Source organism: Euleptes europaea, chromosome 5 (assembly GCF_029931775.1).
Source record: "Euleptes europaea isolate rEulEur1 chromosome 5, rEulEur1.hap1, whole genome shotgun sequence".
NCBI lineage: Eukaryota > Metazoa > Chordata > Lepidosauria > Squamata > Sphaerodactylidae > Euleptes > Euleptes europaea.
In genome coordinates this window covers 111,888,608-112,009,579 of record NC_079316.1, presented here as the reverse complement: position 1 = coordinate 112,009,579, position 120,972 = coordinate 111,888,608, and the positions used below count along the sequence as shown (strand labels likewise).

At 48.6% G+C, this 120,972-nt stretch overlaps 2 protein-coding genes across 2 annotated transcripts; both read left to right on the top strand.

Moving 5' to 3' along the window:
* Positions 1-25,884: 25,884 nt before the first annotated feature.
* ANTXRL (ANTXR like) lies at positions 25,885-73,409 on the top strand. The gene is made up of 18 exons (XM_056849797.1): positions 25,885-25,922; positions 33,420-33,491; positions 33,625-33,696; positions 35,355-35,436; positions 35,541-35,574; positions 39,238-39,317; positions 39,456-39,524; positions 42,152-42,232; positions 42,339-42,399; positions 48,156-48,254; positions 50,060-50,129; positions 51,102-51,180; positions 53,703-53,798; positions 55,024-55,062; positions 56,057-56,155; positions 58,232-58,399; positions 60,180-60,260; positions 73,173-73,409. The coding sequence occupies exons 3-18, from the start codon at positions 33,629-33,631 to the stop codon at positions 73,407-73,409; spliced, it is 1,443 nt and encodes a 480-aa protein (XP_056705775.1). The 5' UTR covers positions 25,885-25,922; positions 33,420-33,491; positions 33,625-33,628.
* A 23,470-nt stretch (positions 73,410-96,879) lies between these two features.
* Positions 96,880-97,980, top strand: LOC130478157 (neuropeptide Y receptor type 4-2-like). Its single transcript, XM_056850287.1, has one exon. It carries the CDS (start codon positions 96,880-96,882, stop codon positions 97,978-97,980), a length of 1,101 nt encoding a protein of 366 aa, XP_056706265.1.
* Positions 97,981-120,972: the final 22,992 nt, after the last annotated feature.

Below are 120,972 nucleotides of genomic sequence, written 5' to 3'. Positions count from 1 at the left end.
CCACCTTGGCAACTGAACTGAATTGCACTGAAGTCCCTCCCCTCCCCAAACCCCGCCCTCCTCAGGCTCCGCCCCCAAATCTCCAGAGGCTTCCCAGCCCGGAGCTGGCAACCCTAGCACCAGGCCAGACTGCAGCCTCCACCTGACCCAGGGCACCTGTCAGACCTGCTGCTACTTGCTGGGAGCCCCTGGCAGCAGAAGGGCATGGCTCATACGCAGCTCCGGCACTGACCCATTCTTTGTGTTGGGCAAGGTGTGTGGGCAGGAGCACCAGTCGTTTGCCAAGCAAAGAGAATGCCGACCCCGGGGAAGCGACCCAGAAATTCACAGCAGCTCTTAAGGGGCGGGGCCGTGACTCGGTAGTAGGGCATCTGCTTGGCATGCAGAAGGTCCCAGGTTCAGTCCCAGGTATCTCCAGTTAGGGACGAGGCAAGTAGGTGATGTGAAAGATCCCTGTCTGAGACCCTGGAGGGCCGCTGCCGGTCTGAGTAGACGAGACTGACTTCGATGGACCAAGGGTCTGATTCACTATAAGGCAGCTTCATGTGTTCAACAGCAGTCCCTTCAACCCCATGTAACTTGCTGGGGAGATACCCCACCCCACCCCCACGTGGCAACCGGGAATCACAAGTTGGGTTCCCATCAGGGAGAATGCAGACCAGAAGGCAAAGGTCAGCTTCCGGCTGTTCAGCAGCAAAATAGCGGGGAGAGGCTGGACTAGAACTTCCCCTGAACCCTTGGGTGCTGTCTGACCACTGACCCAACCGGGCACAGGGGAGTGTTACCTAGCAGAGGGCACAAGCATCCTTCAGCAGCTCTGCAGAGTAGGGTCGCCCAGTCCCTCTTCACCACTGGTGGCAGGATTTTGGGGCAGAGCCTGAGGAGGGAGGGGTTTGGAGGGGAAAGGGGGTTCAATGCCATAGAGTCCAATTGCCAAAGCGGCCATTTTCTCCAGCAGAACTGATCTCTGTTGTCTGGAGATGAGTTGTAATCGTGGGAGATCTCCAGATACTACCTGGAGGTTGGGAACCCTACCTGTACATCTACTGGGCCACCCCTTTGGCCCCCTTATTTGAGATGCATACATAAGACAACTGGGCTAACAAGCAGGTGGTGCGAACTGCGCATAGTTTCTTCACACAATGCAGAGTTCAATTGTGGAACTCCCTGCCCCAGGATGTGGTGATGGCTGCCAACTTGGAAGGCTTTGAGAGGGGAGTGGACACGTTCAAGGAGAAGCAGGCCATCCATGGCTTCTAGTCAAACTGTATACTAGTCATGATGCAACCCTACCCTCTCCAGGATCTCATGAGCATGCCTATTATATGAGGTGCTGTGAAACACAGGCAGGATAACGCTGCTGCAGTCGTCTTATTTGTGGGCTTCCTAGAGGCACCTGGTTGGCCACTGTGTGAACAGACTGCTGGACTTGATGGGCCTGGGTCTAATCCAGCAGGGCTTTTCTGGTGTTCTTATGTTCTTATGCCAGACCCCTGACCCATAGCCCAAGCTAACCTGTTCTTGTGACATCTTGGATGCTAAGCAAGGTTGGCCCTGGTTAGTATTTGGATGGGAGACCACCAAGAAATTCCAGAGTCTGTATGCAGAGGCAGGCAATAGAAAGCCACCCCCGAATGTCTTTTGTCTGCAAAGGACCAAAGGCACAGGACAACAGTAATGGGCCATGTTCAGTGGTCACAGCACAGAGCAAGTGACCTCTAAGAATCTGGAGAACATGGAACTCTGGTAGGGTCCCTAGCCCCCCCTCTCCTTGGGGGTTCCTGGGGGGTTGTCACCCCCTGTGGAGACATTGAGTGTGACCACTGAGCCAAACATAGGGGCCATGCACAGCTGTTTCACTCGCTGTCACCCTTCCAACGATTTCAGGTCTTTGTGTTGATTATGCCTGCCATTTCTGGGTGTCAGAGGTCGCCTCGCTCTCCCATTGTGTTTTCCCATGTTTTCAAATTCGATATAAAACAGGACTTTGAAAACGTGGGCAAAATGCAGGGAAACGCAAGGGGAGAGCAAAGACCCGAAGTCGTCAGAGGGGTGACCGTGAGTGAAACAGCCATACATCAAAGACTATACTTCCTGGTAGGGACTGCAATCCTTTCAACACACTTACTGCAAGCAGCTATTGTGGGGAGCAGGTTTGTTGGGGGCACTATGCAGAGTAGGGAGAGGGGGGCGCGAGAACCCATTGACGCAGACTCCATGTGGGGCAGGGTCCCACCTTCCCTTCCTTACCTGTATAGAATGCATGGTTGAAGCAATGTAAAAAGCCAACCCGTAAACAACCAGTTTTGTTGTGGCCAAAACAGAATGAGAAGGAAAAGTGCATGCCCCACTATTTAGGCAAAAAAAAAAAGGGGGGGGGACTTCAGCCACATTTCTAAGAAGTCTGGTGGGAAGTGCTGTTAAATTGCAGCCAACCTAGGGCAACCCCAGAGAGTTTTCAAGGCAAGAGAGGCCTGCCTGTGTGTAGCAACCCCGGACTTCCTTGGGGGTCTCCCATCCAAGTACTGACCAGGGCCAGCCCTGCTTAGCTTCCGAGATCTGGCACGATTAGGCTAGCCTAGGCCATCCAGGTCCACGCAAGAGATGAGCATAGCAACTTGGGACTTCCTCGGTGGTCTCCCATCCAAGCACTAACCAGGGATGGCCTGGTTCAGCTTCCAAGAGCTGATGAGATCAGTCTAGCCTGGGCCATCCAGGTCAGGGTAAAAGACATACAGAGGTGGGTTCCCATTGCCTGCCTCTGCATAGCAGCCCTGGACTTCCTCAATGGTCTCCCATCCAAGTACTGACCAGGGCCGACTCTGCTTAGCTCCCGAGATCTGATCTGTTTGGGCTAACCTGGGCCATCCAGGACAGGGTACCTAAGAATACACCCACACAGCCCCTCAATTGTCCAATCCTTCTCAAAGGATGGACCATTCTGGGGTTGACACCTAACAGGAAAGCGTTTCCACTTACATCAGTGCGTCCCACACATTTTTTTTAGTAAACCTGTGCAAATTAACAACACAACTTCAATTCGTTTCATTTTTATTTCTTGAGACATGTATCCACAGGGTTTGGTTTCCAGAGGTGACTGCAATTCTGGTTTTGATACACTAGAAATAACTGGATCTAATTGCCTCTCGATAGAAAGATAGGACACACGGCTTAGTGGTAGAGCATCTGCTTGGCATGCAGGAGGTCCCAGGTTCAATCCCTGGCATCTCCAGATGAAAGGCCCAGGCGGTAGGTGATCTGAATAGACCTTTATCTGTGTGAGACCCTGGAGAGCCGCTGCCAGTCTGGGTAGACAATACTGACCTTGATGGACCAGTGGTCTGATTCAGTATAAGGCAGCTTCATCTGTCCATGTGCACTCAAAAGCCAGGTACCTATATTCCTCTGCAACTGCACAACCATAGGCCAAATTATGGTAAATTAAAACTGAAGCTCCCGAGCTCCCGAAAGACTAACCACATTTTTTCCAGAATGAGAGTTCATGAGTCAGAACTCACTTCTTCAGATTCTTACTGGAAGGAAATCCATTCGGCAGACTTTATAAGGTAACTTACTGGGGGGCAGGAGGGAGGGGTTCCAGCAGAGAGAAGCCTGGTGTGAATAATGTTTTCAGGCGTGATTTCCTGTGTAAGGGACTAAAACGGATTGGGTTGTTACACATTATGGGTAGTGAGAGAGGTCAGAGGTTCCAGCCACTCCTGGGGTACAAATAAACTAAGTATAATAAAGTAGGATAAGAAGAATTGGTTTTTATGCCCCAGTTTTCTCTATCATAAGGAGTTTCGCCTTTCCTTCCTCTCCCCACTCAGACACCTTGTGAGGTAGGTGGGGCTGAGAGTTAGGAGAGAACTGTGACTAGCCCAAGGTCACCCAGCAGGCTGTATGTAGAGGAGTGAGGAATTGAACCCGGTTCTCCGGATTAGAGTCTGTCGCTCATGTGGAGGAGAGGGGAAACAAATCCGGTTCTCCAGATTAGAGTCCACAGCTCATGTGTAGGAGAGGGGAAACAAACCTGGTTTTCCAGATTAGAGTCCGCAGCTCATGTGGAGGAAAGGGAATCGAACCCGGTTCTCCAGATTAGAGTCTGCCGCTCATGTGGAGGAGTGGGGAATCAAACCCAGCTCTCCAGTTCAGAGTCCACTGCTCTTAACCACTATGCAACACTGCTTTTGATCAATAAGCAGCAGTCTGAAGCATAAGGAAAATTAACGAACATCTGTAATGGGTTGGTGGTGGAAAGTGCCATTAAGTCACACCTTAGGGTAACCCTGTAGGGTTTTCAAGGAAACAGCCATTCAGAAGTGGTTTGCCGTTTCCTTCTTCTGCATGGCAGCCCTGGACTTCCTTGGGGGTCTCCCACCCAAGTACTAACCAGGGCTGACCCAGCTTAGCTTCTGAGATCTGACAAGGCCAACCTGGGCCATCCAGGTCAAGGCAAGAGATGAGCAGAGGTGTGTCTCTGCTGAGTGCTCCTCTTTGGTTAGTGAGAAGCTGTCTGTAAACGAGGCAGAATGGCCTGCCACCAAAGACCTCAGGGACAGAAATACAGGTATATTTATCCTACTTCCTTATGGTACTGGAAAATACCGCCAAGTTGTAGCTGACTTATGGTGGCTCCTCATGGATTTTCAAGGCAAGAGATGTTCAGAGGGGGTTTGCCATTGCATGCCTCTGTGTCGCGACCCTGGACTTCCTTGGTGGTCTCCCATCCAAGTACGAACTAAGCTGACCCTGCTTAGCTTCCTAGATCTGACAAGATAGGGCTCGCCTGGGCCATCTAAGTCAGGCTTCTTTCTTGATAGCTTGTTTATTTCTTCCTGATCAGAGTCTGGAACCTCTGGCCTTTCTCATCATCCATCACAACCTAATCTGTTCCAGTCCTTTCCACAGAGAATCACACAAAGTTGTACCCTGGGATTCTCACCAACCTTTCACTGTCCTCTCCTCACCCCTTGAGAGCCAGCGTGGTGTGGTGGTTAAGAGCGGCAGACTCTAATCTGGAGAAGCAGGTTTGATTCCCCACTCCTCCACATGAGCTGTGGACTCTAATCTGGAGAACCGGGTTGGTTTCCCTGCTCCTACACATGAAGCCAGCTTGGGTGACCTTGGGCTAGTCACCGTTCTCTTAGAGCTCTCTCAGCCTCACCTACCTCACAAGGTGTCTGTTGTGGGAGAGGAAGGGAAGGTGATTGTAAGCTGGTTTGATTCTCCTTAAAAGGTAGAGAAAACCGGCATAGAAAAACCAACTCTTCTTCTTCTTCTACAGTTTTCCTTATAAAAATGCGGACTATGACTTCCTCTTCATAGCATTGGAAGAAATGAACTTTGCCTCGCGAAAGCTCAGGTTGGAAGAGACATTGTCCATCTTTCCGGAGCCCTGGGACTTCTGTTTTATTTGGCTGCGAAAGACTCAACTCGGCTCCCCCTCCGGAACTAATTATGGGAAGTCATGTGTCGAGACAAATGATGCCGTTCCCGGAAGAATTCCTGGCAGACGGGGCAGGTCAGCTTTTCCTCCCGCCTCCTTTTGCTCTGGGACTCGGAGGACGCGCCCTCCTTTTTGTGATGGGAGCGCATGTGGAACACCAGGTCGGACGTCATGCGGAAGGAGAGGTTGCATTTGGCGCACCAGTTCTGGGCCGCCACCCCGAAGGAGGCGAAGGTGGGGGGCAAGAGAGCCAAAGAAGTTGAGCGAGAGGTGGGCCCCGTCAATATCTGCCCTCCGGGCAGGCGGGGCCACAGTCCCGAAGGACAAGGGAACGGGCTGCCCTGCAGCCACGCAGAGCCACTTAAATCGCCGACAAAGACCTTGGAGGTCAAAAGGCCGCCATACCGCATGATGTCGGTGGCACCCACGCACCCCAACAGCTTCCCCGGGCCTTTGGCCAGATGGCCCTCGTCGTGAGGCGTGGTCGTAGCCTTCCTGTCCAGCGAGCGCTTGGCTGGTTTCCGGAAAGCGCTCTTTGGCTCCCCGGCCGCTCTGGCAGGCCAGACCAAGGAGAATGCACTCCCCCCCGGGGAACTCGGCACCAGATGGCTCGGGGTCTGCTCTTTGCCAGCGTGGCCTGCTCCGGGCCTCTGCTGTGCCTCATGGATCTCCTCAGCCTTCGCCTTCTCCTTGGTCTGCCTCACTTCCATAAACGCGCTGTCCTTCTCTACGGGGTCCTTCTGAAGGAACATGGGCTTCCCTGTGATGAACTTCCAGAGAGCTCCGCCTGACATCTGCTGCCCCATACTTTCCTGCCTGTTCCCACCGGGGTGTTCTCGATAGAGACAATTTGTCTTCTCCAGCAAGACCGGCTTCCTGCCTCGGCGGCTCTCCGCTTCGTTATCATTCGTTCTCCTCTCCCCGGCCACATGACCAGTGGCATCTTTCCGAGTGGCCATTTTGGCCTCTAGGTCCCTCGCCAAGTTGTGGAAGTTGGTGGGCTGCTCTGATGGTCTCCTTCTCATGGTCTTTGGGGCCCAGAGACTTCTCCGGAGCTGGGCGCTCTTCTCTGGGCAGCAGAAGAAGCGAGCGTGCGAGAGATACGCGTACTCCCATCGGAAGACTTGTTTGCAGGTCGGACAACCCAGCTCTGAGAAGGAAGAGGACAACTGGTTAAGGGCAGCTGACTAGGGTTGCCAACCTCCAGGTACTAACTGGAGATTCTCCTGCTATTACAACTGATCTCCAGCCAATAGAGATTGGTTCCCCTGGAGAAAATGGCTGCTTTGGCAATTGGACTCCATGGCCCCTCCCCTCCCCAAACCCGCCCTCCTCAGGCTTCACCCAAAAAACCTCCCACCGGTGGTGAAGAGGGACCTGGCAACCCTAAAGCTGAACCAAGTCCGGGGGGGGGGGAGTGTTTTTCACAAGGGACTGGGGGACACGTGCATTCAAATCTCCTGCTCAACAGAGGAATCTCTTGGCTCCATCATCAACTAAAAGGGAGACAGCAACAAAGATGAAGACGAAGAAGACGAAGACGAAGAGGAGGAGGAGTTGGTTTTTACATGCCGACTTTCTCTACCACTTAAGGAAGAATCAAACGGGCTTACAATCACCTTCCCTTCCCCTCCCCACAACACATACCTTGTGAGGTGAGGCTGAGAGAGCTGTGACTAGCCCAAGGTCACCAAGCCGGCTTCATGTGGAGGAGAGAGGACACCAACCTGGTTCACCAGATTAGAGTCTGCCACTCATGTGGAGGAGTGGGGAAGCGAACCCGGTTCTCCAGATTAGAGTCCGCTGCTCCTAACCACTACACCACACTGGCTCTCATGAAAGTGGTCCCCAACATAGGATACCTGGAGAGTTGCCAGACCAAGACTTGCAACAGGTGGGAGGGCTGTTAGCCGGTTTGAGACTCCTTAAAGGTAGAGAAAAGTGGGGTATAAAACACAACTCTCCTTCTTCTTCCCAAGAGAAGCAATGTCTGCCCCAGGCAAAAGGAGACAGGAAGGGCTAAGCACAGGCAGGATCTAACTAGTACATTCTTGCTCAGCATTGGGCAACCTCACCCCACTGTCTCCTGCCCAAGCTGCAAGCCACCCCTGAGGGAGCGCCAAATCAGAGTCCTAGGGTTGCCAACCTCCAGGTGGGGCCTGGAGACCTCCAACAATTACCACTGGTCTCCAAGCTAGAGATCAGTTCCCCTGAAGAAAACATCTGCTCTGGAGGTAGGGTGGCCAGGTCCCTCTTTGCCACTGGTGGGAGGATTTTTTTGTGGAGCCTGAGGAGGGCGGGGTTTGGGGGAGGGGAAGGACTTCAGTGCCATAGAGTCCAATTGCCAAAGCGGACATTTTCTCCAGGGGAACTGATCTCTGTCACCTTGTTGTAATAGCAGGAGATCTCCAGCTAGTACCTGGAGGTTGGCTACCCTATCTGGAGGGTGGACTGCATCACCTTACATCCTGCTGATATCTCTCCCTTCCCCCAAACCCTGCCCTGCACAGGCTCCCCCGCCCCAAAGTTTTCTGGACTCTCCCGACCTAGTGTCGATGACGCCATGGCGCTCATGGCTCTGCCTTTCCACACTCACCGTTCTGGAGCTGCCTGCTGGCCTGAACCTCTTCAAACCCCAGGATCTGGGATAGCTCCTCGTCGTACCAAACCAGGAGCTCCTCATTCCCAAGTATGGTCCTTGTGGGCCGATAGTACAGCTGGCCGTTGCTTAAGTACGCTTCGAGGTTCTGCTGCTTCTTGTTGGCGGCGGCTTGGACCAGCCTCATCCAAGGAAACCCACCAGGGCTCGGCACTGCAGCGACGTCAACCTGTGAGACAGAAAGCAGAGGCAGCGTGGTGTAGTGGTTACAGTTCCAGGCGAGGCTCTGGGAAACACGGGATCCCAGAGGTTTTTTGCCTTCCTTTAGGCAAAGAACAGAGGTCGCCGGTGGGGGGCGGGCGGCGGAGGTAGTTGTGAATGTCCTGTGTTGTGCAGAAGGTTGGACTAGATGACCCTTGAGGTCCCTTCCAGCTCTATGTTTCTATGAAATCCTGCCCTCCCATTATTTCCTCTTCTGATCTACCTGGGCAGATCCATTCAATGTGGAGTACCTCCACACTGGATCCATTCAAGCCTGGTGAATTCAGTGGCCACTTTCCAGATCTCTTTAATAAAACAGGTGGATTTCCGATCAGCACACGCTTAATCAATTCAGAACATGGAAGTCCTCTAGGCCCGACTGTCGGCAACGGTTCGTCATTCAAAACCATTCCCTCCAACTGCTTTGCCCGTTTTGTCATTCGAAACCCTGTCTCCCTTGGTTCATCGTTCGACCAAGGCAGCCCTAGGCTGAGCGGAGCGCCTCTGTTTTCGGAAGTCGCCACTACTGCGGGCAGAGATCTTGAGGAGACCTTGACCATTCGCCTACCTTAATAGGGTTGCCAACCTCCAGGTACTAGCTGGAGATCTCCTGCTGTTACAACTGATCTCCAGCCGACAGAGATCAGTTCACCTGGAGAAAATGGCCGCTTTGGCCATTGGACTCTATGGCATTGAAGTCCATTCCCTCCCCAACCCCGTCCTCCTCAGGCTCCGCTCCAAAAACCTCCCGCCGGTGGCAAAGAGGGACCTGGCAACCCCATACCTTAATGATGTAGTGGATGTTCCTCTTCTCCGAGCACTTGAGGGCAATGAAAGCCACGGTGTCCAGCTTGGTATCTTGGAGCAGGCAGGGCCCCAAAACAGTTTCCTTGGTGATTTCCTGCGTGGTGTGGACCGTGACCAGGGCGTCTGGAAAGGAGCAGCGCAGAAGTTTGCTGTCGGTGGTCCAGAAGCCCTTCGGCAAAATCGGAAGCTCCATCGCAAACCTGCAAGGAGGAAAGGACGAAAATGAGGACAGAGCATCGGCAGAACTGTGCGCCCCTCACAACCGTTAAGGCCCATCCCGTAATGCGGAGACAAAAAGCAGCAAGGGGGGGAATGTTTACTGATTAAATTGCCCCTGCGCGTTTTGCATCCGCTTCTTCAGGAGGACATTTCTTTACTCAAACGTCCCAAGCAAGCCATGAAACAATCATTATCGAAGAGGCATGCGCACAAACACAGCGGCACCTCCTCCGCAGGTCTACTCAGAAGCAAGTCCTACCATATTCAGCACTGCAGACTCCCATGCAAGGGTACACAGGACTGCATCCTGAAAATGCCAGTAATTTGGGGGCGTGGATAATTTCCCCAGCTAACAACAGATCTGACACGATACCGTAATGTTTCAAAATAACATAACCCTAATGAACCCCAAGAGAAGAATTTCAGGATGTCTCTGCAGTTCTGGCATCTGCCATTCGGCTTCTCAGGGTCCTAATTGTCCTCCAGTCGCCTCATTAAAAAACTGAGGAGCTCTGTCTACATTCGGATTACTCCCGTATCTTTTATCAAACCTACCAAGAGTTAAACAGTAGAAATAAAAAATTGTGAAGAGATTTTCATGTTTCACCTTTCTTGCTCCGCTTGTAGTTTCAATTCTGTATATGCTTGTATATAACGGAAGATAAGATTCACTGGGAAAAGGCAGTTATGCTTGGAAAAGTTGAAAGAAAAGAAGACCCAAAATGATATAAATTGACTCAATTATGGCAGCCACGGCCTTCAGTCTTCAAGACTGGAGCAAGGCTGTTAAGAATAGGATGTTTTGGAGGTCATTAACTGAACAGAGTTACCACAGCTAGTGTGGTGTTGTGGTTAAGAGCGTTGGACGAGTATCTGGGAGACCTGGGTTCGAATCCCAACTCATGCCAACGAAGCTCGCCAGGTGACCTTGGGCCAGTCACATTATCTCTGCCTAACCTACCTTACAGGGGTGTTGTGAGGATACAACAGAAGAAGAAAAGAGTGATGTTAGCCACTTCAGGTTCCCATTGGGGAGAAAGGCGGGGTATAAATGAATTAAATAAATAAAGGAGTCGGAAGCGATTTGACCCCACGTAACACACACTATTCAGAGGCCGTGAACCAACTTTACTTTTATAGGGAGTGACCAACTAGAATGGGGCTTAATCCTTTGTTACCCACTGCTATCTCCTGATCGGTTTGTGTCCCACCCCCCTTGTTGGGGACAAAATGCCGGGGAGGGGAAGCTTTGTGGGTAGAGCAACCAACAGAGGGAGGATTGAGTGCCCCCCATTCTTTCGGCCCCCCCCCAATGCCTGTTATTCAGCACACAGATGTTTCAGGGGATTTTTTGTGGGGTATTTTGACAGGCTGTTTGGTCCAATCCTGCATGACAGAGACTTTAGCTGTGCAATCCTGTGTAGAATTACTCCGGAAACCAGTGGGTTTAGACTGGCGTAACTCTACATAGGTTTGCAAGGCAAATATCACCCCTCAATCCAGTAACAGATGGCAAAAGACACACCAAATAAAGTGTTTTTTTTTTAGCCAAGGATACTTCTCCAGATTCATGGCATTTGATTAGCAGGAAATAGCCTCACAATCTCATTTTGACATATCCAAATGTATGTATTAAAATGAAACTCTGTTTTCTGTCAAGTCAGAACTCTACTGAGCTTGTATGGATTAAAATAAACCAAGAAGGCATTTGCCAGTAAAACAAAGCAAGAACAAAGAAATAACTGTACAGATGCAGGGTCCCCCCTCCCAATAAAGATTTTCTACAGATTAAAAATTTACCGAAACAGAACCCTTGATTTTATTCTCCTGACCTGTCACCTGCTTGGTGAAACATCTTTATATATCACTTTCTAAGTATTGTTTTTGACATTTCCCCCCCAAATATCTTTACTAGATATTTGGTCAAGAAGTCAGAAATAAAAGAAAAATGTTTTTTAAAAAAACATAAACATTGCCTGGCTATCTGAAATTTCAATTACCCAACGGCAACCAACAGCTAAACAACACAGACTGGTGCAGAAAACCCTTCCAAAGCCAACAACCTGCATTTCTATCCGGTCTCTCGATAATGCAGAACTGCCCTGTGGTTTATGCAAGATTTAATACCTGACGTTTTCCAAATATACCCAGTTCCTCCGCAGTCTCTAGAAACAGCATCGGCCCATTTAAATGCCAGTGTGAGATCTACAGGTAATAAAAACTGTCAGGATTTTGTTGTTGCTGGAGGAGACACCTCTTGGAAAGAGAGTGGATTTAAATCACACTACAAGCTTACAAAAAAGTCTGGCCACGAGTTCCTCAGCTCGAAAATAAAAATCATGACAGGTAACCGTGTCAGTCTGTCTGGAGCAGTAGAAAAGAGCAAGAGTCCAGTAGCGCCTTAAAGACGGTCAAAATTTCTGGCAGGGTAGGCGCTTTTGCGAGTCTGAAGAAGTGAGCTGTGTGACTCATGAAAGCTCACACCCTGCCATAAATTTTGTTAAGTCTTCAAGGTGCTACTGGACTTCGGTTCTTGCAGGTTATCCGGGTTGTGTTATAAGCCTTCGACAATATTTCGCTACTGGACTCTTGCTCTTTTCAAAAATACACACAGAGAGGCAGATTTTAAACAAATTGGAAAATATCTATCTTCTTCATCATCATTTTAAAAATATGTCATATTTTTTAAAATATATATATGAATGTCTACATATGATTTTAATAATTATAATGTTTATTAATTGCCACTTAGAACTCCGAAAGCAATTTAAAGCGACTGTATGCATTGGGTCAGAATGACCAAAAAAGAAAAATTAAAGTAACCTATTACAGTCTTTCAAATTCACCTGCGACCCAGGTAGGGACACTTCGTTCTTCAAGCAGGGACCGATTTCCGAGCAGTCCGTTGATGCGCAGTGCCGTGGAAATGGACCCAAAGCTGAGCGCCGCCTCTGATTGCGAGCGAGACCCGCCGCCTTCCCTCCCAGCCAGAGAAAGCATCTGACGGGGACCCCCGACGGGCCGGGACCCCCTTCCTGGCAGCGAGCCGCCTTGCAAAAGGGAGACTTGCTCCCGAGTAGACCTGCTTCCGACGCGGCACCCCAGTTTCACCCCCCAGGGCCGGAGGGGGGGCCCGGGGAAAGCGCCCCCCGTCCAAGCCCGACCCCCGACGGCCCGCGGCTCCCGCGCCCGGACCCTCCGCCCCCCACCCGCCCGAAGGAGGCTCCCGGGACGGCGGGGAGAGCCCGCCACGGCCCCGCCGCCTTACCTGCCTGCCTACCTGCCTGCCTGGGCTGCGCCCGACGGGGCGGGAGGCTGGTGCGCCGGCCGCCCACTCCCCAGCCGGGCCGGGCGCCGCTCCCCTCCGCCGCCGCCCCGAGGAAGCCCCCCGCGGGGGCGGAGCGGCCAGCGCGCCTCCCCCGGACCGCCCCCCACCCCAGAGGGTCGAGGGGGAGCCTGCCCGACGGCGCCCCTGGCTTGGCTTTCCTGGCGCAGGACGAAGGGGGGGCGCTCCTCCCCTGCCAGGGGGGCCAGCTGGGGCCAGCCGGCGTGCCCCCTCCCACGCTGCAAAGGGGGGGGGAGGCTTGCCTGCCAGCAGCTGCGCCCGCCCTGCCTCGCGGTCCCGTCGGCTGGAGAAGAGCGAGGGATGCCACTCTCCAGGTGGGACCTGGAGATCCCCCGGAATGGCAGCTCGACCGAGATCGGTTCCCTGGCCTGGAGGAAGCGGATGCTTTGGAAAGTGGACTCTATAGGATGTTGCGCACGGGAGGTTTTGCCTTGGATGTGCTGCTCTCCAGATGCACGTTTTCCCCATCCAAATTCCTAAAACTCACAAAGAAGCTCCCATGTAGGGTTTTGAGAATTTGGATGGGGGAGATGTGCATCGAGAGAGCAGCACATCCAAGGCAAAACCTCCCGTGTAAAAATGGCCTAGGACATTAAACCCCACTGAAGTCCATCTCCTCCCCAAACCCTCCTCAGGCCCCGCCCCTAAACTCTCCAGGTGGGGCCTGGGGGTCCCCCGGAATGACAGCTCATCTCCAGACTGCAGAGATCAGCTCCCCTGGAGAAAGTGGGTGCTTTGGAGGGGGGACTGGATGGCCTGGTATCCCCCTGGGGGTCCTGCTCTCCCCAGGCTCCACCCCCAAACCTCCAGGAGATTCCCAAACTAGATCTGGCTACCCTACCCTACCCACCCCCCACCAGTGGCCAGGGTGTGTGTGTCCTGGCAATCCTAATTGAAGAAAACAAAGTGGCACCAGCCAACTGTGTAATGGGCACAGGAAAATAAACTGCCAAACAAAATAGGATAACATATGTTACTGTGTCTTTAACACTGTAAATCCATCCAAGGAACATGCATCAACTCCTCTAGGAGTTTCAAGTCTCCCGCAAATGTGAAACTGACACAAACATACAAATGGTATGAACAATGCAAACTGCAAACCAGAGATGCAACTTTCCCATCATTATTATAACATCGCATTTCTTGTCTGCAGATTGCACTGTTCACACCGTTTGTATGTTTGCTGGAGATTTGTAATTTATGTAACTCTCCTGGAGCAGGGCTTCTTAAACTTTTTCCACTCACCACCCCTTTTCACCAGAGAAATTTTTACGCGACCCCAGGTATATAGGTATATAAAATAAGTATATAAATAAGCCATTTACTGATAATAATTCATAAAGAAATTTATTTTTAAACAATTCTTTGGTATATAATTTTACTGTTGCCAAATTTTTCGCGACCCCCACCCCCATATGGGGTCACGACCCACAGTTTCTCCTAGAGGAGTTGATGCATGGACCTTTGATGGATTTATAGTGATAAAGACACCGTAACATATTTTCTCCTCCCTTGTGTGGCGGTTTATTTTCCTGTGCCCAGTATGCGGTTGGTGGGCGCCCACTTTGTTTGGGTTTTTTCATTTGTTGCTGGGTAACCCTTTTTCTGTTTAACCCTAATTGAAGAGCCACCTGGCCCGGAGGGCCTTTCCCGGGTACACTTAACTCGACCAAATCCATTTTATTTTCCAGCTTTGGAAAGCAATGCGTACCCCTGAAATAAAAATAAGATTGTCTCCAGAGCTTGGGGTCTGACAGCTATGCCCCCACAGGCCTGCCAGCTCCCAGCTGAGAAATTCCTGGAGATCTGGGGTGGAGCCTACAAAGGCCGGGGTTTGGGGAGAGGAGGGAGTTCGCTCAGCAGGATGTGACGCCACAGAGTCCGCCCTCTAAAGCTGTCGTTTTCTCCAGGGGAACTGATTTCCATAGTCGGGAAATTAATTGCAATTCTCCAGGCCCCGCCTGGAGAGAAAAGAGAACCCCTTTTCAGCAAGGAGGCAACCTGAACCCTAAAACAAGGTTTTGATTTCTGGCTGCCTTTCTTTTAGTTTATGAGACGTTGTTGTGAGTTTCCTGCATTGTGCAGGGGGTTGGACTAGATGACCCTGGTGGTCCCTTGCAACTCTATGATTCTATGAGGCTACCCAGTGGTTATGGAGAGGCTCAATGCCTATCCTTGAGTGTTTCCCTGTGGCAAGCAGTCATTCATATCTTCCCAGTGTTTACACATCTCCTAGTTCAGAAAAAAAACTACATGGTCTTCTTGTGTTGGCCCCCACCTTGAAGGCAACAGCCTCTTCCTGGTTTTTCACTTTACTACAACTTATTCATTGGAGGCCTTTTCAATCCAACCTCTAGATTAAACGTTACCTGTCAAGGCAGCAATCCGACTGTGAGGGGAGGTTTTGAGCGGAGGAAGGGGCTGTTAACCCTTTCCCCATCTGCCCCTAAACTGCTAACATGACTGCCCCTGGTTGCTTTCCATCTATGCAGCATCTCAGATGTGGGGAGGGGCTGTGACTCAGTGGTAGCACATATGCAGAAAGTCCCAGGCTCAATCCCCGGCATCTCCAGTGAAAGGGACTAGGCAAGTAGGTGATGTGAAAGACCTCTGCCTGAGACCCTGGAGAGCCGCTGCCAGTCTGAGTAGACAATACTGACTTTGATGGACCGAAGGTCTAATTCAGGTTAAGGCAGCTTCATGTCCACTACAGATCTGGAACCGGGTACAAGGACAAAGAGACTGAAGAATTTGGAGCAGGAAAACCGACATAACAGGAATGTGGGAAATGGGCAGGTAGGGTTGCCAGCTGGAAATACCTGGAGATTTTGGGGGTGGAGCATGAGAAGGGCAGGGTTTGGGGAGGGGAGGGACCTCAGCAGGGTATAATGCCATAGAGTCCACCTTCCAGAGCGGTCATTTTCTCCAGGGGAACTGATCTCTGTTGCCTGGAGATCAGTTGTAATAGCAGGAGATCTCCAGCCACCACCTGAAGGTTGGAAAAAAGAGGCACTTGGTACTAATGAGGGTACAGCAGTTCAAAAAGGATAAGTACCAATATTCTATAATGCAAAACAAAACTTTAGTGAGAGTGAACAAAGTGCAAGGGTGAACTGAGACACAAGTCAACAACACAATACAATAAACATATACATAGCTCTCAAGAAGTCTTCAATGTAGTCGTCTGGAATTAATAAGCTAGTCCAAAATATTATTCATTCATGAATGTTCTTAAAAAGACGGTGGAAGTGATCAAATCGAAACGCTGCGGCGGTGAAAACGTTAAGTTAATCCGGACTGTGTTTCGATTTGATCACTTCCACCGTCTTTTTAAGAACATTCATGAATGAATAATATTTTGGACTAGCTTATTAATTCCAGACGACTACATTGAAGACTTCTTGAGAGCTATGTATATGTTTATTGTATTGTGTTGTTGACTTGTGTCTCAGTTCACCCTTGCACTTTGTTCACTCTCACTAAAGTTTTGTTTTGCATTATAGAATATTGGTACTTATCCTTTTTGAACTGCTGTACCACCTGAAGGTTGGCAACCCATCACAGTTCAGGGGAACCTGAAAGGGGTGGAAAGGCAGCATGGAAATGTTTTAAATCAATAAATCCACCTTGGAGAAACTCTCTCCCCGAGTCTTGATTTGCCCATTCAATCTCACCTAAGTTACAATCCTAGAGTTGGAAGGGCCACAGAGGCCATCTAGTCCAACCCCCCTGCTTAATGAAGGATCAGCCTAGAGCACCCCTGACAAGTGTTTGTCCAGCCGCTGCTTGAAGACCGCCAGTGAGGGGGAGCTCGCCACCTCCCTACGCAGCCCATGCCACTGCTCAACTACTTGTAGCGGTTGAGCCTGGAGCATTCTCACCTGTCCGTGGCAACCGTTTGTGGCCTCCCTCCTCCTCTTCACTGCAGCCCCTGTCCCACGTGGCTTTTGTCCCTGCAGCTGGAGCATAGTCTTTTGGGTCTTCGCTTTTGCTAATAGAAGTGCTGGGAAAGTCTGGCTGTGCGGCTTCTCCATGAGCATAACTCAGTACGGAACTTTATTGGCAGCCTCCGGAAGGTCAACCAATATAAAGAGGGGAGTGGTACCTAGGACAGAAGAAGGAGGAGGAGGAGGAGTTTGTTTTTATATGCCGACTTTCTCTACCACTTAAGGAAGACTCAAACCAGCTTATAATCACCTTCCCTTCCCCTCCCCACAACAGACACCCTGTGAGGTAGGTGGGACTGAGACAGCTGTGACTAGCCCAAAGTCACCCAGCTGGCTTCAGGTGGAGGAGTGGGGAAACAAATCTAGTTAATCAGATTAGCCTCCGATGCTCATGTGGAGGAGTGGGGAATCAAACCCGGTTCTCCAGATCAGAGTCCACCGCTCCAAACCACTGCTCTTAACCACTACACCTTGCTGGTGGTACAAAAAAGTACCACTATGCAAACATAAAACTGTTTTGTGTGTGTGTTCATTAATGGTATGTTCTTTCATTTATTCATGAACCTTTATACAAAAATCTTGAGCTGGTGTACAAATAATATAAATCAGATAATGTTAGACAAGACAAGGTTTTGCAGTTTCTCCAGAAGGAAAGCGGGAAAGCAGGTGAAGGGGATGGAGAGTGACGGCTTTCTTGAATATGTGTGTTCTTCTGCATTCAGACAGGCCCCACACAGCCTAGCTAGGGTTGCCAGGTCCCTCTTCACCACTAGCGGGAGGTTTTTGGGGTGGAGCCTGAGGAGGGTGGGTTTGGGGGAGGGGAGGGACTTCAATGCCATAGAGTCCAATGGCCAACGCGGCCATTTTCTCCAGGGGAACTGATCTCAGTCAGCTGAAGAACAGTTGTAATAGCAGGTTTCCAGCTAGTACCTGGAAGTTGGCAACCCTAAGCCTAGCAGAGGTTTTGTCCTCTCCCCCCACCCATCCCAAATCTTCTCAATCACCAATACAGCCGCTTTCAGGGTATGGGGATCTCTGATCCCTTTTGACGTTGGACCCCCGTTGTCATGTTCTTAATGAGATCCCCGTAGCAGGTGGGCGAGAATTGCTTGGCCTTTATTTGTTTCTAATTGCTCCTTTAAAAAAAGAAAACCCTCCTTCCCCTCCTCCCCGCCGACTTTCTCCGCCTAGCAAATGATTTCTGGCACGGCTGGTATGTAAAATAGAACCATCAACTGTCTTGTCACAATCCCATAGGCCCTGAACCGGGACTGGCGACATTGCTTTTGAAAGATGTCGTTCCCTATAAATGCCTTTAACGCCTGGTAGGAAATTCTTATGAGCACGTTGACAAAGGGAATCACCGGGGCTCTTTGATTAATGTCCGAGTCAAGTGAATATTGGCTTGGATTGAAGGCAGGGGTACAACGTTTTGAACGGCTCTGAAGAAAGGATGTTTGCGACCATCGAAGAGAAATCAGACACCAAATGAACCGGAGGAAGAGCCAAGCAAGAGTTTTGCTTCGGTGGGATTTCGGATCTCGCAAAGAAGATGCTATCAGGTCAGGCGCGGCGAAAAACTCTTCATCAACATCTCCCCATCCGTTGAGGTGCTTTGGGGCAACGGGATGGACAGCTCAGGAGATTCCCTGTGTTGCTTTAGGGGGAAATAAAAAAGGGGGGGCTATTTGCTTTCGTTGTGCAGTTCTGGACAAGTCTGAAAACTGCTCCTTTAGTTTCTCCCCCTTAGTCCGCATAGATGTATTTACACCTCCCTCTCTTCAAAATATCAAGGCGCTTTACAAGAGTACAAATTATTTAAAACAATTAAACAACAAGATAACAAGGGGAAAAAACAGCCCCAGATAATGTCATAGTCTATTCCATACAAATCTTAAAGCATTTCCAACAGCACAGTTACTTACCGGTATTTTATTTTATTTTATTTACTTTATTCATACCCTGCCTTTCTCCCCACTTGGAACCCAAAACCGGCTAACTTTATTCTCCTCTCCTTCGTTTTATCCTCACAACAAACCTGCGAGGTAGGTTAGGTTGAGAGTATGTGACTGGCCCCAGGTAACCCAGTGAGTTACCACGGCACGAGTGGGGATTTTAATAGGGATTACTGAGATCCTACTCTATTTTTATTTATTTATTTTATGCATTAAGCTTACACCCTGCCCTCCCCAGCAAAACTGGGCTCAGGGCAGCTACCTCACGCTGGCTATAAGTTTTGAAGCAATGAAAATCAGTAAGTAGCAAAACTATCCCACTACTCTACTACACCTGGAATTTTGCAGTACAGAAGAGACTTAGAAGAAGAAGAGAAGAAGAGTTGGTTTTTATATGCCGACTTTCTCTACTTTTTAAGGAGACTCAAACCAGTTTACAATCTCCTTCCCTTCCTCTCTCCACAACAGACACCTTGTGAGGTAGGTGTGGCTGAGAGAGTTCAGAGAGAACTGTGTCTAGCCCAAGGTCACCCAGCTGGCTTCATGCAGAGTGGGGAAACCAACCCAGTTCTCCAGATTAGAGTCCGCCGCTCATGTGGAGGACAGAGGAATCAAACATTTTCCTCCAGATTAGAGTCCCCCGCTCATGTGGAGGAGTGGGGAATCAAACTCGGTTCTCCATTAAAGTCTGCCACTCTTAACCACTTCAGCACCTTGGCTCTCACTTCCACTTATGATACAGTTCTGGCTTTTATTATTTTATTCAGGGCTATAGCAGGTGCTCATTTGGGCTTCTCCTTGGCAATTCACTTCTGCAACCGGGTCTCCTGGCTTCCACAATGCCCTCCCCACTTTTTGACGAGACCCAATGTGGCCCACCTTGCCAAACATGCATGCCACAGCAGACAACCAACTGGGCTACTTGAAGCAGATGGGTGGCTTTCCCTGAAAGATTTGCCATCTGCTGCTTTGATGGCCTCAGCCAGTTTGCCAGCCCAATGCAGAGTTACAGGGAATGAAAAGGAAGCCGAGCCAGAATTTGCTGGTAGACGCAGAAATGCAGGCTAGTAACCAGGGTGGATTTGATTTAAATCAAATTGATTTACATCCACAATTGAAATCATGATTTAAATCACTAGTCAGTAAGACGAGATTTAAATCATGGTTTTCTACACCCTATTACAGCCTGCTGCCATTATAGGTTTTCTCTTCCAGGGACAGAATAATATGATAAACCTCAGGATATGCACACAAAGAAGCTTCAAAGCAGTTTACAATCTCCTTCCCTTCATCTCCCGACAACAGACACCTTGTGAGGCAGGGGAAGCTGAGAGAGCTCTAAGAGAGCTATGACTAGCCCAAGGTCACCCATCAGGCTTCATGTGGAGGAGTGGGGAATCAAACCTGGTTCTCCAGATTAGAGTCCGCCACTCATGTGGAGGAGAGGGGAATCCAACTCGATCTCCAGATTAGAACCCACTGCTCTTAGCCACTATTCCATGATGGCTCTCCCAAGACTTGTGGGAAACTCAAAAAGTTTCACTTTCATTTTTACTGCTTGCCTAGGGTTGCCAGGTTCCTCTTTGGCACCAGCAGGTTTTTGGGGCAGAGCCTGAGGGTGGGGTTTGGGGAGGGGTGGGATTTCGATGCCATAGAGTCCAATTGCCAAAGCAGCCATTTTCTCCAGGGGAACTGATCTCTATCAGCTGGAGATCAGTTGTAATAGCAGATCTCCTGCCACCACCTGGAGGTTGGCAATGCTATGCTTGCCCCTCCCTCCTCACACTTAGACTCCAAGGAATCTTCTGTTCATTGAACTTCTTGAAACTTAGCACTTAAGGGGCAAGGGGCTGATTCTGTGAACATAGATTTGCAAAGGAATAATGGGATTAAGGTCTTTTTCTCAACTCTGTATGTTTATTTTTTTAACACTTTTGCTGTGAAGATGCATGTTATCTCTGCAGACACAAAATCAGTTTTGAGAACCGCAAAACCAAGCATTTGTGAGAATATCTTCTAGATGGAAAAACTGCCCAAAATAGTCTTACAGAAACCTCTCGAAGAGCACGACATTGTGAATGGATTAATGGAATTTATTTACCAAAAAAATAAATAAACATTGCATAAACATAAAACCTCATGGTACATAATTAAAAAGGAATCCTTATTTCATGATAAATAACCTTTGGACTATAATGTATCTTAAATAGAAAACTATCTTTGGATAGATTTTTCATAGAATCATAGAGTTGGAAGGGACCACCAGGGTCATTCTAGTCCAACCCCCTGCACAATGAAGGAAATTCACAGCTACCTTCCCCCCACAGCCCCAGTGACCCCCACTACATGCCCAGAAGATGGCCAAGATACCCTCCCTCTCATCATCTGCCTAAGGTCACAGAATCAGCATTGCTGATAGATGGCCATCTAGCCTCTGCTTAAAAACCTCCAAGGAGAGCTCACCACCTCCCAAGGAAGCCTGTTCCACTGAGGAACTATGACTTTTCCTAAAAATGCATTTCATTTTAAAAATCCTATTTAAATTTTTAAAAATCCGATTTTTTTTATTTTTGTAAAAACAAACAAACCACAATTGATGTTTATTCACCCTTCTAGCAACCGTGATACATGCCTGGTAGAAAATGGCCCTCATGAGCACTAGATTGAAAACACACACCACCCCCCATCCCCTAGATAAGAACATCAGAAGGGCCCTGCTGGATCAGACAAGGGAGGGTCCATCTAGTCCAGCCTCCTGGATCACACAGTGGCCAACTGGTTCCTCTGGAGGTCCAACAGGGCACAGAGGCCGAGGCCTTCCCCTGATGTTGCCTCCTAGCTCTGGGATTCAGAGGTTGACTGCCTCTGAATGTGGAGATTCCCTTTAGGCACCATGGCTAGTAGCAGCTGATAGACCGCTCTTCCACGAACCACTCTAATCCCCTCTTAAAGCCGTCTATGCCTGGAGCCATCACTATATTCTCTGGCAGCGAATTCCACATTTTAATCACTCGTTAAGAGCTGGACTAGATGGCCCTTGAGGTCCCCTCCAGCTCTGCGTTTCTATGAAATCATGCCCTCCCGTTATTTCTTTTTCTGATCTACCCAGCCCCTGTATAGAGGAAGAAAGGGTTAGATATCATCAGCCCACAGTCTCAGCATTGATTTCCGTTCACTAGTGCTGACATCACAACACCGAGGCAACTTGTAAAGAACAAGTATTCTGTGACTTCCGTGGGAGCAGCTGTCTTTTCTTAAAACGTGGCCATGCACGTTTGGATCAGGCCACCCAGAGCGAGGGGCATGCAGACCAGAGCGCAGGCGTGCCTGCCGGGCACACAGGTGGGCGTCTTCACGGGGCCATCTGATCTGGCTGCCTAATTCCCGCTCCTGCACTCTTTTTCTTTTACTCTTTTTAATTATATTTTTTATTATATAATATTAATAAAGAAAAAGGATAAAAGAAAAATAGAGCTGAGATTTCTACAAATGAAATAGAAGGATTCATGCCAAGGGCTCCATTGGAGAAAACATAGTAAATATACAACATGAAACATATTACTTGAAAAGCATTAGAAAGTTCCATAGTAAATACAAGAACAATATGTGATAAGCAATTATGTTTTATCAAACGCCAGACTGTTTCTATTCATCCCTATATATAGATGGCTTCCCAGGTGGTTTGAGTGAATAACTATGATCTATTGGTGAATTCTACTATGAGTACAAAAGTCTACTGTTACTTTGCAGTAATTCAGCTTAAATGAACTATATCATATTTGAGATAACTGGACAATAAACACTAAAGATGTTATCAATAGTTCATGACTTTCATAGCAGAACATTATATTTCTCTCTGGTCTCATTCCTCCCCCCTATGCCACTTCCTGAGAACATATCATAAAATTCTTTGCTTGGCCTTCTGTTCACATAATTTGACAATTTTGCCATTACAGCATATTCTGCTAATTTACTCTTCCAGTCCTCTACATCTGGACACTCTTCTGACTTCCATTTTGCTTTCCAGTGTAACTCCAGCTGCTGCTACCATATATTTAAACAGTTCTAAGGTTTTGGAGATGCCTGTATGATTCCCGGCAGCATATTCTTTGGGTCCACTGGGAATTTGATTTGTAGAATTTCCTGCATTTCCGCTCGTGTCTCTTTCCAATACTTCTGTCCTCGTGGGTTTTTGACTGGGACTTACATCCGTGCGAGCGTCGCGCCAGGATTTATGTATCATTGGGGAAAGAAAGAGAGGCGCCCAGGCCTGGCGGGAGTCCCTCGGGGCCATTCCGACTGCCACAAGGCAGGGGCGAAGTGTCAACGCGTAGAGTCTAACAATCAGCCGAGACTTGAACGTGCCCGGCAGGGAGAAAGACGTCCGGATCTGCCAATTCTTTTCATCCCAACGCATTCTGCGGTTCCCATCTTCCCCGTGGCTCCAGCTATTAATTAGGTCAGCCGGCCCCAGTGTCTTCTCAGGAGCTGCGACCGAGGGCGGGGGGGTGGACCTGGGAGCAGATGACGGGGAGCTGCCTAGAGCTCACAGGAGGGTCATTCATAATTACCACGATAACTTCAGGAGGGCTGGTGACCCTTTCACAAACCGGCACTGGCAGCAAAGCAGCTGTTTGCTGTACGGGTAACATACATACAAGGGGCCACCATAATTCGGTAGTGACTTGACATTTCCTACCACCAATCTCAGAAGCTAAGCAGGGTCGGCCCTGGTTAGTATTTGGGTCGGAGACCACCAAGGAAGTGCAGGGTCACTACGCAGAAGCAGGCAATGGCAAACCACCTCTGAACATCTGTGGCCTTGAAAACCCCGTGAGGGGCTCACCATAAGTTGGCTACGACTTGACAACATTTATTCTTTGTCCTGTTTGTTAGCCTCAGCTAGGTTTACTTTGGCAGATCTCAGAAGCTAAGCAGGGTCAGCCATGGTTAGTCTTTGGATGGGAGAACTGGAGGAAGTCCAGAGTCAGGCGATGACCAACCACCTCTGAACCTCTCTTGCCTCAAAAGCCCCATGGCCATTTATGCAGGGTTGATTTTGATGCTTGCTCAAAGCTGCTTTTTTAAATCCGCCCTTTAAAAAGACTATTCACGGTCCCAATGCAAGGGGAGAAAGTCAAACAAATTCCACTCCTCCCCCCACTTGCCTGCTCCTGCGTTCCTTCGTTTGCGTCGCTAAGCTGGGGCTGTGATTTTTCATGGGTCCTTCAGTAAATGCTTTGATACCGAGGCGGAGCAAATACAAAAGGTCGTGTTAAAGGGGCTCTTAAGAAATGCGAAGCAGGTACGTGCCGACGGTTCCTCGTGAAGAAATCAAAGGCCATTTTTGCATGGGAATTAGCAGCACGTTCCAGGCTGAAGTGCCCCGAATACTTTTTTAAAAAAATATTGCACGCTGAAGCGTCATTCCGGAAGTGACTGCGAAGCTGGCCCAGACCTGCTTCGCATTACCAAAGAGCCCATTTGACGCGACCTTTGGCGTTTGCCGCGAAAAACTCCCTCTCAAAGAGCCATGCAAAACAACGGAGGCGCGTTAGCGATGCACCTGCTGACGGCGATGCACCCAGGAACAAAGGAGCAGGCGAGGTGAGGGGTGCTGGAATTTCCCCTTTCGCGTTGGGGCCGTGGACAGGCATTTTTAAAGTCGCCTTTGACAAAAGAGCTTTGAGCGAGCATCAAAATTGACCCTGCTATGGCATCACTTTGGAGAACGAATAAGATCCCAACACTTCAAGCATGGTTGGATAAATCTCTGGAATATATTACTATGGCTCATTTGACAGACTATCTGAAAGATAACACGCGAGAACAGAATTATGAGAGGTGGAAACCCTTCTACGACTTTATGAAACACACTAGACAAAAGATACCTTCGAACCAATCCATCACCAGATTAAAAATATGGAAGACTTTGCAAACAGGGGTAGCGAATGGGAGCTATTATCATAATGATATGTAAACAGTATCATTCTTTCCTTCCCTATTTTTTTCTCATTCTGCAAGGCGAGAGTGCTAAATATATTAAAACGGCATAATATTTTTGAATTTAATATATTTTCTTATGCATCCCCCCCACCCCTCTTTCCTTCTGTATCCCACTTATAATTTAAAATCAATAATAAAATATTTATTTAAAAAAAATGACCCTGCAAAAATGGCTATATATATATATATATATATATATATATATGTTGCCATTGCCATTTTTGCAGGGTTATTTTTTTTAAATAAATATTTTATTATTGATTTTAAATTATATATATATATATATATATATATATATATATATATATATATAATGAGCAGCTCCGTCCAGGCTGAAGGGTCCCATATACATATAAGGGTCAGATAGATTAGATAGATAGATAGATAGATAGATAGATAGATAGATAGATAGATAGATAGATAGATAGATAGATGCGGGACCCTTCAGCATATATATATATATATATATATATATATATATATATATATATATATATATATATATATATATATATATATATGTGTGTGTGTGTGTGTGTGTGTGTGTGTGTGTGTGTGTGTGTGTGTGTGTGTGTGTATGTGTATACACACACACACACATATGGGTCATTCTTTCCTTCCCTATTTTTTTCTCATTCTGCAAGGCGAGGGCGCTAAATATATATATATATATATATATATATATATATACACACACACACACACACACACACACACACACACACGGGGCCCTTCAGCCTGGACGGAGCTGCTCATTCGCAGGCATAAAGGGCCCGGGAATCAGCTGAGACCCGCGGGCTTTTCCAGTCCCGCCCAGCCACCCCTTCCCTTGGGGGCGCCGTCGCAGCCCGGTCCCCCCCATCCCCGACGGCTGCGCTGGGGGGAAAGGGCTGCGCGCTCGGGCAGAGCCGCCTCGCCCTCTCGCCCGCCCGCCCGCTGAGGGCGAGGCGGCTCTGCCCGAGGGCGCAGCCCTTTCCCCCCAGCGCAGCCGTCGGGCCGGCCTTCCCCTCCCTCCCCTCCCTTCCCCTCCCCGTCGGGCGGGCCGAGCGGCGTCCTTCTCCGCCTCCTCGGGCTGGTCCGGCGGGCGGTGGGGGCGCACAGCTGGCCGGCCGGCCGGCGCCTTCCGTCCCGGGCTGCAGCTGCTGCAGCTGCTGCAGCGGCGTCGAGGGGAGCGGAGCGGAGCAATGGGGCGCGCCGGGGCGGCTGCCGCGGGGCTTCTCGCGTGCGCCGCCGCCGGGCTGCTGGCCGTCGGGGCGGGGGTGGGCGGCGGGGCCCCCCCGGCGCGGCGCCCCTCCTGCTCCGGCGCCTTCGACCTCTACTTCGTGCTGGACAAGTAGGTGGCCCCCCTCCTCCTGGCGCGCGGCGCGGGGGGCTCGCAGGGCCCGCTTGGCGTCGGCCCCTCCGCCGCTTGGGCGAGCGAGCGTTTGGGTCCGGGTTGCCGACCTCCCGGGCACAGCGGGAGATCTCCTGCTGTTGCCGCTGGCCTCCGGGCGATGGAGATCTGCTCCCCTGGAGAAAAGGGCCACTTTCGCGATTGGACTCTATGGCGTTGCGGCCCCTCCCTTCCCCGAACCCCGCCCTCCTCCAGCTCCGCCCCCAAAATCTCTCGCCGGTGGCGAAGAGGGACCTGGCAACCCTAGATGGCGTGCAGCGAGGGTTGCCAACTCTGGATTGGGATAGTCGTGGGGATTTGGGGGGGGGGGTGGAGCCTGGGAAGGGTGGGGCGGCTCAGCGGAGTACAATGCCCCCCCCAATTGCCCTTTCCTTCATGGGAGCTGATCTCTGTAGTCTGGAGATCAGTTGTATAATCGGGACATCTCCAGGCTCCGCCTGGATGTTGGCAACCCTCACGTATCCCCTTTCTGGGAAGCTTCTCAAAGATGTGAACTATGTTGCACATCCGTATGAGTTGTAATGCCGGGAGATCTCCAGGCTCCACCTGGAGGTTGACAACCCTAGGGTAGAGCCCGAGAAGGGTGGGCGTTTGGGGAGGAGAGGGGCCTCCGTGGGTCACGGTGCCACAATTCCCATCTTCCAAAGCAGCCATTTTCTCCAGGGGGGTCGATCTCTGTAGTCTGGAGAGGAGTTGTAATACCAGGAGGTCTCCAGGGCCCACCTGGAGGTTGGCAACCCTGTGCCACATCGCAGACCGGGCTCTGAAGTTGGGCCTGGCCCAGGTTTGGCTGCTGGGGCACACGTGTGAATTGCTCGTGGGGCCAAGCAGCAGTCGGGCCACCACGGGTTGCTTGGCCTCTTTGTTTCTTCTCGGGGTCTGTGAGGAAGGCAAAGCAAAGGTGGCGTTTGTGCGCCGAGGCTCCGGACAGCCGGCTGCAAACCACCAGCCCCAGTGAGGGTTATTCAGGCTTGCCAGAGAGTCGGGACCTTTGGCTGAAAGTCGCTGCGGAGGAGGTAATGACAGAGAGCTGCTGTGGATTTCCTGCCGTTCTGAGCATAGGAGGCTCTGGTCGGCCGACGGGCACAGCTCTCCCTGCTGCGCTCCCGAAATGGTTGGCAGGCAAAGGGGTTTCGGTGGCAAAAAGGCCCCTCCCTTCCCTTTTGGCTGCAGAGGGCGGGCAGCCAGCTGTGCAGCTGTTGAGTTATATCCAGAGAGAGAAGGGTGGGAAAGTGCGGGCAGACAGAGTCACCGCCTGCAGGAGAAGAGAAAGCCAGAAGAGCTGGCTGAAAAATAGGAAGCAGAGAGCAGGAATCAGCAGTTCCCACAATGGAAGGATGTGCTTTTCAACCTGTTCATCAGTGACCTGGAGCTGGGGGTGAACAGCGAAGTGGCCAAGTTTGCAGATGACACCAAATGATTTGGTTAAAACAAAAACGGAAGAGCTCCAAAAAGATCTCTTCAGACTGGAGGAATGGGCATTAAAATGGCAAATGAGATTCAATGAGAGCAAGTGTAAAGTGATGCTTATTGGGGCAAAAAAATCCCCGCTTGACATATACACTGATGAGATCCGTGCTGGCAGCGACAGACCAAGAAAGGGATCTTGGGGTGGTAGTGGATCGCTCGATGAAGATGTCAACACCGTGTTCAGCTGCTGTGAAAAGGGCAGATTCCATGATGGCCATAATTAGAAGAACAATAGAGAATAAAACTGCTGCTATCATACTGCTCTTGTACAAATCTATGGTGAGACCACACTTGGACTACTGTGTACAGTTCTGGTCACCACAACTAAAAATGAATATTGCAGAGCTGGATAAGGTGTAGAAAATGATCGGGACTAGAGCAACTGCCCTATGAGGAGCAGTTAAAACGCTTAGGGCTGTTTGGCATGGAAAGAAGGCAGTTATGGGGAGACCTGATCGAGGTCTATAAAATTATGCATGGTATGGAGAGAGTGGACAGGGAGAAGCTTTTCTCCCTCTCTCACAATACTAGAAAGCGGGGTCATCTGCTGAAGCTGGAGGGTGAGGGATTCAAAACAGATAAAAGGAAGTTATTTCTTCACACAACACAGAGTTCAATGGTGGAACTCCCTGCCCCAGGGTGTGGTGATGGCTGCCAACTTGGAAGGCCTTAAGAGGGGAGTGGACATGTTCATGGAGAAGAGGGCTATCCATGGCTACTAGTCAAAATGGATATTAGTCTTATCTGGCCCTTGAGGCAGCCACCACCACCCCCACGCACACACACACCACTCTCGATCTGGGCTGGTGAGGCATGGCGTGGCCCGACATTTATGTGACATTTATGTCATATCCAGCCCTCGTAACAATTGAGTTCGACACCCCTGCCTTACAGGGTCACAATAAGTTGGCTGAGACTAGGATGGCACTTTACACATGCTCACATACGCAGCGCCTTAGAGACCAACAAGATGTTTTGAGCTTCCAAGAGTTAAAGCTCCGTTCATTAGATACGAGTAGGAAAGATCTGTGAGTCTCAAGTTCATTCACAAGTTCAGAACAGTGCTCCCCCTCCCCCGCTGAATAGGGACCTAGGATTTTTATTTCACTATAGATGCTAGTTTTCTGCTCCCAAACATTTTCCCTCTGCTCTAATCGAGCTGATTCCAACATGTGTGGTACCTTTGCATCCTGAGTTCCTTCTTTACAATACCCCTCCCACCTTCTGACTGGGATATAAAGACTCAGAGATCTCCATTCCTACTCGTGTCTGACGAAGGGAGCTGTGACTGTCAAAAACTTCTACCATGGAAATTTAAAAAGGGTAAAGGTCCCCTGTGCAAACTCCGGGTCATTCCTGACCCATGGGGTGACGTCACATCCCGACGTTTCCAAGGCAGACATTGTTTGTGGGGTGGTTTGCCAGTGCCTTCCCCAGTCATCTTCCCTTTACCCCCAGCAAGCTGGGTCCTCATTTCACCGACCTCGGAAGGCTGAGTCAACCTTGAGCCGGCTACCTGAAACCGACTTCTGTCGGGATCGAACTCAGGTCATGAGCAGAGCTTGGAGTACTGAGCTTACCACTCTGTGCCATGGAAATTTAGTCGGTCTTTAATGTGCTTGCTGGACTCGCATCTTACTCTTCTACTGCCGGCCAACATGGCCAGCCACCTGAAACCATCTGACTATAGTGTACAAAGCTGGTTGATTGGGAGGAGACCCATCTTAACCTAGTGATGTTTGCGTGTGAAATGCCATCAAGGGTCAGCTGACTCATGGTGATCTGTTGGGTTTTCGAGGCAAGAGACGTTCAGAGGTGGTTTTGCCATTGCCTCACTCTGCGTAGCAACCCTGGACTTCCTTGGTGGTCTCCCATCCAAATAATAACCCGGGCCGACCCTCCTTATCTTCTGAGATCTGATGAGATCAGGCTAGTTTGGTAAAGACGAGGTGATGCGATTGAACTAGCATGGGCCATCCAGGTAAGGGCAACCTTGTGATGCAGAATAGCAAATAAGGCTTAAGGGTGGTCTCAGGAAGAAGAAGAAGAGTTGGTTTTTATACCCTGATTTTCTTTGCCTTTAAGGAGTATCAAACCAGCTTACAATCGCCTTCCCTTCCCCTCCCTACAACCGACACCTTGTGAGGTAGGTGGGGCTGAGATAGCCCAAGGTCACACAGCTGGCTTTGTGTGAAGGAGCAAGGAATGAAACCTGGTTCTCCAGATTGGAGTCCATTGCTCTTAACCACCACACCACACTGGCTCTCTTTGCTAGGAATCCAGGGAAGGGAAGGGGGTATTGGTCTCCCCCTACCCCACAAAGCATGGGTGTTCTGCACCATATTGGCTAGGTGCTGACTCTTGGCCCAGAAACCCCTCACCCCCATCACCTCCTGTTTACCCCGTGAGGGAAAAATTCAGATAGCCACAATTTCCCCCTCCACCTGTGAGTGAAACTGCAATTTGAGAGGGATTTTGTTTGGGAAGTCGCTGTGGGGTGAAACAAGTCCTCCCTCCTGCCTCTCCTCTGAAGAGATTGGCAGGCCAACATTTTGGGAAAAAGAAAGTGAGCCCGCTAGCCCAGGGATCTGGCTCTGGGCGATGCTGAAGAACATTGCCTCGGTTGCTTATGAAAACTTGAGGCCTTAGACCTGTGGCACTGGCTTACGGCTTTCGATGATACCTCCTTCTAACTGTATATTCTGGATTTTGTATTTTTGTATGTTTGATTATCTCTGCATTACTGAGCTTTCTGGATTTGTTTTGCTCTGTTGGTCGACGAGCATAAAGAACAGAAGTAAAGGTGGCACGGGTTTAGTGCGCGACTAGGGTCTTGGCTTGAGCACTGGCACACAAAGCTCAAACAAAGGGGTCTCTGTCTATGTCAGGCAGGCCCGTCCATGCCTCCTGAAAGGGGTTCTGTCCGGCTGCTGTCGGGATCCGGCTGCGTGCATGTCATGCTCCAGCTGGTCTCAAAAGGGAAACATTTGAAATCATGGCTGAAAGGTGGCGGCTGACAGGGAGAACGTCTGGCTCACCTGTTTTGCTCTGTGATTTTTGCACAGAGACCCTGGCAAGGACAGCGGGACTCCCCCATGGTTGCCCCTTCCAGCAGTTGCCATGGAGAGGACATGGAGGTTCCTTTGACATGGAGGTTCCTCCACCATTGAATGGCTTCTCTATTTTTTCCTGATGCTTCAATGGGACAGTATCTGGGTTGGTCAAATGAATCCTCACCCATGAAGGAGGGTCCTGCATGCTCAAGTCCTTGGGTTTAGTGGGGGTTATGGGCCCAGAAAGAGGACTTTGTAGGGGACTTCCACACATGCTGAATAATGCACTTTCAAACTACTTTCAATGTACTTTACTGATCGTTTGCCTAATCCCCACCTGAGCTAGCAGCCCTACATGATGCTGGCCTGTGATGCCGCGTGATTCGCCAAGTCATTTGCAATTAGAATCGGAGTGTGTCACTTCTTTTGGATAGCCACATGCCAAATGCCTTCCCAGGAGAAAAGTGACTTGTTTGAAACAGTGTTTGTTTAATAGATGTTTATATCCTGCATTTCTCCCCAGTGGGGAACCTAAAGTGGCCTATATGGTTCTCCTCTCCTCCATGCTATCCTCACAACAACCCTGTGAGGTAGGCTAGGTTGAGAGTTTGTGACTGGCCTAAGGTTGCTGGTGGGCTAGTCTAACTTTGGCAATAGGAATTTGAATGTAGGGCTCTCAGATGACACAATAGGCCAAGTTTCTCCTGGCACATAGCTGGAGCAGTAAAATCTTCATGGACAGATGTAATGTCTGACCTAGTGTTCCTCCACCATTGAATTGCTTCTCTATTGAGAATAATTTCTTCCTGATGCTTAAATGGGACAGTATCCGGATTGGTCCAATGAATCCTCACCCATGAAGGAGGGTCCTACAGGCTCAAGTCCTTGGGTTTAGTGGGGGTTTTAGGCCCAGAAAGAGGACTTACAGGGTGCTTTCACACATGCCAAATAATGCGCTTTCAATGCACTTTACCGATTGTTTGCAAGTGGCTTTTGCCATTTCACAGTCAAATCCAGCTTCAAAGTGCATTGAAAGTGGATTGAAAGTGCATCATTTGGCATGCCTGAAAGTGCCTGATAGACACTTTCATACATGCCGAATAATGCACTTTCAATCCACTTTCAATGCACTTTGAAGCTGGATTTGACTGTGAAATGGCAAAGTCCACTTGCAAATGTCTCTGGGGAGATCTTTCCCACTAGATGCACCCTGGAGGGTGGCTGATTCCCTGTTTTGCTTTTATAATGTCCCCGTGGCTGCATTTTGTGGCAGTGAGTTTCCATCAGCTGATAGTGAAATTTGGCCTCAGCTGCTTCAGTTGTCTCAGCCACTGCTTCTTTACCTCACCAAAAAAAAAAAACCCCGAAAGATTTATCTGTCACACTTTTGACAAAAATAAGAAAGATGGCTTTATTTCTCTTCCCGATGAGAAAATGAGAAGCAAGTTCTCAAAATTATGTCATACAGTGGGACTGTTACTTTTGTACTTGGGAATATGCTCTGTTGATGTCTGTATTACTGACTTCTAAGTAAACACAGGTCTTTTATGCATGGCTTCTTCACTCTCCGTCACCCCTCCAATGACTTCGGGTCTTTGTGTTGATTATTCATGCCGTTTCCAACCTTCAGAGGTCACCTCGCTCTCCCTCTGACTTTCACCGCGCTTTGCCCGCATTTTCACAGACATGTTTTATGTTGAGTTTAAAAACGTGGGGAAAGGCAGGGGGAGGGGGAGGCGACCTCTGACGGTCGGAAATGGCAGGCATCATCAACACGAAGACCCGAAGTCGTCGGAGAGGTGACGGCAAGTGAAACAGCCATGCATAAAAGACCACAGGATGAAACAGCATGGCAGCTATCTTTGGGGAGGGGCCGTGGCTCAGTGGTAGAGCATCTGCTTGGCATGCAAAAGGTCCCAGGTTCAGTCCCCGGCATCTCCAGTTAAAGGGACTAGGCAAGTAGGTGATGTGAAAGACCTCTGCCTGAGACCTTGGAGAGCCGCTGCTGGTCTGAGTAGACAATACTGACTTTGATGGACCAGGGGCCTGATTCAGTATAAGACAGCTTCATGTGTCCGTGTGACACACATTCTTCCACTCGGTAGAGGCTCCCGGCTACACCAAGCTTACTTATCTGTTTAAAATACTTGGGCCCTGGCGTTCCGTCCCAGTTGGTTTCAAAACCAAGAGATTCACTGCTTCTGAATGTGGAGGTTCTCTTTAGTCACCGTGGCTAGCAGCCATTGATAGACTTCTCCTCCATTCGACTCCAGCTCACTCCCTGCGACTCTGTTTTCTCTAGAGCTCATTTCTGTCCAGGCCGTTTCCCCACTTGCCTGCAGCCCTTCTATTCTACGTGTTCCCATCCACTGCTTTCTGCTGCATGCATAGACCTGCATTCACCTTTCCCCGGGAAATCATAGAATCATATAGTTGGAAGGGGCCATACAGGCCATCTAGTCCAACCCCCTGCTTAATGCAGTATCAGCCTAGAGCCTCCCTAGGGAGCTGATTCCACTGTTGAACAACCCTTACTGTAAAACATTTTTTCCTAATATCCAGCCAGTACCTTTCCGACTGCAATTTAAAGCCATTATTGTGAGTCCTACGATCCTCTGCTGCCAACAGGAATAGCTCCCTGCCCTCCTCTAAGTGACAGCCCTTCAGGTACTTGAAGAGAGCAATCCTGTCCCGCCCTTGACCTTCTCTTCTCCAGCCTTTCCTCGTAGGCCTTGGTCTCCAGGCCCCGATCATCCTCGCCGCTCTCCTCTGCACTCGCTCCAATCTGTCCACATCGTTTTTGAAGTGAGGCCTCCAGAAATGCAAGAAAGTGGTCCTTTGCCGGTTACCACCTGCCCTGTCCATGGGATGCCAGGGGACTAAGGCTGACCTCCTTGTTGTCCTTCCCTTTTAGGTCTGGAAGCGTCAAACACCACTGGGTAGAAATCTATTCCTTTGTGGAGAGCCTGGCAGAAAAGTTCCTGAGGTGACGTATGACCCCAGTGAGAGCTGGCTGCTGTGGTCTTTGGCATGCCAGCCTCCCTCCTCCTGTGCAAGCCCCGGAATGGGTCGGAGTGCTGTAAGCCTCACTCCGCTTTGTCCCCTTTTTTGTCTCGCAGCCCAATGTTACGGATGTCTTTCATTGTCTTTTCCTCGCGAGGAGTGACGGTGATGAAGTTGACGGAAGACAGGTAAATGTTCTCTTTTTTTTTTTTAAGCGAAGAAAACAGAAGGTAGAGTTGGAGAGGAGAGATGTCGGGAACTTTGGATTACTTGACTCGGTGGGCAATTTCCCAGAGAAAAGCTGATTGAAAAGAGGGCATGGATAGTTTTTTTAAACTGCTCAATGCAGGATCAGCCTAGAGCACCCCCAACAAGTGTTTGTCCAGCCCCTGCTTGAAAATGCCAGTGAGGAGGAACTCAACACCTCCCGAGGAAGCCCATTCTACTGTCAAACAACTCTTACTGTAAAAAAAAATCCCCCCCCCCCAATGTCTAGCTCAGGGGTGGGGAACCTTTTTTCCGCCAAGGGCCATTTGGATATTTATAACTTCATTTGCAGGTCATACAAAATTATCAACTTAAAAATTAGCTGACCAAGCCCCAAGCAGGCAGCTGCCCCAGATGACCCCCCCCCCCGGCATGGGCAAGCAGGCAGGCATCCAACAGGTGGTGCACTCGCCCACCTGGTGGCACAGGATGGTCTGTTGCACCAGCTGGACGTAGTCGTCCAGCCACACGCCGGAGTCGCTCCCGCTCCGCATGGTTGGGGCGGATTCTACAGCCGGCTCCTGCTACCTCTGCCTGCAGGGGTGAATTGAGGACACACTGGCTAAGAACTCCCCCCCCCCCCGCATGCATTCTGGCCCTGCCCCCTTTAACCCCTCCATTGTCGCCACTTCCGCCCCCAGCCCTCTGGTAGTACAGAGGGAATACGTTTCTCCAAGGCCCGGGTGGGAAATGGTCAACACAGTTTCTTGGGCGGTCCTAGCAGCTCCATAGCTAACCACTCTTCTGCAAGGGGGAAAAGGGTTCCTTTTCTCAGCAAAACAAACTCACATCAGCCTTGAATAGAGGCTATTCCTGTCCCCGGGAGGGGGCGGATCGCTAGTCTTAGATCCTTCTGAGCTAGAGATCTGCCAGGACCCACGAAGAGTCAGACCAAATGATTTCGTGGGCCTTAAATGGCCCCCGGGCCTGACGTTGCCCACCTCTGGTCTAGCTGGTACCTCTCCGCCTGCAATTTAATCCCATTATTGCAACTCCTCTCCTCTGCTGCCAACAGGAACAGCTCCCTAGCCCTCCTCAAAGCGACAGCCCTTCAAATACTTCAAGAGAGCAATCCTGTCCCCCCTCGACCTCCTCTTCTCCAGACTGAACATTCCCAATTCCCTCAGCCTTTCCTCGCAGGGCTCGGTCTCCAGGCCCCGGATCATCCTCGCCGCTCTCCTCTGCACTGCCTCCATTCTGTCCACATCCTTTTTGAAGGGAGGCCTCCAGAACTGCACACAATTTGCCAGGTGCGGCCTGACCAATGCAGTGTTCAGCAGAACTATGACATCTTGTGATTTGGATGTTATGCCTCTGTTGATGGACCCCAAGATCGCATGAGCTTTTTTTGGTCTCTGCATTACACTGGCTGCTCATATTTAACTTACCGTCCACCCGTAGCCCAAGATCTTGTTCGCACACAAGAATGGCGAACCTTCCATGTTTCGTCCCACGGTGGCCTTCTCTTTTCTACCATGGCAGAAGGTTCTCTTGTGATTTTTTTTGGGGGGGGGGAGGCTCGCACTTTTACCCACCCGGCAGTGAAAGCAGCACTCAAAGGCTTGTCTTCTGTTCCCAGGGAAGCCATCCGACGGGGCCTGGCCATTCTTCGGCGAGAGATGCCCGGAGGAGACACGTTCATGCATGAAGGCTTGAAAAGGGTAGGCGCTCCGTTGCCTCCGCTCTTGATTGATGCACAGTTTTCCCCGCTGCCTCTCAGCCTTCACAGCAGCAAAACATTTGTGTGTGTATGTTTTTATTGCAGGCAAATGAACAGATTTACCAAGAAAATCATGGAGGTAAGACCGGGAGCTTTCCCATCACCAGCTCTTTCCATTTCTACTGCAGCTTTCTCAGAGGAGGTGGAGGGGCTGTGGCTCAGTTTATAAAGCATCTGCTTGGCATGCAGAAGGCCCCAGGCTCAATCCCCGGCATCTCCAGTTAAAGGGACTAGGCAAGTAGGTGATGGGAAAGATCTCTGCCTGAGACCCTGGAGAGCCGCTGCTGGTCTGAGTAGACAATACTGACTTTGATGGACCAAGGGTCTGGTTCAGTATAAGGCAGCTTCATGTGTTCATGTGTCTGCAGTGGACATGGTGAATCAAGATGTGGCAGGAGAAGAGAGCATGCAGGGCTTGAAAACTCCTCCCATGTAGTTATTTGTCCCATTTTTTTATTACTCCCCCCATAAAGATAGTGATTTTTTTGAGGTCAAAAGGGAGTAGATCCCCTCAGGCCAGGACACGCCAGCCATTTTTCCTGCGTGAAATGTCATTACTGAGCTGAAACGCTGGGAAAGTATTTGGTTTCCTCTTGTTGCTGTGTTTCTGACTTGCAAACTGTGTTGACACCGTGCATCTAAAGGGTTGCTTAAGCTGATCTCCTTTGTTAACCTTGCAAGCGGTGAGCAAGTTTTTTAAAATTCATATTTCCCTGCTCCCCCAAAAATTGTCAAGGGGGTTAAAATTCTCCTCATGGCCAGACAATAGAGGCAGCCGGTTTGCCAAGAGGCAATGCACATCACGGTCAGAGGCAGCATTGCATATGTTCCCTTTATATGCCTGCAGTCACCTTTCCTGACAGCGTTTGGCTGTGGAATCCCTCTTGATGCCAACCTGAGAATTATTGCTGGGAGAAAACCTCCTTTTTTATTATTTATTTTGTGAAGAAGATCAGCCCTACCCAATTTTTACTTCTGTATTTCATTCCCCCCCCCCAAAAAAAAGATATATTCAAATGTTTTCATGAAACCTCTTACAGACGAGTATAAAGCATGTCAGTCTGTAACTGGTTTCAGATAATAGTTGCAGGTTAGAGCGGTTCCTCAGTGGAACAGGCTAACTCAGGAGGTGGCGGGCTCTCCTTCTTTGGAGGTTTTTAAGCAGAGGCTAGATGGCCATCTGTCAGCAATGCTGAATCTGTGAACTTAGGCAGATCATGAGAGGGAGGGCAGGAAGGGTCGCATCAGTGTTTGGCTCTTGTGGTCCTTTCTTTCCTGCCCAGAGTAATGCCGATTGGCACTTTGGGGTGAGGAAGCAATTGCCCTCCAGGCCAGATTGGCCAGGGATCCTGGAGGGGTTTTGTTGCCATCTTCTGGGCATGGAGCAGAGGTCAATGGGGGTGTGTGTGGAGGGGGGAGATAGTTGTGAATTCCCTGCATTGTGCAGAGGGTTGGACGAGATGACCCTGGTGGTCCCTTCCACTTGGTGGTAGAAAGTGCTGTCAAGTCACAGCCGAATTACGGTGATCCTGTAGGGTTTTCAAGACAAGAGAGGAACAGAGGTGGTTTGCCATTGCCTGCCTCCACGTAGCAACCCTTGGCAGTTATTTTTATGCCCAGTTACTGCATGCTGGATATTAATCTGGGAGCTGCTGTGGATTCCCTGACATTTGCATACCGTGAACTCTGTTAATACAAAAAGAAAAAAGATATTTGATCTCATTTTTCCATAAAAACAATTTGTATGTCTCAGATAAAATGAAAGGAAACATTTGAAGCCAATACCCGTCTTGGCCAGCCTTCTGGAAAGAAGCCATATAAATTCCTCCCCCAAACCACCCATTTCCCCCCCCCCCGTCTTTCCAAGGTCACCTTGAACCATTTCTGCGACATGAGCGAGAAAAGAGTGTCTGGCATAAGAAACCTGTCAGCTCTGATCAGTGCCTTTAATTTCAGGCTACATTGAGAGAGACATTTGAAACGATGATGGATTAGATCAAAAACACATCCCTGTAATGTGACGGTATTCTTAATCGCTGGGCTTGGAGTCCTTTCAAGTCGGCATAACGACGAATCTCATTTCTCGACAGGTGTTTTGTTAGCGTTCTTTATTGGGTTACCTCGTGTTTTACGGCCCAGTCGATAAGCTCTCGGGATCCCCAAGCCCTTGATGGTCATGGAAAATTTGATGGAGTTTTATGGAAAGTCGTCCCCAAATCCCCACCAGACTGTATAACGGAGCACAGGGCCTGATCCAGACAAAGCGCTGCTAGCAATTTATAGCTCAGTCTAAAACTCTAGGTGCCAGAACCTCACTGTAGCTGCCAAGTTGGCACGGGACTGCCGTTGCCAGGGAGTAGGGGAGGGTTACTCAGCTGAGGGGAAATAAATAGGGGAAAAGACCAACTCTAGTGCTCGGACCTAGATGGTCCAGGCTAGCCCAATCTTGTCAGATCTTGAAAGCTGCGCAGGGTTAACGCTGGTTAGTATTTGGATGGGAGGCCACCAAGGAAGTCCAGGGTTGCCACGGAAAGAGAGGCAATGGCAAACCATTCATTCTCCACATGAGTGGAGGACTCTAATCTGGAGAATCGGGTTGGATTCCCCACTCCTCCCCATGAGCGTCAGACTCTAATCTGGAGAACTGGGTTCGATTCCCCGCTCCTCCGCATGAAGCCTGCTGGGTGACCTTGGGCTAGTCACAGTTCTCTCAGAACTCTCTCGGCCCTACCTACCTCACAAAGTGTTTGTTGTGGGGAGAGGAAGGGAAGGAGATTGTAAGCCGGTTTGATTCTCCTTAAAAGGTAGAGAAAGTTGGCATATAGAAACCAACTTTTCTTCTTCTCCTCCCCCTCCTCCTCCTCCTTCTTCTGATTTTTTCCACTGCTTCCCTTCTTTAAGGATGGTGTCTGGGATGGGTATTCCATAAAAGCAGCAGCACCCTCTTCTTGTCTCTGGAAGTAGCAGCTCTGGCCCTTGGTTCGTGGAGCCCGGGCAGCTGTTCTCAGCCGGTCCCCTCATTTTGCATCCTCCTTTGCTTGCTGTGTAATATAGCTTGACCAGGATCCACTGAGTGGGACCGGTTCATGCCGCCGTCTGTTTTCTGCGGCCATCCTAGCCCCCTCTGACCCCGGTAACTGTGTGACACTATCAGACAGGCAATCAGTCTCTCAGTCCAAATTCTTACCACTGTTTAAACAGTTTAAAAGGGACCACGTCAGAGCTTCATACCTGGTCAGCATCCCCTTCCATAACCTCAAAATAGCTTTTACCTCCCTCTGGTTTCAAACTATGCCAGCAGCTTTGTGGGCTGGACGTTACTCCCAAACACCACGGGCCTCTCTTCAATGTATTTGTAGAGCCGCCGTTCCAGAGGACCTAATGCATTACGCTTTAATTAGTCCTCTTCATACAGAGCCCAGCTCTTAATGTCTCGCAGCTTTTCTAAAGGGCCTGGATCTTTTTCCAGATTCAGAAAAACTGCTCCTTCTCTCAGATGCTGATCCAGTTGTCTCCTGTAGAGTGTCACTCTTTGCCTCAGCAGCCAAGAAAATCCAGGCTAAAGCAGTTTTTAATCAGGGTTGTTTAATGCATTTAATTACTAGCTTTTTTTTTTTTTTTTTGGTCAGCCTGTTTTAACGTTATTATTTGTGATAGAGTTTTGTGTGACAGACTGTGATGGCCCTCGGCCACAAACGATGCACTTTTATCGTATCGCATCCTGTAACGGCTAATATTGCAGGGCTCCGAACGGCAAGCGTCATCATCGCCCTGACGGACGGGGAACTGCAAGAGGCTCAGTTTTATTATGCGGAGAAAGAAGTAAGTCTTGGCTGCATCTTACCGGTGGCATTTGGCCAGTCTGCATTCTGCCCTGTGGCCTTTTGCCCCCCACCCCACCCCGTCCCTGCGCGTCTCCTCCTCGAGGCCTCGTTTAATGCGTTGCTGCCTCCGATCTAGGCTGACAGAGCCCGGGCCCTCGGAGCGATTGTGTACTGTGTCGGCGTGAAGGACTTCAACGAGACCCAGGTAGTGGTTGACCTTTGCTCTCTTCGGTGCAACCCAATGGGAGGGCTTCTTGCATGGCACGGGAGGCCGTGGGTAGGATCCCTGAATGGTCTTGTCTGCAAAGGAAATCTGAATTAGTAACATCTGATTGGAAGAAATTAGATTCCTTTGAAATGTGGTGTTGGAGGAGAGTGTTACGGAAACTGTGGACCACCAGAAAGACAAATCAGTGGGTGCTAGATCAAATCAAGACTGAACTGACCCTAGAAGCTAAATTGACTAAATTGAGGCTATCGTAATTTGGTCCCATTATGAGAAGACAGGCGTCACTGGAAAAGACAATCATGCTAGGAAAAGTGGAAGGCAGCAGGAAAAGAGGAAGACCGAACAAGAGATGGATGGACTCTATAAAGGAAGCCATGGCCCTCAATTTGCAAGATCTGAGCAAGGCTATTAAGGATAGGATGTTCTGGAGGACATTGATTCTTAGGGTCACCAAGAGTCGGAAGGGACTTGGCGGGACTTAACACACACAACATCTGAATTCTTGCAACTGCTTCTCTTCTATACACTGTTTCTACACTGTTCACAGGCCAGGAAATTAGCGACATGTGTGTCTGACGCATTGCTGATTAGTAGCTATGAGAGAAATTTGTTTTAATTTTTAAAATTGTAAGCAAAGAAAAAAAAGAAAAAGGACAAAAACACAAGAGAGAAAGAGAAACACAGAGAGATTTGTGATTCATCTAAGTATCTTGGAAACAGCCTCAAGTTTTTCTGTTTTGTCATTCATCCTTGACGTATTGTGCACCACTAGTTGAGGGTATTTCAGATTCTCCACTCATGATGACCCTAACAGTGCATTCCTGAGCGGAATGCCTATGCCGGGCTTAGTGCCGCCACACTGCCTCCTAAGGAGGTTCCAGCCCTGGCGAAACCTCACCCCTGTGCAAAAAAATTAGTGCAACCCTAAAAGGTGGTGTATCTCGGCCTAAAAAAAGGGGGCGTTCCCGGGCTGTTACGGCTTAGGAGGCCGCCTAACGGCAGCCCCGCTCTTAGCCCGGTGCCATAACGCCCCGAGAACACCTCCCGGGACTCCTCCGCGGCCTTTGCCGGTATTCGAACGCCAGCGTAGGGATCCGTTGGTGTACTGGTCTGGCGCTGCTTTGGCAGCGGCCGGCAACCTGTGACCAGGCCTTCACGCCAGCGTTGGGGCCACAAACGCCGGCGCAAGTTGCCCAGATGCCGGCACGGTGGGCCCTTACGCTGGTGCAGGCCTTGGCCGGCCTCTTGAGGGGCTTTTGTCCTGGCTGCCGGCGCGGCTCAGGAATGCACAGTTAGTTATTTGGTAGCATTTGTTTCCAGATGGTACTAGCACTCTCTGATTCAACCTTTAGCTTTCTGCTAGTTTCAGAGGGTAGCCATGTTGGTCTGCTGTAGAACAGCCTACATTGGCAATATATCGATAAGGTAGTTAAAAACATAGAGAATTACATATTATGATTGATGCTAAAACCTTAAAGAAATGCAACTACACAGAAAAACCTAATTAAAGGTGTTGCCCTAAACTATAACCCAACCCATTTGCATCTATAAGGTGCTAAAATGCAGTGGGTTAGGGAGTGCAGACTGGAAAGCAGAATCAGATTCTGCCTTAGGGTTGCCAACCTCCAGGTGGTGGCTGGAGATCTCCCACTATTACAACTGATTTCCAGGCGAAAGAGATCAGTTCCCCTGGAGAAAATGGCCGCTTCGGCAACTGGAGTCTATGGCACTGAAGTCCTTCCCCTCTCCAAACTCGCCCTCCTCAGACTCTATCCCCAAAATCTCCAAGTATTTCCCAACCCAGAGCTGGCAACCCTAGGGTGGGGCCATGTGGGGCTTTTGCCCAGCAAGTCTTCTGACTGACCAGTGGAGATTGATCGGTTTTGCAGATTTATAAAAAACTTTGCTTTGGCAGCAGCTGCTCCAACAGCACAGGGGTCTTCTTTAGCCATTTTTGCATGGTAATTAGCACATTCCAGGCTGAATTGCCCCGCATACATTTTTGAATTTTGCATGCTGAAGCGACATTCCGGAAGTGACTGCGAAGCCGGGGCATACCTTCTTCGCATTAGTAAAGAGCCCATTTAACACAACCTTTGGTGTTTGCCCCAAAGAATCACCCTCAAGGAACAATGCAAAACAACAGAGGTGCGTTAGCTATACATATGCTAATGGCTATGCAAACAGGAACAAAGGAGCAGGCGAGGCGAGTGGGGGGAGTGGAACTTCTCCTTTTGCGTCAGGACCATGAAAAGGCATTTTTAAAGTTGCATTTTAAAAAAGAGCTTTGAGCGAGCACCAAAATTGACCATGCAAAAATGGCCTTTGTGTGACAGAAGGTAAGCTGCAGCAGCCGTTTTGTGGCTGGCTCCACCTCCTGCGGCAGCTATTTTGTGACTGCACCATGCGGCGTCAGAATTGCAAAGGTGCCCAACAGGCTCGCAAAGGTTGGGGCCCCCAAGTAAAGGAATCTGTGAAAGTATTAAAAAATTACAATTCACGTTTCTTGTTTGCTGGAGGTCCTCGCTTACCTCCCCCACTTAGTTTTCTTGGCTAGAACCTTCTTTCCCCCTCCTCCCTTTTACAATGCTCTGTCTTTGCAGCTCTCAACCATTGCCGACAGCATCGATCACGTTTTCCCTGTGATGGGAGGTTTTTATGCTCTCAGAGGAACCATTGATTCTGTAAGTGGGCATTCCAGAGGCCCAGTGAATATCCCCCTTTCTCGTTCAGCTCAATCAACGTGAAACGCCCTCGATTACAAACCGATCCATTCTTTCAAATCTATAGATCCTGAAGAAATCTTGTATTGAGATTCTGGCAGTGGAGCCGTCAAGCATCTGTGCAGGAGGTAAGTTTATAGAAGAACTAGATATTACCATAGTGATGCAAGACACGTCTGATGTTTACGCGAAAATAATATTGGTGCTGTTTGAATTTTCTGCTTCTGATCTTTCATGCAGTATGGTCGCTTAACCTTACTGATTCTTTACAAATGATTTTTTACATATGATTTTTTTTAAATGCTCATCTTTTTAGAAACACGAGTGTGTAAATGAGTGTGTGTATGTATATGCACACACGCATGCATGTTAGGGTTGCCAGCTCCGAGCTGGGAAATACCTGGAGATTTTTGGGGCAGAGCCTGAGGAGGGCAGGGTTTGGGGAGGGGAGGGACTTCAATGTCATAGAGTCCAATTGCCAAAGCGGCCATTTTCTCCAGGGGAACTGATCTCGATCGGCTGGACATCAGTTGTAATAGCAGGAGATCTCCCGCTCCTACCTGGAGGTTGGCAACCCTAGTGCATATACATACGGATTATTCATTTTATAGAAACACATACATGGGTATAGGGAGGGACTGTTGTCAGAAGACTCCGTTGGGTCCAAAGCGGATAGGATGCAAGGGGACCAATGTATGCTGTTTCTCAGAAGATTTCAAATATTTACAAGCAAATCCGTTCAGAGAGCCACTGTCCCCCAGCGCCAGCTGTTGTGCGCCTGCAGACACATGTGGATCTAAGAAAGGGTGTCAATTCATCTTCCTCTTTCCACACTTCTGGTGAAGTATTGCAGGACCTTGTCTGTTATTCCAAGAAGGTGAGATTGTATTCCAGAGAAAGAATAAAAAAGGCCTTTGGTTTTACCTATGGTGTCATCTGTCTTTAGGGATGGCGTCAGTCCTTGGCATGGCTTTATCCAGCCTTTTTTTTCTGATTTGACTGTTTCCATGGGGACCTAGCAAATAAGGAACACACCTAGGCTGGGTTTCCACTCACATAGAAGTTTTCCATTGGCACAGCCAGGAAGAGGTCAATTAGAATAATAGAATTAAAGATTTTGAAGGGTCCTAAAGTCCATCCAGACCAACCTCCTGCCCCACGCAGGATAACTTAAAGCAGGGGTGCCAAACATAAGGCCCATGGGCCAGATCTGGCCCATTGAGAGCTCTTATCCGGCACGTGAGCCAGCTGAGGCAGCTACCCACCCCCCAAGTCCCGATCTGGGCTGGCGAGGCATGTCATATCTGGCCCTCGTAACAAATGAGGTCGACATCCCTGACTTAAAGTATCTCTGACAAATAACCATCCAATCTCCGCTTAAACACCTCCAAGGAGAAGAGAACCCACAACATCTCTGTGCAACCAGTTCCACCACCGAACTGCCCTTATTGTTAAAAAGTTTTTCCTAATAACTCATCGATATCTTCCCACCCACAATTTAAACCCATTATTACTAGGCAATCGTACTTTGGTCACATCATGAGAAGACAAGAGTGACTGGAAAAGACAATCATGCTAGGAAAAGTTGAAGACAGCAGGAAAAGAGGAAGACCCAACATGAGATGGATTGACTCAATCAAGGAAGCCGCGGCCCTCCGTTTGCAAGACCTGAGCAAGGCTGTTAAGGATAGGATGTTTTGGAGGACATTGATTCATAGGCTCGCCGTAAATCGGAAGTGACTTAATGGCACTTAACACACAAACATCCTCCACTACCAACAGAAACAGCACCCTACCCTCCTCTAAATGATAGCCGTTCAAATACTTTAAAAAAAGAGCAATCATATCCCCCCAACTTCCTCCAGACTGAGCATTCCTAATTCGCGCAGCCTGTTTTCATGAGCCTTAGTCTCCAAACCCCAGTCATCCTCTTTGCTTTCCTCTGCACATGCTCTAAAGCTTCGATGTCCTGCCTATAAAAAAGCCTCCAGAGCTGGACACAACACTCCAAATGGGGTCTGACCAGGGCAGTAGACAGTGGTACTATCACGTCTTGTGTCTAGATGCTATGCCTGTCTTGTTGATGACGCTGCTGGTGCGCTCCTTGTTTTGTGGCCCTGCCGACTGGTAGTCCTCTGCTTGTAGCGTAATCTTTGCATGCGGGTGGAGGGGGGGGGGTCTCTCGGTTATCCTCGCCTGAAAGCGACCAAAAGATGCTCTGCCTGCACAGAGCCACTCCGTTTGGAGTCCGGGTTTCCAGCGGCTTCCACCGACGCTCCCCATTGGCTGGCTGGCTGGAAAGGCAGGGCTGGACGCGGCACCCAACCAGCCATGTCAACTCCCAGGTGCGGATGCAAACCGTCAGCTCCTCGTCAGAGTCGCGGAAGCAAAGCCGACAGGCCAGCCAGCGCACACCAGCTTAGGCCCGGGCTGACCTTTTCCCCTCCCGCTGTCTTGTCAAAATCAGAATTTTTGAATCTGACAGTAACTAAGGAAGAAAAGGACGCCATGGCCCCAAATTAAATAGAATTAGCCATTTCAACAGGCCGGCGTTTTCCGGAGCAGAGCTGGACTGCACGAAGACGAGAAGCCCCTCTCCTCAGGGGAGCACGAGCCATGAATCCAAGTGGCTGTCTGGTCAGCCATCGAGAAGAATTGCTGGGCCTTTCACTCATACCCCTTTGATTGAGGGGTGGGGGGGGAGAAAGAGATTCGGTGTTTTAGAAATGGGCAGCCGAAGCAAGAGAATGAAATAGAGCGTGGAGGTCGGAGCGAAGGGAGGAGAAATCCGCGTTACTGGCAAGGCAGTTCTCGCAGTTCTCTGTGTGTTTCCAGGCACGTCCTCTTACGAATCGCAACGAGTCGTGATTTCAACAGTCCTTTTCACTGTTTTGAATGGAGAACACACGAATAACTTTGCGGCAAATGGAATAATTGAAGTCTGCCTTTCATGGAGTGTTTAGCAGTTGACTTAAGAGAGAACCAAAGTCCAAGTCGTGTTTGAACCGCTTTCCTTCTACGAACACGCACCTGGGGTGTGTTGCAATTTACCTTCCCCTTAATGGGTGTGCGGTTGGAGAAGGAAGGCGTTACGTGGGTAATTTCCTCTGTGCTTGTGTCCATCTATCTACACGCACAGACAGCTTTTTTTGTTTTTAAAGAAAAGAAGTGCTGGTATTCATATATAAGGCTGCACCAATTCCATCAATGTGTTATTAAATTTCAGTACTCCTTTTAGCCATCAACAGCTCCTGATTTGGGTCAGTTGTTAATTTCAGATATCTCTGTGTTCAGATATCTCTATGTCTTGTAGGTTAGACAAAAGATTTTCCCTCCCAACTGAGCGATTGAAAGCTGCAAGGAATAGTATTCGGAAAGCAAGCTGTAAATGTTCACCTCTCTTCTTCCAGGTACCATTTGATGGTACTTTTTCCTCGCCAGACTATTTCCGGAGGTTAAAAATTCACAAGTATAGATGAGCCTTTTTATTGGCAAGTTGTAATGCCTTAGACTCAGCTGAGACACAATAAAATTATTGCAGATGAAGGCAAATGCCCATTTTGTCCAGACCAAGTAGTCTCCCTAGCTCACATCGTTTTAACACGATCACAAAACAATATTGCACAAAATAAATATATCACTCCCTGGATAAAACAGCTAATGACACTTTCTGAGAAGCTGATACCACGTTATCTGCTATCAAATAGATAGGAGAATTGTGCAAGAGATGTGGCAACTATTCTCTTTATAGCGTCAAGAAGAAATTAATCTTCATTTTCACTTTTTTAAAAAAGTGTGAAATTGCGGATGAATAGCTAATGGCTGTTAAATCTAGGGAAAGAATACTCATCTAAATGAAGACACTGGGCGAAAACGCACGGTCGCTTTAGCCTCCTTTATTCCCTGTTTCAGCTAGGATTCAGCCAGAATCGAACACGTGTTTCACCGAACATGAGTTCGACCCTGGCTGAATCCTGGCTGAAACAGGAAATAAAGGAGGCTAACGAGGCCGTGCGTTTTCGCCCATTCATTTCAGCGGGATGCACACACAAATGTGCAGCTGAACATAGAAGCTGCGTTAGATGCAGATCCAAATTGAGAAATCTGTAACTAGCTAGCACAAGAGTTTTCATATCCAGCCTCTTTTTGCCTTCCAAAAAGCTTTAGTGAGGATTTATGTAGCCAGTCAAATATAGCTCCTCTCCCTCCCCTCCCCCCCGAAAATATATGCAAAAAAATTAAATTTTGGGAGCCTTATGGATAATTTTCTGCTCCAATGGAACTAAAGTATCCTGGTTAGAAAACAAGGCATTACCGCAGCATCCATATTAACAAGCATCATTTAGAATATGTCTAAATAGCAAATTCATACTGGTCCACATTATTAGATGACTGATTCAAAATACAGATTTGAAGAGCATTCTTTTCTATTTCATGTAGGTCAGGGATCCCCAGCCTTTTTGATCCTGCAGGCACCTTTGGAATTCTGACACAACAGGGTGGGCGCGGCCACAAAATGGCTGCCGCAGGAGGTGGGGCCAGCCACAAAATGGCTGCTGCAGGAGGTGGAGCCAGCCACAAAATGGCTGCCACAGGAGGTGGGGCCAGCCACAAAATGGCTGCCGCAGGAGGTGGGGCCAGCCACAAAATGGCTGCTGCAGGAGGTGGAGCCAGCCACAAAATGGCTGCCACAGGAGGTGGGGCCAGCCACAAAATGGCTGCTGCAGGAGGCGGAGCCAGCCACAAAATGGCTGCTGCAGGAGGTGGAGCCACTCACAAAATGGCTGCTGCAGTTTAACTTCAGCCAGCAGTGAAGATCCTTGTTGCTTTGTTATTAGCTGCCCCACAGCACATTTTTAAAAAATCTGCACAGCCAACCAATCAATGGCCAAAGAGTGTTGCCTAGCAAAGGCCCCACCAATCGAAGATGCTTGTCTACTGGGCACACGAGAGAGGGCCTTTTCGGTGGCAGCCCCACAATTATGAAACAACCTCCCCAGGAAGATGCACCTGGCCCCCTCCCTTTCGATCTTCAGGAGGCAGTTGAAGACAGTTGCATTTGGGACTGCATTTGACTAATTTGGTTTTTATTTATTGGCAGTTCCTAATTGAGATTTTTAACTGTGGGGGTTATGTGTTTTTAATATATTAACATTGGGGTCGCCAACAGATTGCAAAACAAACAGCGTGTTCTATTCCTAGAGAGCCAGCGTGGTGTAGTGGTTAAGAGCCGTGGTTTGGAGTGGTGGGCTGTAATCTGGTGAACTGGGTTTGATTCCCCACTCCTCCACATGAGTGACAGATGCTAATCTGATGAACCGGGTTGGTTTCCCCATCCTACACATGAAGCCAGCTGGGTGACCTTGCGCTAGTCACAGTTCTCTCCAAGGTCTCTCAGCCCCACTTACTGCCTAGTGCGTCTGTTGTGGGGAAGGGAAGGTGATTGTAAGCCAGTTTGATTCTTCATTAAGTGGTAAGAAAGTTGGAACATAAAAACCAACTTCTTCCTTTGCCTTCAACAGCCCCTGGATAGGAAGGAATTAGCGTGAACATGAAATATCATGGCTTCTATTTAGGACTGCATTTGACTAATGTCATTTTTATTTGTTAGCCGTCCTAACTGGAGGTTTTAAACTGTGGTAGGTAGATAAAATAACTGTGGTATTATTTACATTGTAATCTGCCTTAAGTTCTGCAAAGTAGGAAAGTGGCTAAAAATATACTTTAAATGAATACATTTTTTTCAGCTGGAGATGCTGGGGATTGATCCTGGAACCTCCTGGGCGCCAAGCACCGCTTGGGCCTCTGCCCCTTCCTGAGGCACCCCATGTCCCTTGCACGGAGACCTCTTCTTTCTAATCTCAGAATTATTTGGTCTTTGCAGAATCCTACCAAGTGGTGGTGAAAGGCAACGGCTTTTACCATGCCAGGAATCCCGAACAAGTACTCTGCAGCTTCAAGATCAACAGTACAGTGACGCTCAGTAAGTCAGCCAGTTGGCGGGTTGGGGGTGAGGGTTGCTAACCTCCAGGGGATGGCAGGAGATCTCCCGCTGTTTACAACTGATCTCCAGGCAACAGAGATCAGTTCGCCTGGAGAAAATGGCCGCTTTTTTTAAATACTCCATTGAAGTCTCTCCCCCCCTCCAAATCCTGCCCTCCTCAGGCTCCACTCCAAAATCTCCAGGTATTTCCCAACCCAGAGCTGGCAACCTTATGGAAGGTGCTGTTCTGCTGTGGGTGGAGAGTCAGGCGTACTTCTTCCAGACAGTGCCGTGGTGAAGAGCAAGGGGAGAGCAGGATTTTGATGCCTCTTGATAGGGCTGTTGGGGGAAAAAAATCAGTAAAATTCGGATTCGGCAAAATTCAGCCCGTTTTGATTTGGGCTGTGCCGAAGTCCGAACTCCCCCACTTCGGATCCCTGAAATTCGGGCGAGATCCGGAGTTCAGGGGAAAATTCGGCCCCCCTGCGCGCCTTCAGGGGGCTCCCCTGAAGGCGCGCGGGGGGCCCTTTAAATAAATCTGTGCCTCCCGACTGGGAGGCACAAATTTATTCCCGGCCGGGAGGCACAGATCTGTTTAAAGGGCCCCCCGCGCGCCTTCAGGGGGCTTCCCTGAAGGCGCGCGGGGTGGGGGGTGGAACAGATCTGTGCCTCCCGGCCGGGAGTGAATTGCTCAATGAAGATGTCAACCCAGTGTGCGGCTGCTGTAAAAAAGGCAAATTCCATGCTGGCCATAATTAGACGAGGAATAGAGAATAAAACTGCTGATATCATACTGCCCTTGTACAAATCTATGGTGAGACCGCACTTGGAATACTGTGTACAGTTCTGGTCACCACACCTAAAGAAGGATATTACAGAGCTTGAGAAGGTGCAGAAAAGAGCAACCAAAAGGATTAGGGGCCTAGAGCAACTGTCCTATGGGGAGCGGTTAAGACACTTAGGGCTGTTTAGCTTGGAAAGAAGGCGGCTGAGGGGAGACATGATAGAGGTCTATAAAATTATGCATGGTTTGGAGAGAGTGGACAGGGAGAAGTTTTTCTCCCTCTCCCATAATACTAGAACACTGGGTCATCTGCTAAAGCTGGAGGGTGAGAGATTAAAAAAAGATAAAAGGAAGTATTTTTTCACACAACAGATAGTTAAATTGTGAAACTCCCTGCCCCAGGATGTGGTGATGGCTGCCAGCTTGGAAGGCTTTAAGAGGGGAGTGGACATATTCATGGAGGAGAGGGGTATTCATGGCTGTTAGTTAGAATGGATACTAGTCATGCTGCATACCTATTCTCTCTAGTATCAGAGGAGCATGCCTATTATTTTGGGTGCGGTGGAGCACAGGCAGGATGGTGCTGCTGCAGTCGTCTGGTGTGTGGCTTCCTAGAGGCACCTGGTTGGCCACTGTGTGCCTTGGTCTGATCCAGCAGGGCCTTTCTTATGTTATGTTCTTATTCAATTCCCGACTCTTCCACACGAAGCTTGCTGGGTGACCTTGGTCCAGTCACCGTTCTCTCCGAACTCTCTCAGCCCACGTGGAGGCAGCAATGGCAAACCACCTCTGAACATCTGTTGCCTTGAAAACCCTACAGGGTCACCATGAGTCAGTTGTGATTTGATGGTTCTTCCCACCACCCCACTGGCGCTATTTAAGCAACGCTGAAAGAGCTAGAAGAGCCGGTCATCTGTCTTCACTTTCTCCTCTAGGTTGGCCTTTGGGCCACTTCTCCTGGGTTTCCAATTCTGTTCAGTGTGTACAAAGCAATGATTGGTTCTTGGTTTCTTTCCTTCAGATGAAAAGCCGACCGTTGTTCAAGACACGTACTTACTGTGCCCTGCTCCCGTGATAGAAGACGTTGGACAGTGAGTAGAGCGCGTTTCCACATTTGGGGTCAAAGCTAAGATTGGCGCTTGGGACTTTTCCCCAGATGGCACAGCTGAAGGAGAGCTTGTTGACACTCAGTGGCGGGGAAGGTTGGCGGCTTTTGACTGCAGAAGCACAGGCTGGTTCTTCAGTGAGCTTCCACTGGCGATTCTTGCAGAATTTCCCTAACCCAGATGTCTCTCCAGAACTTCGAAACCTGAACGTTCTGGTCTTTTCTTCAGGGTGACTCACATTTAGAAGAGGATTGGACCTCTGGCTGCCGTAATGTCTCATTGGGCCCTAAGTCAAGAGCCTGTTTAATTCCCACCAGGCCTCAGAGCATGGGGTGCCAGTCAGAGCCAGCGGGGTGTAGGGGTTAAGAGCAGTGGACTCTAATCTGGAGAACCGGGTTTGATTCCCCACTCCTCCACGTGAGCGGTGGACTCTAATCTGGTGAACCGGGTTGGTTCCCCTACTCCTCCACATGAAGCCAGCTTGGTGACCTTGGGCTAGTCACAGCTCTTAGAGCTCTCTCAGCCCCACCTACCTCACAGGGTGTCTGTTGTGGGGAGAGGGAGGGAAGGAGATTGTAAGGCGGTTTGATTCTCCTTAAAAAGGTAGAGAAAGTCGGTATATAAAAACCAACTTTTCTCCTCCTTCTCCTTCTTCCTCTTCCTCCTCCTCCTCCTTCCTCTTCCTCTTCTTCTTGTGTGTGGTGCTTATCCAGTTGGCAGGGCTGGCTCATAGCAGTCCTTCCGGGGCAGGGGTCTGTTGTTGGCAGGGGCTCACCCCCACAGTTTCCAGAATGAGTCCTGCTCTGCTCAGCCAGCCTGAATGGGCAAGAGCACAGATTCTTGAGGCAGTGATTTCTGAGGCCGTGGAAAGCAGATTCTCTGGGAGCTGGACGTCCAGGGCAAGAGCGACTGGTGGATGGTAGCTCTGATGCATTTCTCTTTCTGCTCCTGCTCCAGGGTGGTTTACCTGCAAGTCAGCATGAACAGCGGCCTGACGTTTGTCAGCAGTTCCGTCAGCATCACCAGCACCCGCTGTGTAAGTCTGCGCCGGGCGGACAGCCCCTGGAACGGGAAGGAACAGAGGCACGGACTCTGGCTGGCTGGGAGGGAGGATAAAACCACATTAGGAAGATCTCACAAGACTCTGCTTCTTGTCCCACCTGAAGGCCAAGAGTTAGAATCATAGAATCACAGAGTTGGAAGGGGCTATATAGGCCATCTAGTCCAACCCCGCTGCTCAATGCAGGATCAGCCTAGAGCATATTTGATAAGTGTTTGTCCAGCCTCTGCTTAAAGACTGCCTCATTGCTCTCCTCTGCACCCACTCGATTCTGTCCACATCTTTTTTGAAGTGAGGCCTCCACAACTGCACCCAATACTCCAGGTGCAGCCTACCCAATGCGGTGTACAGCGGAACTATGACATCTTGTGATCCGGATGTTCTGTCTCTGTTGAGGCACCCCAAGATTGCATTGGCTTTTGCTGCTGCATCACACTGGCTGCTCATATTTAACGTACGGTCCACCCGTACCGCAAGATCTTGTTCACGCACACTGCTGCCCAGAAGTGTATCCCCCGTCCAGTATGCATGCCCCTCATTTCTGTTACCCAGATGTAGAACTCGGCACTTATCCTTGTTGAATTGCATCCTGTTCATATAGCCTTAGATCAGAATTGGGTTGGGGTACCCCGGATCTGAATAGCTACAACGCCGCCTTTCAATTAAAGTCATTATTAGAGATAGGAGAAGAAAGTCACCAGAAATGGTTTAGATTTGAAAATAAGATTAACAGTGACATAGGAAGATTTGGCATTTTCTCAAAAGTCTTAAGTAAAGATTTAAAATTAACTATAGGTCCCAGACGTACAGCACTAGAGGTATGGAATAAATGGCAACCTTTATGGCTAGGAAGGACTTCAAGATGAGCTCCGCTAGAGACTATACATACTGAAATGAGAGAAGTAAATGGTGGGAAACCCTAAGGTCAAAAGGATATTATAGATTGGGAGATATGTACAGAGGAGGAACCCTAAAACCTTTACAGGAGATAGTAGAAGAGATAGCAAGCAACATTGGCTAAAAACAACAGGCCTTTATAGAAGGGTTAAAATGATTAACGAAAAAGGGGAAATATGGTCAGAGGAACCAATGGAAGAAATAAATAAAGAAATGCAAAAATCAAAACAAGGATTGGCAGGAAAAATCTACAGGAAAATGATTTCAAATAGAGATAAGACAATAACGAATTGCATCCTGTTCACATCTGACCATTTTCCCAGTGTGTTCAGATGTCGTTGAATTCTATCTCTTATCTTCTGGGGTGTTCGCTGCTCCTCCCCTGCAGCCGAAACGCTGGTCAGCTGCTGGGGGCGCTGAGGGGCAGGGGGTCCAGGTATCCCTTGGTCCAAGTGTACCTTTGTGGGCTCCGGAAGCTCTGGGGGTTCTGGGGAGTTTGCGGCAAAGAGTGGCCCAGATCAGAGCAAACCTATTTTGCAAATATATTTGTCATCTTATCTTGTAACTCTTGCGAGCTCTCGTTCTTTCCCTTTCTTTTGGCAGAATCCTCCTCCTGTTACCTTCCCCCCCCCCTTCTTGCCTGGGAATAGCTGCCTTGGCTCTTCTCCTCTGCTGGCCTCACTCTTGCCCCTGACGCAGTAAGTGTGCCGCTTCGCTGTGCTGGGCTCTCTTCTCGCTTTGGGATTATCTCCATCTTGGGGCCCTTTAGCTCCGTCTTCCCCTGTTGCTTTTCTTCTTACTGAGAGCCAGCGTGGTGTGGTGCTTAAGGGCAGTGGTTTGGAGCGGTGGGCTCTGATCTGGAGAACCGGGTTTGATTCCCCGCTCCTCCACATGAGCGGCGGAGGCTAATCTAGAGAACTGGATTTGTTTCCCCACTCCTGCACACAAAGCCAGCTGGATGACCTTGGGCTAGTCACACTCTTTCAGCCCCACCTACCTCACAGGGTGTCTGTTGTGGGGAGGGGAAGGGGAGGTGATTGTCAGCTGGTTTGATTCTCCCTTAAGTGGTAGAGAAAGTCAGTATATAAAAATCAACTCTTCTGCTGCTGCTGCTGCTGAAGGCAGCTAAATGCCTTGACACTTTGGGCACTGAAAGGGAAATCCAGATGTGTTGGGAGCTGTTGAGCGGTCGCCTTTATTGGCAAGCAAACTCCCCAGAAGTCCTACTTCGAGGGTTTGCTTTGAGTATGCTTGCATTTTCCAACTGTCAGAGGTCGCCTCGCTCTCCCCACGCATTTCTCTGCGTTTTCCCCACGTTTTCTGAATGCTGGCTAAACACGAATCCGGGAAACGCGGGAAAAGCACGGGGAGAGCGAGGCGACCTCTGATGGTCGGAAAATGCAAGCATACTCAAAGCAGTCTGCGGGGTGACCGCAAGGAAACAGCCCTGCATCAATGGCTGTAGTGTTGTAACCTTCTTAGGTCCCTCCCTTCCCCAAACCCTGCCCTCCCCAGGCTCCACCCTCAAATCTCCAGGGATTTTCTAACCCGCAGCCGGCAGCCCTATAATGTTAACTTGGGGGTGTCTGTCTTGCTTGCAGTTCAGTGGGACGGTTCTCTTCATCGCCCTGTTAATTCTCTTCCTGCTCCTGACCTTCGCGCTTCTCTGGTGGTTCTGGCCTCTCTGCTGTACCGTGGTAAGTGTGGGATGCTGCTTGGCTGGTGGGGAGGGTTAACACCCAGGAGGAGGGCAGGAAAAAAAACAGCATGGGGTCCAAGAAAGCTTGAGCCCCCTACCTTTCTGAACAGCTGGTTGCTTTTTCATAGCAGCCTGACACAAAAGAGTAGGGATGCCAGCCTCCAGGTGGGACCTGGGGATCCCCCTGGAATTACAGCTCATCTCCAGAGATCAGTTTCTCGGGAGAAAATGGATGCTTTGAAGGGTGGGCTTCACGGCATTGTACCTCTCTGAGGTCCCTGTCCTGCCCAGGCTCCATCCCCAAATATCCAGGTGTTTCCCAACCTGGATCTGGCAACCTTACCCCCCCCCCACACACACACACCGGTGGCCAGAGGGGATCTGTCACCCAGAGATCAGTTGAAATCCCAGGAGATCTCCAGCCACCACTGGGAGGTTGGCAACCCCATTCTGAAGGCTTGCCCAAAACAGCTTGGAATCAGCAGGGGTCAGAGAGAGGGTCTCTGAGCCAAGATCCCGCCCCCCCCCCCAGGATTTGCTCTTGCCTGTGGGTTCAGAGGACGAGTGGCGTCTTTGCTGAGTGCTGGGTTTGAAAAATGTGCCGGGGGAACTTCATTGGGCATGCATTTAACTGCAAGTTGTTTGTCCCATATTGTGTAATGGACAAGGAGTTACAGCCACCAAATGCAGCTTTTGGACGAGTGCCCTTGCTTTAATGTAAACCGCTTCGATTAAGGACGAGAAGCAGTATCAAAACAGGACACACGGGCAGTGTGAATTGCAGGCTGGGAAAGCCCTGGCTCAGATCTCACGTGTTCTTTTGTGTCTGCTGCCTTCACGCACACCGAAGAATGTGCTTTTTCCATCCACTTTCAGTGCACTTCAGGGATGGCTTCTGAGCGGATTTTGCCATCTCCCGCAGCAAAATCAAGTTGCAAAGTCCACTGAAAGTGTGTTCTTCAGCAAGTGAGAAAGCACCGCTAAGGGAAGCTATTCTCTCTCACATCGAGCTCTGCCTGGGTGGAGTTCAGTTCGCGCCCCATGTTGCAGTAATTGGCCCCCAATGGGGTAGAATGTTATAAGTTTGCTAAGAGTCCTCGTCCCCCTGCCCGCCCCCCAAAGAAGCCGGCTCTGCAAACTTCCTTATTGCAAAGTCCAACTCTCCTGGAGATGGGTGGGTGGGTGGGAGCCAGCAGGCAGTGACAGCCCTGTGTGTCTTTCAGGTCATCAAGGAGCCCCCGCCTCCGCCACCCCCAGAGCCGGTAAGTCTTTTGAGGGGCATGCAGGCATCCTGGGCTTTAAGGAACCTGTTTATGGGAAGGATTTTGTGGTGACCTGCCTCCAGTGTGGTGCAGTGGTTGAGAGCGACGGACTCTAATCTGGAGAACCGGGTTCGATTCCCCACTCCTCCACTTGAAGCCTGCTGGGTGATCTTGGGCTGGTCACAGTTCTCTCCGAACTCTCTCAGCCCCACCTACCTCACAAGGTGTCTGTTGTGGGGAGGGGAAGGGAAGGTGACTGTAAGCCACTTGGAGACTCCTTAAAGGCAGAGAAAATCAGGGTATAAAAACCAGTTCTTCTTCCTCCTCCTCCCACCAGTGGTGCAGACTCAGCAATGCTTGATCGTTCTCTTTCGGCTGGCTTGCTGATGCCTTTGGGCTACAGGGTAGTAACTCTGCCCAGGAGAACAGAGTGGGACATGGTAGAGTCTGCTGGGTAGCCCTGTTATGCTCATTCTTACTCAGCAAGAGACGTTCAGAATTGGTTTGACATTGCCTACCTCTGCGTAGCATCCCTTGGACTTCCTTGGTGGTCTCCCACCCAAGTAGTAACCCTGCTTAGCTTCCCAGATAGGATGGGATTGGGCCAGCTGGGGCAATCCAGGTCAGGGCATAAAGCATACAGATAGCGTATAAAAATGGCTTAATTTGAGCATGGATTGTTTTGCATTCTAGAAGCGCAGCCAGACAGCTGGCGGTGTCATGTACAATGCATCTCCGTTTTGCTCCTCGGCAGCTAGAGGGAATACTGTTGCTTTATGTGCTTTTGACCGCGGAGACATTGCCTTCCCTCAAGAGGCGTGGAGCCGCCTCTTTCTCTGCCCAGCTGGCCAAACAAGAGGCTTCTGTTTGCTGCCAGACGAGGAATGCCAACAGGCAAAGCTGAGGAGAAAGATTTCAGACGTCTGCTTGTTGACCAAGCCCCAAACTGTAGAAATAATCTCTCTCTCTCTCTCCCCCCACATCTGCCCCACAGGAGTCAGATGACGAAGACGGGTTGCCAAAGAAAAAATGGCCGACGGTGGATGCCTCTTATTATGGGGGAAGAGGTGTTGGGGGCATCAAGAGAATGGAGGTTAGTTGTCTCACATGTTTTCATAGAATCATAGAGTTGGAAGGGACCACCAGGGTCATCTAGTTCAACCCCCTGTACAATGCAGGAAATTCAGAACAACCTCCCCCCACCCACACCCCCAGTGACCCCCTGTTCCATGCCCAGAAGATGGCCAAGATGCCCTCCCTGTCATCATCTGATTAAGGTCATAGAATCAGGCTTGCTGACAGATGGCCATCTAACCTCTGCTTAAAAACCTCCAGGGAAGGAGAGCTTACCACCTTCTGAGGAAGCCTGTCCCATACATGAATCTCCCTTTACACTTTAGGACGTTCACTGTGGACAAAATTGGTGCCGCTTATAGGTGCACCTGGTGGCACTGAGATTGTTGCTAGTAAAGATCAAGTTGCTTGCCATGACCTGCATTCCATGCCGGACTGCCATGGTGGTGTCAAGTGGTGTCAAGTTGCAGCCGACTTATGGCAGCCCTGCAGAGCAGGGGGTGTCAAACTCAATTGTTACGAGGGCCGGATATGACATAAATGTAACTTGGTCGGGCCTGGCCATGCCTCGCCAGCCCAGATCGGGCTGGCTGGCTCGTGGGCAGGATAAAAGCTCTCAAGGGTCCTTATGTTTGACACCCCTGCTGTAGAGCTTTCAAAGAAAGAGACAAACAGAGGTGGTTTTGCCATTGCCTGCCTCTGCATAGCGACCTTGGACTTTCTTAGTGGTCTCCCATCCAAGTACTAACCGGAGACATCCTTGCTTAGCTTCTGAGATTAAGAACATAAGAAAGGCCATGCTGGATCAGACCAAGGTCCATCAAGTCCAGCAGTCTGTTCACAAAGTGGCCAACCTGTTGCCTCTAGGAAGCCCACAAACAAGACGACTGCAGCAGCATTGTCCTGCCTGTGTTCCTAACCACCCAATGCAATAGGCATGCTCCTCTGATCCTGGAGAGAATAGGTTTGCAGCATGACTAGTACCCATTTTGACTAGTACCCCTCTCCTCCATGAACATGTCCACTCCCCTCTTCAAGCCTTCCAAATTGGCAGCCATCACCACATCCTGGGGCAGGGAATCCCACCATTTAATTATGAGTTGTGTGAAGAAATACTTCCTTTTGTCTGTTTTGAATCTCTCACCCTCCAGCTTCAGCAGATGACCCTGCATTCTGGTATTAAGAGAGAGGGAGAAAAGCTTCTCCCTGTCCACTCTCTCCACACCATGCATAATTTTATAAACCTCTATCATGTCTCCCATTAACCTCCTTCCTTCCAAGCTAAACAGTCCTAAGCACTTTAACCGCTCCTCATAGGGCAGTTGCTCTAGCCCCTGGTCATCTTGGTTGCTCTTTTCTGCACCTTCTCAAGCTCTGCAATATCCTTTTTTAGGTGTGGTGACCCGAACTGTACATAGTATTCCAAGTGAGGTATCACCATAGATGTCTACAAAGGCAGTATCATAGCAGCAGTTTTATTCTCTATTTCGTCTAATTATGACCAGCATGGAATTTGCCTTTCTCACAGCAGCCGCTAGACTGGGTCATCCAGGTCAGGGGAAATAATTAAGAGCTGTCAAGTCGCAGCTGACTTATAGCAACTTTGTAGAGCTTTCAAGGCAAGAGATGTTTGGAGGTTTTTTGCCGTTGCCTGCCTCTGTGTAGCGACCCTGGATTTCCTTAGTGGTCTTCTGACCCTGCTTAGCTTCTGAGATCTGACAAGGTCGGAATAGCCTGGCCCATTCAGGTCAGGACTTCTATCCTGACAGTTAATTTGCACAGTGGCTTGAACACATGAAGCTGCCTTATACTGGGTCAGACCCTTGGTCCATCAAAGTCAGTATTGTCTACTCAGACCAGCAGCAGTTCTCCAGGGTCTCAAGCAGAGGTCTTTAACATCACCTACTTGCCTTGTCCCTTTAACTGGAGATGCCGAGGATTGAACCTGGGACCTTCTGCATGCCAAGCAGATGCTCTACCCCTGAGCCATAGCCTCTCCCCTATGAGTTTATGAAAGCAGTTAGTAGACGTATTTTAAGTAGCAAGGGCAGTTTTAGGCAGGCGGACGCTGACTTGTGTGTCTGAACTTAATCAGGTGAGGTGGGGGGACAGAGGATCGACGGAGGAAGGGGCGAAACTGGAGAAGCCCAAAAACGCTGTCATCAAGTTGCCGGAACACGAATTCGAGCCGTGGGAGCCCAAGCCAAAGAGACCTCATGTGCCGAAGTCGCCCACCCAGAGGAGATGGTACACCCCCATTAAGGTAATGTCTGTGCTTGGCAGTATGGAGGGGAAAAGGGGAGGCAGCCATTTCAGAGGCTGAGCTACAACCGTGCTTTGCTGGTGATGAAGTGCCGTGTAGAAGAGCTGCACCCGCTGCTGAGGTGGAAGCAGAACAGGTCGGAATAGGCGTCTGTAAGCATTGCACATGATGCTTGAGCATGAGTCGAGTCCAGAAGCCCCTTAAAGACCGGCAAGATTTCCAGGGTACAAACTTTCAAGAGTCAGGCCCCCCTTCACAGAATCAAAAAGTTGGAAGGGTCCGAAGCAGGGGGTTGCGCGAAAAATAGTGGTGAATAGGCTTAATCATATGTAGGGGTTCCCTGAGACATTAATTTTATTTCAAGGGTTCTGCAAGGGTGAAAAGTTTGGGAAACTCTCATCTAAAGTATCCCTGACAAATAATTGCTGAGTCTCTGCTTAAGTATCTCCACGGAGGGAGAACCAACAGCAGCCCGGGCACTGAACCACCTTTATCGTTAAAAGGTTTTCCCCAATATCCCACAGATCTCTCCCCACCTGTACTTTAAACTGATTATTACCAGTCCTATCCTCCACCACCAAAGGAAACAGCGCCCTGCCCTTCTCTCAATGACAACCATTTAAATACAAGGAGGAATGGAGATCTCTGAGTCTTTATATCCCGGTCAGAAGGTGGGAGGGTTGTTGCCTAGAAGGAACTCAGGATGCAGAGGTACAATGCAAAATGTAACCCCCTTGATTAGAGCAGGGGAGAAATGCTTAGGGCTAGCAAATAGGAATCTGTAGTGAGATAAGAATCCTGTGTCCCTATTCAGCCCTGGGAGAGTCCACTCTTCTGAATTTATTAATGAATTCAGGTTCAACAATCTCACATTGTAATCTCCCCTTGAAGCTTTTCTGTTTGTGAATGAACTCAGCTTCAGCAATCTTAACATAAGAACATAAGAAAGGCCATGCTGGATCAGATCAAGGCCCATCCAGTCCAGCAGTCTGTTCACCCAGTGGCCAACCAGGTGCCTCTAGGAAGCCCACAAACAAGACAACAGCAGCAGCATTGTCCTGCATGTGTTTTACAGCACCTAATAGACATGCTTCTCTGATCCTGGAGAGAATAGGTATGCATCATGACTAGTACCCATTTTGACTAGTACCCCTCTTCTCCATGAACATGTCCACTCCCCTCTTCAAGCCTTCCAAATTGGCAGCCATCACCACGTCCTGGGGCAGGGAGTTCCACAATTTAATTATGAGTTGTGTGAAGAAATACTTCCTTTTGTCTGTTTTGAATCTCCCATCCGCCAGCTTCAGCAGATGACCCTGAATTCTGGTATTAAGAGAGAGGGAGAAAAGCTTCTCCCTGTCCACTCTCTCCACACCATGCATAATTTTATAGACCTCTATCATGTCTCCCCTAATCCGCCTTCTTTCCAAGCTGAACAGCCCTAAGTGTTTTAATCGCTCCTCCTAGGGCCGTTGCTCTAGCCCCCTGCTTCTGTTGTAATCTCCCTTTGGAGCTTCTCTGTTTTGAGGATTGCTTGATTATTTTTTATGCAATAAACCATGTGCAATAAACCTGTACCTATACGAAGCTTGAACTGTCTGCAGTGGACCGCTTGCCGAGGGCACTAGGTGGGCACGGGACGTCAGAGGCCAAGCTGGCTGTGTGCCAGTCATGGCTATGAGATGTCCGATCAAGAACTCCGGGGAAGAGTTCAGTCCCCGTGTGGGTTGCCTCTGTCTTGGGAGCTTGGTTCCCATCAAAAAAAATATTGTCTTTTCAGGGCAAGCTGGATGCCTTGTGGGCCCTGGTTCGGCGGGGTTACGATCAAGTCTCCCTCATGAGGCCACAGCCCGGGGATACGGTAAGGCATCACACGAATTCTCCTTCACAGCGCTTCCGGGTCAAAAGACAGCTCCTCTCTCTTTTTCTTTTGCTCATCTGGTCATGTGCGCTCTTGGTCTCTAGTGTATCTGAGGGTCTAATTTGGACGTCCTATTAGTTTGGGTACTTAGGGAAACCATGTCCTGGGTCTTTAATGCACATGTCAATAATTTTTTTTAATCTAAAAAAGACAGGTAACAAAATAGACAAAACTCAAAATAGGTCCAACTGATAATTGGGTTTTACAACAAATATATAAACACATTGCTTTCGCCTGTGGAAGAGTGTGCATTATTTAGTATTATTTCTTAGAAAGGTTTTCCATTTTGAGTAAAGGAGCTGGATCTCACGGGGGATAGGCCAGAAGAAAGACACATACATAGCCCACCCCAAATTTCCCTCTTTTTGTTTCCAACCTTTCATTGACTCCTTACGACATGCTAGGCTTCCAGAAGAAGGTTCAGATCTTTTGAGATTACTTGGCTTGGGGGGAGGAGAGGGAAGACAATTTCTTGCAGTTAATCTTCAAGTCCACCTCGTAGGTAGAGCCCCTTCCCTGGCTGTGAACGGCCTGGCTTTGCTGCTTTAGTGATGGAGATGGGGTGGGGGCAGCTGCTTTATTATTGGATACAGTGATTTGGGATAGCGATTTGTATACAGTGAATGAGTGAAGCATAGAATCATAGAGTTGGAAGGGACCATCAGGGTCATCTAGTCAAACCCCCTGCACACTGCAGGAAATTCACAACTACCTCCCCCACACACACCCAGTGACCCCTACTCCATGCCCGAAGATGGCCAAGATGCCCTCCCTCTCATGAACTGCCTAAGGTCATCGAATCAGCATTGCTGACAGATGGCCATCTAGCCTCTGCTTAAAAACCTCCAGGGAAGGAGAGCTCACCATCTCCCGAGGAAGGCTGTTCCACCAAGGAGCCACTCTAACTATTAGAAAATTCTTCCCTAATGTCTAGACGGAAACTCTTTTGATTTAATTTCAACCTGTTGGTTCTGGTCCTACCTTCTGGGGTAACAGAAAACAACTTGGCACCCTCCTGTATATGACAGCCCTTCAAGTACTTGAAGATGGTTATCATATTCCCTCTCAGTCTTCTCCTCTTCAGGCTAAACATACCCAGCTAGTATCTAGTAGAGTGTATAACATCTACTAGATAATAGCTCTGTTTAGGGTTGCTAGGTTCCCCCCCCCCGCTCCAGTGGGAGGTTTTTGGGGTGGGGCCTGAGGAGGGCAGGTTTTGGAGATGGGAGGGACTTCAATGCCATAGAGTCCAATTGCCAAAGTGGCCATTTTCTCCAGGTGAACTGATCTCCATTGGCTGGAGATCAGTTGTAATAGCAGGAGATCTCCAGCTACTACCTGGAGGTTGGCAACCCTAGTAGAGAGAGGAGGTCCCGCTGGAGCACGTTGGGCAGTTTCGAAATCAGAGCAGCTCAGTTCAGCTCTCCTGCATCGCTTTAGCAGTCACGCTTTACGTCGCCTGTGTTTACTCAAAGAGCGTGGACTAAACACACACCACTTTTTAAGCACGCCTTGGCCTGCTGAATAGTGTGTTTGTGTCCAGCTGTACTATAACACTGTAGGGCTGACTCGGAGGGCCCCCCTTCCTTGGACGTGGCTAAGGACACAATCCCTCCCCTGTATCAGACGGGAGCTGAGACATTGCAGCGGGCTCTTGAACACAGTTTGAGCTCTTATTTGCCGTGAGGTGGGGCAAAAGAACGCTAAACAGAGACCCTTTAAAGTAGAATAAGCCAGAGAATTGTGTGTGTATGTTGGGGGGGGGGATATTTCGCAGGCTGAAACGTTCATCTGAGAACAGGGCAAAAAAGAGACGCCCATTCAGAGAAACAGAAAGGGCCTCCTCTGTTCCCGGGTCTGAGAGAGAAACTTGGAATGAAGGGATATTGAAAGGTGAGCGACGGCAAGAAATAAACAGCGCTGTGTTTCCCAAATGAAAGCCTCCGGGGAGGCTGGCTACCTACCCTAGAATGGGTTGCCAGGAGGAACAGGGCTATGACCCCGCTCTGGTTTCTGTGGATAGAAGGTGCCATTATGTGTGGCCCGCCCGCGTAGAGCAGCATGTGGAGACCCACCACAGGAATCAGCAGGACACGGGGAAACCTCCGCAGTGGATAGCTGCCCTTTGTTCCCAGGCGCCCCCCCCCCCCGTGCATCCCCTACAAACAACCCCCAGCTGATTATTTCTTTGCCCCCCCACCCCCTCCAGCTATGCAGAGACAAATCGGTAGTAGAGCAGTGCGTGGAAGCCTTAGGTCTGGCTGTGACAATGAAAGCCAAGCAGTGGGGAATCGATTACTGGGCTTGATCCCCCCCCCTCCTCCACATGAGCGGCGGACTCTAATCTGGAGAACCGGGATTCCCCACTCGTCCACGTGAAGCCAGCTGGGTGACCTTGGGCTAGTCCCAGTTCTCTCCGAACTCTCTCAGCCCCACCTACCTCACAAGGTGTCTGCTGTGGGGAGGGGAAGAGAAGGAGATTGCCAGCCGGTTTATTTCTCCTTAAAAGGTAGAGAAAATCGGCATATAAAAAACCAACTATTCTTCTTCTTAGACTACTAATAATCATCATCATAATTATAAAATTAAATAATAATAATAATAATAATAATAATAATAATAATGGAAGTAAATAATATTATTATTATATTTGTTATGGTACAGCCCCATTTCCTGTGCAAAAAGCCCGTTTGAGTAAGTCAGTTTTGCACTGTTTGTGGAAATCCAGGAAAGCAGGAGCCTTCCTGATCTCATCAGACAGGCTGTTCCTTAACAGAAAATGCACGTGTATGGGCAGTCATTCATTTCGCCCATTGGCAGAGTGGCTCATAGAGAACTGGTCCTGCTCAGATGAGGGGGGCTCATAGGGAGAGAGGCAGTCCCACAGATATGAGGGACCAAGGCCAGGAAGAAGAAGAAGAGTTGGTTTCTATACCCGTTTTTCTTGACCTTTAAAAGACTCACACCAGCTTACAATCGCCTTCCCTTCCTCTCCCCACAACAGACACCTTGTGAGGTAGGTGGGGCTGAGAGAGTTCAGAGAGAACTGTGACTAGCCCAAGGTCACCCAACCAACCCAGTACACCAGATTAGAGTCCGCCGCTCATGTGGAGGAGTGGGGAATCAAACCCGGTTCTCCAGATTAGGGTTCACCACCCTTAACCACTGCAGCACGCTGGCTGTCTGCACCACACTGGTTCTCTTTGTATGTGATAGCCAGTACCTTGAATTCAGCCAGGTAACTGATGGGTGGCCGTTGGAGGGACTGCAGAATGGGAGTAATATGCACGCTACATCTAGCTCTCAATAATAGCCCAGGCGTGGCATTCTACACTAACTGAAGTCTCTGAGTTGACTTCAAGGGGAGACCTATGTGGAGTGCATTACAGTAGTCTAGTCTCAATGTTTCCATGGCGTGGAGACCCAGGTGGCCAGATTAGCTGAGTCAAAGTAGGGGGCCATTTTCCGAGCTAAACTAAGCTGAAAGAAAGCAGGGTTTTGTTGTTTTTGCAGCTGCCTTTATGGCTTTCTGTCTGGGGTGTAAGGGCTGAATAAGATGTTGAACAGGAACCCATTAGCGGCCACTTCTAGGCAAAGTTATTTCAGGAGGGGGTGATTTTCACCAGGGAAGCAAAGGGAGGTGTTCTTCACTTTTCCCTTGATCATCATATTCTTCAGCAGCTTCCAGCATGGTATAGTGGTTAAGAGGGGTGGTTTGGAGCAATGGACTCTAATCTGGAGAACCGGGTTTGATTCCCCACTCCTACATATGAGCAGCGGACGTTAAACTGGTAAACTGGATTGGTTTCCCCACTCCTACACATAAGGCCAGCTGGGTGACCTTGGGTTAGTCACAGCTCTCTCAGTCCCACCTACTTCACAGGGTGTCTGTTGTGGGCAGGGGAAGGAAAGGAGATTGTAAGCCCATTTCATTCTCCCTTAAATGGTAGAGAAAGTCATCATATGAAAAAAAAAAAACCTCTTCTTCTTCCTTCCCTATCCCTCTGCTGCTCTCTCTTTCATCTAGTTACAAAAACAGATTTACTGCACAAACCTGGGCGTGGAACCCCATGGTCATAGGGGGAGGAAAACAAACAGCCAAGCAGTCAAAATATAATTCAAACTCCCATCCCGTGCCTGGTTCTCTCCTGCCAATGGCCTTTCCATTCCATAGATGCTGCACCTAGAAGAAAGAACCGCCGGGCTCTTATTACACACGTTTTCTTGTATCATGTAGTTGAGTCCTAGCTAACCACGCAAACAGAGCCAGAATTGTTATCCTAGCCAGCGAAAGTGCTTGGTTTCACACAGTGCCCTGTGGGTGAACTAAATCCACAAAAAGGATGTAGTATAAACCTCAAAGAATTCTTGATTAATTTATACAAATATTATTAGTTGCCTAAGAAAATGAATCTCGGAACCTTTTCTGTGCAAAGCAGGGGTTAGCAGAAGTGAAGACGTCCCGTTTTCTGAACAGTTTCTGGTGGTTGCTGGCAGTCCTTTTCCTGATTCAGTGAACCGATGTTTCTTACTTTCTTAAGCAAGGGTGCATACTCAGGATAAACTAACAGGAGCAATTTATGCCTCAACTACTAAGAGACCCTGAATAGGAACTTTCACTTTGTAAACTGAAAATGTGCTGGTTTTGTTCAGTGTTGGTCTACCGTAGAACAACTAGATCCGAGTTTGGTGGCACCTTAAGAACATAACAAGGGCTCTGGGACTCAACTTTTTGGTGGACAATGAGGAAATAGAAATTGCTGAAGACTTTCTAATCCTTGGCTCCACCATCAACCAAAGGGGAGACTGCAGTCAAGAAATCAGAAGGAGATTGAGACTGGGAAGGGCAGCCATGAAGGAGCTAGAAAAGATTCTGAAGTGTAAGGATGTATCACTAGCAACCAAGATCAAGTTAGTTGGTTCTTGTAGGTTATCCAGGCTGTGTGACCGTGGTCTTGGTTTTTTCTTTCCTGACGTTTCGCCAGCAGCTGTGGCAGGCATCTTCAGAGGAGTAACACTAAAGAGGAGTAACACTGAAGAACAAGTTAATTCATGCCATCGTATTCCCTATTACTATGTATGGGTGTGAAAGCTGGACAATGAAGAAAGCTGATAGGAAGAAAGTAGATTTGTTTGAAATGTGGTGTTGGAGGAGAGTGTTACAGATACCCTGGACTGCCAGAAAGAAAAATCAGTGGGTTCTAGATCAAATCAAGCCTGAACTCCCCTAGAAGCTAAAATTACCAAACTGAAGCTATCATACTTTGGTCACATTATGAGAAGACAAGAGTCCCCGTAAAAGATGGGTTGCATCAGTGTTTGGCTCTCGTGGCCCTTTTTTTCGTACCGAGGGTAACGTCTATTGCCACTTTGGGGTCAGGAAGCGATTTCCCTCCAGGCCAGATTGGCCAGGGATCCTGAAGGATTTTTTTTTGGCCATCTTCTGGGCACGGAGTAGGGGTCACTGGGTGTGTGTGCGGGGGAGGCAGTTGTGAATTTCCTGTATTGTGCAGGTTGGTTGGACTAGATGACCCTGGTGGTCCCCTTCCAACGCTATGATTCTATGATGCCCTCGAGTTCTAGTATTTTGGGAGAGGGAGAAAAAGTCCTCTTTGTCAACTCTCTCCACTCTGTGCATAATTTTGTAAACCTCTATCATGTCTCCTCTTAGTTTTCTATTTTCTAAACTAAAAAGTCCCAGACTCCAGCCTTTTCTCCCAGGGAGGATGCTCCAACCCCATAGTCATCTCGGTGGCCTGCACTTTTTCAAGCTCTGTAATGTGCTTTATGAGGTACGATGACCTTAGAAACCAGCAAGATTTTCTGGGTGCAGGCTTTCGAGAGTCAAAACTCCCTTCTGATGACTCCATTTGACTCTTGAAAGCTCATAACCCTGAAAATCTTACGGGTCTCTCAGATGCTACTGTGCTCAAATCTAGATGAAAATATGTTGGTGGAGCGTGGGGATTATTGTTGTTACAAAAAAGTCGACCACACAAGACTGAAGTCAGCCTTCCCCTTGATGTAAAGAAGCCCTTACTTTGCTAATTCCACTCGAGGAATTCATCGTTTGTGGTTCTCTGAAGACGGCAGCGCGCTCAACCACAAAAAAAGCAAACTGGGTGCCTTTTTTGCCAAAGCAGATATGAACTACACACACACACACACAGCCTGCTCTTGAGTACCTCATTCATTTGTGGCCACGTGATCTGGAAGAGGCCAAAAGAATGGATGGGTGAACAAAATCTGTGCCTGCCTCATGAAGACGGTGCCTGATATGTCCCCCCCTCCTTCCAACCATTTCCCAGGCTGCTTTATTGCTGTCTGCAGCAAAAAATCTGCTCCTCTGCAGTTCGGCACAGGAAATTCCCAGCAGCCGGCCTGACCAAAAACCTCAGCAGACAGAGTCAGCAGTCTCTTTTCCAAGGCCTTGTTTACTTAGTTGGAAAAGCCTCTGAAAAACTGCCTGCCGTTATCAGAACATAAGAAAAGCCACGCTGGATCAGACCAAGGTCCATCAAGTCCAGCAGTCTGTCACAGTGGCCAACCAGGGGCCTCCAGGAAGCCCACAAACAAGACGACTGCAGCAGCACCATCCTGCCTGTGCTCCACAGCACCCAATATAATATGCATGCTCCTCTGAGACTGGAGAAAATAGACATGCATTATGACTAGTATCCATTTTGACTAGTAGCCATGAATAGCCCTCTCCTCCATGAACATGTCCACACCCTTCTTAAACCCTTCCAGGTTGGTAGCCATCACCACATCCTGGGGCAGGGAGTTCCACAATTTATCCATGCGGTGTGTGAAGAAATACTTCCGTTTATCTATTTTGAATCTCTCACCCTCCAGCTTCAGCAGATGACCCTGCATTCTGGTATTATGAGAGAGAGAGAAAAAACCTTCTCCCTGTCCACTCTCTCTATACCATGCATAATTTTATAGACCTCTGTCATGTCTCCCCTTAACCGCCTTCTTTCCAAGCTAAACCACCCTAAGTGTTTTAACCGCTCCTCATGGGGCAGTTGCTCTAGTCCCCTGATCATTTTGGTTGCTCTTTTCTGCACCTTCTCATGCTCTGCAATATCCTTTTTTAGGTGTGGGTGAACAGTGCAAATGTATAGGAGGAGGGGAGGGAGAAATGGATTTCCTTCCACTGCTGTGGGGACCCTGGCGTTCCTTGTTTCCGAAGAAGGAGGAAACGTGTAACCAAAACCACGTCCAGAAAAGGGCCAGAAGCACATTCCAGGCCAGATGCTGGGAGTCTGATCTTTTATTCCGATTTCAACTTGACCCTGAACAAATTCCAGATGGATTGGCATGCTAGTCTGTAGCAGTGAGAAAAAAAATAGGGGTCACATTAGGGACAAACACACTTACACTGCATGGAAGCCAACATTTCTTTTGTTAGGCCAAATGCCGTCGCTTTTATGATACACAGAGATGTATGAAACTGTGGCAAAAGCAAGAACGTAATAATGTGAAAAGCTCTTAAAAACACAATTAAAAACACATAAACACCTTCACAATAAAATAGTTCAGCCCTTAGACTAGGGATGCCAGCTCCGGGTTGGTAAATACCTGGAGATTTTGGGGGTGGAGCCTGAGGAGGGCGGGGTTTGGGGGGGAGGGACTTCAATGCCATAGAGTCCAATTGTCAATGCGGCCATTTTCTCCAGGGGAACTGATCTCTGTCGGCTGGAGAGCAGCTGTAATCCCAGGAGATCTCCAGCTAGTACCTGGAGGTTGGCAACCCTATAGACACAGCTCTGGCCGGCATTTTCATGGCTGCGAATCAGAAAGAAGGGAAATTATTTTATTTGTTTATTTATTATTAAATTTATACCCTGGCCTCCCCGGCACTGCCAGACTCAGGGCAGTTTTCAACAGATAATGCAATAAGCATAAAACACATAAATATGGCAGCGTTCAAAAGGTAGAATAAAAACTTTAAACCTCAATTTAATAAAGATGGCGCCCTGTGTGAATGGCCGGCTCCTATGATATGTCCTTGTCGAAGAGGTCTGCCAAGGTGTCCATCAGAAGGTTGGCCACCTCCAAGGACTACCCGGCATGGTGGAGTGGTTAAGAGCCGTGGTTTGGAGCAGTGGACTCTAATCTGGAGAACCGGGTTCCTCCACATGAGCGGTGGACTCTGTGGTGGGGTGGAGACGGGAAGGTGGTCGTAAGCCGGTTTGATTCTTCCTTAAGTGGTAGAGAAAGTCGGCATATAAAAACCATTTTAGGGGTGGAGGAGGAACAGAAGAGGGAAGGAAAAAATAGGAAGGGGAAGGAAAATGGGAGAAGGGCAGAGAGGCCAGCCAAACAATGTACCGTCGCTGCCCTCAACCATAAGCCTGGTGGAACATCTCCATCTTTCATGCCCTGCGGAACTGAGCTAAGTCCCGCTAAGGGCATGTGTCTCATTAGACAGAGAGCTCCCCCAGGCTGGGGCCAGAGCTGAAAAGGCCCTGACCCGGGTCGAGGACGGCTCTAGGGCCAGGGACCCGGATAGTTTATCCAGCCTTTCCCAAACTGCAGAAGTTGGAGGTGAGCATTGTCATTTTCAGCCTTTTTTAGTTAGATTCTGCAGATACCCAGTTAGTCTTAATACACAACTCTTTCTCCCCCCCCCCCGCCAAAAAAAAAGCCCTCCCTCCAGGCTAGGTATATTTTCGACTTGGTAGGCACATGGCAGATCTCCCCTTCTCCCTGCTTCTCAGACTGTCAGGTGCCTGCCTCTTCCAGTGCCTTCATAAATTACTGAACGATTGAACCCAAGGTCCCCAGTCCAGCTAAAGTTAGTCACGTGTAAACCCCAATTTGGGAGGGAAGGCAGCACGGTATAGCCCGATCTCGTCAGATCTCAGAAGCTAAGCAGTGTCGGTACTTGGAAGGGAGCCCACCAAGGAAGACTCTGTAGAGGAAGGCAATGGCAAGCCACCTCTGCTTCTCACTTGCTTTGGAAGCACCTCACTGGGCTCACCATAAGCTAGTTGTCCCTTGATGGTACCTTACAAACACAGACTTTGTACTGATGGGAGGGAAGGCGGCACAATATAGCCCGATCTTGTCAGGTCTCAGAGGCTAAGCAGGGTTGGTCCTTGGATGAGAGACCACCAAGGAAGGCTCTGCAGAGGAAGGCAATAGCAAACTAACTCTGCTCAATCAGTTTCCTTGTAAGCCCCTTGCTGGGGTCGCCATAAGTCGGCTGTGACTTCACAGCACTTTACACACACACACACGATCCCAAATGGGACAAGTTAAGCCAGGGGTCCCCAAAATGGTGTCCCCAGCATCCAAGGATCTTCACTGTGGCAGCTATTTTGTGACTGGTTCCAACTCCCATTTTGTGGCTGCGCCCACCCCACTGTGCCAGATCTCTGGCGTAGACAGTACTGACTTTGATGGATTAGGGGTCTGATTCAGTGCAAGGAAGCTTGTGTTTGGAGCTCTGTGGCTCACTGGTAGAGCCTCTGCTCGGCATGCAGAAGGTCCCAGGTTCCATCCTCAGCATCTCCAGTTAAAAAGAACCAGGCAGTAGGTGATGTGAAAGACCTCAGCCTAGGATCCTGGAGAGCTGCTGCCAGTCTGAGTGGACAATACTGACTTTGGTGGACTGAGGGTCTGATTCAGTATAAAGCAGCTTCATGAGTCCACCATGGGGGGAAAAAGCCTTGGAGATACCCTCTTTTCAGATCTTTCTTTGTAATACTTGCCTGGCAGGGTCAGTCCAAACAGTTTTGACTGGAACAACGTTTTTACCTCCAGTTGGCGATTTTGTTTTGGTGTGACAGGTGAGATAGTCCATGCGGAGATGCAGGCTGTCAGCAGCTTACGCTGTTTGATGAGGCACACGTTGCATAATGTTATCAGGCGGCCTCTTTCGGGAATCAACGTGACACCTGTCAGTGATGGCCAAAGGACCATTTTTCAAAAGGGTTCTGGAGGCACAAGCATGCGGCTTCGAGATTGCCTTGTTCTTCATATTTGTTCTTAAAGCTCTTTGTAGCATCTGAAATGGCTTCAAAGTTTTCCGAAGGATTCTGACTTCCTTGAACATCCTGTTTTTAACTAGTCTCCTCTGTTCCTTTCCTTCCTTCCTTCCTTTCAGAAATCACCTCTTTTGAAATTAAATATAACAGTGCTGGACTTTCTGGGCCATCCCCCACTCAACATTATCTTGGATTTGACCGGATTGCAACCGGGTTGTGTTTACAAGTTGGCCAGAACCTCGTCTCACACTGGGTTCCCGAGTCCTTATTTAGTAGGATCCTGCCACTCACTTCGAGAATTGCTATTTGGATTTAAAAAAAATGTATTACTCATTCTGTGCCATGCAAAACCAGCGCTGGAATGCTCCTCCAGAACAGCCAAGGTCTAGCTAGCATGGGATTCAGGAATTCTTCTACCCTTAGGGTCTTACATACGAGGCTTCAATTAATTACTTTGCCAATTTTGTAAAAGGCTGGCTGTGCTGAATCATTGGTCTTTTATGCACGGCTGTTTCCCTGGCAGTCACCCACTCCGACAGCTTCAGGTCTTTGTGTTGATTACGCCTGCCGTTTCCGACTCAGGTCGCCTCGCTCTCCCCCTGCCTTTCCCCGCATATTGCCCGTGTTTTCAGAGACCTGTTTTATCTCAAATTTGAAAATGCAGCCAAAACACGGGGAAAGGCAGGGGGAGAGCGAGGTGACCTCTGACAGTTAGAAACGGCATGTACAATCAACACAAAGACCCGAAGTTGTCGGAGGGGTAACGGTGAGTGAAACAGCCATGCATGAAAGACCATAGCCCTGTTTTGCAGCTTAATCTGCTTGCCCTACATCTTGTTAAATGCGGGATGGTGCCGAGATCAAAAACGTTCTTTCTCTTAGTGTCTCTCTGTCCCCCTCTTGCTCTGCTATGAGGCTGGGATGTCTTAACATCTCATCTGCTGTCGACGCTCCAGAACAAATCGGGCGTGATTCAGGCTCTCTCCAAGAATCTCCAGTGAGGAAATGTCACTCTGGATATGTTGATCAGCAGGCTGGGTTTGGCATGTTGGCCGTTCCCACCCCGCTGCATTTTTCCGCGGCAAACACGGTGCTTGGCCTTTCAATTATCCATCTGTCTGACAAATCAAGTGTCGTAGCAAAGAACTCACTGTAGTTTGACAGTGCTCGTCACTTTCACCGAAGTGGAAGTGATGCAGAGTGATCCATAGGATCCCCTTTGATTATAGACTATGAATATTCTCGAGACTGATGCTTTGGGAGAAAGGCAAAACACAAGAGCTGGAATGTCAAGCTGTGAATGCCTGGAAGTAAGGAAATGCCTTTGCACACATTAGTCACTGTGAAACGACAGCAAGGAAGATCTCTCTTTTTTCTTTTTCTTTTTAATCCTGAGCCTTTGCAGAAGTCAAGATACAAATTCTTACTCTCCCCCCCCAGCTGTTTGTGTCTCCCCCCTAATAAGCTGGAGACCTCCTCCCATGCTTTTTTAAAAAACTAGAGGGTTAGTAAAAAGGATATTGAAAGTGAGAGTAAATCTCTTCAGGGTGCATAGATGTTGTTTAAATCCACTTTCAACGCACTTTACAGCTGCATTTGACTGTGCAAAATGGCAAAATCCACTTGCAAACGATGGTTAAAGTGCATTGATTGAAAGTGCATTATTCAGGATATGTGCAAGTGCCCTTACTCTCCTAAAATGACATATATGCAACTCTTCGGGGAAAGTCATCTGTCTCCTTCTATTGGTGCCTTTCGCCAGCAAGTGGAGACTTTTTTCGTTCATCTGACATACCCTCAATAACAGTTACTGGCCTTCCTTCTGGTGTTGTTTGTCTGTGTTTTAATTGAATTATTTTATAAATTTTAACTCTGTGTTTTAATTGCTCAAACGTTTTAATGTTTTTTTCTGGTCACTGCCTTCCAGTATAGTGTAGGGGTGAAGAGTGCCGGACTAGTATGTAGGAGATCCAGATTCGAATCCCCGGTCATGCCATGGTAGCTCTCTGGGTAACCTTGGGCCAGTCACACACTCTCAGCCTAACTTACCTCACAGGGTTGTTGTGAGGATAAAATAGAGGAGAGAAGAACAATGGAAGCCGATTTAGGTCCCCATCGGGGAGAAAGGCAGGGAAATGAATGACAAAAATAATGAATTAAATAAAAGTAAAATCGGTTGGAAAGGGAGCATTAAAATGCTTTTAATAACAACAATAATGATGATGATAATAATACTCAGCCTCCTTTATGTTCAGAGGGGCTACTTGGGTACATTGATTTCTTTTTTCTTTTATTGCTGTCAAGTCACAGCTGACTTACGGCGACCCTGTAGGGCATTGATTCCCAAACCTTTTGGGCCACCGCCCCCTTGGATCCACAAACTCAACCCCAGTGCCCCCTACCCAATCCAACAACACATTTGAAGGGGCCCACCTTTAGCACCCCCTGCTGCCCCCTTGCCTCTTAGTACCCCCCTAGGTAATCCCACCGCCCCCCAGGGGGTGGTACTGCCCACTTTGGGAACCACCGCTGTAGGGTTTTCAAGGCAAGAGATGTTGGGAGGTGGTTTGCCATTACCTGCCTCCACGTCACGCCTCTAATATTCCTTGGAGGTCTCCCATCCAAATACTTGCCAGGGTCAGGCTGAGGGTGTGTGACTGGCCCAATGTCACTTTCACGGTGCAAGTGGGGATTCGAACCTGGGTTTCCCAGATCCTAGTCTGACACCTTAACCGCTACGCCATGCCAGCTCTCGGGTACATTGATGGTGCTGTACAAATAAAAATGCTGATGACTAACAATAATCAGCAGCGAGAACTCGACCATAATGTCTCATGTCTGTTTGCATACCCAGGGACGATGCATGAATTTCACCCGGGTGAAATCAGACGGGACGGTTGTTTCCTACAGTCCTTCCCACAAGCTGCCGAAGCCCCACCCCGTCTACAGGGCTGCCCAGAACCCATCTTCTCCGGGACCAACACAACCTGCTCCCTGCAGGCAGCTTCCTCCGGGGCCTCCCCCATCAAGACAACCCCCGGGGCCACCTCCATCCCGCCCTCCACCACAACTTCTGGTCCCGAACATGTGAAGTCCAGAGCTTTGCAGATGGGGGCCTATTTATTTCCACCTTGACACACCATCAAGATTTGTTGCTGGTCAGCAAAAACACCCACCCACTCGCCACAGGTGCCAATTTGTATAACGATATATTTATACGATTAAAAGCAACCCCAACTATTTTGGAACTGCTGGGTCCGGCCAAAGAAAAGAAATGCATAGACCGTCGTGACAATCGCTGTTGTTACCTTATGCGTGAAGCAATTCGCACTCGTGACCTCGCTGCGAGTTGTGTGTCAGATGAAAACGGCTCCCTGCAAATGAGCTGAGGAACTGGAGGATGGGGGGGTGTTTCCTGCAGCATCCATTATAGCAATGTCAGCACCGGCCGCGCTGTGTGGATTCTCTGCCGCAGGAGGTCAGCAGATGGAAACGACGGAGGGCTGGCAAAGAAGCTGAGCAGCCATGGAATTCAAAAAAACAGGATGAAACCCAATTTGTCAGCAGTTGCTACCTTAAAAACCCTTGGCGAAGAAGAAGAGTTGGTTTTTATATGCTGATTTTCTCTACCTTTTAAGGAGAATCAAACCGGTTTACAATCTCCTTCCCTTCCTCTCCCCACAACAGACACCTTGTGGGGTAGGCGGGGCTGAGAGAGCTCGAAGAGAACTGTGACTAGCCCAAGGTCACCCAGCTGGCTTCATGTGGACGAGTGGGGGAATCAAACCTGGTTCTCCAGATGAGAGTCCACTGCTCTAAATCACTACACTACGCTGTGGACCATTTCAGAGGAAGGCTGAGAAACCAGAGGGGAGGAATGATGTCTTTCAGCCCCCCGCTTCCACATGCCAGGAATTGGCTCGTGGCAGATGCACCCAACCAGCAGGTCCCTTTGTTCAGCGGGGGCTGCTGCTCTAATCCATTCTTGCCCCCCTCCAATTTCACTAATAGAAGATGGGGGAGGAGATCAGTGGGGCAAATAACCCTCTGGAGGTGTTGCGTGTGTTCTTGCCTGTACTGCAGACCTTACTGTTCATACACCTCTAGAGCAAGGGCAACACAGGTATCTTGCGATCCCCTCTCCACTTTGCTAGGCCATGTCACACACCCCTCAGGGTCTATCGTACATTGTGTGGCCGTGAGAATGGATTTCCCTCCATCGTTGTCAGCCTGTGTGTGGCTCCAGAAGTCTCTGTGTATGTGCAGGGCTGCCTTGGGATTTTCTGGAACCCCAAAGGAAGCTTGGAGCGCCTAAGAGGGGCAGGGGTACTGGCAGCGCAGCCGTCCAGTTTGCGCCACAGTCGTTTGCTTCTGGATCTGCCGTGAGGTTGCCGAGGAGGGGGGTCGGAGCCCAGCGCCGCGTTGGCACAGATGCCTCGCTTTCAGAATGCTCTGGTGGAAAATGCCATCAAGTTGCAGTCTTTAAGTTTATTAATACTGTCGACTGACCAATCACGTGCCAACACATCAAAATTTCCAGACAGAATAGTTTTGCACCGCAGAATCACAGACTGCCCATACATATAAAGCTGTAAGGTCAATAAAAGCAACCCCTGGTTAAAATTATCACATTAAAATTGATAAAATTGTAAAATATTCTAACAATCATTCTCTAATAAAGCTCTGCGTATTTTAATAGCAATAGCGCAGAACTTGGCAGTTTGGAGCGTAAGCTCCTAATAGGAGTTTCTTTGCCAAAAGCTCAACTGGCTCATCAGTTATGGCAACTGTGTAGGGTTTTTCTAGGCGAGAGACATTCAGAGGTGGTTCTGCACAGCAACCCTGCACTTCCTTCATGGTCTCCCATCCAAGTACTAACCAGGGCTGACCCTGCTTAGCTTCTGAGATCTGATGAGATTGGGCTATCCTGGGCCAACCAGGTTAGGTCAGAATATTCTGAGAGTTTAAAACCGGGTTTTCACACTGGCCCAAGGGATTGGCACTCCCCTTCGGCATGTAAGATTGGCAAGCCTTGACCTGACCTTGTCAGATCTCAGAAGCGAAGCAGGGTCAGCCCTCGTCAAGATTTGGATGGGAGACCACCAAGGAAGTCCAGGGTTGCTATGCAGAGGCAGGCAATGGCCAACCACCTCTGAACATCTCTTGTCTTAAATATAATAATCGGGAATCGTTTTTAAAAAAAATTATGTTCATTGTATATTGTGGTTTTATAATATTATATGCTGTTTAACATTATCAAAACGTTAGGCCTAGGCCGGGGATGGTGGGTGGGATGTAAATTGAAAAAAATCAAGTAAATAACCCTGTGGGGTCGCTATAAGTTGGCTGCGACTTGTCAGCAAAAAAAATTTCTTTACAAAAAACAACTGGAGAAGGCAGATGAAGAAGCTGTGCTTAGCATGTTATCATTTCCAACCCCTTTCTCAGATTTATCGTAGAGAAAAGTTTGCTCCGAAACAGTCTCTCCTCAGATGAATGCTACGGAGCTGACCCCCTCACAACTTTTCTTGGCAAAGGGAGGAGGATCAATAGCAAAATTCCCCCTCCACACACACACACCCCTCTCAGATTTTCACACCCCAATTCTCAAAGAGTTCCTGCGCTGCTTTCTAAGTTGCTATCGGCGCATGGCCATTTTAAAATGCAGCTAGAGCGAGGCAGGTACAAATTAGCGAGTCTCCAGGAGCTCCTTTGGCGAGGGTTCCTCAGATGCCCGCCTAGTGAAGTCCACTGGCTGCAAAACGATAAGGGGAACTGTCACATGGAGCTGCGTTTCCAGAGCCACATGCGCCGCGAAGAGACAGTGCGGCGCACGCAGGCAGGATAAAGCACAGTCCGGACTCTCGGAGCCTTGTCATCCTTTCAGGGCCCGTCAGCGCTACGATTCTCCGTCTTGACGGAACCGCCAAGTGACAGCCCGGCGAGGAGCCAATATTGTGATGGCTTTTGTTAAACCGGCTCGTTCAGATCTTTCTCGCCGGTCTCCCTGTTGCGACGAGCGAGTTCATCATTTCCAATGCTTCTTCTAAAAAAAGAAAACCAGTCTGGGCCCAAAGATAAAGGAAGCAACCTCACACACCATTAGGATAATGAAGAAGAAGAGTTGATTTTTATATGCCGACTTTCTCTACCACTTAAGGAAGAATCAAACCAGCTTACAATCGCCTTCCCCTCTCCACAACAGACACCCTGTGAGGTAGGTGGGGCTGATAGAGTTTGGAGAGAACTGTGACCAGCCCAAGGTCAACCAGCTGTCTTCATGTGTAGGAGTGGGGAAACCAACCCAGTTCTCCAGATCAGAGTCCACCGCTCATGGATGTGGAGGAGAGGGGAATCAAACCCGGCTCTCCAAATCAGAGTCCACCGCTCCAAACCACCACTCTTAACCACTACAACATGCTGACATCAGACAAAGAATCATAGTGAGACCGGCTGCAAGAAGAATTGGAACTGAAACGAGGGCTGCTTTGTGGCTCATCACCACCGAGGCATAGGAGACGGGGCCCCTCTTGCTGTCCCGTGACGCTGGGGGGTCGAGTGACCCAAACAATCATAGGGATGTTTTCCATCCTGTTCCTGTCTGCATCACTGTACAGAAATAGGGTGGCCGTGAATGTTCCCTGGGCTCACCGTTTGGCTCAAAATCACTTATGTATGGGGGCAAAACAATCTGGAAAATTATGAATCCTGGCTGGGTTTGTGGCTTTTTACTGATGTTCACAGCCACTGACCACGTTGGTTACTGCTTCAAGGGCTACCCCCACCCCCCGCCCATGATCCTCAAGTACTTACCACCAGTCATAGAATCAGAGAGTGTGAAGGGGCCATAGAGGCCATCTAGTCCAACCCTTGCTTAATGCAGGATCAGCCTAGAGCATCCCTGACAAGTGCTTGTTGAGCTGCTGCTTAAAGACTGCCAGTGAGGGGGAGCTCACCCACCTCCCTAGGGAGCCGATTCCACTGTCAAACAATTCTTACTGTAAATTTTTTTTTCTAATATCCAGCTGGTACCTTTCCGCCCTCAATTTAAACCCCTTATTGCGAGTCCTATCCTCTGCTGCCAACAGGAACAGCTCCCTGCCCTCCTCTTCTGGCACCAAGGGATCACATACTTGACCTTAGTACCATAACTGACTATTTTCTGATACTACTAAGGACAAACGATCATTTAGAATGAGAGCAGCACATCCTATACAGGCAACACAAGGGTCACAAAATGGCTTGGCAGATTCTTCATTATGCGCGCACCCCATAGGGGAAAGAGCCACGCCTCGTTCATTCCTAACAGATTTTAGCCAAAGAGTCTTCTCCATTTGGTGCACTAACTAGAAAATATGGGCCATTGGCTTTGCCTGTGTCGTTTTGATACTTGTGCCTGTTCTCCCAAGCCCTGCGACCGCTTTGTGGAGTGGTGGTTCCTGTGCTGTTGTGCATGGATGTAACAGGACCCTAATTTGGGCTATTATTCTGTTAGGGTGCTTGTATCCCGTTGACTCCCGCTGCACTTACTGTGTGCAGGATTACACCCCTAGTTGCCTGGTACGCGTGCGAAGGGGAGCTCAGTCTTTTAACAGACATTTGCTGACAATATCATTATGACTATGTAATTTTTTTAAATTCATTGAGAAAGCAAGATTGCTTTTGTAAATAGAAAAAGGGAGTGATTCTCGGAAAAAGACGGTATTCTTCTGCTTCACTGCTGGACAGTCAGACTAACTTATTGAATGATGACTTTATGCAGAAGACCCTGTACACAATCTACGCAGGGGCGATAAAGTCATGTGCCCTGTTATGTAATGACTCGCTAGCTATGTGTTGAGTTGGGGGAGCATATTTTGGTACTTTTTTTCTGCATTTAGGAGATTTGTTCTATTAAACCATGTCAGCATGTATATCGCTGAAAGGGACTTTTGAACAGGCAATGAAACCGGGAGATTGTCTTGATTTTATTTTTAATTGCAGTAAAGTAAATTATGGTACTGATGGTTTCCGGGAAAACATCTGGAGGAGCCTCGCTGGAGGCTTTAACAATAGTGGAGGAAACTGAAAACGTCCTGCAAGTTGGGATGTGCGTTGACGGAGAAACTTTGATCGAATTTGCAATGGAGCAGAGTGCTGTTCGCAGACCCCATTTCCTCTGCAGCTTTCTGTACTTAGCTGCAGCTTCTGTCATAACATTTTTTTAATAACACTTGTGCATTGTGGGTATCTCTGCATCATTGAAAATGGTTGCAGCAGTTTTACCAAGGAGGGCTTTGTAGCAACAATCTCATAATCCAACTTCATGTAGTCCTAATGGATTGTACAATCAGAAATAAAACTGCTTCTTATATTACAAGCTGTCTTGGCAAATGATTTTCTACTTCAAAAGGGCTCTGGCGGCTCCAGATCAAGAATTAAGTACAGATAAATACCAGGGGCATCGATTTCACTGAAATTGGCGAGGGTTATGGGCAGGATTTGAACTGACTTGCCCTGGTGAGGGCTTTTCATTCAGGACTTGACCACTTCCCGTTCTTCTGGGCCTCTCTGTAGCATTTGACGTGGTGGAGCATCCAATAGCACCTTAAGACAAAAAGATCTCCAGGGTATAAGCTGTCGAGAGTCAAAGCTCCTTTCAGATACCTTCATCACGGCTTTGACTCTCAAATGTTTATACCCTGGAAATATTGTTGGTCATCAAGATGCTACTGGACTCGACTCTTGGACCCCTTTCAGACGACCGTTCTAAACTGGATGTCATCCGTTGTTGGCCCATTTCCGAGTAAAGCGATACAGAGATGGGCATCCATTTCAATCCATCTATGAGCCGTCTCTAAAGCGCTCTGGCCAGGTTAAACAGCGCCACTATTGTTTTTCGCCTTTTTCCATGTGTCGTTCTTTTTCAGCTATAGCGACAGGCGTGTGGATGGTGCTGTTATAGCGCTATAGTGCAAATCTTAGAACATTTTTTAAAGGCTGAAAAAAAATGCCTGGCTGGAAAAGGCGAAGGGGAGATAGCGGTGCTTTGGGAAGTGTTCCAGACACTTCAAACAGCACACTGGAGTGACTCAGAGGCGCAAGGAATAACTGAAAATGGGAGAAAGCAGTTTTCATAAAAAGTGGCAGAGCCCTGCGATGCCGATGGGATGCAAACGGTTTTGTCTGAACAGGTTAAAAAACAAAACAAAACACAACCATTAGCAGCCAGGAGCCAAACTGGTTGCGTCTGAATTGACACAAAAAATCCGTTCGCGACCCGCTGCTCAACCGGCGTGTAAGGGCAGTTTGAAAGGGTCTCTTCTAGAGGAGACCAACATGTCTGCCCACCTGATGCTAGGGAGCATCCAGTAGCACCTTAAAGACCAAAAGATTTCTAGGGTGCAAGCTTTCCGGAGCTTATACCTAGAAAACATGTGGGTCCCTAAGGTGCTACTGGACTCGACTCTTGCTCTTCTCCTGCAGACCAACACGGCTCCTCTCCCAAAGCTACACAGTTAGGGGCAACACTTTGCCATCTGCTGGGATATTGCCAAAGACTGGCTCTCCCTCACGGAGTGCTGGAAACAGTAAGGTTCTCTTTGGGCCTGACGCTTCTTCCTCTTTGTGTAAATCTGCTTAGAGAGAGATCATTCATCGTTTGGGATTGCAGGGTCATCAGTTTGCTGAGCCGATCCAGGAAGAGCCGTGGATTCTTTTGAGGTGAAGTCTAAATGCAGAGCAGGGCTGGATGCAGGCCAGCATGGTGTAGTGGTTAAGAGTGGCAGACACTAATCTGGAGAACCGTGTTCGATACCCTGCTCCTCCACATGAGCAGCAGACTCTAATCTGGAGAACTGGGTTTGATTCTCCGCTCCTCCAAATAAGCAGCGGACTCTAATCTAGAGAACCGGGTTTGATTCCCCACTCTTCCACATGAGCGGCGGACTCTAATCTGGAGAACCGGGTTTGATTCCCCACTCCTCCACATGAGCAGCAGATTCTAATCTGAAGAACCGGGTTCCATTCCCCACTCTACATGAAGCCTGCTGGGTGACCTTGGGCTAGTCACAGTTCTCTTCAAACTCAGTCCCACCTACCTCACAAGGTGCCTGTTTTGGGGGGGAGAAGAAGGGAAGGAGATTGTAAAATGGTTTGATCCTCCTTTATAAAAGGTAGAGAACGTCGGCATATAAAAACCAACTCTTCTTCTTATAAGTGGGAGCTTATTCCAGACCAGTTGGGAGCATCTATGGTGGGCCATTCCAAAGCTGGCCTACAGCTTTATATTTTTTGCCAAGTGGCCAGCAAAGGATGTGGCAGGCAAATGTTTAAACAAACGACAGCCGGAGGAAGATCTCGCCTCATATGGCTGATAAACTCTGACGTCTCGCCCGCCTCAGGATCCCCACAAATCTGCTCTGAGTAGTGGAGCTGGGATCCTGCCCTGTGGGGTTTAGCTAATCCGCTGGGCCTGACGTTAGCCTATAAACCAGGCTAAAGCGGCTGAAAATAGATGTTGCCTTGAAGAGTCAGGGCAGCCCATAATCCCACGGGTCTGGAGGTGGATGGCCTAGAAGTTAACAAAGGCAGCCAAGTACAACTAGGGTTGCCAACTCCAGGTTGAGAAATACCTGGAGATTTTAGGGGTGGAGCCTGAGGAAGGTGGGGTTTGAGGAGGGGAGGGACTTCAGTAGGGTATACTGACATAGAGTCCACCTTCCACCGTTTTCTCCAGCTGAACCTATCTCTGTCACCTGGAGATCAGTTGTAATAGCGGGAGATCTCCACCTACCACCTACAGGTTGGCAACCCTAAATACAACCCAAAACTCTAATCTAGGGGGCTGAGGTTCTGACCTGGAGCAGCACATTGGCATGGGCTCAGAGTTCGTCTGTCCAAGCATCCATTAACCTCCAAGTTAGGGTTTTCAGGCTCCAGGTAGCACCTGGAGATCTCCCGCTATTAGAATTGATCTCCAGGTCTTCTTCTTCTTCTAATTACAAATGAAGATAAATAATCTAGATTAAATGTAAGTTAGAGAATAAATGTTTATGTATTTGCTTTAGTAAAGAATATAGTGTGAGTCCAGACTAATAAGAAATGCATTCACTGATATAGAATGCATTAGCCCCGCTCTGTTTGTTATTTGAGGAGGATCTTGTTGTAGATATGGAGTTTAAGGAGTGTGTGAGGTGTAAAAAATAATTAAAAAAATATGTAATTAAAAAAGAATTGGTCTCCAGGTGACAGAGATCAGTTCATCTGGAGAAAATGGCCGCTTTGGAAGGTGGACTCTATGGCATTATGCCCCATTAAAGTCCCTCCCCAAACCCCACCCTCCTTGGGCTCCACCCCCCAAATCTCCAGGTGTTTCCAACCAGGAGTTGGCAACCCTACTCCAAGTGATGAAATCCCACAGACGGCCTGCTTTCCTGGGGTTCCGGTTGCCTGATGCGACTGCTTTTGCAGATATATCTGCTTAAACTGAATCACTGAATCGGTCTCCAGTGATTATAAAACGCTTGCCTCCTGTCCTGCCAGTAAATGGGATGAGCAATTCCCTTTCTGACCCTGCTTTACGGGACCGTTCAACATTGTTGAGCCGTCTCCACAAATTCCTACAACACTATTCTTTTCTCCAGGTCAGCGGTTTTCAGACTGTGTTCTGGAGTGTGTGGCGAAACCACACTACAGGACACAAAAATCACAACTTTGGGATGTAAAAGTGATCATTTTGGAAGGGTGGTGCAAAATTTGCACTCAGCAAAATTATCACGGTGTGGGAATGTTGTTCCTATGAGGGAAGCCAAAGGTGGTCGGGGCTTTTTTTTGGTTTAGAAGCAGTGGTTCCCAAAGTGGGCAGTATCACCCCCTGGAGGGCGGTGGGATTACCTGGGGGGGGGGGCACTAAGAGGCAAGAGGGCAGCAAGGGGGCGCTAGAGGTGGGGCCCCTTCAACTGTGTTGTTCACTAATTTACAATAGATCAAGCTATGGCCCCATGCTGGCAAATTTGGTGGAAACTATCAGAATTTCCCCCCAGACTTTGAAGAGCTGGTACCACTAGATCGAGTTCATCAGTTCTGTTGAACACATTTCAACTAGCGAGTTTTAATTTGATTTTGAATAGATGTGCAAATAATTGTTACTGTTTTGAAATTTTGTTATTATCTTCTTTAGAGGGTCATGCAAACCCCTATTTTGAATAATGTTTTTTATAGGATAGAGTAAGGGGTGCTGGGGTTGAGTTTGTGGAACTAAGGGGGTGGTGGCCTGAAAAGTTTGGGAACCACTGGGATAACTAGGGTGGGACGTGGTAGAGGTTTCTAAAAGCATCTAGCCCAATCATGTAAACTCATATCAACTCATACAGCTCAAAACAAATACACCTCTGGCCTAGGGCTGCCAACCTCCAGGCAGGGCCTGGAGACCGCCCACCAATCTCCAGGCGACAGAGATCGGTTGCCCTGGAGGAAATGGCTGCTTTGGAGGGTGGACTCTATGGCACTGTGTCCTGCTGAAGTCCCTCCCCTCCCCAAACACTGCCTTCCCTGGGCTTCACCCCCAAATTTCCGGGAATTTCCCAACCCAGTGTTAGCAAAACAAATTGACACCCATAAATCCCTGCCTTACACAACAACATTGCATTGGGTATTCTGATGGATGAGGATCTCCACATTTGGAGAACATAAACCAGCATTAGGGCTAACCTGTGGGGTTGCCAGCTCCGGGCTGGGAAGAACCTTGAGATTGGGGGGGGGGAGCCTGGGAAGGGTGCGCTTTGGGGAAGGGAGGGGCCTCATCATGTAATGCCATAGACTCCACCCTCCAAAGCGGCCATTTTCTCCAGGGGAACGGATCTTAATTGGCTGGAGAATCAGTTGTAATAGCAGGAGATCTCTGGGTACCACCTGGAAGTTGGCATGGCGTTGCCCATGGGATTTAATGTTTAACAATTTGTCGAAATGTTACCCAAAGAAGACAAGCAACGATCACTGGGAGGATTTCTGCTTCCCCCTTCTGGGTTCAACTATGAATTGCGCTCCTGATTTCTGTCCCTTTAAAACACTGGTTCCCAACCAGGGGTCCGTGGACCCCCAGGGGTCCGCGAGAACTAAATTAAGGTCCGCGAAACAAAGTTATAAACCCATAATAAATTAATATTTTCAATTAAAAGTTCTCTATTATAAAATATATATATTCAAATATAATTCTAAGTTTAATGTTTAACTAACAGTTATGATTAAAGTTTATTTTCAAATTCCCGGAATTTTTATTTTGAACCTTGGGGTCCCTGCACCGAACAAAAAAGTCCTAGTGGTCCCTGGTCAAAAAAAGGTTGGGAACCACTGCCTTAAAAGATACAGGGAGAAAACGCATGGTCGCTTTAGCCTCCTTTCTTCCCTGTTCCAGCCAGGATTCAGCCAGGATCGAACGCACATTCGTGCGTTCGATCCTGGCTGAATCCTGGCTGGAACAGGGAAGAAAGGAGGCTAAAGCGACCGTGCGTTTTCGCCCACACACAACTGCAGACTGTTGGGGGGAAGAATTAGCTGAGCCTTATAAACGGCCTCTGATTGAGGCCCTGCCAAAACCTGACCCTCCTGTTGCTGACCCAAGCGATTCCTGTCCCCAGTGCAAATGACAGGTCTTCCTGCAACCCTGGGAGAAGATGCTGAATCAACAGGGACCATTTCCTTTCTTGTGAGCATCTCAGGGAAGGCCCAGGCACCAGATGTCCTTGAAGGGAAGGGTATAAGTGGTTGCCAACCTCCAGGGTGGGCCTGGATAGGGTTGCCAGGACCGCCCTGGTCACTGGCCGGAGATGGGGGGGGGGTAGGGTTGTCAAATCCAGGCTGGGAAACCCCTGGAAATTTGGGGGTGGAGCCTGGGGAGGATAGGGACTTCATTGGGATACAGTGCCATAGATAGGGTTGCCAACCTCCAGGTGGTGGTTGGAGATCTCCCACTATTACAACTGATCTGGCGACGGAGATCAGTTCCCACGGAGAAAATGGCCTCTTTGGCCATTGGACTCTATGGCACTGAAGTCCCTCCCCAAACCCCGCCCTCCTCAGGCTCCACCCCCAAAATCTCTAGGTATTTCCCAACCTGGAGCTGACAACCCTATCCATAGAGTCCACTCTCCAAAGCATCTATTTTCTCCAGGGGAGCTGATCCCTGTAGTCTGGAGATGAGCTGTACTTCCGGGGATCCCCAGGTCCCACCTGGAGGCCGGCATCCCTAGCCCTGGGGATCTCCTTGACTTGCAACTGAACTCCAGCCCAGAGAGATCAGTTCCCCTGGGGGTGGGGGAGGCTGCTGTGGAGGGTGGAGTCTCTTGCTCAGCCTGCTGAAGTCCCTACCCAGGTTCCCCCCTCCCCCAAATCTCCAGGAATTGCCCAAACCAGAGTTGGCAATCCTATCCTGGCACAATTAGTAAAAAGTGGGGTGGGGGCAAAGAAGGGGGCAGTAGATAGGGTTTCCAACCTGAAACTATTTCAGCACAGGTTACCTATTTCCTGAACCTCCAGGTGGTGGCTGGAGATCTCCCGCTATGACAACTGCTCTTCAGGCGACAAAGATCAGTTCCCCTGGAGAAAATGGCTGCTTTGGAAGGTGGACTCTATGACGTTGAAGTCCCTCCCCTCCCCAAACCCTGCCCTGCTCAGTAGGGTTGCCAGCTCCGGATTGGGAAATACCTGGACATTTTTGGGGTGGAGCCTGAGAAGGGCGGGGTTTGGGCAGGGGAGGGACTTCAATGTGAGTCCAATGTGATTCAATGTGAACAAGTGTAAAATGATGCATATTGGGACAAAAAAAATCCCCACTTTACATATACACTGATGGGATCTGTGCTGGCAGCGAAAGACCAAGAAAGGGATCTTGGATCGCTGGATGAAGATGTCAACCCAGTGTGCGGCTGCTGTAAAAAAGGCAAATTGCATGCTGGCCATAATTAGGCAAGGAATAGACAATAAAACTGCTGCAGTCATACTGCCGTTGTGCAAATCTATGGTGAGACCACACTTGGAATACTGTGTACAGGTCTGGCCACCACTCCTAAAAAGGGATATTGCAGAGCTTGAGAAAGTGCAGAAAAGAGCAAGAGGGGAGGGAAATTTTCTCACAGCCCCTCCCAACCTCACCTCTTAAATATCCATGCTACTTCTCATCAACCTTACGTTAACGGCCAGTGTGGTGTAGTGGTTAAGAGTGGCAGACTCTAATCTGGGGAACAGGGTTCGATTCCCCACTCCTCCAAAGGAAGCCTGTTGGGTGACCTTGGGCCAGTCACGGTTCTCTCCGAACTCCACGGTACTCTCCGACCTCTCTGTCCATGCGCAGGCAGGCAATGGAAAATCACCGCCGAACGTCTCTTGCCTTGAAAACCCTGTGGGGTCGGCCATAAGTCAGCTGTGCCTTGAAGGCACTTTCCACAACCGGAAAAGATTCACCAAGTTAAAATATTGTGCTGTTTCTGTTCTGTTCTGTTTCGATTCTGCTTAGAGACATTTGTGCCATTTAACATGTATGATTCCGCAACAGGAATAAGCCCTTAATAGTTAATTTTTCACCTATTTAATCCTTTTAACAGATAGGTGCTTGCTATTTTAATATTTGCCACTAGAGGACAGTAGTTAACTTTATATTTCCACATTTAAACTGGAGCCGGATACAATACATACGTGTTCTTGTTGAACATGTCTTTTAGGAGCAAAAAGCTGCGTTGTGTTGCTGATCATATGTAGGTGTTGCTACTAATATTTATTTCTACCTGTATTTGCCCACAATCCAGCAATAGCGCACTCAGAGGTGCGGCTAGATGGGAAAACTGATGAAGTACAAGATGAGGAGACATATTTCCGGTTGAGTTGCCAAATCCAGGTTGGGAAATTCTTGGAGATTTTGGGAGTACAGCCTGTGGAGGGTGGGGTTTGGGGAAGGGAGAGTGGGATATAAGGTCACAGAGCCCAGCCTACAAAGGAGCCATTTACTCCAGGGGAACTGATTCCCAAGGCCCGAACCTTAGCGTAACCTACGTCGCGAACACTAACACTCCCCCTTTCTGGGAAGCTTCTCAAAGATGTGAACTATGTTGCACATTGGTGTGCGTGTTGTTCTTGGGTGGCAACAGGAAGAAGGGAGAAGTCTGTTTGTCAAAATCAAGCATGAATTTATTTGAGACAGTGATGTACCGACTCCTCTCCACAGACTCAGTCAAGGGGACTGGCCAATCCACTAAACCCGAAGGGATTGAAAAATACCCTAAGCGGACAGTGACAAGATTTTAAAAACTGCACAGATTCAAACAAAGCCACATCTGCTCAAAATGGTTCACCTTCCACCAAATGCCCGCTGGAAGAGAAGAGAACTTATATGCCTTTTGGAATGCAAAGAAGGAAGGTACCCCCCCCCCCACATTCCCACTCGGAGAAAGGATTTGCCACGGAGATCTAACTCTTTTCACGATCGACTAAATGGCCAATCCTATGGGAGGGTACCCCCACCCCACCCAAGAGAAGGAGTGTCTCAAAACAGATAAAAGGAAGTATTTCTTCATACAACACATAGTTAAATGGTGGAACTCTCTGCCCCAGGATGTGGTGATGGGTGCCAACTTGGAAGGCTTTAAGAGGGGAGTGGACATATTCATGGAGGAGAGGGCTATCCATGGCTACTAGTAAAAATGGATACTAGTCATGATGCATCCCTGTTCTCTCCAGGATCAGAGGAGCAGGCCTATTACATGAGGTGCTGTGGAACACAGGCAGGATGGTGCTGCTGCAGTCAAAGTCTTGTTTGCGGGCTTCCTCGAGGCTCCTGGTTGGCCACTGTGTGAACAGACTGCTGGACTTGATGGGCCTGATCCAGCAGGGCCTTTCTTATGTTCTTATGGAGGATGGGGCTATCCATGGCTACCAGCCAAAATGCATACTAGTCATGATGCATACCTATTCTCTCCGGTATCAGAGGAGCATGCCTACTATATTAGGTGCTGTGGAACACCGGCAGGAGAATGCTGCTGCAGGTGTCTTGTTTGGGGGCTTCCTAGAGGCCACTGTGTGAGCAGAGTGCTGAACTTGATGGGCCTGGGTCTGATCCAGCATGGCCTTTCTTAGGTTCTTATGTTCTTATAAATGCATGCAGAAAACAAGATGTTTCCGAAGATGCCTCAAATTGCCATGCTTTAGGGATTGACTGCAGATGTACATCTTTATTGCATTCCCCTCTCTGTCCTTATCTCCAGGGGACCCGATCTCTGTCATCTGGAGCTCAGATAGAATGCCAGGAAATCTCCAGGCTCCACCTGGAGCTTGGCAACCCTAGGAAGCCCGCCACTTCATGGAATCAGCAGTCGCACCAGCAACAGGAAAACTGCACAAGTCTGTCTCAGTGGGGAAAACCCTGGGATGGAGTCAATTTGGGTTGTTTTGAATGAATCCGTCCACCACTCAAGTCTGTCTGCTCTGCATAATTTGTGTTCCTTCCCTCCTTCCCTCCCTCCCGTCGCTGCAACTTGTCTGGCTGCTATGGAGAGGCCACACACCAGAGGAGTGAGCCAGAGGTTTGCGCTCCCGACAGAACTCCTTGGCTAGATGCCTTGAGCCAGCCAGGATCAGATCCTCAGCGGGGACAGAAGGAGGGGAACAAGATTTAGGCTCGGCAAAGTGACTGGCCAAGATACCTGGCAGGTTTATGCGAACGGTGTCGGTGTGTGTGAAAAGGTAAGTCTTATTTACATTCTTTGCTTCAACATCACACAAGAGCGTTAGGAAGAACAAACCAGGATCCCCTGTGCTGTAAGCTGGCCTTGTCTGTCTCTGCGATCTCTTTCAAATCAGTACTTAGAAATCGTGGGCTGGGGAGGTGGGCCAGAAAAACTCCATTCCCCACTGACCCAGATTATGAAGAGTAAGAGTTGGTTTTTATACCCCAATTTCCTCTACCTTTACAATTGCCTTCCCTTCCCCTCCCCACAACAGACACCCTGTGAGGTAGGTGGGGCTGAGAGAGCTCTAAGAGAGCTGTGACTAGCTCAAGGTCACCCAGCAGGTTTCATGTGGAGGAGCAGGGAATCAAACTCAGTTCTCCAGATTAGAGTCCACCACTCTTAGCCACTACACCAAGCTGGTTCTTCTGACCATGCTTTAGCTATCAAGTCTATTTTCCACTGTGATGGGTTTCTAACCAGCAGCCTGATCTCAGTGGCAGGGAATGCGAGAGCTGAAGCTGCCTTATACTGAATCAGACCATCGGTCCATCAAGGAAAGAATTGTCTACTCAGACCGGCAGCAGCTCTCCAGGATCTCAGGTGGAGGTCTTTCATATCACCTACTACGTGGTTGTTTATTTTAAACAGGAGAAACCGGGGACTGAACCTGCTACCTTCTGCATGCGAAGTAGAGGCTCTTCCACTGAGCCACGGCCCCTCTCCTGATTCTGAAAGTCCTTCTAGCATAGGGTTTGCCTTTCCAGTTTGCAGAGACAGGAGGGGGAGCCCTTAGAGAGGGCCCGCCTCAACACATGGATGAATGCTGGCAGATGAGGTGGGCTATGGACCACGGAAATAGGGTCTGATCGATGCAGCTCGTCTTAGGGACAGCTCTTCCTTTAATTTTGCCCTAAGAAAGGTGTGTGGTGCATGTCCTGGAAAGCAAGAGGGAATCAATCACAATGCATCTGAGAGGTTACCTGATGGATTTTTAGAAATGAGTGTTTTGAAAACAAACCTCTTGAGTGATTTCACTATGCTTATCCCTCTTTATCCAGCGTGGTATAGCGGTTAAGAGTGGTGGATTCTAATCTGGAGAACCGGGTTTGTTTCCCCACTCCTCCAGATGAGCGGCAGACTCTAATCTGGAGACCCGGGTTCGATTCCCCACTCCTCCACACGAAGCCAGCTGGGTGACCTTGGGCCAGTAACAGTTCTCTCCGAACTCTCTCAGCCCCACCTGCCTCACAAGGTGCCTGTTGTGGGGAGAGGACAGGAAGGTGATTGTAAACCAGTTTGATTCTTTTTAAAGGATAGAGAAAGTCAGCATATAAAACCCAAATCTTCTTCTTCCTCCTCCTCCTTCTCCTTGGGTCCTTGGCATCTGCTGAAGACCAGCTCAAGGACTTTTGCTACTTCTCGGTAACGTTGTAGCCACTGAGCATTCTGTCCCTATGAAGACATCTATTCAGACCTGATTTCTCCTCAATGTCTTAAAGATGCAGGTATCTAAAATAGTTAGATTTGAGTCCAGTTGCACCTTAGAAACCAGTAAGATTTTGGGGATATGAGCTTTCGAGAGCCCTTCGTCAGATATGAGCCAGAACAAAGATCCCTGAGTCCTTATATCCCAATCTGAAGTTGGGAGGGTTATTGCAAAGAAAAGGAGTCAGGATGCAGAGATGCGATGCAAAGAAAGGAATCAGGTACCTTAAAGGTCATGGGAACTGTCCCTGAGTGATAAAGTCGCCTGCAAATGTATACTTTGGGATGTTTGTTGTCGCGTAATACATGAAATTAAAATAAGTACCAGAAACGTTCATTCTCCTGTAAGTATATTCTGACAGCCTGGCATAGGGATGTCTTGCAAGTAGCATGCAACTGAGCATGTATGTACATAAGGGCTAACAAGTCACAGCACACTTATAGTGATCCCAGCAATGGGCTTTCAAGGAAAGTGATTAAGCAGAGGTGGCTGGCCATTGCCTTCCTCCGCAGAGCCTTACTTGGGTATCTCTCTTCCAAGTACCGACCCTGCTTAGCTTCAGAGATCTGACGAAATTGAGTTACACCAAGCCACCTTCATTCTCCACACTAGCCAGAATTGCTCTTTAAGATTAGGGTTACCAACCTCTGGGTGGTGGCTGGAGATCTCCCACTATTCCAACTGATCTCCAGGCGACAGAGATCAGTTCCTCCTGGAGAAAATAGCCACTCTGGAAGGTGGACTCTATGGTATTGTGCCCTACTGAGGTCCCTGTCCTCCCCAGGCTTCATCCCCATTCTTCCACATGAGTGGCGGACTCTAACCTGGTGAACTGGGTTTGATTCCCCATTCCTTTGTGTGTTGGTGATTGTGGATCGGATTGATTCTTCTTTAAGTGGCAAAGAAAGTCGGCATATAAAAACCAACTTCTTCTTCTTCTTCTTCTTCTTCTTCTTCTTCTTCTTCTTCTTCTTCTTCTTCTTCTTCTTCTTTTCCCCACCCAGAGGGACAACCCTACATCCAGGTCAGGGTAGGTTCTTATTGCTGAAATAGAAGTACTGTTTTATTTTTATGGGTCCGATACAAAGAGCAAGTCTCCCTCCCTATAGCTTAGCCTCTGTACAGGATTTATAACTATAAATACCGTCTTTTCAACATGGCTCCAGGGGGTACCCAAAACATCTTACTTTATTCCCCTCACATCCATTTTATCCTCACAACAACCCTGTGAGGTAGGTTAGGCTGAGAGAAGAAGAGTGGTTTTTATACCCCAATTTTCTCTGCCTTTAAGGAGTCTTAAACTGGTTTACAATTGCCTTCCCTTCCCCTCCCCACAACAGACACCTTGTGAAGTAGGTGGGGCTGAGAAAGCTCTAATACAGCTGTGACTAGCCCAAGGTCACCCAGTTGGCTTCATGTGGAGGAGTGGAAATCCAACCCATCTCTCCAGGTTAGAGTCTGACGCTCTTAACCACTACACCACACTGATCAGAGCCCAAGGTCACCCAGCAAACTTCCATGGCATGAATGGGTATTCGAACCAGGGTCTCCTAGATACTAGCCCGACACTCTTCACCACTACACCACACTGGCTCATCCTAAAAGAACGGGGGGGGGGGGGAGAGAGAGACGACGTCTGGTATGCCCCCCCCCCGCCTGTTTGCTGAATCAGCTCCATCTCTGGTCATTAGGACCACACTGATACGCACCCTTCGTTCAGAATGATAAAGTGGGGCTTGCTGCGCTTTGCGTCCTCTTGAGCTGCTGCCAAATAGATTACTTCTGAGTAATCGTGCATAGAATTGCATTGTAAACCGAATTATCGCTTCCTGGTCTTGTTTCCTCTTTGCCAGGTCAATATTTGACCGTCTTTTATGGGATCGTTCGGTTCTGCAGTTCTACACCTCCACTCCTTACTCCTCTACATCTGCAGTACTGAGGAGGGGAACAGAAAGTCGAGGCCGACCCTCCCCCTGGGAATCAGGACCCTGCTGGTGGAGACAGGCAGGGAAACGACAGGCGGAGGGTTTCTGGCTCCCTTGGGAACTTGCATTTCCTCAGAGAACCTGCTAGGGTTGCCAGGTCCCTCTTCGCCACCGGTGGGTGGTTTTTGGGGTGGAGCCTGCAGAGGGCGGGGTTGGGGAGGGGAGGGGCTTCAACGCCATAGAGTCCAGTTGCCCAAAACGGCTATTTTCTCCAGATGAACTGTTGGCTGGAGATCAGTTATAAAAGCAGGAGATCTCCATCTAGTACCTGGTGGTTAAACAACAAGCTTGTGCTGAACTGGATAATGGAAAGAACAAAACAGCACTATGACCAAATGATATCCAAAATACAATCCTATACTATGCAAAAATCTTTATCATTCAACCACAGTACTGAAAACAGACATAAAAACATATACGGTACTTATCAAATCTACAAGAACGTGAATAAGACCATACAGAATAGTGAAAACTCTCATACAGTCCTTTCAAATGAATGAAAAGTCTGTTACATCAATATGCCAGAATAGTATAAGTGTTACCCAAGAACACAATCTTAAGCACACTCAGGCACGCAGATCTCAGTGAGGTTGGGTTTGGGGAGGAGAGGAAGGAAGCTCAGCAAGGTGTAATGTGTCCAAGCCCCCACCCTCCAAAGCCGCCATTTTCTCTGGGGGAACAGTTCTATGACTGCTGGAGATCAGTTGTGTTTCTGGGAGACCCCCAGGCCCCACCCGGAGCCCCAGCTGGCAAGTGAGGAGTGGAGGTGGCTTGCCATCGCCCACCTCTGCCGAGTCTTTGTTGGTGGCCTCCCTTGAGTCCCTTCCAAGTACCAACCCTGCTATACCGTCCCATCCCACATCCTTGGGTTTACTCATCAGCAGGTCTGATCATATGTGGTTGGCCCTCAGGGTAGGGTCGCCAGTTCCAGGTTGGGAAACTCTTCCAGATTTGGGGACGGAGCCTGGGGAGTACAGGGACCTCAGTGGGGTATGATGCCATAGAGTCCACCCTCCAAACCAGCCATTTTCTCCAGAGGAGCTGATCTCTGTAGTCTGGAGATGAGCTGTAATTCTAGGGTTGCCAACCTCCAGGTACTTGGAGAAAATAAAGGCTCAGTGCTGTACGGATAATGGCAAAGATCTTTATATACCAATATCCCTTTAACTGAGGCACGCAATATCATTCAAGATCTACTGGATACAAGGAACGAGTTGTCTCCTCCCACTGATTTTCTGTTACAGCTTCTGGACATTTTGTTTGAGGACAATTTTTTTAGGTATAAGAACCAATTTTATTTACAGATAAATGGTGTATCTACGGGCGCAGCATGCACCCCTTCCATAGCCAACATTTTCATGATTCATTTTGAGCAATGTTTTTTATTTCACAACAACCCTTTCTCCCAGGATATTTTGATTTACAGACGTTTTGTGGATGATTTGTTTTTCAATTTTCGATCACTTACCGTGTATACTCAGTTTTTACAGTGGATTAATACTCTCCATTCCCATTTATCATTCACTGGTACTGTTCATGATACTTCCATTCCATTCTTAGATGTTGAAATCTTTTTAGCCCATGATTCAACTCTTTCAGTCAATCCCTACACAAAGCCATCTTCCAAGCATGACGGCTTGGATTTTTCTTCGTTCCATCCTCCTCATCTCATCAAGAATCTTCCCTACAGTCACTTTTTATGTTTAAAACGAAATTCTACCTTTCATACCGATTATCAACAATCTGCTGATCAGCTTCAAAGTGCCTTGTCAGCTAAGGGTTACCCAGACCAAGTTTTACAATCAGCCAAATTGAGAGCCGATTCTCTGGATAGAAAAACTCTTTTAATTTCCAAAAATCCCCCAATTTCCCGGCCCGCAGTTACTTGGTCTTTGCAATTCAGCCCAAAATCACACATTATTAACAAAATAATAAAAAAACCATTGGCATCTTGTACAAAGCCTTCCAGGTTGTCAAGCCCCACCATTGTGTGGACTTCGCCGTCCTCGGGCTGTCCGTGATCATTTGACACACTGATACTTCAATACAGCTGCCCTCTCCCTCAGCTCATTTCTTACTACCAGTCCTTGGTCATTATCCTTGCGGCTCCTGTACAGTTTGCAATTTGTGCCTTACAGTGAAAGAAATCACTTCCTCTGTTACCGGGTTCACGTTTACTCTCAGGCATTTTTTTAATTGTGCCTCAAAACAGGTCGTATATTATATTTTATATAAATGTGGATTTTCCTATATAGGAAGTACAATTAGACCTGTAAGAACTAGAATTGCTGAACATTGGTCTAGAATTCGCGCAAAAAATTTGGAAGCTCCGCTCACCCCACATTTCATAGAAAAAGGACACGGTGACAACGATATGGCGTTCTGCGTCCTGTGGCAGTATCATGGTTGTCCCCATGACTCTCAAAACATTCAAAAAATACTACACCAGATGGAGACTAAACTCATCTTTTTCATGGGATCACTATCCCCGAATGGCTTGAATAATGAATTGGATTATTCCTGTTTTTTTATAGGACACTTCTCCTTTAAGAGGTTTGGTTTTTGGTCTATACTAACTTACCAGCTGCAGCTCATTACTTTATAGTTCTATTTGAACTTTCACTTGTTTGTTTTCATTACGCACTTGTCCACTTGGAGACCTAGATGAACTTCTTCTGGCCCCGTTTGAGACTTTGATCTTTTTGTATACTTCTTGGGTAAGATAATTTTTAATTTTAATTCTTATATGATGGCTGAATATCTCTTTCCTGACTAATTTTAATAAATTGATAATAAAGGATGTAATTTTATATTTATTGTATTTATTGTGATAATAATGTTCTATTAGTATTGTATATGCATATTTATTTATTTTATGATACACAGATACATATAGCTGATGAAGCCATGTGCGAAACGTGATTTTGATCTAAATGACACGTCCTGACATCTCCCCATCGTGGCTCTTGCCTGTGGTATCTGCTTTTCAGCTGCCTACAAGTAAAAAAGAAGTCTATTATGGACAATAGATATTGACTTACCTGATTCACAGGATATCTATATTTTCCATTGAACTTGATATTATGCTGGACTTTTTTTGAAATTTTGTATGTGTATCTTATTGTATTCTACTTGTATTATATGTTCACTCTTTGCACCAATTTTTCACCTTTTATAAATTATCACTTTAATTCTAAGTACCTTGTGTGTGCTGTTTGGATCTTTGCCAACCTCCAGGTACTTAGTAATCAAATCTAGGCTACAAGTACACGCAAGGATGGTGAGGAATCAAAATTATGCAATGGCTGCAAGATCATCCTATGCAGCCAAATGGAAAGGGTCAAATGTTTCAGAATAAAGGGATTAAATCATTTAAATGTTAGAACTGGTGGAGTTGGAGAAATTAGGGAAAATGGGAGGCTTGGATGAATCATTGTGACAATGTATAAGATCTGGGAAAAATGGAAGATTACTTTTTACTCTGATCCAGAATGTAAAATTTTATATAACATGAAACTTTAGAATGAGATTAATATTAGGATCAGAACATGTTAACAAAGGATAGTAACATTTTATTTAGAGGTAGATGGAGGTGATGGGGAAGTCGTTTTATTTTTTATGTTTATTGGAAATTAAGACAACAATTGATGTAATTGTGATTTTGACATTATTTTTACATTGTTGTTAAAATTATGAAGAATTTATAGTTTTAAAAAACCAATAAAATTTATTTTTTAAAAAAGGAATCAAAATTATGCACTTGCAAAGCTAGCAATAAAAGCAAAAACTCAAGCAGAAATGCAAACGGTCTATTCAAGGGAACGGCCTCTAAGTACAAGAATAAATACGTGCTATATACAACAGAACAGAAAGCAATAATTGACCAAATTTCACAATTACAATATCCCAAAGGTAAGTCTTGGTATAAATAAATGCATATGCAATTCAGTCAAAATTCCAACATCACAAGAATAAATATTCATATAAATAGATGCATAGGCAATAGTCCAAACGTCCAAAAATGGTAAGTATAAACTGGGCAACGGAGTAGTTATAAACCGCAATGGGCTTCCGGTAAAATCCCCATTTCATAATCTTTTTCAAGCTTCAAATATTTCCGTGTGCCAATGAAACCCTTATGGGAATAAAGCTTTTAAGCTTGCATTAAATATGGGCGACTTTGATGTATGTGGTTCTTTGATGTACATTTTGTCTTGTGTTGTCTTGAATTACATGTGGTAGCTTATAAAGAATGTTTGCACTTGTTTAAATCGTCTTCGCTCCTGTACTGATTTGCAAATCCCTTGATACTTGTACAGCGGTGTCTATTTCGTTCTCCCACCTGGAGACTGGCACCCTCCTGGGATCCCTGCAGACATGGGTTCAAATCTATTCCTTTGGAAAGGCCGACAGACAGGGAAAGACGTATGTCCACTCCAACCATATTCTGCGGAGGAAACACTCTGGGGAAACCCTGCTAGCCTGATCCAACCAGATCTTGACAGATGTCAGAAGCTAAGCAGGGTCATCCCTGGTCAGCATTTGGATGGGAGACCTCCAAGGAAGTCCAGGGTCAACATTCAGAGACAGGCAATGGAAAACCACTTCTGAACGTCTCTTGCCTTGAAAGCCCCATGAGGGGTTGCCATAAGTCAGCAGTGGTGGGACGGCAGTTCCCCCACACAATCATGCAGGAGCCAAACCAGAACAAGAGAGCTGGCAGCGCCACAGCAGAACAGCTGGATGCACCAGTGTGCGTGTAGTGGTTAGGAGCAATAGACTCCAATCTGGAGAACCGGGTTTGATTCCCCACTGCTCCACATGAGCGGCGGACTTTAATCTGGTGAACCAGGTTAGTTTCCCCACTCTTCCACATGAGCAGTGGACTCCAATCTGGAGAAATGGGTTTGATTCCCCACTCCTACACATGAGCGGCGGACTCTAATCTGGAGAACTGGGTTGGTTTCCCCACTCCACATGAAGCCTGCTGGGGGACCTTGGGCCAGTCACAGTTCTCTCCGAACTCTCTCAGCCCCACCTACCTCACAAGGTGTCTGTTGTGGGGAGAGGAGGGGAAGGAGATTGTAAGCCAGTTTGATTCTCATTAAAAGGTAGAGAAAATCGGGGTATAGAAACCAGCTCTTCTTCACCCTGCCACTGTGGGTGGTGTGGTAGCCTCAACCGGTGGTTGGTACTGCATTATGGATGGGGTCCATCCTGGCCTCTACCTCCCTTTCGCGCTTCTCTTGCCTCATTCCCCAGAGTGTAGTCAATACTATACCAACGTCAAACTGAGTTCTCTATCTCTTGTTCCTATGCAGATCATTCCCATGTAACTCCACCTGCAATAAGGGAAGTTCTTGAACCATCGCCCAACGCGCCTCTGGTTTCAGAATGAATAGGACCCCAGCTTTTGACACAGTGACCCTACCCCAAAGCAACTGGAGTGTCCCCGACCACATGGTCCTCCACTGTAAGAACACCTCCGACATTACCGTCCTTCTGGCCACCTCGTATAGCTTGGAGACTGTCTTGGGCATTCTAGGGAACACGTGCTTGATTGGGATTGTGGCCAGGCAGAAAGCCACCGCCACCAACGTCCTGCTCACCAACCTGATCGTGTCTGAGCTGGCCATGTGCATTTTCTGCCTTCCCTTCACCGTCACCACCGTCTTGTTGAACTACTGGGTATTTGGTGAGGCCATGTGTAAGGTCACCGCTTTCATCCAGTGCGCGTCTGTGACGGTCTCCGTCCTATCTCTTGTCCTCATTGCGATGGAGAGGCACCAGCTCATCCTCAACCCCACAGGCTGGAGGCCCGGCCTCTCCGAAGCCTACCAGGGTGTTGCGGCCATGTGGACCTTTGCTTCTCTCTTGTCCCTGCCGTTCGTGACCAACTCCACTTTGAGAACTGGCATCTTCAAGTGGTACTCCGGCGTCGTGGACTCGTACGCGGACAAGTCCATCTGCACCTGCCCCTGGTCTTCCGAGAAGGACAGGCTGACCTACACCACGGCTCTGCTGCTCCTACAGTACTGTGCCCCCCTTGCTGTTATCCTGGCATGCTACCTGCGGATCTACCTCCGCCTCCGGAAGAGGGAGGGCCTGTTCGAGAAGAGCAAACCCGGCTGCCAGACGGTCCCCTTGAAGCGTGTCAACCTCCTGTTGGCCTCCATGGTGGCTGCCTTTGCCGCCTGCTGGCTGCCGTTGCACGTCTTCAACGCCATTGAAGACTGGAACTATAAGCTCATCCCCTCCTGCCTCCACGATGTGATCTTCTCACTCTGCCACCTGACGGGCATGGCCTCGGTCTGTGTGAACCCCATCCTTTACGGGTTCCTGAACAAAAACTTCAAGAAAGAAGTGAAGGACCTCATTGTCAGTTGCCACCACCGTTCTTCAGAGCAAGAATATGAGCATCTACCTCTGCCCACCATGCAGACAGAAACTTCAAAGGATTCCCTGAGGCTAAGCGGTCAGCAGGCACCCGTCTAGTTCTAGGGTTGCCAACCTCCAGGTGGTGGCTGGAGATCTCCCACTATTGCAATTGATCTCCAGGCAGCAGAGATCAGTTCATCTGGAGCAAATGGCCACTTTGGAAGGTGGACTCTTTGACATTATATTCCACTGAGGTCCCTCCCCTCCCCAAACCCTGCCCTCCTCAGGCTCCACCCCTCAAAATTTCCAGGTATTTCCCAACTCGGAGCTGGCAACACTATCTAGTGCCCATGTTAAGTATTCCAAGAGTCTTCACAGCGAAGTTGCCAGTTCTGGATTGGGAAACGTCTGCAGATTTTGGAGCCGGAGCCTGAGGAGGGTGGGGTTTGGGGAGGAGGGGGTATAATGCCATATAATTGGGGTATAATGCCATAGAGTCCACCTTCCAAAGTGGCCATTTTCTCCAGGGGAACTGATTGCTGTCGCCCGGAGATCAGTTGTAGTAGCAGGAGATCTCCAGCCACCACCTGGAGGTTGAAGGAAAATAACAAGCACTGATGGCTACTGGAAACATCAATAAGACTTTTTATAATTCAGTCATAAAAATCAAACCTTATACAGTGAAACAGAAGCAAACAAAGTCCTGTAGTGAAAATAAATTCAGCCGGGTGAGGTCTCCCGGTTGCCAAGTTCCAGGTGAAGGCTGGAGATCCGTTCACTGGGGCGGCACTAGCGGCATGCCAAGCCGCAGATGAAACAGGTACCGCAGGCACAAGTAGTTGCAGATCAATGTTGGCTGTATGGAGCCGAAGAAGTTTAAGCCAAAACTTGATTTTAAAGTATATTGTAACAAAAATTGGGGCTAAATTGCCCTTTACTTTGAGGAGAATTTCCTTAGAATATTTTAAGCCCGAAATAGGATTCCGGTATTTTCCTGTTTCGCTGATGCTCTGTCCATCGGGCTTAAGGTGGCTTGAGCTAGTATATTTGACTCAAATGCCAGTGAATAATATCACATCTGTCATGAGGAAGGCCCACGTCACAGGTTTATGTTCACATCTTAAGCTTAAATTGGGGTTGACCCAAAATAGACACCTGTGTTTGCTCTTCAAATCCTCTGCCACTGCAGCAGCATTCATAACCAAAGCAAAGGACAGGGGATGGAGAAACCTTTGGTAGGGACATAGAACCCTTCGCCAAAGTAATGTCACAACACACTTGGCTCTTACGAGGCCCCAGCAGCTCTGGAGGTGCATGGGAAATTCCAAGCTGTGCTTCCCCCAAATACGAAACCTATTACTTGACAGAGACCCAAACAGGAAAGAATGTGTGCAGTTTCTCCAGCAGCAAAGTAACATGTCCTTCTAAGGTTGCCAACTCTGGGTTGGGAAATTCCTGGAGATTTGGGGGCAGGGCATAGGAAGGGAAGGGTTTGGGGATGGGAGAGACCTCGGTGGGGTATCATGCCATAGAGCCCGCCCTCCCAACCTAGAGCTGATAACCTTAGGGAGGTTAGGGACCTCAGCGGGGCAAAATGCCATAGAGTCCACCCTCCAAAGCAGCCTTTTTCTCCAGGGAGAACTGGAGTCTGGAGTTCAGTTGGAATTCTGGGAGATCTCCAGACCCCACCTGGAAGTTGGGAACCCAGTGTCCCTCATTGTAGAAAGCTTGCCAGAGTGTTGGGTGCTAAGCGATTCAGTCACAAGATTCTAACACAAACTCAGAAAGGCTGATGTCAGCCAGGATTTCCTTCCAATAACGATATAAGGCCAAGTACTGTAAATAGCACTAAATAATACATTTGCAGGTTTACTCAGGAAGGTGTGCCGCCAACTTTACTGCTCACGTACTCTTTGTGACCTACATTTCAGCCTTGCTCTCCTCCCGAGGCATTGCAGTGTGAAGTCACGTGAGGACATCCATGTTCTCCGCTTGCTTTCATTGGGTTGCCATTGGGCCTGGAGATCTCCCATAATTGTCATGGATCTCCGGACTACAGAGATCAGTTCCCCTGGAGAAAATGGCTGCTTTGGAGGGTGGACTCTACGGCATTTTGCCCCACTGAGGTCCTTAACCTCCCTAAGGTTATCAACTCTGGGTTGGGAAGCATCTGGAGATTTTGTGGGTGGACCTTGAGGAGGGCGGGGGTTTGGGGAGGGGAGGGACTTCAGTGGGTTGTAATGCCATAGAGTCCACCTTCCAAAACAGCCATTTTCTCTGGGAAACTGATCTCTGTGGAGATCACATGTAATAGCAGGAGATCTCCAGCTATCACCTGGAGTTGGTAACTCTATTTCATGGGGAGAAAGAAACCAATCTCTATAGGGGACACACAGAAAATCATCACAAATGAGTATTTCAGGAGCAGTGGTGTGTGGTCTGCTTAAAGGAATTGACCAAAATCAATAGGGTTGCCAACCTCCAGATACTAACTGGAGATCTGCTAATACAACTGATCTCCAGCCGATAGAGATCAGTTCCCCTGGAGAAAATGGCCGCTTTGGCAACTGGACTCTAAGGCATTGAAGTTTTCCCCTCCCCAAACCACGCCCTCCTCAGGCTCTACCCCAAAAACCTCCCGCTGGTGTTGAAGAGGGACCTGGCAACCCTAGAAATCCACAAGAGGTCCAGTACTGGGATGCTTTGATTGCCCTCCCAGGCAGCTGCCCCCAACTGGATTGGATTGTGCGACAAAGGGAGTGCTTTTTGTAGTAAAGCAGATGGGAATTCGTCTTGCGATCTCCTTGTAGACAAAATGTCCACACTCCTCCTCATTGGCTCCTCTTTCTTTCTTTCTTTCTTTCTTTCTTTCTTTCTTTCTTTCTTTCTTTCTTTCTTTCTTTCTTTTTCTTTCTTTCTTTCTTTCTTTCTTTCTTTCTTTCGTGTGTGTAAAAGTGTCATCAAATCGCAGCTGACTCATGGCAACCCCAGCAAGGGGCTTTCACGGCAAGTGAGAAGCAGAGGCAGTTTGCCATTGCCTTCCTCTGCAGAGTCTTCCTTGGTGGTCTTCCTTCCAAGTACTGACCCTGCTTAGCTTCCGAGATCTGACACAGTCAGGTTATACTTTTAGGGTTGCCAAGTCCTCTCTCACCACCAGTGGGAGCTTCATTGTGGTGAGGCTGGAGGGAGGGATTGATTGGCACAGTAACGTCTAGGGGCAACCCTAGAGAGGAGGAACTTAAATGAGATATAATGCCATAAAGTCCACCTTCCAAAGCGGCCATTTTCTCCAGGTGAACTGATCTCAGGCATCTGGAGATAGTGTTGCCAACCTCCAGGTAGGCTGGAGACCTCCCACTATTACAACTGACCTCCAGCCGATAGAGATCAGTTCACCTGGAGAAAATGGCCACTTTGGCAAGTGGACTCTATGGCATTGAAGTCCCTCCCCTCCCCAAACCCCATTCTTTTCAGGTTCCGCCCCAAAAACCTCCTGCCAGTGGCGAAGAGGGACCTGGCAACTCTATCTGGAGATCAGTTGTTCTCCAGCCACCACCTGGAACTTGGCAAGCATACTTTGAGGGCTACTTGCCCCTCGCACCTTACAACAATTTGCACAGCTCAGCTCCTTGACTACGTGCACAATAAACCCCTTCATTTCTTAACGGACAACAAATAATTACAAGGGCCTTCACCATAGTATCCCCTTTGGGTTTTCTGTTGTTCCAAGCATAATGAGAGAAACACCCCCCCACTAAACAACAAGCCCAATGCACAATGAGTATAACAAAATGCAAAAGTATATGACGTAACAAAGGGCAAAAATATTGCCAACTTTATAATCAGGGAGGAAGAAGAAGAAGGCTGTTTCCAGTTCTTCATCAGTCCCTCTTCATATCCATCATGTATCTCGTATTATAAAGTTGCAAAGGTTCCCAGCTGGATACAAAGGTTCCTTTGCAAGCTTTATTGTATCCAGCTGGGAACCTTTGCAAATTTATAATACGAGATACATAATGGATATGAAGAGGGACTGATGAAGAACTGGAAACGGAAATCTTCCTCTTCCTTCCTGATTATGGGGTCACACCAGGATACGTCTGGTTGAAAAAGTCTCTAAACTGCACCTACAAAACAAGAATATTGGAGAGAGAGTGACAGACTGGGGACTTTCATATATATATTGTATCTTAGTCTTTGTATATAGTTGGCAATAATTTGGCCCTTTGTTATGTAATGCGGTTTTGCAATTTGTTATACCCATTGTCCATATTGGTTTCTGTGTACAATGTAGTACTACAACCTCCAGGCACTAGCTGGAGATCTCCTGCTATTACAACTGAACTCCAGCCGATAGAGATCAGTTCCCCTTGAGAAAATGGCTGCTTGGAAGGTGGACTTTATGGCAATATGCCCCATCAAAATCCCTCCCCTCCCCAAACCCCGTCCAGCTCAGGCTCCACCCCCAAAATCTCCAGGTATTTCCCAACCCAGAGCTGGCAACCTTAGCCTGAGTTGGCTTGATGCATTATTCCTCTCCAAGCCCAGACACCAACAATCTGTCATAACTCAAATATGCTGCCAGTTATCTCCTCCTCTGAGTTCAGTAAATAACTGCCACTTTAAAACTCATAAATCCTATAAGAATATCCCTTGTTTTATTATACTTTTGTCATTTGCTAATCATAGGCCCAGTGCCGCAGAAGGGGCTAAAGGGAACCGTGGAAGGAAAGGGGTTGGAGACTTGACATGGAGCTAAGGGAGGCTGCGGGCAGAGCCAGTGATGGCTTCCAGCCATTGCTAGCCACTGAGGATTTGGCAGGGTGGAATGGGGGGAGTAGCAAAAGGGAGCAAGGTGGCCCCTATTTTCCACCGCTGGAGGAAATCGAAAGCAGTTTGTGCAGAAGGGAGTCCCAGGTTCGCTGCCCGCCTTTTGTCACCCAGCTCCTTCCCCTCCCATAGTCAAGGAGGCCAAGATGCCGCCGGACACCGAAGGATGAATGACTCTTGCAAGGACTGTACAGAGCCCCAGGGAGAAGAAGCTTGCATGCGGGCGGCCATGAAAAGATGAGCTGGACAGAAGGGAGGCGGGGAAAGAAGAGAAGCCTTGCGGAAGGCGGCTCGCAGGGACGGCACCCTCCTCGGCCATGAGCCAGCGGGGGTCTTATGCGCCCCCCCAGACATTGATTTTTACAGTGGGTGGGGGGCCCAGAAGGGGAGACGACGCATGCAGGAGAAGCACCCAGAACTCGAGTGGGCCAAAGGAAAGAGAAGCGATTTCAGAGACACAGATACGCGAAGCCAGGAGTTTCGCCGCTGATAGGCTTGCAGTTCTGCTACGGAAATCCACCACCGTCCATCCCCTAGGGTGGCAGGGGAGGCGACCCCAGTCAGCTGTGTCATCGCTGCAGCAAGGAGAGGGAGAGCACGCTGATTTACAAGAAGAGATCGATAGGATGAATTCTGGGAAGCAGGGTGGGGAGGGGGGCCACGCTCGGCCTTTGCCAACATCCCTGGCCCGATGTACGCCTCACTGGAAACCGCCAGGGCGAGGGCGAGCGTGACGGACAGAGGGAGAACCCAGGCGGCACACCCTCGCGTGCCCTTGAGGAGGGCCGCGGGTGTTAAGACACAAAGGGGAAGTTGCCTTAAAATGTACGGGGAGTGTCCCCAACAGGGACTAGGGCTACAACAAAGTTGAAAGTGGGGAGAAGCACCGTGGGGAAAGTGGGAAAACTGAGGAATCTCCTCCTGATGTTGTGGGGAATTTAAGAAGACTCTCCAGAGAAGAAAACAGCCACAGAGAACTCCAGCTGGCAGAAGAATGGCCATTTTCTGGACTGAGTCTTTGATCCTGAGTGTCACTGGGATTTTGCTGTGACTGTGAAGAAAAGTGACTTCTCTCAGGAACTGGGAGGAAAATGGAACCTGTCTGCAGCTTGTGAGTCAGAACCCAGAGACTAAAGAGACTTCCTTCCCTTTGCCCACTGACTTTGGGACGGGTTGATATAATGGTTATTCGCTTCTTCTTTTTTTGAATTTTTTTTTATTTTCTTTAATTAACATATCAAACAAAAACAATATCCAATAATAAGAATAACAGTAATAGTAAAAAAGATAAGTAATATAACAATATAATGACTTCCCCCTCACCCTCGTCCATCTAAAAATAAATTGTATCAACTTCTGCTAACAAAACTAATCCCATTATTTTTTATTTTTTATTAACCTAATCTTATTATATCTAACATTATTAAATCAGTAAATATAAAATTAATTAAAAATGTAGACATCATTAAATCAGTAGTTAATATGAGAATAATAAAAGATGTAAATAAGGGATTAGATCAAAGAATTTTCTAAATGGTCCCATTGAAAATTAACTATTCCCAAAAGTAAACATTCAATTTAACAGTTGAGGTACTCAATAAAAGATAAAAATAAACAGGAACCATTACATTTATATATAGTCAAGAAAAAGTACAGAATAAAAAGAATGTTAACTTCCCCTACACCTCCCTCCTCTTCCATTAAAAATTAGTTGCTTTATTAATTTTCCATTTCACCCCAGCACTAAATTGCAACATATTGTTATTAGTAAATCAATGACAAATATTATTTATTTCCGTTTAAACCAGTCCTTTTAACCAGTTCCTTTTAATCATATCACCAAGAAAGACCAAACTCTTTTAAATTAGCCCCTGTGCCCGGAATTTCCAGCGTTTCATTCCCTTCCCCTTTAACAGCAAGCGTCGAAGATCATCCTTGGAGGTTGTTGGTAAGGCCTTTTCTGCAGATAAATGGTCTTCATAGTGGATCCACGTTGCAATCTGTTCCATCCCAAATTCAAAGAAGAAAATCCTGGCAGCTCCAGTTTTTCTACTCGTTAAATCCTCCAAGCACCTATTGTACAGTTCATCAAGCAAATTAAGGAGGCCGGAATCAAGATGACTCATATTCCACTCCATTGTTGTCAGCCGGATTGTTACACTTTGCTTGTTGAAGTTTTCTGTTTCCTCTACAAAATTCTTCTGTTCTTCAGCTCTCTTGTCAAGTAGAGGCATTAGGTCTTTAAGGTCTTCCTCGTTTTCTATTACCTCATTCATATTCTGAGTCATTTTCTGGGTTAAGGTATTCATCCTAGTATAATGGTTATTCTCACTGTTTGTTTCACTCATAGTTTCACTTTATTGTTCCCCTCCCTTTTCAATAAATGCTATTTGTTTAAGTGTTCAAGTGTTCCAGGTTTTCAATGGGGGCATCTACAAATCCTGTGGTCACTAACCTGGCCCTTTTTACAGCAAAACAGGTTACAATACCTACAGGCTGCAGATGAATTTGCCCTGACCTGGATGATCCAGGCTAGCCTGAGCCCATCAGATCTAGAAGCTAAGCAAAGTTGGGCCTCGTTAGTTCTTGGGTGGAAGACTACTAAGAAAGTTCAGGTTTGCTACACAGAGCCAGGCAATGGCAAAGCACGTCTGAACATCTGTTGCCTTGAAAACCCCATGAGGTGTCACCATAATTCGGCAGTAACTTGGCAGCACTTCCTACCACCAATCTCAGAAGCTAAGCAGGGTCGGCCCTGGTTAGTACTTGGGTGGGAGACCACCAAGGAAGTCCAGGGTTGCTACACAGAGGAAGGCAATGGCAAACCACCTCTGAACCTCTCTTGCCTTGAAAACCATACAAGGGGGTCACCATAATTCGGCAGTGACCTGACAGCCCTTCCTACCACCAATCTCAGAAGCTAAGCAGGGTCGGCCCTGGTTAGTACTTAGAAGGGAGACCACCAAGGAAGTCCAGGGTTGCTATGCAGAGGCAGGCAATGGCAGAACCACCTCTGTCTGTCTCTTTCCTTGAAAACACAGGGTTGCTATAAATCAGCACTTTCCTTCACCACAGATGAATTTATCCTATAAGCTACATTTCAATAGTATACTATCTAACTTCACACAGGTTTTAAGCTGGACATTAACCAGGGTTGCCAGGTCCCTCTTCGCCACTGGCAGAAGGTTTTCAGGGTGGAGCCTAAGAAGGGTGGTTTTTGGAGAGGGGAAGGAGTTCGATGCCATAGAGTCTAATGGACAAAGCGGCCATTTTCTCCAGGTGAACTGATCTCTATCGGCTCGAGATCAGTTGTAATAGCAGGAGATCTCCTGCCACTAGCTGGAGGTTGGCAACCCTATCTTCAATGGAGGCCACCAAATGACCATGCTTAATTTTTTTCATACAGTCCCCTCAGTTTTAATCTACATTTATACTTTAACTTCCTTACTTTGCTTCGGCCCACCACTGATTTTAAGATCTCTATTCTTCCTGTGACTTCCACCTGACAGAAGTTTAACTGCTGAAGCTTTTCCTGGTGTGATGATTGGGAGACAGGGCAATTGCAGCCTATTTATGGCCAGCAATTTGGCCCACTTTTCCAGGGAGAAGGCTGAGACCAATAGAAAAGCTCAGCTCCCTTGCCCATTCCCATTTAAAATGAAAACGCACAGGTGCTGTGCGATTTCTCACATACACGTTCCCATCCCTGGTTATAAGAGGGTTTTTTTTTCAGATTTATTTGTTTTAAAAAGGGACAGGGTTTTGTCCGGCTAATCAACATTTTCTTTGGTACAGGAGGAGAGAATTTGCTTATGGATTACTGCTATCAAAAGTAAACACTCTTTTCTAAACCAATGCCAGAACAAAAGCATCAGGTGGAAAGGAAATGTTAAGCCTTTTCCTTAATCTTCCTTCAAGATTAATAAATGGTATGAAACATATTCAAGCTACTCCGTTAGGTTTGGCTGTGTATCTAGGTGACTTGGGAGGGCAGCATTGGAGCAATTTGCTTTTTAGACTTTAAAAAAATTAATTGCTGCTGTTGCTATGCATTTGCAGAGGGTATTTGTGCTAGTCTCAGTGGCTCGTTATTAATGATATATGACCCTTTAAACCAAGAATGTGCTTGGAAAATATATTGGAAAATATATGCAGTGTGGCTTATTTCATTATCCATTATTTATTTCAATCATTTTTAATCCGGAGCTCTCAGCCGGCCCTGCGAACAATAAATTTTAAAAGCCAATCATAAAGCAAATTAAAAAATACAGTTAGAGAACCACAATACTAAAATTACAAGTTCACAAGGTTGGAAGAGACCACAAGGGCCATCCAGTCCAACCCCCTGCCATGCAGGATCGCACAATCAAAGCTCTCCCGACAGATGGCCATCCAGCCTCTGCTTAAAGACCTCCAAAGACAGGGACTCCACCACCCTCCGAGGCAGCACATTCCACCGTCGAACCGCCCTCACCGTCAGAAAGTTCTTCCTAATGTTTAGGTGGACTCGCTTTTCTCTTAGTTTAAATCCATTACTCTGTATCCTAGTCTCTGGAGCAACAGAGAACAAGCTAGTTCCCTCATCAACATGACATCCCTTCAGATATTTAAACATGGCTATCATGTCACCCCTTAACCTTCTCTTCTCCAGACTAAAGAAACCTTAAGTCTCTCCTCATAGGGTATGGATTACAGACCTTTGACAATTCGGTTGCCCTCCTCTGGACACGCTCCAGCTTGTCAACATCCTTCTTAAATTGTGGAGGCCAAAACTGGACACACTATTCCAAATGAGGTCTGACCAATGCAGAATACAGTGGTAGTATTACTTCCCTTGATCTAGACACAATACTCCTATTGATGCAGCCCATAATTGCATTGGCCTTCTTAGCCGCCATATTACACTGTTGACTCATGTTCAGTTTGTGGTCCACTAAGACTCCCAGATCTCTTTCACATGTACTGTTGTCAAGCCAACTATCTCCCATTCTGTACCTGTGCTTTATGTTATTTCTGCCTAGGTGAAGTACCTTACACTTCTCCCTATTCAAATCCCTTTTATTGCTTATGGCCCAGCTCTCCAGTCTATCGAGGTCATTCTGAACTCTGACCCTGTCCTCTGGGGTATTAACTACCCCTCCCAAGTTGGTGTCATCTGCAGATTTGAGTAGCATATCCTCTATTCCATCATCCAAGTCATTTATAAAAATATTAAATAATACCGGTCCCAGGACAGACCCCTGTGGCACTCCACTGGTCACTCCTCTCCAGGATGAAGTTGTGCCATTAATGAGCACCCTTTGGGTTTGGTTGGTCCACCAATTACCAATTCACCGAACAGTAGCAGTGTCCAGCCCACATTTTACTAGCTTTGTTTCAAGAAGATCATGGGGGACTTTATCAAAGGCTTTACTGAAATCAAGGTACACTACATCTACAGCATTCCCTTCATCTACCTGTCAGGCTTCAGCAAATGCACGGCGTTTCAGGCAATAGAACTCAAATCCAGGCAGAGCAGCGATTCAAAGTTTTATTCCGAAAGTCAATGATTTCAGTAAGGAGACAAGCAAGGCTGGAATACATGACTCGGGGGGAGAGGATACATATATAGGGCTGATACAATAGGGTTACAGGAACAAAGAGACAATGTAGTCGTTTCCTGCCGGTAACGACTTAAGTAAAACTGAAACAGAAACAATTAAGAGCAATTAGTGGAGGAGATGGCCGAGCTCTCGGCTTTGTGCGCGGGACCCGATATCAGATTGGAGATTTACACGGGCGGGTCCCAATACAATTGTAAATCCCTGGCCGGAGCTCATGTGCAAAAGGGGGGGGGGGAAGGAGTGCACGGAGAACTCCATCTTGTTTGCAGGGAAACCATCTTGTTTGGGACCGGAGTTGTCAGAAGCCCTATTTGACATCCCGCCTCTCCAAAGACCCCCTCCCCGGGTTCCCAGGTTTGTCGGGACAACACTGATGGAACTCGGTGATCAGAGAGGGGGCGTTCACATGTTCTGCCGTGACCCACTCATCGTGACTTGAGTTCAAGTGTTTCCAGCGCACCAGGTACTCCAGCTGACCTCTCCGCAGCCTGGAGTCCAGGACCCTGGAAATTTAAAAATGCTGTTCCCCCTGCACCATGATGGGTGTCACCACCGGCAGTTCAGGGTGCCAACCGGGAGCGGGAGAAAAGGGCTTCAGAAGGCTCACATGGAACACGGGGTGTACCCCTTGCAGAGTCTTGGGGAGGTCCAGTTCGGCAGTGACCTCATTGATTACTCGGGATATGGTAAACGGACCCACGTACTTTTGGCAAAGTTTTCTACACGGACGCAGGGACTTTAAGTTCTTGGTGGAAAGGTACACCTTTCCCTCGACCACTAGATCCCACTGAGGCGCTCTGTGTTTATCAGCCTGCGCCTTGTATAGTTCCTTAGCCTGGTCCAACTGTTTAACAAGTCCCGGCCAAGTATTTCTGATGGTGTTAGACCATGCCGCCACCTCTGGAGGGTCGCCTCCCGGCGGGAGGGGGACCGCTTCCAAAGGGTCGAATTCCATCCCATAAACAGTCTTAAAAGGACTCTGCCCAGTAGCAGAGTGCACAGAGTTGTTATAGGCGTACTCCACCAGGGGTAACAGGTCGACCCAATTATCCTGGTGATAATTGGTGAAGCAGCGCAAGTAGCATTCAACAACAGCATTCACCCTCTCCGTCTGCCCATCCGTCTGGGGGTGATAGGCTGACGATAAACCTTGTTGTATCCCAACAATTTCCCAAAACGCCTGCCAGAATTTAGACAGGAACACCGAGCCTCTGTCGCTCACGATCTTCCAGGGAAAGCCGTGCAGACAGAAGATCTGTTGAACGAACAGGCGGGCCAACTTGTGGGCTGAGGGCAAGCCCTGGCACGGAATAAGGTGGATCTGCTTAGAAAACAGGTCCGTGATCACCCAAAGCACGGTTTTCCCCTGGCTAGGGGGAAGTTTGGTCACAAAGTCCATACCAATCACCTGCCAGGGAGCCTCCGGGGTCTCCAGGGGTTTCAGCAGTCCAGGGGGCTTTCCCATAAGACGTTTGTTGGTAGCACACGTTGGGCAGGACCTTACAAAACCATCGATGTCCTGGCGCATCCCTGGCCACCAAAAGTGCCGTCTTACCAGGTGTAGGGTCTTGACGAACCCAAAGTGACCCCCCTGTCTGAACCCCTAGGGGCCGGGTGGCACCACTCGTGCCGCCTTGCTGAAGAACCGGGGCAGGTGAGGGGGGCGCCGCTCGGGCTTGGGCCCGGGTTAGAACTCCTGCGCTTGCCCCCTCGGGGTCCAAGCCCAGGTGTTCTGGGGTAAAAAGGGATCCAAGCGGCCGCTCGACTCTGCAGTCGTACTGCGGCATGCGGGAGAGACCATCCGCCAGGCAATTCTCCCTCCCGGGAACATGCTTAATGGTGAAGCGGAATCTAGAAAAGAAATCTGCCCACCTCAGCTGATGGCCGAGAGTTTCCTCTGCCCCAGGATGGCCTCGAGGTTCCGGTGGTCCATCCAAACCTCAAACGGTACCACCGCCCCCTCCAAGAACTGGTGCCAGACCGTGAGGGCGTGTTTAATTTCCATGGCCTCCTTCTCCCCTATCGGCCAGTTGAGTTCGGCCCCAGAGAACTTCTTGGAAAAATAGGCGCAGGGTCAGAGCCTCCCCTGAGCGTCCCTCTGCAAGAGTGCTCCTCCATCGCCCTGTCGGAAGCATCCACTTGCAGGGTAAAAGGTTGGGAACAATCGGGGTGAGCCAAAACAGGTCCGGTAGTAAACCAGCTCTTAAGCAGGTCAAACGCCGCCTGGCATCGGTCATCCCATGCTACCTGATAGTTAGCGGCAGTGGCCGCCTTGCCCTTCCCCTTGGTCCTAAGGAGTTCCTTGATCGGGAGGGCTATTTCAGCAAAACCTGGGATGAAACCCCTGTAGAAATTTGCGAAGCCCAGAAATTGTTGAACCTGCTTGCGGGTCCGGGGAGGTTTCCAATCTCGGACCGCCTGGACCTTCTCAGGGTCCATAATTAACCCATTGGGAGACACCACAAAACCAAGAAAAGTAAGTTCGTCTTGGTTAAAGGCACACTTGGACAGTTTGGCGTACAGGTGGTGTTCCCGCAGCCAGCGCAAAACCTCCCGCACCAATTTCCGGTGTTCCTCCAGGTCTCGTGAATAAATTAAAATGTCATCCAAATATACGATGACCCCCTGAAACAGCAGATCATGCAAAATCTCGTTGATAAGTTGCATGAAGCAGGACGGAGCTCCAGACAACCCGAAAGGCATTACACAGAATTCAAAAAGTCCAAAGCAACACGAAAAAGCTGTTTTAGCCTCATCCCCCTCCTTAATCTGGACCCGGTAGTAGGCCTCCGCCAAGTCCAGTTTAGAAAACACCCTGCCCTCTTGTAGCTGGCTGAGAAGGTCAGGGATGAGGGGGATGGGGTACGCGTTTGTTTCAGTAACTGCATTAAGCCCCCTATAGTCCACACATAACCGGAGGTCCGAAGTCCCCTTCTTCTTCACAAAGAAGCAGGGTGAGGAGAATGCAGACTTGGACGGACGGATGAACCCCCTGGCCAGATTCTTATCCAGAAACTCCCGTAATACAGTCTTTTCCTGAGGGCTCATGGGGTAAACCCGAGCCTTGGAGGGCTTCATGTCCGCCGTTAACTCAATGGCACAGTCCGTGGTGCAGTGAGGGGGTAGCAAGTCACAGTCCTTCCCCTCAAAGACTTCCGCAAAGTCCTGATATTCCGGGGGTAGCATTACGGGAATTGCTGTCACGGCAGTCACCCTCCCCCCATCGGGCATGTCCTCCCTGCAATTCCACCTGCATTGGGGGGACTCAAACACTACTTGATGCTGTGCCCAGTCGATGCTGGGATTGTGACCCGCCAACCAATTGCTTCCCAGAACCACTGGGTAAGTGATCCCAGGGGCTATGGTGAGGCTGATTTGCTCCCAGTGATCCCCCACCCCTAGCAACACAGGGTTGGAGCGTAAATGAACGGGGGGCCCCTGAAGATCCCTCCCATCCATTTGACGGAAGAGCAAGGGCTGGTTCAACTCCACCGCCCCCAACTGTAATCGGTCAAATGCGTCTTGTTCAATTAAAGTTCTGGAGCAACCAGAGTCCAAAATGCCCACTACTGCAACTGGATCCCCTCCCTGGGGATTCTTTAACACCACGGGCACCAGGAGAGTCTCCCCCTGGTCACTCACCCAGGTCAGAACCGGCTTGTTTTCTTGTGCGGTAGCCTCCTGTGCCGGTTCACTCACAGGAAGCTTCCTTCGTTTTTTGATGGTGCGACCTCCCTGGAACAACAGCGATGTTCGCATGGAGCGGGCTCCAGCTCCGTGCTTAAGGCTGTCGTTCCACATCGGGTGGGTGTTCCCTCCGTCCTCCTCAGATCTGGGACGTGGCAACCGGTCTGAGCCTTCCTGTCTGTCGCTTCTCTGGGCGATCCCCTGGTGCACTTGGCTGCGAAGTGTCCCATTCTTCTGCAATGCAGACAGGACCCCTCTCTGAAGCGGCGGGCTCTCTCTTCCGGGAACCGGCCTCGATTCCCCTCTGTCGCAGCGTTATCCTTGGTCGGTCCTCTGGGGGGGGGTTCCTTTCCCGGGCGATCCTTGGCGAACTGCAGGGTAAGCTTGCGGTGTTCTATTTGCCCTGCCAGCCAGATCCAGCCTTCCACCGAGTCAGGGTCTCCCAGAGTCAGGCAGCCGTTCAACACCTCCCAGCGAAGTCCCTCGCGAAAGTGTTGGACCTTGGTGGCTTCACTCCACTCTCGTACCTTGCACGCCAGGGACTGGAACTCCTGGGCGTATTCTAACACGGATCGGGACCCCTGTTTCAATTTGCGCATGGCAATCTTGGCCTTTTCTGCCTGGTGGGGGTCCTCAAACCGGCGGTGCAGGGCCTCTAGAAACTCATTGTCGTGAGTCAGCCTGAGAATTACTCTTCAGAAGAAGAGGTGGCATAACAAGCCCTCACTCCCTCTGAAGAGATAACACCAGAACAGCAAGACGGGGCCTCTGAGCCAGAAGACCGGCCGGCTGAAACAAGAGACCAGGGAAGAGAAAGCCTTTCACCTTCAGGGTCTCCTCCACCAGTGGAGAGAAGAAGAGTAAAAGGTAGAATGGCATTGCAGCAAAGGAGAAAGTCGGCCCGGCTTTTGGACAAAAGACGTAAGTTGGCGCAGGAGGAATCAGAGTCTGAAGCCGACAGTTGAGCTGAAACACCTGGAGAGTCACGAAGGCAATATAAGCAAGACTGACCGTTAAGTGCCTCGTGGGAGCAAATGTTATTGCATGCTGCCTGTCTCTTATCTTGAGAAGCTTCGTTTGGAGTCCAGTTTGCCGTGCTGTTGAACTTGGAAGAAAGCCATGGCCTGCAGCCAAGACTTTCAAGCTTGTGTCTGTTTGTGACCCTGTTCCTGTATTGTGAGTATACTGCTCCTGTCCTTATTAAGGAACTGCTGGGCCCTCCTGGCAAGAGTAAAATACGCGTCAGGCTCTGCTTCCTTCAGCACCGATACGTTGCTATGTGGAAAGCAGAGACTCAGACCTGCCTGTACGCAACACTCATCGAGGGAGCGCAAAAGTCTAGGATTAACTTCTGTTGCTGCCACCGCCCACTCTACCGCATCTTTCTCCAGAAGCCCGATGGCGTACCGCACCCGGGCTTCTTCGGAAGGGAAAGTCTCACCCTGGTCGTTCATGAAACCAGAAAGTTGAAGTAAGAAGTGGGGTAACTGGGCGCAGGTCCCATCAAAGGAGATCTTCAGGTCCCGTGCGACTGTCCGTGGAGAATCAACGGGAGGCGAGGTCGCAGTGCCGAAGGACGATCGGAGTCCTTGCACCGTTCCTGCTAGCGCCGTCATCTCCCTCCGCAGGGCTCCCAGCTGGGCTTGAAGGTCGCAATTCTCCCGGGTCAGGTCGTGGTTCCGCTCTTGTAGCTCTTGTAGGTCTGGCGTCTGGTCTTGAAGCGGTGCCTCCCTCCCGGGGTACCGGTCTTCCAGCGGGCCTCGGTACAGGTGATCAAAGCTTGGGGTCATTGTCGATCGGTGGAGCAGTGCCTCCCTCCCGGAGTACCGGTCCTCCAGCGGCCCTCGGTATAGGTGATCGAGTGGTGTCCTCTCGACAAATTCTGTGGGGCACCCTGTCGGGGCTGCTTCCTCCCGGAGTCAGCCGACTCTTTCCAGGGCTGCTTCTTCCCGGAGCTGTGCCTCTTTCTGTTGTTCCAACTGGCAGACGCGCTCGTACCGCCGGATTAGTTCAGCGGATCGGGACGACATAGAAAACATCTTTTCAGAGTCAACTGGTAGAAAATAAAAAATATTGTGATTCCAGCCTAATGTCAGGCTTTAGCAAATGCACAGCGTTTTTGGCAATAGAACTCAAATCCAGGCAGAGCAGCGATTCAAAGTTTTATTCCGAAAGTCAATGATTTCAGTAAGGAGACAAGCAAGGCTGGAATACATGACTCGGGGGGGAGAGGATACATATATAGGGCTGATACAATAGGGTTACAGGAACAAAGAGACAATGTAGTCGTTTCCTGCCGGTAACGACTTAAGTAAAACTGAAACAGAAACAATTAAGAGCAATTAGTGGAGGAGATGGCCGAGCTCTCGGCTTTGTGCGCGGGACCCGATATCAGATTGGAGATTTACATGGATGGGTCCCAATACAATTGTAAATCTCCGGCCGGAGCTCGTGTGCAAAATGGGGGGGGGGGAGTGCACGGAGAACTCCATCTTGTTTGCAGGGAAACCATCTTGTTTTGGACCGGAGCTGTCAGAAGCCCTATCCGACACTACCATACTTGCACTCTATCAAAAAAAGATATGAGATTAGTTTGGCATGACCTGTTTTTGAGAAACCTGTGTTGACTGTCAGTGATCACGGCATTTCTTTCTAAGTGCTTACAGACCATCTGTTTAATTATCTGCTCTAGTATCTTTCCTGATATTGATGTCAGGCCGACTGGGTGATAATTGTTTGGGATTTCTTCCCCCCCCCTTTTAAAGATGGGGACCACATTTGCCCTCCTCCAGTCTGCTGGAACTTCTCCTGTTCTCCAGGAATTCTCAAAGATTGTTGCCAATGGTTCTGAGATCACTTTGGCCAGTTCTTTTAACACCCTTGGATGCACTTATTACCAACAAAAGACCTTAGAAAACCACCAGCAGATTTTTCAACATCCTACATGCTATATATTGTGTAAAGACAACATTTTCAGCAGGGCATTTAAAAATGGTACAATAAAAATATCACATTTTAATAAAATTATCATGAGGCAAATATCAGGGGGGGGAATGCACACAGAAACAAGAGCAAATCAACAAAAGGAGTGGGAAGAAGGATAGGCCTTGAGTTGGGGCTAAAAACTCAAAAGACCCAGAATCAGGTAAATGCTGGTGTTGCCAAAGTCCCATAACCTGGGCACCACTACTAAGGAGTCCCTGCCCCTTGTCACCATTTCAGAAAGCAGGGATGCTCAGAGAGTGGCCTCCTGTCTAATGATGGCCTGGGCATCAGACAGTATTTGAAGATGATGCTGGAGTAATATGTGCTCGCCCTGACCTGGATGGCCAGGCTACCCTGATCTCGTCAGATCTCAAAAGCTAAGCAGGGCCAGCCCTGGCTAGTGTTGGGATGGAAAACCTCTAAGGAATACCAGGGTATGGGATGTGAAAAAATGGCTGCACAGACATTGATGCCCCCGAAGGTCAAATAAAACTAATGGGGACATGGCAAAAGAGTTTGAGAGAACCTGACTTGAGCCAGCAGCTGTTGCAAAACATGTGCAACACTTCACTGTATGTTTCCATTTTATTACTTACCCCCTCGTGGCCATGCTATGATCAGGAACTCAGTGGTTTTGCTTTTCAGAAACTATAAAATAGCACTATAAAATTTAACCTGTTGGCTTAACCGTTTGGCTTTGTTGAATTTCTGCCTGCTGTACAACCATTTAAAACCCAGAAAGCCCTGTATGTATTTGTATGTATTAAGTGTGTGTGTGTGGGGGGGTGCAGTAGTGCTTAGCTAGGGTTGTGAGGTCCCCTCCCTCCTCTGGTGGGAGGTTTTTGGGGCAGAGGTGAGGCAAGATCGTGTGTGCGTAGCTGCGCTGACGCGATTGCATCACTTCTGGTTTACACTCGGAAGTGCCGCATTGCAACAGGCCTGGAGTGTTTTTTTCTCATCTTCTGAGCATAAAGGGGTCACTGGGGGTGTATGGGGGGTAGGTAGTTGTGAATTCCCTGCATTGTGCAGGGGGTTGGACTAGATGACCCTGGTGGTCCCCTTCCGACTCTATGATTCTATGATTCTAACTCTGGTTACCTGTGGTGGATGAACAGACATATAGATCCCACCCAGCAAGGCAACATGGGGTGACCAAGGGGTGGGCCAGCATCATCCCAGTCAACTACTTGGGGATTCTGAGCACTGTACAGCCCCTTCCGCAGGAGATGGGTCATGGAGCTCGTCTTGACTCGTACGAACATTATAATGTCGTTAAAATTAACTCCAACAAATGTGCCTAGCAACGAGACATAACAGTTAAGTACAAATATCCATTTGGGCTCACTGCAAATGACATTCCCTTCCTGAAAATGGCTGCAATTGATGCTAACCAAACACTGTCAATTAGCACACTGATGTAATTATTGTGCTCTGGGAAGATAAGAAAGGCCAGTTCGTTCCGTTTGTGAACCATGTGATGTTCTTCAGGCCGGCTTCATTTTCATGCCGTATATATTTGAATAAATCTTGTACATGTACACATTTGAGTCTATGTTTTTGTGCAAGATTGGGGGTTGCCAGTCTTTTCTTTACTGGGAACTACTTCTGAGTAAGGAAAAATATTCCAAGCTACTTCCTCCTCACTGTAGGGTTGCCGGGTCTCCCCTCTCCTCTGGCGGGAGATTTTTGGGGCGGGGATCACACGCGCATGGCCATGAGCAACGCGATTCCTTCACTTCCAGTTTACTTCTGGAAGCGCCACAGTGCAACGGGACGATTTACCACTCAAGCCCCCATTTGAGTGGTAAATCATCCCTTCACACTGCAGCACTTCCAGAAGTAAACTGGAAGTGACGGGATCATGTTGCTCACAGCCGTGTGCACACACGATCCTTGCTGTGAGCTGGCCGATGGATCGGCCAGCAATTGCCCGCCATTCCAAGCCACCTGGCAACCCTACCTCACTGGCATGGTACCAAGCTTTGTTCTGTCCTAGAAATGCAACATGGACTAGGAGGGTCCCCAGAAGTGTAACTATCAACTAAGCAGCACCGAGAATAATACAATATCATAACTTTTTTTTAAGGTGGACAAATATTTTTTGTGATCTTTTCCTGGCTCTTCTAGGGGATGCATGAGCTACTATGCAGCAATCAGCAAACTACTGGTAGCTCATGAGTTACTTGTTGAAGACCCATGATTTAAATCAGCGGTGTCGAACTTACATGTTACAAGGGCCAGATATGACATAAATGTCACTTGGTTGGGCTGTGCCATGCCTCGCCAGCCCAGATTGGGATGGGATGGTGGCTGCCTCGGCTGGCTTGTGGGCTGGATAAGAGCTTTTAAGGGGCCGGATCCGGCTGCAGGCCGTATGTTTGACACCTCTGATCTAGACAGTTCTGATTTCATGACTGAACATCTTGTTCAGAAAGCACACCTGAAAATTTCAAAACACCAATATTTACAAAACTGGCATCTAGGGATTTGTGGGCAATTACCTACCCACTCAACTGACTGGCATTTTATCCATTTGTGGCGTTATAGTCACAGAGCCAGAAGTCTGGAAAGGAAGTGAAGCTAGTTTATCCCCAGGCTTGGCCACTGCAGTGGCCATCTGCTAGTTGACCTGACTGTTTCTTGACCCATCTTTTGCTTTTCACTCGGTTACCATGGCAACCGGCCTGGACCCAAGATAAGGTCCAGTTTTAGTTCCTAACTATTTACAGCCACGACTAGAGGGTTCCTCATGCCATTCTTTTCAACCATTTCCCACCAGATCATTAAAATGTCCAGCTTCAGAAGTTAAAGAGGGCTGGATTATGACTAGGGCTGCCAACTTCCAGGTAGTAGCTGGAGATCTTCTGCTATTACAACAGATCTCCAGCCAATAGAGATCAGTTCCCCTGGAGAAAATGGCTGCTTTGCCCATTAGACTCTATGGCATCAAAGTCCCTCCATTCCCAAACCCCACCCTCCACAGGCTCCACCCCAAAAACCTCCTGTCGGTGGTGAAGAGAAACTTGGCAACCCTAATTATGACAGAGTATACATAAAACACTCTGACATGAATGGCCCAGGCCAGCCTGATCTCATCAGATCTTGGAAGCTAAGCATGCGTGGCCCAGGTTAGTACTTGGATGGGAGACCACCTGTCAGGCCTGCATTCCTCTGCTCTCAGCAGCCTGTCAGACTGAGAATGTTTTGATTCCGAGGCCTCTGGGACCCCCCTGCTTTGAACCTGGAATATCCTTTGGATCTGTCAAAAAACGGGCGGGGTCTGCGGTGAATGGAGCGACACCGCGCAGACCCGCGCAGTTATTCCTGCAAAACCCAAAGCTCCAGTGAAGGTGAGTGAGATCGAAGAGACTGTGTATGTGGATGTAGTGTTACAGCGCCATAAAGGGGGCCCCCAGTTACAAGTCAAAGCACTCATAGACTCCGGGTGTGCCCACTCCCTGATCAACGAAACCACATTCAAAGCACTCAAAGTCAAGTCTGAAACCCTGCCAGCTCCCATTCAGTTCGCCCAACTGGATGGCAGTGATTTCAAGGGTGGGCCAGTAGATCGTCGCACTCGCGGGGCAGCGATGGGCATTGGCCACCACTGGGAACAAATTGACTTTACCATAGCCCCTATCAGATACGAAGTGGTTTTGGGAATTAACTGGCTCAAGGGGAACAGCCCCTGTATTGACTGGGGGGCTGGGACTATAAAGTTCTCTGATCCTAACTGCGACCAACACCGTCTCGAGGTGCTGTAGCACCTCCGTTAACTTCGGCTTTAATCTCAGACACCCCCTCGTCCTGTCCACTACCTATTGAATATCAAGACTTTGCAGACGTTTTTGATGTGCAGGAATGTGATGTACTGCCCCCCCCCCCACCGCCAGACAGACTGTGCTATTGAAGTAGTGGGAAATGAAAAACTGCCTAAAAGTAAGATTTATCCCATGAGCGCTTCCGAACGTGCCGTGCTACGTGAATTCTTAGACAAGAATTTGGCTCGAGGTTTCATACGGCCGTCTACCGCCCCTTTCTCGGCCCCTGCTTTCTTTGCAAGAAAATGGGTGACTTGCGCTTATGCATCAACTTTCGAAAACTCAATGCAGTCACCCAGTCCAATGCCTATCCCATTCCTTTGATCTCGGTTCTCTTGGGACAATTAAAGGAGGGGCGTATCTTTACAAAACTTGACTTGGTGGAAGCCTATTATAGAATCAGGATTTGGGAGGGCGATGTCCCTCTAACAGCCTTTTCCAGTTGCTTTGGCATGTATGAATTCTTAGTGATGCCTTTCGGATTGAAAGGGGCCCCGGGGGTCTTCATGCAATTCATTAATGAGATCTTACATGACTTGTTGTATAGGGGCGTGGTGGTTTATTTGGATGATATTCTTATTTACTCTAAAACTATGGACGAACACATTGCCCTGGTAAGGGAAGTATTACAACGCCTCAGAGACAATCAGCTTTATGCTAAGGTGTCCAAGTGTGAATTTCACCAAAAACAATTAACCTTCCTGGGCTATATAATTTCACACCACAGACTCACTATGGACCCTGACAAGGTGCAATCGGTAACCAGTTGGGAACCACCCTCTACCCGTAAGCAAGTCCAACAATTTCTTGGGTTCGCTAACTTCTACAGGGGGTTCATCCCCAACTTCTCTCAAATCGCACTCCCCATCACAGATCTCCTTAAGACTAAAGGAAAAAGCAGCGTCGCCTCATTGCCCTCTGCTAAAATCAATTGGACCCCCCAGTGCCAAACCGCTTTTGACACTCTCAAGCGACTGTTTACCTCTGAAACGGTATTAAAGCACCCTGATCCTGATCAGATGTTTATAGTCCAAGTGGACACCTCAGACATGGCAATGGGGGGTGCGCTTCTACAGCAGGGGAGGGACGGTCGTCTGCATCCATGCACTTACTTCTCTAAGAAGTTCGCGCAGTCTCAACTCAACTGGCCAATCTGGGAAAAGGAAGCGGCTGCCGTCCACCATGCCCTTACAGTTTTTGGAGGGTTCTAAAGTCCCTTTTGAAGACAGTTTTTGGAGGGTTCTAAAGTCCCTTTTGAAGTCTGGAGCGATCACAAGAACCTGGAGGCGCTCACGGGGGCCCGTAAATTGTTTGCGAAACAGGTACGCTGGGCGGACTTCTTTGCGCAGTTCCGTTTCGTATTAAAACACGTACCAGGAAAACAGAATGTCCTGGCTGATGCTCTATCCAGGCTTCCCCAATACCCAACCAAGGTTGAACGCCCCACGGAATCCCTGTTCACTCCTGCTCAAAGAGGTTTGCTACCCACTCTAGCAGTCCAAACTCGATCGCAAACCCGGCTCCCGCCCCAGCCTTCATGGGGGGGGGGGACACCTCAAGCCCAACCACACTGGTCGGCCCGACCGTGCCACCCCCCTTGTCTCCTTCGCCAGCTGCCCCGACACCCGGTTGCCCTGGCAGTCCAGCCATCCAACCCCCCTCAGGGACATCCCCTCCCTCCAGCACGGAGCCCACACCACCAGATGGGGTGGATCTAACAGACTCTTTTTTGGCCTCGCTTCGTTCCGATTGCCAAGCCAAACTGGTGGGCGGGGATGCGAACTGATGTGGATTCATTCATCCGCAGTTGTCCAGTCTGCGCTACTGTTAAAAGGCCCCAAGGGAATCCTCCCGGATTATTGCAACCGTTAGAGACCCCCACTAGACCCTGGGAAGTAATTGCTATGGACTTTATGACTGACCTCCCCCTCAGCGAGGGAAAAACTGTACTCTGGGTAATCACTGACCTGTGCTCTAAACAGGTACATCTCGTCCCTTGTGCAGGTATCCCATCTGCCCCAAAACTGGCCCGCCTCTTTGTGTCACATGTCTTCCGTCTACATTCCTTTCCGTGCAAGGTGGTGACCGACCGCGGAAGTAGCTACGTAGCTAAGTTTTGGAAAGCTTTCTTAAAATTAGTGGGGGTAGAACAAGGTCTCTCAAGCGCTTTCCACCCCCAAACC

Bases quoted from the DNA above. Each gene is read 5' to 3' on its own strand.
- ANTXRL (XM_056849797.1), top strand. From the start codon at position 33,629: ATGTTACGGATGTCTTTCATTGTCTTTTCCTCGCGAGGAGTGACGGTG. The intron at 50,130-51,101 runs GTGAGTAGAGCG...CTCCTGCTCCAG, and splicing joins GTGATAGAAGACGTTGGACA to GGTGGTTTACCTGCAAGTCA. The intron at 55,063-56,056 runs GTAAGTCTTTTG...TCTGCCCCACAG, and splicing joins CTCCGCCACCCCCAGAGCCG to GAGTCAGATGACGAAGACGG.
- LOC130478157 (XM_056850287.1), top strand. From the start codon at position 96,880: ATGAATAGGACCCCAGCTTTTGACACAGTGACCCTACCCCAAAGCAAC.